At 41.3% G+C, this 113,441-nt stretch overlaps 2 protein-coding genes and 2 pseudogenes across 2 annotated transcripts; 3 read left to right on the top strand and 1 right to left on the bottom strand.

The window, feature by feature from the left end:
• Positions 1-4,958: 4,958 nt before the first annotated feature.
• On the top strand, positions 4,959-6,340 carry LOC127677762 (guanine nucleotide-binding protein subunit alpha-12-like; annotated as a pseudogene).
• Positions 6,341-48,823: 42,483 nt separating this feature from the next.
• LOC127677322 (guanine nucleotide-binding protein subunit alpha-12-like) lies at positions 48,824-87,158 on the bottom strand (annotated as a pseudogene).
• Positions 51,321-61,228, top strand: LOC127677192 (disks large homolog 5-like). The gene is made up of 6 exons (XM_052172361.1): positions 51,321-51,350; positions 56,247-56,442; positions 57,320-57,479; positions 59,412-59,555; positions 60,191-60,374; positions 61,085-61,228. Exons 1-6 carry the CDS (start codon positions 51,321-51,323, stop codon positions 61,226-61,228), a joined length of 858 nt encoding a protein of 285 aa, XP_052028321.1.
• Positions 87,159-89,630: 2,472 nt separating the features above from the next.
• LOC127677763 (disks large homolog 5-like) lies at positions 89,631-93,211 on the top strand. Its single transcript, XM_052172775.1, has 4 exons — positions 89,631-89,782; positions 91,061-91,204; positions 91,835-92,018; positions 93,071-93,211. The coding sequence occupies exons 1-4, from the start codon at positions 89,631-89,633 to the stop codon at positions 93,209-93,211; spliced, it is 621 nt and encodes a 206-aa protein (XP_052028735.1).
• The last annotated feature ends 20,230 nt before the right edge of the window (positions 93,212-113,441 follow it).

A 113,441-nucleotide genomic window follows, 5' to 3' on the forward strand; every position in this document is an offset into this window, starting at 1 on the left:
ATGAAGTTGTAGGAAGTGTCCAGTGCTCATTTCTGATCAGGTCATTTTAGATATAAGAGTGTATATTGACCATTAATTTGATGGGTCCTATGTAAATTTTGTTGAACATGATAAGTTTAACAAATGTCATAAAGAACATAAGAGTATGTGTCAACATGACCTTCCTCTGAGACAAGTTACTTTTCTGTGTCAGTGATTTGGCAGGCACATTATAGCAGTAATCGAACTAGGGAGCTGACATAGAACAAAATGTCTGTAGCTACACTGGTGGGTACACACCTCAGCATTAGAAAAGCCAGGTCTCTGTCAGTGACTAGTCCTGTCCTACCATTCCTAGGAGCCCCACTTGTAAGCCTAACAACAGTAAAGTGGAAGCAGGATTATCTGAGGTGAAGGTTAGCTTGAGAGGCCAGGTAGAGGATGAAATGGAATTTTTAAGACTTGGTTTCAGAGAAAACACTGAAACACACCCTCCATTCAAGGCCTCATCTACCAATCTTTGTCTATTTTAATGAACTTACCATTTTCTCTCTGCAAGTGTTTCTAGGTGGGAAGATGGAGAAGGGGAAATGTTCTTTCTTTTCTAAGGATTTTGTTCTCTCTTTCCCTGGGTTCACATTAAGAAATGAAGAAGGTTTATGGGACATATGGGGAGGGGGGATCTGGGAAAGGGAAAATCATTTGGAATGTAAACAAAGAATATAGAAAATAAAAATATTTAAAAAAAAGAAATAATGAGAGTGTGTATCACCATCTGGACAACTGAGTATTATCCAATGCTGCTAGCATGATACAGTGCCAGTTACAAACTCCAGCTTTCCTGAGTGCCACTGCCACATCACCACATATCAAGTGCTGAGGACAAAACCCAGTGAACTTTTCGAGGGACTTGACAGACACCATTAGAGATACTACCCTTCCTTGCCCTGAGAGTAAATCAAGCAGACACAATGTGAACTTAGTGGGATATTTAACCATACATGTTTGTCCCACCCCCACATTTCTGCATTCAATCCAGGGCAGAGTTCATGCACCTCTCTCCTAGCTTTATCTTGATATACTTCCCTAGTGCCCACATATTTTATAGATTTGGGTGTAGTCAAGCAATTGCTGCCCTCAGCAAGATGTGAAGAATATCAATGTCAAGTGGCCATGCTATATTTGCTTCTACATGTACATTGTTGAAAATGGAGCATAAGTGAGGAGTGGGACACCAGCACTGGTTCCTGGCCTTTGTGTGCCTAGACTGGTTCACAGGGAAGTTGGAAGGACACTTTGGGATCCCCTGCAGGGACAGAGTGAGGTGCAATTGTCACTGAGAAGGCTGAGCAACACTGCTCAGGTCCCTCCTTCAGGTAACAAACACCTTTTCTGTTCTACCTCTAAGGAGCTCCTTTTGAGGCCACAGAACTTGTCTAAACTGTAAGGTCATGCAGACATTTTTCATAATGATACATTTTTTTCTGATAATTTTTTGTGCCATAGCATAACTGTAGCAAATTTGTGACTTGTTAGCCATCTATTTCATACTGCTGTTGTAAAATACCTAAATGACCTTCATGCAAAACAAAAGAAAAGAATCTTGATTCAGACCAGGGTCATGCTGTCCATGTACTATGTCATGTACTGCATGTTTTGAGGATTTTAATCAGGAAATTTCACATCTATATCCTTCACCTAGTACCCATCAAATTCAAGGTCAATATGCACTATTATGTCTAAAATGGCTTGAGTCAGGGCCCTTTGCTTGTATGATGGTGCTCCCCCACCCACGCACCTTCTCCTCCCCTACTGCTTCAGCACTTCACTCCACTGGGGCATCAATCTTCCATGGGACTAGGTGTGTATTCATCAAACCATCCCTGTTTAACTTAATTCAGTGTTTCTGTGGTTTGTTGCTTGACCCCTGGACACCAACCCTTCCCTTCAACAGCACCTAGGACAATGAGCCAAGGCCAGGAATGGTGATATCTTGGCCTAAAATATGTGACAAAAGGAATGGATAATTTATCCCTTGTGATAACGATCAAGAGTCTCCTTGGTGCTCTTTATGTCCTTGTTGGTCATATGCAACAGCTTCAAGAGTCCAGTTCTGATTTTCTTTAGGATCATGGTGTTCCCATCATGATTTCTATAGCAGAGAGAACATTGTTTACTTATGTTGCAGTGTATTCATTATCATTGGAAACCCCAAGATTGTGTTGTTTACCAAATACATTTTGTATGGTGTAGCTCTGACCTAGCACAGACCTTTAATCTAAGAGCTTTCTGTTTACTGTAAACAAGTACTTTATTGTCCTTTGGCTTAGCCCAAGAACACACCTTTATTGCAGGGCAAACAAATGTTAATTCCAGGGCAAGGCAGAGCAAGGAACCAATTGAAATGGAATCAATATAACTAAACAAAAGGAAGGTTTTTAAGTTGAAAGATATTTAAAACAGTGTGGAGAGGGATAAAGAATGCTTTCCTTCTGGGAGGTCAGCAGGGTAGCAAAGACAGCTGAGGGCTTTCCCTGACTCTCTGACCTGGCAGGTTTCACCCCAGCATCTGGCTCCTGAGTCTTCATTGTTAAAATTAAATGGCTGGTATATGTGTATTGTTTTAAATGTATTTATTAATCATTCCAATTGAATAAATCTCAAATGATATACCACTTCCTGGTTATGCCTCCAACGACCCCTCAAACCACATTTTCCCTTTCTCCCTCCCCTTTGCCTGTATGAGGGCCTCCCCCACTCACCCTTTCCTGCCCTACAGATTCAGCATCCCACTACCCTGGGGCATCAATCCTCCACACGACTAAGGTCCTCTCCTCCCATTTCTGTCAGGCAGGGCCATCCTCTGCTACAATGTATCTGGAGCTAAAGAGCCCTCCCTGTACACTCCTCTGTTTATGGTCTACTCACTGGGAACATTGGGTGATCCTGGCAACAGATGTCGTTCTTCCAATGAGGTTACAATTCCCCTTGACCCTTCAGCTTTTCCCCTAACTTCCCCACCAGTTTTCCAGACCTCAGTCTAATGGATGGCACCAAGAGTAAGTTGCCTGCTGGACTTCCCTAAGAACCTTCACAAGAGGTTCCTGTCAGCAAACATCTTTTGACCACACCATCAGTGTCTGGTTTGGTGTCTGCAATTATGATGGATCCCAATATACGGCAGCCCCTGGATGTCCCTTCCTTCTGTCTCTGCTCCATTTGTTGTCCCTGTTCTTACTTTGCTGAGGAACATTTATGGATTAAAATTTGGAAATGAGTGTGTGGTATCATCCCTTTAAGGAGGGGGGTCACAGGGTTGTTTAAGTGTGGAGGTATACCTATCCCATGGATGTGGTCTGTACAGGTTCTATTTTCCCCTTCTCTGCACATTTGGGCTAAAATCCTCCCCCTTGGGTCCTGGGAACCTCATGTTTCCCTGGTGTCTGGGTCCCTCACGTGGCTAACCCAGTTCCGCATCCCCCCTGCTACATATTTTTGTTCCATTTCCAGACCCTCTTTCCTTCTCTCCTATCCTCTCCAGTACCTAATACTGCCCCTTATTTCCTCCCTCACCTCTCTCTCTCCCAGGTCTCCTCTACCTCCACCTCCCACCATCATCCTGTTACCCCCTCAGTGCAGGTCTGAAGCAGCCATGCCCTGGTCTCCCTTCCTTCTAAGATCCATAGTGTCTGTGGGGTATATCATGGACATTGTGAACTTTAGGACAAATATCAACTTTTCAGGAGACACATACCATGTGTGTTCATTTGTGTGGGTTACCACACTCAGGATATTTTCTATATCGTCCATTTGCCTGCAAATTGTATGAAGTCATTGGTTTTTTAATTGCTTAGTAGTACTCCATTCAGTAACCATACATTCTGTATCCATTCTTCCATAGGGACATCTGGGTTCTTTCTGGCTTCTGATTATTATCAATAAGGCTGCTACGAACATAGGGGACTATGTGTCATTTTTATATGTCAGAACAATTTTGGGTATATGCCCAGAAGTGATATAGCTGGGTGTTCAGGTAAAACCATTTCCAATTTTCATTGGAACCACCAGATTGATTTCTTCTTATTCAGAAGTTGAATCCACTGTTGACTTTGGAAGCATCCTTATGATTTAAGAAGCATGTGTATGCTGCTCAGGAGGAACTTGTGGGAAAGATTACTAGGATGTGCAATATTAGAAACCTGTTTTAGTTGGCCTTAAGCTGTGCATATGATCACACCTTGTTGCATCAGGCTTTTATCTGAGAGCTTCTTTCTCTGACCGCTCTCGAACTATTCTATTGGAGACTTGCATCTCTGACTGGGACCCTCAGATGCATACCCCAGGGTGCTAGGGTCTTACAGTCCACATCTGCTGATGGCCTTCATCCTCCCTGGAAGCCTGTCCTAATGGAGTGGGATTACACTTCACCAGGGGGATTTGGAACAGGAGCAACTTCCTGACTGATGGTTTCCTCCCATAGAATCTTTAAAAATAGAGTTGCTTCCTATTTGTCAGTTTTTGTGTCTTTTTTTAATTGAATGAAAATACATAGGATACATTTTTTCAAGACTCACTTTGTGAATTTATATTTTTGGGTTGTTAACAGGAGACAGCTTTTTTACATATTTTAATTACAAACATCTTAGAATGCTTCAATTTTCCCCCCTAACAATTTAGCATACAGCAATGTCTTGCCCTTATCTCTTAAAGGACCCAAAAGTGCTTTAGCAAACTGAAGGAATAAATGAGGAATATTATGTTTATGGGACAACAAATTATTGACCATAAATAATATATTCTCATCATTATCTATTTGAGACAAACCCTGAAGGGCCCAGAATTGAATTTGAAAAGTTAGTCTTCACCTTCCCCTCCGCCCCTCAGCTGGCCAGGCGAGTGAAAGCATCTGGGCAGCAGCGGTGAAGGTGGACACAGCCTGCGGGAGAGGCAGGCAGGGCAGAGTGTGGTCAGGGAGAGCCATGCCAGCTGAGGGGTGTCCATGGCGTGAGGCCCCCAGTGTGGCACGGCTGAGGCCTGAGGAAGGCCATGTCTGGGTTGTGCAGACCCTTAGCCACTGCTTGCTGCCCTTAGAGGCCTTAGACTGTGAGCGCAGGGCAGGCACAGTGCGTGACTCAGAGTGCCAGGCCAGGTGGCACAGCTGAGCAGCTGAGATGTCAATGCTGAGCTGTGGCGGCTGGTCAGGATCCTGCTGCTGGGTGCAGGCTAGAGCGGAAAGTCGACCTTTCTCAAGCAGATGTGTATCAACCATGGCCGGAGTTTGAACAGAAGGCGCTGCTGGAGTTCCTCTACACCATCCATCTTCAACAACTTCCTTAAGATTACTTTGATCTCTGCAGTTCCCCAACTGAGGCTTTCCTCTCAGAAGATTCTAGCTGTGGTCCTGAGACTGGAGACCCTCATGCTAGAACAGACAAGGAGGTATGCACTGGCTGCAATGGCGAGGCCCAAGGGTGCTTGTAGATCCTCGGGACAAGCTCAGCATTCCCTGGCAGCACTCCGAGGAGGAGAAGCAGGGATGTTTCTGATGGCCTTGAAAACAAGGCAGGCCTGCCTGTTGAGCCTGCCACCTTCCAGCTCCTTGTGCCAGTGCTGCATGCACTCTGGAGAGACTCGGGGATCAGGGAAGCCTTCAGCCACAGAAGTAAGTTACAGCTGGGTGAATTAGTGAAGTACTTCCTGGATAACTTAGACCTGATTGGCCAACTGAACTACTTCCCCAGTAAACAAGACATCCTGTTGGCTAGAAAGGCCACCAAGGGAATCATTGAACTTGACTTTATTATAAACAAAATCTCATTTAAGATGATGGATGTGGGCGGCCAGAGGTTGCAGCACCAGAAGTGTTTCCAGTGTTTCCATGGGATCACATCCATCCTGTTCATGGACTCCTCGAGTGAGTACCACCAGGTCCTCATAGAGGACAGGTGCACAATCCTGCTGATGGAGTCCATGAACATCTTTGAGACCATTGTCAACAACAAACTCTTCTTCAATGTCTCTTCATCCTCTTCCTCAACAAGATGGACCTCCTAATGGAGAAGGTGAAGTCGGTGAGTATTGAGAAGCACTTTCCAGATTTCAAGGGTGACCCCTCAGGGCTGGAGGATGTCCAGCACTACCTAGTACAGTGCTTTGACAGGAAGCAAATGAACTAATCAAGCCCCCATTCCACCACTTCACCTCTACCATAGACACCTGTCAACTGCATGGACCTGCAGTGGGCGAATCAAATCCACACCATCCAATCAATACCTGGCCCAAGAATGCTGGACTACCAGCCACACCAGCGAACTCCAGGCAAGAGGACATTGGAGTGTCAGTGCTAGCTACTGAATCCTGAACTGTGAAACTACTGAATCCAAGCCATCATTCTGGTGTTGATCTGTAAAACCTGAGAACACAGCTTTCTCCCTCCCTCCAGAAACTCCTCCTTGCTGACACAACTTAACCAGGGTTCAGTTGTTTACAGACACACACCTGTGCTCCCATTAATGACAGAAGCACAACCCCAGCTGGTCTGTCTTGCAGATGACTCTTCCCTCTGTCATGCAGGTTCTCACTGAGTTCCTCTTCCGACTCTAAGTCAGAAGCTTGGCCTCACATTAGGCTGTAGAGGGGCAAACGATGCAGCTAAACTCAGAGTGGCCAAGCTCAGTCCTCAGTGCCACCTCCCAAAGTGTACATACTGCCTTTAAAACCGTTCCAATGCCTTCTGAGTCTCTGTGCTCAGGCATATCAGGATGAGCAAAGAGGCTGGGTCAGGGGTTCACTCTCCCTACTGTAGAGAACAGGTGGGAGCTGTGACCCTGCCTTAGTGCCCCGGCAGCCACTCTCCATGGCTCCATGCCCAGCGTGCCTCAGTGTGGGAAGGTGGCCTCTGAAGCAGCTCTGGCCAGCCTGTGTACACATAGTGGTACTCTCTACTCCCTCTCCTGTCCCTCCACAGCCCATGGCAAAGATGCATAACCAAGTGCCTTGTAGGTTGTCTTACTTGATGATGGCCTGTAGTGTCCCCTGTCCTGGGCTCTGAAAGTGGCCAGAGATGCTCTGTAGGTCTTCTTCTTCTTCTTCTTCTTCTTCTTCTTCTTCTTCTTCTTCTTCTTCTTCTTCTTCTTCTTCTTCTTCTTCTTCTTCTTCTTCTTCTTCTTCTTCCTTCTTCTTCTTCCTTCTTCTTCCTTCTTCTTCTTCTTCTTCTTCTTCTTCTTCTTCTTCTTCTTCTTCTTCTTCTTCTTCTTCTTCTTCTTCTTCTTCTTCTTCTTCCTTCCTTCTTCTTCTTACTTCTTCTTCCTTCTTCTTCTTCTTCTTCTTCTTCTTCTTCTTCTTCTTCTTCTTCTTCTTCTTCTTCTTCTTCTTCTTCTTCTTCTTCTTCTTCTTCTTCTTCTTCTTCTTCTTCTTCTTCTTCCTCTTCGGTTTTTTGGAGACAGGTTTTCTCTGTATATCCCTGGCTGCCCTGGAACACACTCTGTAGACCAGGCTGGCCTTGAACTCAGAAATCCACCTGCCTCTGCCTCCCAAAGTGCTGGGATTACAGGTGTGTGCCACCACCAGCTGGCCCCAGTCTTGGCTTCTTGGTGGGCCCCAGCCACTCACCATTCAGGAGCAGCCCTGGGCTCTGCACACCATCCTCACCATTGCCTTCACACAACATGCTCTGCTCACAGAGTGTTTGGCAAGCTGCTTTCTGTCACTGTGCACACAAAGCCAGTTGGCACCATTCTAGCCCTGGTCCATGAGTGTGCAGAAGGCCATCCTGCCTGCTTCATAAGTCATCATAAGCAGAGGGGATGTGGCCAGGTTAGTACGAGGGACCAGCAACCTTTGGGTATTTCGGGTTCACACACAGGGAGCAGCCCTCACCAGGTGCCCCTTGTATCTGTCAGTGCTGAGACTCCAAACAGACACAATCTGTCCAGCTGCTGCTGGGCCACTGTGGCATAGTTGAGTGTGGGGTTGCCAGGGAGAGCGCTGTCCTCTGATAGCCTGCACATATGTACAGTCTCTGAAAGCCGGCAGCATGTGAGTAGCAAGATGTGAACCGCAGCTGAGCAGAACGCAGGTGAATGGGCAGAGGCCACCACCCCTGGAGCTGAGCCTGACAGTCCTCTCTGGCAGGATACCCCACTCTGTGATCTGTGAAGTGGTGCAATAGGAAGACAAGGTCATTTGCATGTTTCTACATGTGGATTGTAGTCAGGTTTTCTCCCAGACCTTAGGATTTTGTATTATTATTATTATTTTAATTTTATTTTAATTTCACTGTTACCCTTCACTATTGTCCTTTTTGTTACAGTGTTGTAAAAGCAGAAGTTATTTGTGCCTCATCTATTACTACAAAAAATTAAATAAATGTGGCAATAAATGTCCTAAAATAAAAAAAATGAAAAATAAAAAAAGAAAAAATTAAAAGAAAGAAAAGCTAGTCTTTATGTTACATACAAATTGATGCAACAATGATGCTGGAAAGAACCCAGGTATCCCTCAACAGAAGAGTGGATACAAAAAATGTGGTATATCTACACAATGGAGTACTATTCAGCCATTAGAAACAATGAATTCATGAAATTCTTAGGCAAATGGATGGAGCTAGAGAACATCATACTAAGTGAGGTAACCCAGACTCAAAAGGTGAATCATGGTATGCACTCACTAATAAGTGGTTATTAACCTAGAAAACTGGAATACCCAAAACATAATCCACACATCAAATGAGATACAAGAAGAAAGCAGGAGTGGTCCCTGGTTCTGGAAAGACTCAGTGAAACAGTATTTGTCAAAACCAGAACGGGGAACTGGGAAGGTGTGGGAGGGAGGACAGGGGAAGAGAAGGGGGCTTACGGGACTTTCGGGGAGTGGGGGGGGGGGCTAGAAAAGGGGAAGTCATTTGAAATGTAAATAAATTATATCGAATAAAAAAAAAGAATGAAAAAAAAAAGATAAATATGACGTATCACTGCCCTCTAGTGGCCACGTTGTGTCAACTACACCATTTGAGGCTGCCCTGAACCTCAGCTCTGATCCCAGACACTGTAAACAGTTAAGCAAGCCTGGAATGGGGTGAGTCTGTTCTTCCTGCTTTAGGAGCCAATCAGAGGTTACCAAGGAGAGCCAATGAGAGACTGTCAAGCAGATGCTAGTGCTTAGACACTATCCTTTCACCTTTGTTTCATCTTGAGGAAAGAATGTGATCTGAGTGGTGAATTGCTTTGGAATTTATTGAAACTTCCTTTGTCTCAGTTCTGTGGTCACTTGATGAATATACTATTTTCTTTTTTGTATTCGTGTGTGAAACTTTCCATCTAACTAGGCAAGTTTAAATATTAATTTGGTTGCTCCACCTTCTCATAAGCTTCCTTTATTCCTGACATCGTTTTTCTGACACAGACAACATAGACTTGTCCTCTTTAACTTTGATTCATTTCTTCTTACTGTGCTGACATTTTTGCCCCTGTATTTACAGTGACTGCCACTGCCTTCAGATCTTGTTTATCAGCTACCAATTTCCCTTTTATCGATTGTTTCAGGAAATAATTTATTTGGTCTGTGTCTCTTTGTTTTTGTCTCATATGCATGCGTGCACACACATGTGAAGACAGAGTCCATGTTGGGCTCCCTCTATAACACCCACTTTCCCTTTAGACACAGGGTCCCACTTTGGAGCTATTGCTTGCCATTTTAGCTAGAATGGCTGGCCAGCGAGCCCTTGGCATCCACAGTGTCTTTTTCCCCTTGGAGATGTCATCATCATGGGTGTCATGTTAAATCCATGCCTGTTTTAAAAACTATTCTGCCTTCTCTTGTCTGAAACTATATCTCAATAATTTTGCTGCTTCCTATTTGTTCTTTAGCAAACAGGATACATAGCATTGTGTTACTATTGGGTTTGACATTCATGTTGCTTCATGCATCTCTGGTGGATTGCCTTTAGCTAGTGTGTGTGTGTGTGAGTGTGTGTGTGTGTGAGTGTGTGTGTGTGTGTGTGTTTTGAGTGAGTGTATGTGTGTCCCTGTGAGCATTTGCCACATGTGTTCAGTTGTACATGGAGTTCAGAGGAGGGCATCAGGCTCCTCAGAGCTGGACTTCATTGTGTGCCAGTCATGTGTGTGCTAGGAATTGAACTCAGGTCCTCTTTATTTGATGGGTCCCAGGTAAAGGTTTTTAGAACATTATAAAGTTAACAAACATCATACAGAGCACAACAGGATGAGATCACCATGACTTTGCTCTGAGTCAAGTTACTCTTTCTGTGTTAATTATTGGATATTACAGCAACAATCTGAAATAAGGAGCAGATATGGAACAAAATGGCTGTAGCTATGCTGGTGGGTACAGGCCTCAGCATTAGAAAAGCCAGGTCTCTTTCAGTGACTAGTGCTCTCCTAAGAGTGCTAGGAGGTGCAAGTGATATTTTTCCAGATTCATTCTTAAGATACTTGAAAATCTTGTCCTATAGGTCTTTCATTGCTTGCTTAGACTTATACCAAGATACATTTTTATTAATCCTGGGTATTGTAAAGACAGTTTTTTACTTTTTTCAGTTCATTGTGTATCTAGAGAATTTCCTGTAGGTGTTTATCAGCTGTAGTTCTATGGGACAACTTTAGGAATCACTTACGAATACTATCATATTATGTGCAAATAGCAGTTCTTTGACATTTTCCTTTTGTATCCCCTTGATGTAGTTTGGTTTTCTGATTGCTATAGGTAGATATTCATGGATAAAGTTGAATAGATAGGAAGAGAAGCCTTTGCTGGCCTTGATTTTAGTGAAATACCTTTAAGTTTCTCTCCACTGGATTTGATGTTTTCTATAGACTTGATATTTATTGCTTGTATTATGTCAGTTATGTGTCTTGTATCCCTGTACTACAGTACTTTTAATATAACAGGGAGTTCAACTTTGTCAGTGATCTTTTCGTCATCTAATGAGATGATCATGTGCTTATCAAAACTGTAGTTTTGATAGATTGAATTGATGGATTTTCCTATATTGTACAACTCTTGGGTTCCTGAAATGAAGACTGCTTGACAATGGGAAAGGATATTTTTACTGTGTCCCTGGATTCTGTATGCCCGTATTTCATTGACTATTTTTACATCAATGTTCAAAATGTAAAGTGGTCTGGATTCCGCATTCATGTTGAATCTTTGTGTTTTAGGTATCAGCTTACCATGGCCTCAGAGAATGAGCATGGCAATATTCCTTCTCTTTCTATTCATTGGAATAGGTTGTAGAGTGTTGGCATTAACAGATTTTTCAAATTGGTAGAATTAGGCACCAAAACCACTTGGCCTTGCCCTGTTTGTATTGGGAGCCTTTTGATGAGAGTTACTATTTCCTTAGGGATTATAGGATTACTTAGTTAATTTACCAGATCTAGGTTAAACTTGGGTAATTGGTATCTGTCTAGAACACCATCTATTTCATTTAGATTTTCCAGATTAATTTATGCATCTGGTAGTGTTTATCAAACAAACCACAAACTGTTGTGAGAACCCATAAGTGAGTGTAAGACCCAGGCCACTTCCAAGTTCTAAGATGTTCACAGAGACCCCACAATAAGATAAAACATGCTAGTGTGACCTAAGTCTAGGATCTGCTTGTTTCCTTTGTACTACTGATGACCCTTTCTCCATCAGGATCAGCTCAGCTCATAAAAGCCAGAGAACCTAAGGTAGAGAGTAACAGAAGCCCCTCTACCCTGATGTTCTATAGGCTGAGCTAAAACCCTGGTTTACCTCTAACTGTTTGTGGACCCACTTCACCACTTCCTCCATATTTTAATACTCTGACTAACCTAGAGTGTCAGTTAGTCAGTTCCATTCAAAAACTAAAACAGTGACCTGGAAGAAACTATCCTCACTATACTCACAGATCTTCTATGAAAAAAGTGCAGCTTTACCTGTCCCTCTTAGGTTCCACATTTGCACAATCATGCTCTCTATCAGAAACATGGCCACAGCTGCAGTCTCCACTCACTGTGGCTGCCCTTGAGCTTCCTGCCAAAACTGCTTAGATTAAGATCTGTTTCTTGTTACCAAAATGGATGGATTCATTATCCCATCACAGACTACAGGAGGCTAGTCTCAATTCTGAAGTTTACAGATATGTCTAGTCTACATTGTCATCCTAGATCAGAGGTGAAAACATTTTCAGTAAAATTGAAAAGAAGGGATATTGGGGCATAAACCTGAAGACACAAAGAGCAGTGGTCCTATCAGAGACCTGCTTTGATGCCTGGCCGCACAAGACACTGAGCACGTGCAGCTAAATCCCCTGAACCTACACATCTCCTGAGATTTCTCCACTCAGTTGGAGGTGATCTAGTTCACATAATACAGCACAAGTGATGTGGAAGGTAAAAAGCCACCCGCAGGAGATGTGGGGATGACTCACTTGTTAGAGCATCTACAGCACGCAGAAGAACCACAAGATATCTAATAATCATCTACAACAGGGAAAGTTATTACTTCTTATGTCATATGAGAGGACTGCACTAAGGAGGGGACACAGAAATACAGAAGTGAAAACACCCAATTCCAATAAATAATAAAAATGAATCTAAACAGCAAAAGCAAAAACACAGAAAATGTCTGGTCAATGATAAAATGACTGGTCATCTACCATAAGTTAATTCTGGGCAAGTGTATTCAAAGGCCATTATCTCTAGTCTTTTATTATCCCTGATTCTCTCTTGCAACAAAAGCCGAGGCACATGGCTCTGTGATTCCTCGTTCTTTATGTACTCATTTGTGGATGTGGTAATTTTCCCAGCAGCTGTACATCAAGTGATAGTATGTTACACAGTAACAGATACACAGGGCCAATAAGAAATGTGTGCAATAGAGTGCTATATTCTAGGAGTAGGAGAATACATGACAACATGGATAAGGTATCACACATCATAAAGTGTTTATCCATGGGGAAAGCCACATTATCCATAAAAAAGACCATTGTCTTGTATACCTTGATGGGCTTTGAATTCATTCTGTATCCTGGAGCTTACAGAGATCCATTTCTGGTTGTGAGGTCTATGTCTACAGAATAGGATTAAAAAAAAAAAACGTGAATTAAGGAACATGGTTTCAAAAGTTATGAGTTTCTAATAATTTTTTATTCATCAGAAATACATAAGAAAATGGGGTTTAAATGAAAATTACTATAAAAAGTGAAAAGCATAAACAAAAATTAAAAGCAATAACAATAATTTATAAAATCCATAATATCCATATAATAACATTAATTTATAACATAACAAATAGCAAAGCAACAAAAAACAAAACATCAACCAAAACTAACAGCCTGTTTCTTCTCTTGGATACAGACTGGCAGGTCAGTCACCTCAGTTCTCTCCCAAAGGGTGGTGTCAGCACAGGAAGTGAATAACATACTGAATTGCCTGGCTCACTGGCTAGGGAGTTAGGGCCGATTCTCCCTGAGGAACTGAATTATGTGTAAGAAGATTCCTCCAAGTTATTTTGTGGCTGTTGGAGTTGGAGATCAGCAGTGTCTTCCTGAAGTGGCAACTCATTCTGCAGGAGGCCCTCTTCCTGGGCTGTGGAAATTTCAGCTCTTGCTACACTCTCTGCATCCTAGAAGAGGAAGGCAGTTATTAAGATAGAGGCTTGTTGGGAACCTAAATGTCAGCTGTCAGGCTGCTGCCTCTCAACATCTCAACAGGAATGTTATCGTTGATCTTTTAACTGACATCATTGCTGTTATAAGTGCAGGCACAGCAAAACATCCAGCAGCATTCACCAAATACATGGGCCTGAGAGCTGTTACTCAGACTTCTATCCGTGCACAACAAGAAATGGGCAATGAGAAGAGAGCTCACTGGGTTACAGGAAGAAGGGAAAATGCACAGATCAAATACAAGGAGAAGAACATGTTACCTATTAGCATTTGGATTTTAACCCTGCATGATGCTTCCCACTGGGGAAGTCACATGACCCATGCATGACCTCTGTCACAGGACATAGCACTTGCTCAAAGCTCTGCAAAGCAGCCCAGCTAACATGACCATGTGTAGGAATGTGGTGTGTTATTGATCGATCACCCTTACTAGTCTTCAGATTAAAGAGGAGTAGTAAGGTATACTTGCCAATACATCAGCTTATCACAAGGCTAACAACCCCAAATCCTTGTGCAGAGACCACACAATGAACAACTGCATTCTCTGAGGTGGGTGGGAGTGTAGATTAGAAAGGTGCTAGGTGAAAGCAAAGATGGATGCAATGGGAAAATGTTATCAGTCAGTATAAGCCAGGCTGAGCTGCTTGTACCTACCTGACGTTGTAGGTCCTGGAGGATGCTGGGCTTCTCCTGTTCATCTTTATCAATCAGGTTCAAGTCAACCAAGTATTGCTGAATGATGGTCCAATCAGCGTGTACTTCCTTGTTCTCCTGCTTCAATGTGACCAACCTCATATTCATAAGGTTCTTCTGCATCAGGAGCCGGCTGTGCAGGTTGCTAGAAACACAATCTTCATGGTAAGATCCTGCAGGCTCCTCCTCCCATTCCTACATCAAGGTTCCATTAACCCCACCAGGACCTAGGTTCCCATGAATACCTAATGCAGTACATCTCAATACATTATTAAGAGGTACACAAACAGAGAATAGCAACTTGAGGGAAGAAAAAGTGATTGCTGCAGCCCAAACACAAATATGGTTGCATGTCTCCCCAAAGAACACGGTATCTGAAATTATCCATGGCAGCCCAATGCATTTCAGCAACATCAATTAGTAGGTTGCAGATACCCTCAATGCAGGTCAGTAGAACCAAGAGGAAGGCATTGTATCCATTTGTTAGATCACATTTAGCTCTGTAAAACCATCCCTGAGCCACACAAATCTAGTACTGTTCTATAACCGTCTCATGATCTGATTCACTCTTCTAATGAGAGGCTCCTGATGATGCCTGGACAATGTTAGGGTGAGTAACAGTCTCTTACAGACTTTGAAACTGACAGGAGAAGTCCCAGGCACACTGATGGCTAAAAGGCCGAAAAGGTAGAATCAGACCTGCAGACTCTCCAATCCAGAAACAAAGGAAGTCAGAAATGGCCATTCCATACCTGCTGACCTCCATGAACAGTTCTTACCGATAGAAGTTAATCTCCTTCTTGAGATCCTGGAAGTTCTGTTTGGCCTCAATATTCTCCTTCTCTAAGGTGTGTAGAAATGTCATAATCTCCTTCTCCTTTAACTTCAATTTTTCATATAACAGATTTCTGTTTGGCCTCAATATTCTCCTTCTCTAAGGTGTGTAGAAATGTCATAATCTCCTTCTCCTTTAACTTCAATTTTTCATATAACAGATTTGGTGTGTAGTATGGCCTGTCCCCAGAAAGATAGAACTCCATGAACATGTGCTTTTTTTAAAACACCTTTTCAGAAACCAAGACACATACACATTTAAGTATTTTAATTTATTTTTATTTATTTATTTATTTATTTATTTTGGTTTTGTGAGACAGGGTTTCTCTGTGTAGCCGTGGCTATCCTGGAACTCACTCTGTAGACCAGGCTGGCCTTGAACTCAGAAATCAGTCTGCCACTGCCTCCCAAGTGCTAGGATTACAGGCGTGTGCTACCATAGCCCTGCTGAAAATGTGTTTCTTTTTTTGTCCTATTTTTCTTCAATATATTTTATATTTATATTTCAAATGATTTCCCCTTTTCTGACTTCCACTCTAGGAAATTTCATTAAGCCCTCTTCCCTCCCCCTATTCCCCAATCCACCCCTCCCCACTTCCCTGTTCTGGTATTGCCACATTCTGCTACTGCTTTCCTTAACCAGGGGCCACTCCTCCGTTCTAAGAACACATGAACACAGACTGGGTCTTGTACTCCCAGCACAGGAAGGTCAATTCCTGGATTCTATATGCTGGGATCTTTTTCATCTTTGGAAACTTTTTATCCTTTCCCAAGGACAGCATAAGCTATGTATCCAGATGGAGTGTGCCCTGGCTCCCTGTGTTTACTCATTAGCTCTGGAGGGGCAGTCTAGTTCCTTGTGCTCTCAAGAGCCTAGGCCACAGGTCGTTGCCAACTAGACACCTGTGATTATATTTTCTCTGTTTTGACAATAAGTATTGTAATTCCTGGATAACTAATACTTTAGAGGCAGACATTACACATAATTCTTGAGGTGATACCATACATAATGACCTCTTTATAATCTGCCCAAGAGATGCAGCTGTATGTATAAGTGTGCCCATGAAGGGAAGGATCAATGCTATTTAATTTGATTCCTACTTTAACCACAAGAATCTCTGTCTCCTCTCCCCTCCCCTCCCCTCCTCTCCTCTCCCCTCCTCTCCTCTCCTCTCCTTCCCTCCCTTCCTCCCCCATCCCCTCCCTTCTTCTCCCCTTTTCACCCCTCCCCTCTTCTCTCCTCCTCCTCTCTCTCTCTCTCTCTCTCTCTTGATTTTTTTCCCCCGAGGCAGGGTTTCTCTGTGTAGCCCTTGCTGTCCTGGATATCACTCTGTAGACCAGGCTGGCCTCCAATTCAGAAATCTTCCTGCTTCTCCCTCCCAAGTGATGGGATTAAAGTCATATGCTAACTCTGCCTGGTCTGACCAGAACTATTTAAAGTAGGGGCTCCCAGACATCAGCACTCAGCTCACCTTGAAACAGCATTTAAATCCTCAGTCCAAAACACAGAGCCCAAGATTCCTAAGTGTGGGGGTAAATATAAACACATAAAACAGAAGCACATTATGTACATGTAGAAGCAAACAGACTCATAGACTGGCACACACAAATTAGGCGAAAAGGACAGAGAGCCACAGAATGAGAAATAGAGACAGAATGAGAGAGAATAGGATGAGATTCAGAAGAAGTGTATGCAACATTACTGTCTCAGAGTACCCTGGATGCCACAGTTCCCTGAATTTAGAAGAGTAGAGAGGAATATAAACATTCAAAAATTCATTCCCAGGAGATAACATAATCTTGTGCACCCCCACACATGTACACACAAAAAACAGACATACAGTCATGTATACACACATGAGAAGGAGAAAATTAGACACAGTCACAGAATGAGAAAGAGTGAATCTGAGACAGAATCAGAGAGAACACAATGATATGCAGAAGAAATACAACATTACTGTCTCAAAGTATAAGACACACAGAAAAGAGGAACAGGCAGATCCTCAGGCTTCTAGTCAAGAACTGAGATGAACAATGTGGGACTCGGCCCCGCCTTCTGCATCTAGCAGTTTCCAGCACTCAGTCACCTACCAGTCCAGTACAAACACTCACAGCAAACTCTCAGCTCCTAAAACCTCACAAAGCACCTCCTTTCAAGGGCTTTCAAAATGCTTTCTGGGAACTCACTCTCCATTTTCTGTATCCCTGAATCAGACAACAAGTCCCACTTTTGACCTGGAGGATGCAGAGGACTCCATTTCCCATCTTACTCCTGTGAAAACTGCAGGTTCTGCCTCTCCTCTAATAAAGGTTTAGGGACACGAGGTTTTGCCCAGGGATAACATGAAAATACTTCTTCCTATGATTCACCATCTTAAAAAGACAAGTGTGGCATTTTGGACTACATACAAACACCACAGCATTTGGAGGGATGCACACCTCTTGTTCATGGCTCCCTCTGTGACATAGATCAAGGGATCTCTCAGCTCATTTCTCTCCTGGGTAACGAGCTGCAGCTCTCTGGTCAGCCTCTCCCCTTCCTCCTTGGCCTGCTTCTTGCTCAGGAGAGTTACAGGGGATGATGTCTGCCTGCCAGCCTTTATAGGTAAAAGAACACAAGTGAACTTAAATGTTGGGAATGCATAGAGTGTAGACAGACTACTCTGAGGCCTATAAAGTAGGACAGCAGGCCTTAGAACCCAGTGACATCACACAGAGTTTCGTCCAGGCTTTAGATGCATCCTCAGTGGACCTCAGTTCTCCCATCACTCTATAGAGACTAGGAGATGTAAGCAGCCATGTGTGTCCTCTGTCTCCCTATGTTTTCTTATGATGACCACAGAGATGGCTTCTCCTGGCTTATTAACAAATGCACAGAGTGAAACGTGGCCTCAGAGTACTCAGTTCTTTGGTTTCTCAAGTCACATGATGAATTCATGATGTTCAGATCTCCTACCTTGTTACTATTGATCCAGGACATGGCCTTAAAATGTCCTGCATGGGCAGAACATGGCTAACACACTGACCAATTATTTCCTCTACTGACACATCAAACACTCCCGCAGTGCCCAGAGGGTGGAGTCTCTGGGTGTAGTTACAGTACAATAATACCTGCTGTTCACAACCAATGATAAGCTAAGGAGAACATTGAGGGAGAGGAGGTCAGAGTAGTTCTGAGAATAAGAGGTGATGTCCAGGGGTCACAACTCTCTTCCTTGTACTACTGTCAGAGAGAAACTGAAGCTAAAAGAAGCATGGTAGTGAAGGCATTGATGGCCTGCACCTAACTGGTGTAGGTTAGATCCTCTGTGACTCCTGATGGTCTCATTCTGTCCCCAAGTAACAACCATAATACCCAGTAAAAGAGAAAAATTGGAGTTCACATCATTACAGCTTTGATCTTGCCATATCCTGCTTTAAGAGATGAAAAATAATGTTCTGATATACTTAATGTTCAAGAGTTGTGAAAATCCTGGAATCTCTTTTGCTTCCAAGAAGCTTCAATTCCTTTGTCACTTTGCTAGAAAGGCCAGCTCATGCCACGCTGGTAGGAAGCTCAATATCCACTTCCCAGTACTTACTCCACATCCTCCATGACCACCTCCTTTGTCCTTTATTACTCTCAGATGAAAGGCCAGCTTCCTTCCTTCTCTTTCTTATCTCTCTGCATCCACATTGGTTCTCCAAAAAAGTTGTCTAATTCGGGCAAACATATCTATCAATGTATGCTCTAGACACTGACTGAGAAACCTCAGGGCTTGTGCTGTTGCTACAACACTGGTGACATCATAGCTCATGCCAAGATCTCTCCAGGAGACAATAGAATGCTCAAGAAGGGACTGTGATGTCATGGGTTACAGCCTTCTGCTCCCTGCTAATTTTCTTCCTTAACAGGAAGCTGAGGTGCCCTTTCCTGGAGACTCTCCTGGGACATAGCCTTTGAGCCCATCATCCTTACAAAGCCAGGGTTTGCTCTAGGCTTGATTGACATAACTTTAGGAATCCCTGTGCATTTAACTGAGGGTTTTCTTTTCAAACCCTTCTCAGAAATGTATCATCCTACCTCACATTTCCCTCAATCAGCAATATGAGCCATTAACATCTCAGATTATCTACTGAGATATCACTCAAGTTTTAATATGCAGTCAAAACATATACTGTCTTATGTACAGGTGCATGAAATCACATCCAGAGCCTGCAGGGGAAATTAATATGTGGATATATGTTAGGGGCTACACTCATGAAGTCTTCTTCTTAGCATTTGAAGTTGCCTCAAGATGTCTTAGCAGAGAAAGAGTTGCACACATCATAGTGTTGGCAAGAGTCTGGAAATCAGTTGGCAGAGGAAATTAAAAAAAAAAAACTTTCCTGGTTCCTTCCTCCCCATAAATTCCATAAGCACTCTTCCCTCCACCCATTCCCTAAACAACCCCCTCCCACTCCTCTGTCCAGGTAATCCCCTACATTTCTGCATCAAGACTTTCCAGGACCATGGCCCTCTCCTTCCTTATCCTTGGGAATCATTTGATATGTGAATGTGTCTTGGAATTCAGAGCTTCTGAGCTAATTAATATCCACTAATCAGTGACAGCATTTCATGTATTAAGATGATGTTTTCCAGTTCCAATCATTTGCCTAAGAATTTCATGAATTTTTTTTATTTTTAATTGCTGAGTAGTATTCCATTGTGTAAATATATCACATTTTTTGTATCCATTCCTCCACTGAGGGACATCTGGGTTCTTTCCTGCTTCTGGCTATTATAAATAAGGATGCTATTGTGAAGGGAGTCATTTCCCTAACTTCTTTCTCAGCCTGCTTATCCTTTGAGTATAGGAAGACTACTGATTTGCTTGAGTTGATTTTATAACCTGCCACTTTGCTGAAGTTTTTTATCAGCTGTAGGAGTTGTCTAGTGGAGTTTTTTGGGTCACTTAGGTAGACTATCATATCATCTGCAAATAATGATAGTTTGACTTCTTCCTTTCCAATTTGTATCCCTTTGACCTCCTTATGCTGTCTAATTGCCTGAGCTAGTACCTCAAGTACAATATTGAAAAGATAAGGAGAAAGTGGGCAGCCCTGTCTAGTCCCTGATTTTAGTGGTATTGCTTCAAGTTTCTCTCCATTTAGTTTGATGCTGGCTACTGGTTTGCTGTATATTGCTTTTACTATGTTTAGGTATGGGCCTTGAATTCCTGTTCTTTCCAAGACTTTAAGCATGAAAGGATGCTGAATTTTGTCAAATGCTATTTCAGCATCCAGTGAAATGACCATGTGTTTTTTTTTTTCTTTGAGTTTGTTTATGTAGTGGATTGCATTGATGGATTTCTGTATATTGAACCAACCCTGCATCCTGGGATAAAAAAAATAAATAAATAAGGATGCTATATACATAGTGGAGCATGTGTCCTTATTGCATGTCAGGGAATACTCTGGGTATATTCCCAGGAGTGGTATAACAGTGTCCTCTGGAATTATCATGCCCAGTTTTCTGAGGAACAGCCAGACTGATATCCAGAGTGGTTGTACCAGTTTGCAATCCCACCAGTAGTGGAGAAGTCTTCTGCTTTCTCCACATTCTCGCCAACACCTCCTAACTCCTGAGTTTTTAACCTTAGCCATTCTGAGTGGTGTGAGGTGAAAATCTCAGGGACGTTTTGATTTGCATTTCCCTAATGACTAATTATGTTGAACATTTCTTAAGGTGCTTCTCAGCCATTCAAAATTCTTCAGGTAAAAATTCTTTGTTTAGCTCTGTACCCCATTTTTAATAGGATTATTTGGCTCTCTGGAGTCTAACTTCTTGAGTTCTTTGTATATATTGATTATTAGGGTTGCCAGATATAAGGTTGGTGAAGATCTTTTCCCAACTTGTTGGTTGTCATTTTGACTGATTGATAGTGTCATTTGCCCACAGAAACTTTGTAATATTATGAGGTCCCATTTGTCAATTCTTCATCTTAGAACATAATCTATTGGTGTTCTGTTTAGGATATTTTCCCCTGCACCCATGTGCTCATTGCTCTTCCTCAGGTTCTTTTCTATTAATTTTAGTGTGTCTGGTTTTATTGGAGGTCCTTGATCCATGATCCACGTGGAGTTGAGCTTAATACAAAGAGATAATAATGGATCATTTTGCATTCTCCTGCATGCTGACCTCCAGTTGAACCAGCACCATTTATTGAAAAGGCTACCCTTTTTTCCACTTGATGGTTTTAGCATTTTTGTGGAATATCAAGTGACCGTAGGTGTGTGGGTTCATTTCTGGGAGTTCAGTTCTATTCCATTGATCTACCTGCCTGTCACTGTACCAATGCCATGCAGCTTTTAACACTATTTCTCTGTAGTACTGCTTGAGGTCTGGGATACTGTTTACCACAGAAGGTCTTTAACTGTGGAGAATAGTTACATTCTCTCTCTACAAGTGTTTCTTGCTGGAAAGTAGGAGAAGTGGAAATGATCTTCCACATTCGTGAAAAATGGAGCATACATGAGGACTGGGACACCAGCAGTGTCTCTTGGCCTTTGTATGCTTAGACCGGGTTCACAGGGAAGGTGGAGTGACAATTTTGTGTCACCTGTAGGGACAGAGTGAGGTGGAATGGGCACTGAGAAGGCTGTGCAACACAGCTCTAGCACCTCCATTCAGGTAGAAAACAAAATTTCTTTTCTGCGTCCAGGAGCCATTGTTGAGGCCACAGAACTTGTGTAAACATGGTAAGGTAACACAAATACATTTTTCTAATGATAAAATTGTTTTTGATGAGGTTTGCACCCATAACATAGCTGTAGCATACTTATCACTCAGCAGACATCTATTTCATTCTGTTACTGTAATATACCTCCTAGTCATGGATATAAATCAAAAGAAAAACATCTTAATTTGAACAGGTTATCATGACCATGTTATGTTCTTTATGTTGTGAGGTTTGTTAATCTTATGAAACTCTACATCTATATGCTTTCCATAGAACCCATCAAATTAAAGGCCAGTATATAATATTATGTCTAAAATAACTTGAGTCAGGGTCCTCATAGGGCAGCATTTCCAGCACTTTTGCATGAGCTCTTTGGGGTTTATACACAAAGCTGTAGCTGAGAAATATCTAGTGCAGTTTTGATCTGTTGCCCTGATTGATCAAACTTGTGGTGTGCCTTCAATAAATCATCCATGTATAACTGAATTCCGTGTTTCTCTTGTTTGTTGGATAACCCCTGAACATAAACCCTTCCATGCTGCAGCACTTAGGACAATGAGCCAAGGCCAGGAATGGTAACATCATGGAATAAATTATGTGAGAAGAGAGATGGATAGTTTATCCCTTGTGATAATGATGAGCGGTGTCCTTGGTGCTTTTTTGGTCCCTATTGGCCTTGTGCAACAGCTTCAAGAGCCCAGTTCTGATCTTCCTTGGGATCATTGTGTCCTCATGAATATGCACTCAGACATTCCTGGAAACAAGCAGAACAATTGACAGAGAGCTTGATTTCTATAGTGGAGGGAACATTGCTAACTTATGTTGCAGGATATTTGTTCACACTGTAAACCCCAAGATTGTTTTATTTACTGAAAAGAAAAAATATTTGTTTAGTCAGCCCTAGCACAGAACTTTAACCAAGAGCTTTCTGTTTACTGTACTTTCTTGTTCTGTGGCTCAGCCTTAGCACACACCTGTATTGTAAACCAAAAGAAGGTCAACTCCAGGTCAAGAGGCAGAGCAGGTAAGCAGTTGGAAGAGAATGAACATAAGTAAAGAAGTAGGAAGAACTAGGAAGGCCTCTAAGTTGAATGATGTTTAAGACAGTGTGGGGAGGGATAAAGAATGCTCTCCCTCTGGGAGGTCAGGGGAGTAGGAAGGTCAGCTGGGTGCTTTCCCTGTCTCTCTGAGTTGGCAGGCTTTCATCCCAGCATCTGGCTCCTATGTCTTCATTGTTAAAGTTTAATGGCTGGCATGTGTGTATTGTTTTACATTTATTTATAAATTATTCCATTTGATTACATCTCAAATGATAAACCACTTCCTGGATAACCCACACAGACCCCTCAAATCTCATTTTTCCTCTCACCCTCCCCTTTTCCTGAATGAGGGTGCTTCCCTACCCACCTACACTGTCCTGCCCTACTGCTTCTGCATCCCACTATACTGGGGCATCAATCCTCCACAGGACAAAGTGCCTCCCCTCCTATTGCTGTTGGGCAAGACCATCATCTGCTACAATTTATCTGCATCTATAGATCCCTCCCTGTACCTTGCTCAGTTTGCTGACTAGCTTCTGGGAGCAATGGTGGACCCTGCCAGCAGATGTTGTTCTTCCTGTAGGGTTGCAATTCCCCTCTGTTCCTCCAGCATTTCTGCAAACTCACCCACTAGGATCCCTGAGCTCAGTCTACTAACTGGCTCCAATTGTCAGATGCTGGGCAGACCTTCCAAGGAGCCATGCCTGAGAATTCTGTCAGCTAGGGGTTCTTGACTAGAGCAACAGTGTCTGTTTTGGTGTCTGCAGACATGCTGCATTTCCAGGTAGGGAAGTCCCTGAATGACCATTCCCTCAGTCTCTGCTCCATTTGTTTTTCCTGTTCTTCCTTTGCTCAGGAACATTTATGGGTTAAAACCTATAAGAGGGTGAGTGGCACCCTCCCTTAATGGAGGTGGTGACACGTGGATTCATGGGAGCCTTACCTATCCACTGGAGGTGGTCTCTACCGGTTCTATCTCCCCCTTCTCTATGGACTTTGGCTAAAGTCATCCCTTTCAGGCTCAGGGAGTTTTTCCTTTCCCAGAGGGAAAACTCATAAGGTGATCCCCTGTTCCTCATCCCCCCTACATATTTTTCTTCAATTTCCTTACTTTCTCTGTTCCTCTCTCCTATCTTCTCCATTACATGATACTGCTCCCTTATTTCCTCCCCCTCCTCTCTCCCTCCACCACCCATGATCATCCTGTTCCCCCTCAGTGCAGGACTGGAGCATCCATACCCTCCTCTCCCTTCCTTATAAGCTCCATATGGGCTGTGGGCTATATTATGGGCATTGTGAAATTTAGGACAAATATCTATTATCACTAAACATATATCATGTGTGCTCCTTTCTTTGTCTGGGTTACTTCAGTCAAGATGAACATTTCCAGTTCCATCCATTGGCCTGTGAATTGTATCAAGTCATTGTTTTTAATTTGTGAGTAGTACTCCATATGTAACCACATTTTCTACATCCATTCTTCTGTTGAGGGACATCTAGGTTCTATTCAGCTTCTGGGCATAATAAATAAGGCTGCTATGAACATAGTGGAGCATGTGCTCTTGTTATATGTTGGAATAATTTTTGGGCATATTCCCAGTAGTAGTATAGCTGGGTCTTCATGTAAAACTATTCCCCCTTTCTCAGAAACTCCCAGATTGATTTCAAAAGTGGTTTTACCAGGTTGCAGTCACACAAGCAAAGGAAGAAAGTTTCCTTTTACACGCAACCTGGCCAACATCTGCTGTCACCTGCATTTTTGATCTTAGCCATTGTGATTTGTGTGAGATGGAATCTCACTGTTGTTTTAATTTGCATTTCTCTGATGACTTAGGATATTGAACATTTCTTTAACTGCTTCTCAGCCATTCATTTGAGATTCCTTGGTTGAGATTCTCTGTTTAGTTCTGTACTCCAGTTTTTAATAGGGTTTTTTGTTTTTTTGGAGTCTAACTTCTTGATAGTATATTTTAGCTATGAGCCCTCTAACAGATGTGTGGTTATTATAGATCTTTTCTCAATCGTTAGTTTACCATTTTGTCCTGTTGAAAATGTCCTTTGCTTACAGAAGCCTTGCAGCTTTAAGAGCTTCCATTTGTTGACAGTTGATCTTAAAACATAAGGTATGGGTATTCTGTTCCAGAATTTTGCCCTGTGCTCAGGTTTCTGAAGCTCTTCCCTACTTTCTCCCCTATTAGATTCAACATATCTGATTTTATGTGGATGTACTTGATCCTCCTGGACTTGAGCTTTGTATAAGGAGAAACAATGGAGGGTGTTTTTGTTATTCCAAATGAATTTGACAATTGCTCTTTCTAATTCCATTGTGTTGGAATTTTGATGATAATTGCATTCAATCTTTAGATTGCAAGATTTTTAGATGGCCATTTTTACTCTGTTAATCATGCTGATCCATGAGCTTTGGAGATTTTTTTCATCTTCTGTGTTCTATTTCTTACTTTAGGGATTTGAAGTTCTAGTCATATAGAAGATTTTTTTCACTTGCTTGGTTAGAGTCACAGCAAGATATTTTATAGTATTTATGACTATTGTGAAGGGTGTTGTTTCCTTTACATCATTCCCAGTCCATTTATACTTTGAGCAGAGTATAAATAGGATACTGATTTATTCTGTTAATTTTGTATCTAGATACTTTGCTGATCATGTTTATCAGTGGTAGGTGCTCTGTGGTTGAAGTTTTGGGGTCAATTATGCATACTATCATATCATCTGAAAATAATGTTATTTTGACTTCTACCTTTCCAATTGGTATCTTTTTGACTTCCATTTGTTTTCTTATTTTTCTAAGTAGAAGTTCAAGTACTATTTTGAATAGATAGGTCCTTGTCTTTTAATGGGATTGCTTTGAGTTTCTCTCCATTTAGTTTGATGTTAACTATTGATTTTCTATGTGTTGCTTTTCTTATATTTAGGTATAAATCTTGATTTCCTGATCTCTCCGATAATGTTAACATCAATGGGTTTTGTCTTTTGTCCAGTACTTTTTCAGGATGTAATGGGATGTTCACATAGTTATCATCTTTGAGTTTGTTTATAGAGTGGATTACAGTGATGGAATTCCATACTTTGAAAAATCTCTGTATTCCTGGATGAAATCTACTTGATCATGGTGATTTAACACATTCTTGGGTTCAGTTTACAGGTATTTAATTGAATATATTTGAGGTGATATTTATAAGGGAATTTGGTCTAAAGTTCTCTTTCGTTGTTGTTTTTATGATTTAGGTATCAATATACTTGTGAGTGCATAGATAGATCTGAGCAGTATTCTTTCCGTTTCTATTTTATGAAAGACTTTGAGATATATTGTTATTAGATGTTCTTTGAGGTCTGATAGAATCCTGCACTAAATCCATCTGGCCCTTGGCTTTTCTTGCTTTGGAGAGTTCTAATGACTGCTTCTATTTCCCTAGAATTTCTTTCAATGATTTTTGTGTTTCCCTTGCAAGGGCTTCTAACTTTTTTTTTATTCGATATAATTTTTTATTTACATTTCAAATGATTTCCCCTTTTCTAGCCCCCCACTCCCCGAAAGTCCCATAAGCCCCTTTCTTTTGATCCATTTTCTCTTGAATTTCTTTAAGTATGTCCTTCATGTGTTCCTGTACCAGCATCATGACCAGTGATTTTAAATCCAAGTTGTTTTACTGTTGTGATGGGGTATCCAGGACATGCTGGCAAAGGAGAATTGGGTTCAGATGTTGCCATATTGCCTTGATTTCTGTTAGTGACGTTCCTGCATTTGCCTTTTGCCATCTAGTTCTCACTGGTGTTAGTTGGTCTTGTCAATGCTGGACTCACCAGTGTAAGCTGCCTCTTCCCAGGTGGCCTCTGGTACACAGCTTACCTCCTGCACTGCCTCGAGACAGGGTGCTGTTGCCCAGGCTGTTCAGATCCTTAAGCAGACACCTGAAGGCTCCTGCTGGGGCCTGCAGGGTTCACCAAAGCACACTGACTCCTCCCAGCTGGCCTCCAGGAAGCCCCTCTTGCCTCTCGCAGGACCTGGAGATGTGGTGTTGCTGCCCAGGCTGATCTGTATCCGGAAGCAGAGAGATCTGAGGGCTCCCACCAGAGGCCTCAGGAATGGAACCTAAGCTCTGTGCCACCGGAGCAAGCTGTGTGCTCCCAGACTGCCTCTGGGTACACACCCATCTCCCGCACTTCCTGGAGACTGAGCACTGTGGCCCAGGCTGTTCAGATCCTGAAGCAGACACCTGAAGGTTCCTGCCAGGGCCCGCTGGGTTCACCAGAGCACACTGACTTCTCCCAACCGGCCTCCCGGAAGCCCCTCTTGCCTCTTGCAGGACCTGGAGATGTGGCATTGCTGCCCAGGCTGATCTGGATCCGGAAGCAGAGAGATCTGAGGCCTCCTGCCAGAGGCCTCAGGACTGGAACCTAAGCTCCGTGCCACCAGAGCAAGCTGTGTGCTCCCAGACTGCCTCTGGGTGCACTCCTGGTCTCCCTCACTTCCTGGAGAGCTCTCCTGTATTTTTAAGGGATTCATTCCTGTCCTTCTTAGGTCCTCTACTGTCATCATGAAAAGAGATCTTATATCTGATTTTTGCTTTTCCAGTGTGATGCTTTATGCACAACTTAATATGGTAGGAGAATTGGATTCTGATGATGCCAAGTTACCATGATTTCTGTTACTGATGGTCTTTTGATTGCTTCCTGTCATCTGATTATCTCTAGTGCTACCTGCCCTGACTAAATGTGACTGGAGCCTGTTATCCTGGTTGTGTCAGAATTCATGAGAGTCTAGCTGTCTCTGTGGTTCTGTGATTCTGAGATTTTGTGATCCTGAAATCCTGGATGTATCAGAGCTCCTGGGAGTCAAGTTGCCTCTGGGATCTTGTGATCCTTGTGTGACCAAGCCCCTGGGATCCTGGAACCCAGGAATACTGTGATTCTGGTCATGTTAGAGCATGTAGGATTATAGTTTCCTCTTGGTGTTTCTGGACTGCCTTCAGAGTTAGCAACCAAGTTAAACCAGCCAAGACTGAAATGTACCCATGCTACTGGTCGGGCATGTAACCTGTGTTTTTGGATCCCACTAGTCCCAGTTGTGTCCAGTGGTGTTAGAACAGATGTTTTGTCCTCCTTATATCTCATCCTATGATCCTGGGTGATTTAGAGCTCCTGGAAGTGGAACTTCTGGGTGTTACAAGTCTGTCAACAGAGTTCATGACCAAGGTAAACCAGCCAGTCTAGTGCCCTAATCATTTAAAAGAGAGATATTAATAAGTAAAACCTCAGTAAATGGGAAATCACCCCCTCTAATAAATCTCTCAAAAGAAAAGTTATCAAACAAAATTTTTTACAAAAAACTTGAAACTTGGTTTTTTTTTTTTTTTTGGAATCTGTTTTGGACAACAATTACATTCAAGAAAACAGTGTATTACTTCTGACAGTTTGCTACTTCATATATTCCTGGGCAAAACTGACATAGTTATACAATTACCTCAAATATGAATGAGTGACTTAAATTAAGCAAAGTTTTCTTTGTTTGTTTTTTAAAGTTCTAATTGCCATAGTGGATAGGGAAAATAAAAGGAAGTGTAACTAACTCATGAAGAACTACAGGAAACATATTTTTCTTTTAATATTTTATTAGATATATATTTTTTCTTTTAAATTTTTAATTAGATACATTCTTTACATTTCAAAAGTTGTCACTTTTTGTGGTCCCCCCTGAAATTCCCATAACCCATTTCTCCTAACCCTGTTCCCCAGTCAACCCACACCAGCTTCCCTGTCCTGGTGTCCTGATATTCCCATAAACTGCAGCATTGAGACTTCCTGGACTCAAGGGCCTCTCCCTGCTTTGACGTCCAAAAACTCAGGAGACAGCAGTTGTTGGTGAGTATGTGGAGAAAGAGGACTACTCCTACACTAGTAGTGGAATTGCAAGGTGGTACAACCACTTTGGAATTCAGTTTGGTTGTTCCTCAGAAAATTAGGCATAATACTAATGGAGGACTCTGCTATACCACTCCTGAGAATATACCCAGAGGATTATCCAGCATTTAATAAGGACACATACTCCACTATGTTTATAGTAGCCTTATTTATAATAGCCAGAAGCTAGAAAAAACCCAGATGTCCCTCAAAAGAGGAATGGATACAGACAATGAGGTACATTTACACAATGGAACTATTCAGCTATTAAAATCAATAAAATCATAAAATTCTTAAGCAAATAGATGAAACTAGAAAATATCATCCAGATTGTGGTAACACAATCACAAAAGAACACACATAGTACCATGGTATGTGCTCACTGATAAGTGGATATTAGCCTAGAAGCTTGGGATAATCAAGATACAATTCACAGACCAAATGAAGCTCAAGAAGTAAGAATTAAGTATGGATACTCTCATCTTTCTTAGAAGGGGGAGCAAAATACCCACAGGAGGAGGAACAGAGACAAAGTGTGGAGAAGAGCCTGGGGGAAAGATTATACTGAGACTGCCCCTCCTAGGGATCCATCCCATATACAGTTACAAAACCCAGTCACAGAGGTTGTTGAGAGGAGCCTGATATATCTGTCACCTGGGAGGCTCTGCTAGCGCATGAAAAATACAGAAGGGGACACTCCCTGCCAACCATTGAACTGAGCACAGGGTCCCCAATGGAGTAGTTAAAGAATTGACTATAGGAGCTGAAGAGGTTTGAAGTTCCATAGAAGGAACAACCATTTGAACCACCAAGTATCCCCAGAGCTCCCTAAACCACCAACCATGGAAGAACCCATTGCTCTAGATGTTTATTCAGCGGAGGATGGTCTTGCTGACCATCAAAAGGAGAGGAGGCCCATGGTCCTGAGAAGACTCAATACCCCAGTATAGAGGAATGTCTGGACTGACAATCAGAGTGGGTGGATTGGTGAGCAGGGGGAGCGGTATGGGTTAGGGGATTTTCGGTGGGGCTGGGGAGACCCAAAGATGGAAAACATTTTAAATGTAAATAAAGAATATATTTAATAAAAAAGAATCAATGAGTCATTTTGACTAATTAAAATAGTGTAGGTGAGGATTATTTACAGTTATGTGAAGACTTAAAGGTAGGTGACTCTACAAAGTGTCCCATGAACCCCTCTGGAAATTGCACTGTAGAGCTCTCTTTATGATTCCCAGCAGTGTTACATGCAGACATTCCCAGAAATACAGCAAGTCCAGGTGTCTCTGTTCCCAGCTTGTGTTTGTAGCTTTCTTAACCTGGCCTTGTGTAACCTTTCTAATTTTGAGATTATTTGAAAATTGTGAGTCTCTCATTTCCATAATTGAAGGAGCCTTCTCCTTCCTTTATAAGTAAAATCAATTTTCACTAGTTCAACTAGAAACTCCTGAGCATCAAGGAGCCTTTCCTTAGTATGGTCCCTTTAAATTCTGAGAGAATTGTTACACAGTAAAGAAATCACCATACTTATGGTGGTGCTATGTTGAATGATTCCTGACCTTTATTACAATGTCTAGGTAAATAAAAATTGAAGGGATCTGTGAATAAACAATTATCTTATGAATGCATTTCAAATATATTATCAAAAATATACAAATAAATAAAAAGAAAAATTCTTCCCAATGTACATAGTTGCTTGTTTTTCAGTTTATTCCAGGTGTATTCAAGTTGACACTAAAAATAGAGATCACACTATTTAGAAACAAAATAAACTAAGCAACAATGTGTGCATATATAAGATTAAAAATGTGTGTGTGTGTAAGTGATTCATTGAGATGTATTGGATCCCATGAAATGCTTCTTCAAGTGTATAAAGTAATCCAGTTGTGTGATTTCTTTTTATTTTCAAGCTCATCCTTCAGAAAATAAACACTTTTTTCAAAAGTGAAAGCAAAAAAGTAATCTCCTTTCAGCAAAGCCAATAGAAGATAGCAACACAAACCTCAATTGTTCCTTAATACCTCTTAATATTAATGGACTCAATTTCTCCATAAAGGACATAGACTAACAGACTGGATACATAACAAGAACCCAGTATTTTGCTGCATATAGGAAACACACATCGGTGACAAAAAGAGACACTACCTCAAAATAAAAGGCAGGGAAACAATTTTCCAAGAAAACGGTCCCAAGAAACATGCTGCAGAAGCCATTCTAATATTGATTAAAATCAACATTCAACCAAATTTTTTTAAAAAGGAGAAGGAAAAAACTTCATACTAGTCTAAGGAAACATTTACCATTATGAACTCTCAATTCTGAACATCTATGCTCCAAATGCAAAAAAAAAAAAACAACATTCATAAAAGAAAATTTATCAAAGCTCAAAGAACACACTGCACCTCACACAATACTAGTGGGAGATTTCAACACCCCACTCTCCTTAGTGGGCAGACCATGGAAACAGAAACTAAACAGACACATTGAAACTAATAGAAGTTAATTGGGATCTTTCAGAAGTGACATACCCAATTTTCGGGGGAACCGCCAGACTGATTTCCAGAGTGGTTGTACTAATTTGCAACCCCACTGGCAGAGGAGGAGTGTTCCTCTTTCTCCACATCCTCACCAACACCTGATGTCTCCTGAGTTTTTAATCTTAGCCATTCTGACTGGTGTAAGGTGAAATCTCAGGTCTGTTTTGATTTCCATTTCCCTGATGACTAGTGAAGTTGAACATTTTTTAAGATGTTTCTCCGCCATCCAAAGTTCTTCAGGTGAGAATTCTTAAACTTTGTACCCCATTTTTAATAGGGTTATTTGGCTTTCTGGGGTGTAACTTCTTGAGTTCTTTGTATATATTGGATATTAGCCCTCTATCTGATGGAGGGTTGGTGAAGATCTTTTCCCAATTTGGTGGTTACCGATTTGTCCTTTTGATGGTGTCCTTTGCTTTACAGAAACTTTGTAATTTTATGAGGTCCCATTTGCCAATTCTTGATTTTAGAGCATAAGCTATTGATGTTCTGTTCAGGAACTTTCCCCCTGTACCGATGTCCTCAAGGGTCTTCCCCAGTTTCTTTTCTATTAGCTTCAGAGTGTCTGGCTTTATGTGGAGGTCCTTGATCCATTTGGAGTTGAGCTTAGTACAAGGAGACAAGGATGAATCAATTTGCATTTCTGCATGCTGACCTCCAGTTGAAGCAGCACCATTTGTTGAAAAAGCTATCTTATTTCCATTGGATGTTTTCAGCCCCTTTGTCAAGGATCGAGTGGCCATAGGTGTGTGGGTTCATTTCGGGATCTTCAATACTGTTCCATAGATCTGCCTGCCTGTCACTGTACCAATACCATGCAGTTTTTAACACTATTGCTTGGTAATATTGCTTGAGGTCTACCACTCCTGGGCATATACCCAGAGGATTCCCCAGCATGTAATAAGGATATATGCTCCACTATGTTCATAGCAGCCCTATTTATAATAACCAGAAGCTGGAAAGAAACCAGGTATCCCTCAACAGAATAATGGATGCAAAAAATGTGGTATATATACACAATGGAGCCATTAGATATATACACTATTTCAGCCATATATACACTAATTCAGCCATTAGAAACAATGAATTCATGAAATTCTTAGGCAAATCGATGGAGCTGGAGAACATCATACTAAGTGAGGTAACCCAGACTCAAAAGATCAATCATGCTATGCACTCACTAATAATTGGATATTAGCCTGGAAAACTGGAATACCCAAAACATAATCCACACATCAAATGAAGTACAAGAAGAACACAGGAGTGGCCCCTGGTTCTTTAAAGACTCAGTATAGCAGTATAAGACACAACCAGAACAGGGAAGTGGGAAGGGATGGGTGGGACAACAGAGGGAAGGAAGGGGGCTTATATGACTTTTGGGGAGTGGGGGACCAGAAAAGGGGAAATCATTTGAAATGTAAATAAAAAAATATATCAAATAAAATTTAAAAAAAGAAGTTAATTGGGGCTGTCCTACAATTTCAGAGGTTCAGTCCATTATAGTCATGGCAGGGAGCATGACAGCATCCAGGCAGGCATGGTGCTGGAGGAGCCAAGAGTTCTACATCTTGTTCTGAAGGCAAACAGGAGAGGTCTGATGTCCTTAGAAGCTAGAAAGAAGCTCTAAAAGGCCACCCCCACAACGACTTACTTTTTCAACAAGGCCATACCTACTCCGACAAGACCACACCTTCAATAGTGCCAATCCCTGGGCCAAACATGTACCAAAAAACACAATTATAAAAGTTAGCCACCACTAATAAAACTTCCAGGTTTATATCATCTTGGTTTATAAATTTTCTCATGACTCAATTTTATAATATCTTTAGCAACAGGGTTGACTATCAAACTCTGGATGTTGACCAAGAGCAATAGCCAGTCTGTAATGTGTATGGATGGGAAGGTATCTATGGAAAACCACTGAACAACAATTGCAAAAGAAGTAACATCAATCTGTTGATAGAATTTGTATTTCCTAGACCAGGTGTCTTTAAATTTATTGTTCTCATGCTGCAGGTTAACTCCATTTAAATTGCAAGGATTCTCAGCCTTCATAATGATTCAACCCTTTAATACAGTTTTTTGCCTTGTGGTGACCAACCTCCAACTACAAAATTATTTTGTTGCTTTTATTTACAGTTATGACATTAAGTCATAACTGTAATTTTGCTATTGTTATGAATTGTAATGTTAATATCTGATATATAATATATCTGATATATGAGCTCCCCCCAAAGGAGTTGCAACACACAGGTTGAAAACAGCTACTCTTGTGTGTGTGTGTGTGTGTGTGTGTAATTTGTTTGTTTGTTTTGCCTCTTTGTCAAAACCCAGATGGATGTAAGAGCATAGCTTAATATCAGGGTTCTCACTATTACTCCATTAGTCAATGTGTCTGTTCTTATGATATTAACATATTGTTTTTAATACTATGACTTGTAATCAACTAGAAATTATGAATGGTAATGGGTCCAACTCTGTTTTACTGTTTTATTATTTAAGATTATCTGGACTACCCTGCTCATTTATGATTCTGTATTAGTTTTTAGAATCTTTTCCCCCTATTCTATGAAGCTTTTTATTGGAATTATGATGGGGTGCATTTAAACCTTTAGATTGATTCTGGTAGGATTCCATATAACAATATTAATCCTATTATATTTGAACATGGAAAGGCATTCCATTTTCTGGTTTCTTATTCCAGTTTTTCTGTGTCTTAAAGTTTTCATTGTATCAGATTCAATGCATTTGCATCAAAAGTTTAACACAATTAATTACAGTTCTTGATAGAACCCTTCTTACATTCATATGGAAAAGAAAAATAGTGTGTTATTCACATTTTCTATTACTGTGAAAAGACACAATAACCAAAGCATATTTGTTATAAGAGACAACATTTAATTGGGGCTGACTGACTTGTTCTGAGGTTCAGTCCATTATCATCATTGAGAGTAGAGCAGAGTCCAAGATGGAGGAGCTGTGAGAAGGAGCTGTGTCTTCTGCATGCAAACAGGTGAAAGCTAGCTAGCATATAGCCACAAGGAGGTCCTCAAAGCCCAACCCCACTGTCACACATCTACTCCAAGGAGGTCACACCTTTTAACAGTGCTATTGCCTTAGTCAAGTATATTGAAACCACACATTCCACTCCCTGACTAAAATAAGCTTGTTCAAATGGATGAGTCTATTGTGGCCATAACTATTGATACTATAACAGAAAATATACTTAATCAAACTCAGATGTCCCATAGACCCTAGGAGGTTCAAGAATATTAAAAGTCCAAATTCATTGTCTCTTCTTGCATACACACAATCTCTAAAGTATAATCCCCTATAAAATCAAAAGAAGATGTAGATCACATGTGTCTAAAATGACAGGATATATACTGCCATTTAAAAATGTCATACTGAGAAAGTTCCAGACTAAAGGAAGACAAAACCACAGCTTCTCAAAATGTAACTCTGAAGTTTCCATGTCTGAACATCTATGTTCCAAAGAGATGGGCACCCACATTCATAAAATAAACTTTACTAAAGCTAAAAGCATGCATAATAGTGGGAGACTTCAACACCACATTCTAATCATTGGACAGTCCATGGAAACCCAAAGTTAACAGAGACAGAATGAAAGTAACAGCTGTTACTGACAATGGAATAACAGATATCGAAAGAATATTTCATCCTAAAACAGAAGAATATACCTTCTTCTCTGTACCTCATGGTACCTGCTACAAAGTTCACCATCCTCTTGATCACAAACAAAAGCTTGAACTGATACAAGAAAACTGAAATAATCTGATGCATCCTATTAGATCTCCGTGGACTAAGGCTGGTCTTCAAGAGCAACAAAAACAACAGAAAGCCCCCATAAACATGGAAGCAGAACAATACCCTACTCAATGCAAGGTGGTCAAGGAAGAAATAAGAAGACATTTTAGAATTTAATGAAGATGAAGGTACAACATATTCAAATTTATGGGACACAATGAAAGCAGTGCTAAGTATAAAATTCATAGTTCTGAGAGCCTCCAAAAAGAAACCGGAGACAGCATACACTAGCAGCTTAATAGCACACCTGAAAGAAAGAGCAATTATCAAATTCATCTGGAACAACAAAAAACCCAGGATAGCTAAAACTTTTCTCAGCAACAAAAGAAAATCTGGGGGGAATCAGTATCCCTGACCTCAAACAATACTACAGAGCAATAGTGTTAAAAACTGCATGGTATTGGTACAGTGACAGACAGGAGGATCAATGGAACAGGATTGAAGATCCAGAAATGAACCCACACACCTATGGCCACTTGATCCTTGACAAAGAGGCTGAAAACATCCAATGGAAAAAAGATAGCCTTTTCAACAAATGGTGCTGGTTCAACTGGAGGTCAGCATGCAGAAGAATGCGAATTGATCCATCCTTGTCTCCTTGTACTAAGCTCAAATCCAAATGGATCAAGGACCTCCACATAAAGCCAGACACTCTGAAGCTAATAGAAAAGAAACTGGGGAAGACCCTTGAGGACATCGGTACAGGGAGAAAGTTTCTTAACAGAACACCAATAGCGTATGCTCTAAGAGCAAGAATTGACAAATGGGACCTCATAAAATTACAAAGTTTCTGTACGGCAAAGGACACCATCAAGAGGACAAATCGGCAACCAACAAATTGGGAAAAGATCTTCACAAATCCTACATCAGATAGAGGGCTAATATCCAATATATATAAAGAACTCAAAAAGTTAGACTCCAGAAAACCGAACAACCCTATTAAAAAATGGGGTACAGAGTTAAACAAGGAATTCTCACCTGAAGAAATTCGGATGGCGGAGAAGCATCTTTAAAAAAGCTCAACTTCATTAATCATTAGGGAAATGCAAATCAAAACAACCCTAAGATTTCATCTTACACCAGTCAGAATGGCTAAGATTAAAAATTCAGGAGACAGCAGGTGTTGGAGAGGGTGTGGAGAAAGAGGAACATTCCTCCACTGCTGGTGGGGTTGCAAATTGGTACAACCACTCTGGAAATCAGTCTGGCGGTTCCTCTGAAAACTGGGCACCTCACTTCCAGAAGATCCTGCTATACCACTCCTGGGCATATACCCAGAGGATTCCCCACCATGTAATAAAGATACATGCTCTGCTATGTTCATAGCAGCCCTATTTATAATTGCCAGATGCTGGAAAGAACCCAGGTATCCCTCAACAGAAGAGTGGATGCAAAAAATGTGGTATATCTACACAATGGAGTACTATTCAGCCATTAGAAACAATGAATTCATGAAATTCTTAGGCAAATGGATGGAGCTAGAGAACATCATACTAAGTGAGGTAACCCAGACTCAAAAGGTGAATCATGGTATGCACTCACTAATAACCTAGAAAACTGGAATACCCAAAACATAATCCACACATCAAATGAGGTACAAGAAGAAAGGAGGAGCGGCCCCTGGTTCTGGAAAGACTCAGTGAAAGAGTGTTCGGCAAAACCGGAACAGGGAAGTGGGAAGGGGTGGGTGGGAGGACAGGGGAAGAGAAGGGGACTTACGGGACTTTGGGGGAGTTGGGGGCTAGAATAGGGGAAATCATTTGAAATGTAAATAAATTATATCGAATAAAAAAATACCAGAGTACATTATTAAAAAATATATAAATTACCTTAAAAATTTTTTTGTAATTTTATGAGGTCCCATTTGTCGATTCTTGATCTTAGAGCATAAGCTCTTGGTGTTCTATTGAAGAACATTTCCCCTGTGCCCATGTACTCAAGGGTCTTCCCCAGTTTCTTTTCTATTAGTTTCAGTGTGTCTGGATTTATGTGGAAGTCTTTGATACACTTGGAGTTTAGCTTAGTACAAGGAGATGGGACTTTTGGGGAGTGGGGGTCCAGAAAAGGGGAAATCATTTGAAATGTAAATAAATATATCAATAAATTAAAAAATAGAAAAAAAAGAATGGATAAATTTGCATTCTTCTGCATGCTGACCTCCAGTTGAGCCAGAACCATTTGTTGAAAAGGCTATCTTTTTTCCACTGGATGGTTTCAGGTCCTTTGTCAAAGATCAAGTGACCATAGGTGTGTGGATTCATTTCTGGGTCTTCAATCCTATTCCACTGATCTACCTGCCTGTCACTGTACCAGTACCATGCAGTTTTTCACACTATTGCTCTGTAGTACTGCTTGAGGTCCAGGATACTGATTCCCACGGAAGTACTTTTACTGTTGAGAAAAGTTTTAGCTATCCTGGGTTTTTTGTTATTCCAGATAAACTTGAGAATTGGTCTTTCTAACTCTATGAAGAACTGAGTTGGGAATTTGATGGGGATTGCATTCAATCTGTAGATTGCTTTTGGTAAGATGGCTATTTTTACTATATTAATCCTGCCAATCCACGACCATGGAAGATCTTTCCATTTTCAGAGGTCTTCTTCCATTTTCTTCTTCAGAGACCTGATGTTCTTCTCATACAGATCTTTCACTTGCATGGTTAGTCACACCAAGATACATTATATTGTTTGTGGCTATTGTGAAGGGTGTCATTTCACTAATTTCTTCCTCAGCCTGCTAATCCTTTGCATATAGGAAGGCTGCTGATTTGCTTGAGTTGATTTTATAACTCCAGAGAGCCAAATAACCCTATTAAAAATGGGGTACAGAGCTAAACAAAGACTTTTCACCCAAAGAACTTCCAATGGCTGAGAAGCAACTGAAAAAAAAATGTTCAACCTCAGTAGTCATTAGGGAAATGAAAATCAAAACAACCTTGAGATTTCACCTTATACCCATCAGAATGGCTAAGATTAAAAACTCAGGAGACAGTAGGTGTTGGTGAGGATGTGGAGAAAGAGAAACAGTCCTCCACTGCTGGTGGGAATGCAGCTTGGTACAACCACACTGGAAATCAGCCTGGTGTTTCCTCAGAAAACTGAACATAATACTTCTGGAGGACCCTGCAATACCACTTCTGGGCATATACCCAGAGGATTCCCTGGCATGCAATAAGGACACATGCTCCACTGTGTTCATAGCACCCCTATTTATAATAGCCAGAAGCTGGAAAGAACCCAGATGTCCCTCAATGGAGGAATGGATACAGAAAATGTGGTATATTTACACAATGGGATACTACTCAGCAATTAAAAACAATGAATTCATGAAAGTCTTAGGCAAATGGTTGGAACAGGAAAATATCATCCTAAGTGAGGTAACCCAATCACAAAAGAACACACATGGAATACAGTCACTGATAAGCAGATAGCTCAGAAACTCTGAATACCTAAGACAAAATTCAGACATCAAATGACGTTCAAGAAGAAGGAAAGAGATGTCCCTGGTCCTGAAAATGCATTGTAGGGGAATACCAGGACAGAGAAGTAGGAGGGGGTTGATAGGAGAATGGGTGGAGGGAACAGTGCTTAAGGAACTCATGGGGAGGGGGGAACTGGAAAGGGAAAATCATTTTGAATGTAAACAAAGAATATTGAAAATAAAATATTATATACATGTAATATTATATATATTATATACATATAATATATATAATATATATGTATACATATATATACATATACATACGTATATATATACATATATATATACATATATATATATATATGTATATATATATATATATATATATATATATATATATATAAGAAGTTTCCACCAGCCCATCTTAACAGTTCTCACAGCAACCCAAGACCTAGTATACTTTTAGTCTTTACACTTTTCCTTTTTCTACTTTGTTTATTAGATATATTCTTCCACTTACATTTCAAATGTTATCCCCTTTTCTCATTCTCCACCCCCTGCAAGTCTCATAACCATCATCCCTCCCCCCTCTTCCCAATCGACCCTCTACTACTTGCCTGTCCAAGCAGTCCCCCACATTGAAGCATCTAGTCTTTTGAGGCCCAGGGGCCTCTCCTCCCTTTGATGTCCAACAAGGCCATCTTCTGCTTCCTATGTGTCTGGAGCCAGGGGAAACTCCATGTGCACTCTCTGGTTGATGGTTTTGTCCCTGAGAGCTCTGGGAGTACTGGGTGGCTCATATCATTGCTCCTCCTATGGTGCTGGAAACCTCTTCAGCAACTTGGATCCTGTCTCTAGCTCTCCCATTGTGGACCCTGTGCTCAGTTCAAATGCAGGCTGAAAGTCTCCCTGTCTGTATTTGTCATGCTCCAGCAGAGCCTCCCAGGTGACAACTATATCCAGGTATAGTCACCAAGCACTTGTTGGCCTCCACAATAGTGTCTGGGTTTTGTATGTGTGTATGAGATGGATCACTAGATGGGGTAGTCACTGGATGGTCTTTCCCTCAGACTCTGCTCCACACTTTGTCTTTGTATCTCCTTCTGTGGGAATTTTATTCCCCCTTCTATGAAGGTCAAGAGTATCCATACTTTATTCTTTCTTCTTCTTGAGCATCATTTGATAATGTGAATTGTGTCTTGGGGATTTCAAGCTTCTTGGCAAATATCCACTTATCGGTGAGTGCATAGCATATGTGATCTTCTGTGATTAGATTACCTCACTCAGGATGATATTTCCAATTCCACCCATTTGCCCCAAAATTTCATGCATTCATTGATTTTAATAGCTGAGTAGTATTCCATTGTACAAATATACCACATTTTCTGAATCCATTCCTCCATTGAGGGACATCTGGGTTCTTTCTAGCTTCTGCTATTATAAATAGGGCTTCTATGAACTTAGTGGAGCATGTGACCTTATTACATGGTGGAGAATCCTCTGGGTATATGCCCAGGAGTGTTATAAATGGTTCCTTTGCTAGTATTATACCCATTTTTCTGAGAAACTGCCAAACTGATTTCCAGAGTGGTTGTATCCTAGCCAGCACCTAATGTCTACTGAGTTTTTGATCTTAGACATTTTGACTGGTTTGAGGTGAATTCTCAGGGCTGTTTGGATGTGCATTTCCCTAATGACTAATGAAGTAATACATTTCTTTAGGTGCTTCTCAACCATTCAATATTCCTCAGGTGAAAATCCTTTGTTTACCTCTGTACCCCATTTTTAAGGGGGATATTTGTCTCTCTGGAGTCTACCTTCTTGAGTTTTTGGTATATCTTGGATATAAGCCCTCTGTTGGATATAATGTTGGTAAAGATCTTTTCCCAATTTGTTGGTTGTCATTTTGTCCTTTTGACAATGTCCTTTGCCTTACAGAAACTTTGTAATTTTATTAGGTCCCATTTGTCAATTCTTGATCTTAGAGCATAAACTATTGGTATTCTGTTTAGGAAATTTTTCCCCTGTGCCCATGTTCTCAGGGCTCTTCCTCAGTTTCTTTTCTGTTAGTTCAGTGTGTCTGGTTTCATGTGGAGGTCCTTGATCCACTTGGACTTGATTTTTGTACAAGGAGATAAAAATGGATCAGTTTGCATTCTTCTGCATGTTAGCCAGCAATTGAACCAACACCATTTGTTGAAAAGGCTATCTTTTTTCCACTGGATGTTTTTCCGCTTCTTTGTCAAATATCAAGTGACGGTAGGAGTGTGGCTTAATTACTGGGTCTTCAATTCTGTTCCATTGATCTACCTGCCTGTCACTGTACAATGGCCAAGTCCTAGTGATCCAAGCATCTCAACATTAAGCCACATACACTGCATCTATCAGAAGAGAAAGTGGGTAAGAGCCTCGAACACATAGGCAAAGGGGAAACCTTCCTAGACAGAGTACCAATGGCTTATGCTTTAAAATCTAAGACAAATGGCACCTCACAAAATTGCAAAACTTCTGTAAGGCAATGGACACTGTCAATAAGACAAAACAGCAACCTACAGATTGAGTAATTTTTTTCCAACCCTATATCTGATAGTGGGCACATACCTAAAATATACAGAGAACTCAACAAGTTAGACTCCAGAGAACCAAATAGCCCTATGAAAATAGAGGAGTACTGAGTTAAAGAGAAATCTCAGAGAATGCCCAAGAAGTACTTAAAGAAATGTTCAACATCCTTGATCAACGGGGAAATACAAATCAAAACAACTTTGAGAATTGACCACACAGGTTACAGCAAATGATAGCCAGGCTGTGGGTAAAAATGAACAATCCTCCATTTTTGGTGGAACTGCAAGCAAGCAAAACAACTTCAGAAATCAATCTGGCAGTGCCTAACAATATTAGAAATAGTTTTACCTGAAGACCTAGCTATACCACTACTGAGCATATACCCAAAAAATATTTCAACACATAACAAGGACACATTTTTTACTATGTTCATAGCAGACTTATTTATAATAGCCAGAAGCTAGAAATAACTCAGATGTCCCTCTACAGAAGAATGAATACAGAAAATATGGTTACAGAATGAAGTACTACTAAGCAATTAAAATAATGACTTCATACAGTTTACAGGCTAATGCATAGAACTAGAAAATATCATCCTGAATGAGGGAACCCAGACACAAAGTAACATACATGTTATGTGTTTACTGATAAGTGGATATTTGACCTAAGATTCACAATGCCCATGATACAACCCACAGCCACTATGGAGCTTAGAAGGAAGGGAGACCAGGGCATGGCTGCTTCAGTCCTGCATTGTGGACATAACAGGATGATGGTGGGAGGAGGAGGATGAGGAGACCTGGGAGGGAGGGAGAGTGTAGGTGGAGGATATAAGGGGACAGTGTCAGGTACTGGTGAGGATAAGAGGGAGGTACAGAGGGTCTGGAAATAGAACAAAAATATATAGCAGGGATGGTGAGAAACTGGGGATAGCCACCTGAGGGACACAGACAACAGGTAAACATGAGGCTCCCAGGACCCAAAGAGGATGACTTTAGCTGAAATGCACAGAGAAGGGAGAGATAGATCCTGCAGAGACCACCTCCTAGGAAAACCTCCCCACACTCCCATGATCCCCAGGGACCACCCTCCTTCAAGGGATGGTGCCACCAACTCATTTCAAAATGTGCAATCCAAAAATGTTCCTGAGCAAAAGAAGAGCAGAGACTACACATAGTCCAGAGACAGAAGGAAGGGCCACCCAGGAACTGCCCTACCTGGAGATCCATCATGTCTGCAGACACCAAACCAGACACTGTTGCTGTGGTAAAGAGGTGCTTGCTGACAGGATCCTCTCGTGAAGGTTCTTAGAGAAGTCTGTCCAGCAACTGACCATTGGAGCCAACCATTAGACTGAGCTCAGGGAACCTGGTGGAGGAGCTGGCAGAAAACCTGGAGGAGCAGAGGGGAATTGAAACACTGTTAGAAGAACAACATCTGTTGCCAGGACCACCCAGTGCCCCCCAGTGACTAGACCACAAACTTGGAAGTATGGAGCGAGGGATGGATAGCTCCAGATACATTGTAGCAGAGGATGGCCTTGCTTGACAGCAATGGAGAGGAGGCACTTAGTACTGTGGAGCTTTGATGCTCTGAAGCAGTAGGGCAGGAGAGGGTGGGTGAGTGGGGGAGCGCCCTCATACAGGCAAAGGCGAGTGGGAAAGGGCAGATGTTGTTTGAGGGGTTGTTGGAGGGGCAAGCAGGAAGTGGTATATTATTTCAGATGTAATCAAATGGAATAATTAATAAATACATTTAAGAAATACACATATGACAGCCATTTAATTTTAGCAATGAAAACTCGGGAGCCAGATGCTGAGGTGAAAACCTGCCTGGTCAGAGTGGCAGGGAAAGCCCTCAGCTGACCCTCCCACTCCACACTGTCCTCAATATCTTTCAACTTAAAGACCTTCCTTTGGTTTACTTATATTCATTCCCTTTCAAGGGTTACTTGCTCTGGCTCTTGTCCTGGAGTTGATCTCCTTTTGTTTTGCAATACAGGTGTGTGCTAGGGCTGAGCCACAGGACAAGAAAGTAAAATGAACCGAAAGCTCTTGGGTTCAAGGTCTGTGCTAGGGCTGGGCTAAACTGTAAAATCATTTGTTTGTTTGTTTGTTTTCAGTAAATAACACACTATTGTAGTTTACAATCAGAACAAATATCCTGCAACATAAGTTAGCAATGTTACCTTCATTATAGAAATCCAGCTGTCAGTTGTTCTGGTTGTTCCCAGGCACGTCTGAGAGCATCATCATGAGAACAAAATGATCCCAAGGAAGATCAGAACTGGGCTCTTGAAGGTGTTTCACATGGCCAATAGGCACCTAAAAAAGCACCAAGTACACCCCTGATACTTATCACAATGGATAAATCACCCATCCTAGTGTCACACAATGTATTGTAAGATGTCACCAGGCTCAGTGTTCTAAGTGCTCCTAAATGGAAAGGTTCATGTCTAGGGGTCACTCAACAAACCAAACAAACACTGAATTCAGTTAAACAGAAATGGTTTATTGAATGCATACCTCAAGACAGATCAATCATGGCAACAGATCAATAATATGCACTACCTATTTCTCAGGGCCAGCTCTGTGTTAAAACCACAAGAGCTCATGCACAAGGGCTGGAAATGCTGCCCTATGTGGACCCTGACTTGAGCTATTTTCGACATAATAGTAATACTGACCTTGAATTTGATGGGTCTATGGGATGTACATAGATGTGGAAATTAATAAGATTAACAAACCTCATAACATACAGATCATTACATAGTACGTGGTCAATGTGACCCTGCTCTGAATCAAGATTTTATTTTATTTTGTTTTACATCCGTGACTGGTAGGCATATTACAGCAACATTATGAAATAGATGGCTGTGATGTGACAAGTTTGCTACAGACTTGCAAGGGGGAAAGGCTTATCAAGAAGAATTGTACCATTAGGAAAGATATCTGCATGACCTTCCCATGTTTAGATAAGTTCTGTGGCCTCAACCTGAGCTCCTTGAAAGAACAGAGACTGTTTGTTACCTGAAAGGAGGGGGCCTGAGCAGTGTTGCGCAGCCTTCGCAGTCCCCATTCCACCTCACTCTGTCCCTGCAGGGGGTCCCCAAGTGTCCTTCCACATTTCCTGTGAACTGGGTCTAAGCACACAAATTCCAGGACACAGTGCTGGTGACCCCCTCATCACTTATGCTCCATTTTCCGTGACTGTACATGTGTAGGCAAATGCAGTGTGCTCACTTGTTATTGATGCTCTTCACATCTTACTGAGGGCAGCAACTGCTGGACTACACCCAATTCTCTAAAAGACGTGGGCTCTGGGGAAATGTATTAAGATAAATCTGGGATAGAGGTGCATGAACTCTGCCCTGGACTGAACTAAGGAATGTGAGGTGGGAGAAAGATGTATATTTAAATAGTCCACTAAGTTCACATTGTGTCTGCTTGATTCAATCTCAGGACAAAGAAGTGGAGTATCTCTGATGGCTTCTGTCTAGCCCCTTGAAAGGTTCCCTGGGCTTTAGCCTCAGCACTTGATACTTCATAATGGGGCACCCGCACTCAGGGGAGCTAGAGATTGTCATTGGCACAGTATCATGCTAGCAGCAGTGGATAATACTCAGTAGTTCAGAAGTTAATACCCACTTTCATCTGTTATTAATGTGGTCCCAGGGAAAGAGAGAACAAAATCTTTAGAAAAGAAAGATTATCTCCACTTCTCTGTCCTCCCAGAATGAAAGACTCCTAAGGAGAGTATGGTAAGTTCTTTATAATAGACAAGGATTCATAGCCGAGCCCTTGGATGTATGGTATTTTTCAGTTTTGTTTCCTGTAACAGGCTCCCAAATATTCCATGTTGTCCTCTACCTGGCATGCCAAGTTAAATTTGAGCTCAGATATTCCTGCTTCCACTTTCTAATGTGTAGGTTTACAAGTGGGGCTCCTGGGACTCTTAGGTCAGCCCTACTCACTGAGAGAGACCTGGGTTTTTTAATGCTGAGGCCTTACCAGTATAGCCACAGCCATTTTGTTCCATGTCTGCCCCCTGTTTCAGATTGTTGCTTTTATATGCAATAATTGACACAGAAAAAGTAACTTGACTAAGAGCAAGGTCATGGGGATCACATCCTGTTGTGCTCTGTATGATGTTTGTTAACTTTATAATGTTCTAAAAACCTTTACATGGGATCCATCAAATTAAGAGGACCTGAGTTCAGTTCCCAGCATCCACATGGCTGGTTCACAAGAAAGTCCAGCTCTGAGGAGCCTGATGCCCTCTTCTGAACTCCACGTACAACTGAACACATGTGGCAAATGCTCACAAAGACACACACACACACACACACAAAACACACACACACACACACACACACACACACACACACACACACACAGGAGCTAAAAGCAATCCACCCGAGATGCATGAAGCAACATGAATATCAATAGTAACACAATGCTAAGTATCCTGTTTGCTAAAGAACAAATGGGAAGCAGCAAAACTATTGAGATATAGTTTCTGACAAGAGAATGCAGAATAATTTTTAAAATAGGCATGGATTTAACATGACACCCATGATGATTACATCTCCAAACGGAAAATATCCCTGTGGATGCCAAGGGCTCAATGGCCAGCCAGTCTAGGTAAAATGGCAGGCTACAGCTCCAAAGAGAGACCCTGTGTCTAAACGGAAAGTGGGTGTTATAGAGGGAGCCCAACATGGATTCTGTCTTTGCATGTGCGTGTGCACATGCATACTAGACAGAAACAAAGAAACAGAGACTAAGTAAATTATTTCCTGAAACAATCGATAAAAGGGAAGTTGGTAGCAGATAAACAAGATCTGAAGGCATTGGCAGTCAATGTAAATACAGGGGCAAAAATGTCAGCACAATAAGAAGCAATGAATGAATGTTAGAGAGGAAAAGTCTATGCTGCCTGTGTCAGAAAATTGATGTCAGGAATAAAGGAAGCTTATGAGAAGAATAAATATTTAAACTTGCCTTGTTAGATGGAAATTTACACTCACACTAATATAAAAGAGAAAATAGTATGTTAATCCGGTGACCACAGAACTGTGACAAAAACCTACTTCAAAAGGAAGTTTTAATAAATTCCAAAGCGATTTATCACTCAGATCACATTCTTTCATCAAGATGAAACAAGAGGGAAAGGTTAGTGTCTAAACACTAGCATCTGCTTGACAGTCTCTCATTGGCTCTCCTTGGTAACCTCTGATTGGTTCCTAAAGCAGGAAGAATGGACTCGCCCCCTTCCAGGGTTGCTTAACTGTTTACAGAGCCTGGGAATCAGAGCAGAGGTTTAGCTTGGCTTCAAATGGTGGCAGTGACAGAATTGGCCACTAGATGGCAATGGTACTTCTTATTTATCTTCATTTACCAGAGAGCTTCAATGGTTCCATTAATCCCTATGCAACATAAAGACTAGGTTTTCTTTTCTTTTCTTTCTTTTCTTTCTTTTTTTTTATTTTTAGGACGTTTATTGTCACATTATTTAATTTTTTTCAGTAATAGATGAGGTCAAATACCTCCTGCTTTTCCAACATTGCAACATAAAAGACAATAGTCAAGGTAACAGTGAAATTAAAATTAAAAAATACATATACAAAAATCTAAGGTCTGGGAGGAAACCTGACTACAATCTACATGTAGAAACGTGCAAATGACCCCAGCCTTGTCTTCGGATTGCACCACTTCACAGATCACAGAGTGGGGTGTCCTGTCACAGAAGACTCAGCCAGGCTCAGCTCCAGGGGTGGTGGCCTCTGCCCATTCACATGGGTTCTGCTCAGCTGAGGTTCACATCTTGCTACTCACGTGCTGCCGGCTTTCAGAGACTGGTACATATGTGCAGGCTATCAGAGGACAGCGCTCTCCCTGGCAACCCCACACTCACCTCGGTCACTGTGGCCCAGCAGTGGCTGGGAACAGGTTGTCTGTTTGAAGTCTCAGCACTGAGATACAGGGGGCACTTGGCGAGGGCTGCTCACTGTGTGTGGACCTGAAACCCCCAAGGATCCCTGAAAGGTTGCTGGTCCCTGGTACTAACCTGGCCACACCCCTCAGCTTGTGAAGACTTGGTGAAGCAGGCAGACAGCTGTTCTCTCCTCACAGGAAAGAGCCAGAAGCTCAGCAAGCACTGATATAAACCGTTGAGCACAGAGGGGAAGCAAGTGAGCGAGAGACTGCTACTTCCTAGTCAGAGCACTGCAATAAAGAGGGCTCTAAGAAGTGGTCCCATTCTGTCTCCTAGCTTGCCATCTGCTCTAAGAATCCTGTGTGTCTGGTGGCTGAAATGAGATGCAATAGGGATCAAGTGTCAGCAGCAGTTCAGTTGCAGACAGGGCCCTTATATGAGTTAGGGAGCTAAAGAACACTCTGGAGAAGGTATAATTCACACCCGAGCTCCCAGAAAGTAATTAATGTACAGAGGGGCAGGCCTGGAATGCAATATATTAAAAAAAACAGTGGGATGACTGCCAGGAGACTGGACATGACAGGCCAAGTCTTAGGAGGTAACGCTGAGGTCCCCAGCCTTCTGCACCCTCATGGACCAGGGCAAGGAGGGTGCCAACTGGCTTTGTATGCACAGCAACAGAATGCAGCCTGCCAGACTGCTCTGAGAGCAGAGCATGCTGTGTGAAGGCAATGGTGAGGATGGTGTGCAGAGCCCAGGGCGGCTCCTGAACGGCCAGAGGCTGGGGCCCTCAAAGAAGCCAAGACTGAAGATGCTCTAGGCCTACAGAGCATCTCTGGCCACTGTAACAGCCCAGGACAGGGGACACTACAGGCCACCATCAAGTATGACAACCTACAAAGCACTTGGTTATGCATCTTTGCCATGGGCTGTGGAGGGACAGGCGAAGGAGTAGAGAGCACCACTATGTTTGCACAGGCTGGCCAGAGCTGCCACCTTTCCACACTGTGACCTGCTGGGCATGGAGCCATGGAGAGTGGCTTCCAGGGCACTAAGCAGGGACACAGCTCCCACCTGTTCTCTACAGTAGGGAGAGTGAACCCCTGACCCGGCCTCTTTGCTCATCCTGAAATGCCTGAGAGCAGAGCCTTTGAAAGCGATGGCACAATCTTAAAGGCAGTGTGGTCACTTTGGGAGGTGGCACTGAGGCCTGAGCTTGGCCACTCTGAGCTTAGCTGCATCGCTTGCCCCTCTACAGCCTAATGTGAGGCCAAGCTTCCAAGTTCGTGTGTCTCAGTGAGAACCTGCATGTCAGAGGGAAGAGTCGTCTGCAAGATCAGCTGGGGTTGTGTTTCATTAATGGGAGCACCGGTGTGTGTCTATGCAAACCTGAACCTTGGTTAAGTTGTGTCAGCAAGGAAGAGTTTCTGAAGGGAGGGAGGAAGCTGTGTTCCAAGGTTTTACAAATCAATACCAGGGCTATGGAGTGGATTCAGCGGTTTTGCAGTCCCTGACTCAGTAGCTCACACTGACTCACCCAAGTCCTTCTGCCAGGAGTTTGCTGTTGTGGCTGCTAGTCCAGTATTCTAGGGTCAGGTATTGGATGGCATACATTTGAGACAAACACTGCAGGTCCATGCAGGAGGCAGACACATCAGAGACACATGGCCACAGGCCAAGGAAGCCATGAGAGGACGGCAGAGGGACTGTCTCTCACTGCAACATGATGTCTTTCAGGTTCTCCTGCAGGATCATGTCCTTCACAGCATGAAACAGGACAGGATGCTCTTGGTGTCTATGGCAGTGGTGAAGTGGTGGAACAGGGGTTGCTCAGTTCCTGCGCTTCCTGTCAAAGCACTGCACTAGGTAGTGCTGACATCCTCCAGCCATGCGGGGTCACCCTTGAAATCAGTGAAGAGCTTCTAAATGCTCACCAACTTCACCTTCTCCACCAGGAGGTCCATCGTGTTGAGGAAGAGGATGATAGAAACATTGAAGAAGAGCTTGTTGTTGACAATGGTCTTGAAGATGTTCATGGACTCCATCAGTAGGATGGTGCACCTGATCTCCATGAGGACCTGGTCGTACTCACTCGAGGACTCCATGAACAGGATGGATGTGATCCCATGAAAGCACTGGAAACACTTCTGGCACTGCAACCTCTGGCCGCCCACATCCACCATCTTAAATGAGATTTTCTTTATAATAAAGTCATGTTCCACGATTCCCTTGGTGGCCTTTCTAGCCAGCAGGATGTCTTGTTTACTGGGGAAGTAGTTCAGTTGGCCAATCCAATCTAAGTTATCCAGGAAGTACTTCACTGATTCATCGAGCTGTAACTCACTTCTGAGGCTGAAGGCTTCCCTGATCCCCGAGTCTCTCCAGAGTGCACGCAGCACTGGCACAAGGAGCTGGAAGATGGCAGGCTCCACAGGCAGGCCTGCCTTGTTCTCAAGGCCATCAGAAACATCGCTGCTTCTCCTTCTCAGAGTGGTGCCAGGGAATGCTGAGCTTGTCCCGAGGGTCTACAAGCATCCTTGGGCCTCGCCATTAAGTTTGCAGCCAGTGCAGACCTCCTTGTCCATTCTGGCATGCGAGTCTCAGGACCACAGCTAGAATCTTCTGAGACGAAAGCCTCAATTGGGAGACTGCAGAGATCAAAGTAATCTTAAGGAAGTTGTTGAAGATGGATGGTGTAGAGGAACTCCAGCAGCGCCTTCTGGTGGAACTCCAGGCCCTGGATGATGTGCATCTGCTTGAGGAAGGTGGACTCGCTGCTCTAGCCTGCACCCAGCAGCAGGATCTTGACCAGCCGCCACAGCTCAGCATTGATGTCTCAGTTGTGCCACCAGGCCTGGTGCTTGAGTCATGCACTGTGCCTGCCCTGCGCTCTCAGTCTAAGGCCTCTAAAGGCAACAAGCAGCTGCTGAGGGTCTGCACTATCTGGACATGGCCTTCCTCAGGCCTCGGCCCTGACCCACTGGGGGCCTCATGCCATGCACACCCCTCAGCTGGCACGGCCCTCCCTGGCCAGGCTCTTCCCTGTCCTCCTCTCCGTCATGCTGTGTCCACCTTCACCGCTGCTGCCCAGAGGCTTTCACTCACCTGGCCAGCTGAGGGGCGGAGGGGAAGGCGAAGACTAGCTTTTCAGATTCAATTCTGGGCCCTTCAGGGTTTGTCTCAAATAGCTAATAATGAGAATATGATATTTATGGTTAATAAGGTATTGTCTCATAAACATAATATTCCTTGTTTATTCTTTCAGATTGCTAAAGCACTTATGGGTCCTTTAAGAGATATGGGCAAGACATTTGCTGTATGCTAAACTGTTAGGGGAAAAAATTGAAGCATTCTAAGATGTTTCTAATTTGAATATGTGATAAATTGTCTCATGTTAACAACACAAGGATATAAATTCACAAAGTAAGTCTTGAAAAAATCTATCTTGTGTATTTAATTTCAGGTAATAGAAAAAACAGAAACAAAAACTGACAAATGGGAAGCAACTCTACTTAAAGATTCTATGGGAGGAAACCATAAGTCAGGAAGTTGCTCCTATTCCAAATCCCCCTGGTGAAGTGTAATACCATTTCCTTTAGGACAGGCTTCCTGGGAGGACGAAGACCATCTGCAGATGTGGACTGTAACACCCTGGCATCCTAGGATGTGCATCTGAGGCTCCCAGTCAGAGAAGTGCAAGCCATCTCTGTCTGGTAAACCAACAGAATAGTTTCAGAGCTGTCATAGCAAGAAGCTCTCAGATAAAAGCCTGATGCACAGAGGTGTGAGCATGTGCACAGCTTATGGCCAACTAAACCGTGTTTCTAGTATTGGTCATCCTAGTAATCTTTCACACTAGTTCCTTCTGACAGCTTACACATGCTTCCTAAATCATAAGGATGCTTCCAAAGTCAACAGTGGATTCCACTTCTGAATAAGAAGAAATCAATCTGGTGGTTCCAAAGAAAACTGGAAATGGTTTTACCTGAAGACCCAGCTATACCACTTCTGGGCATACACCCAAAAATATTCTGACATATAAAAAGGACACATATTCCACTATGTTCATAGCATCCTTATTGATAATAATCAGAAGCCAGAAAGAACCCACATGCCCCTCTATGGAAGAATGGATACAAAAAGTATGGTTACAAAATAGAGTACTACTAAGCAATTAAAAAACAAATGACTTCATACAATTTTCAGGCAAATGGACGATCTAGAAAATATCGTGAGTGAGGTAACCCACACAAAGGAACACACATGGTATGTGTCTCCTGAAAAGTTGATATTTGCCCTAAAGTTCACAATGTCCAGGATACACCCCACAGACACTATGAATCTTAGAAGGAAGGGAGACCAGAGCGTAGGTGCTTCAGTCCTGCATTGAGGGGGTAACAGGATGATTGTGGGAGGTGGAGGTAGAGGAGACCTGGGAGAGAGAGGTGAGGGAGGAAATAAGGGGCAGTATTAGGTACTGGAGAGGATAGGAGAGAAGGAAAGAGGGTCTGGAAATGGAACAAAAATGGGTAGCAGGGGGGATGAGGAACTGGGTTAGCGATGTGAGGGACCCAGACACCAGGGAAACATGAGGTTCCCAGGACCCAAGGGGGAGGATTTTAGCCCTAATGTGCAGAGAAAGGGGAAACAGAACCTGTAGAGACCACCTAAATGGGATAGGTCCACCTCCACACACTCAAACAACCCTGAGACCCCCTCCTTAAAGGGATGATGCCACATACTCATTTTGAAATTTTAACCCATAAATGTTCCTCAGCAAAGGAAGAACAGGGACAACAAATGGAGCAGAGACAGAAGGAAGGGACATCCAGGGACTGCCCTACCTGGGGATCCATCATAATTGCAGACACTGATGGTGTGGTCAAGAGGTGTTTGCTGACAGGAACCTCTTGTGAAGGTTCTTAGGGAGGTCCAGCAGGCAACTTACCCTTGGTGCCACCCATTAGACTGACGTCAGGGAAACTGGTGGGGAAGCTAGGGGAAAAGCTGAAGGGTCAAGGGGAATTGCAACCCCATTGGAAGAACATCTATTGCCAGGATCACCCAATGTTCCCAGTGAGTAGACCATACACAGAGGAGTGTACAGGGAGGGATCTTTAGCTTCAGATACATTGTAACAGAGAATGGCCCTGCCTGACAGCAATGGGAGGAGAGGCCCTGAGACCTGTCAAGGATTGATGCCCCAGGGTAGTAGAATGCTGACTCTGTAGGGCAGGAAAGGGGGAGTGGTGGAGGCCCTCATACAGGCAAAGGGGAGGGAGAAAGGGACGATGTGGTTTGAGGGGTTGTTAGAGGCATAACCAGGAATTAGTATATCATTTGAGATGTATTCGAATGGAATGATTAATAAATACATTTAAAACAATACACATATGCCAATCATTTAATTTTCCCAATGAAGGCTCAGGAGCCAGATGCTGGGGTGGAAACCTGCCAGGTCAGAGAGGCAGGGAAAGCCCTCAGCTGACTTTGCTACTTCACTGACCTCCCAGAAGGAGAGCATTCTTTAACAGTCTCCACATTGTTTTAAATATCTTTCAACTTAAAGACCTTCCTTTTGTTTAGTTATATTGATTCCATGTCAACTGGTTCCTTGCTCTGCCTCTTGTCCTGAAGTTGGCATTCTTTTGCCTTGCAATAAAGGTGTGTACTTGAGCTAAGCCAAAGAACAATAAAGTACTTGTTTACAGTTAACAGAAAGCTCTTGGGTTAAAGGTCTGTGCTAGGTCTGAGCTACACCATAAAAAAAATGTATTCTGTAAATAACACAATCTTGGGGTTTACAATGTAATTGAATAAACTGCAAAATAAGTTAGCAATGTTCTCTCTGCTATAGAAATCATGATGGGAACACCATGGTCCCAAAGAAAATCAGAACTGGACTCTTGAAGCTGTTGCACATGACCAACAAGTACCTAAAAAGCACCAAAGAGACTCCTAATCCTTATCACAAGGGATAAATTACCCATTCCTCTTGTCACATATTTTAGGCCAAGATATCACCATTCCTAGCCTTGGCTCTTTGTCCTAGGTGCTGCTGAAGGGAAGGGTTGGTGTCTAGGGTTCACCCAACAAACCACAGGAACACTGAATTAAGTTAAACAGTGAAGGTTTGATGAATACACACCCCAAGATGGAATGAGGGCAACAGCTCAACCCTGAGCAGGAGACATTGCAGCAGGGAATGACCTTGCCTCAACAGGTGTGAGACCCTTAGTCCCATAGAAGATTGATCCCGTAGTGGAGTGGAGTGCTGAAGCACTAGGGGAGGAGAAGGTGCGTGGGTGGGGGAGCACCATCATACAAGCAAAGGGTCCTGACTCGAGCCATTTTAGATGTAATAGTACATATTGACCTTGAATGTGATGGGTACTAGGTGAAGGATATAGATGTGAAATTTCCTGATTAAAATTCTCACAACATACAGTACATAACATGGTACATGGACTGCATGACCCTGGTCTCAGTCAAGATTTTTTTCTTTTGTTTTACATGAAGGATTTGGAGGCATGTGACAACAACAATATGAAATAAATGGCGAGCAATTGACAAAGTTGCTACAGTTATGCAATGGCACAAAAATTATCAGAAAAAATGTATCATTATGAAAAATTTCTGCATGACCTTACCATGTTTAGACAAGTTCTGTGGCCTCTACAGATAATCCTTGGAAGGAGAATAGAAAAGGTGTTTGTTGCATGAAATGAGGGGCCTGAGCAGTGTTGCTCAGCCTTCTCAGTGAAAATTGCACCTCACTCTGTCCCTGCAGGGGATCCCCAATTGTCCTTCCAATTTCCCTGTGAACCAGTCTAGGCACACAAAGGCCAGGAACCAGTGCTGGTGTCCCACTCCTCACTTATGCTCCATTTTCAACAAATGTACATGTAGAAGCAAATACAGTGTGGCCACTTGACATTGATACTCTTCACATCTTACTGAGGGCAGCAATTGCTTGACTACACCCAAATCTATAAAATATGTGGGCACTAGGGAAGTATATCAAGATAAAGCTAGGAGAAAGGTGCATGAACTCTGCCCTGGATTGAATGCAGAAATGTGGGAGTGGGACAAACATGTATGGTTAAATATCCCACTAAGTTCACATTGTGTCTGCTTGATTTACTCTCAGGGCAAGGAAGTGTAGTATCTCTGATGGTGTCTGTCAAGTCCCACGAAAATTCACTGGGTTTTGGCCTCAGCACTTGATATGTGGTGATATGGCAGTGGCACTCAGGAGAGGTAGAGATTGTAACTGGCACAGTATCATGCTAGCAGCAGTGGATAATACTCAGTTGTCCAGATGGTGATACACACTCTCATTATTTCTTTTTTTTAATATTTTTATTTTCTATATTCTTTGTTTACATTTCAAATGATTTCCCCTTTCCCAGATCCCCTGTCCCCATATGTCCCATAAACCTTCTTCATTTCTTAATGTGAACCAAGGGCAAGAGAGAACAAAATCGTTAGAAAAGAAAGAACATTTCCCCCTTCTCCATCTTCCCAGCAAGAAACGCTTGTAGAGAGAAAATGGTAAGTTCATTAAATCAGACAAAGATTGGTAGGTGAGGCCTTGGATGGAGGATGTGTTTCAGTGTTTTCTCTGAAACCCAGTCTTAAAAATTCCATCTCATCCTCTACCTGGCCTCCCAGGCTAACATTCACCTCAGATAATCCTGCTTCCACTTTACTGTTGTTAGGCTTACAAGTGGGGCTCCTAGGAATGGTAGGACAGGACTAGTCACTGACAGAGACCTGGGCTTTCTAATGCTGAGGTGTGTACCCACCAGTGTAGCTGCAGACATTTTGTTCTATGTCAGCTCCCTAGTTCAGATTGCTGCTATAATGTGCCTGCCGAATCACTGACACAGAAAAGTAACTTGTCTCAGAGGAAGGTCATGTTGACACATACTCTTATGTTCTTTATGATATTTGATAAGTTTATCATGTTCAACAAAATTTACATAGGACCCATCAAATTAATGGTCAATATACAATCCTATATCTAAAATGACCTGATCAGAAATGAGCCCTGGACACTTACAACAATTTCAGAGAAGCTAAGTGTACTTTGGGTTTTTCTGTTTGTTTGTTTGTTTGTTTGTTTTTGTTTTTTGTTTTAGACGTTGATGAATATAGATGTTTGTAGCCATGGCTCAGCTCCCAAAATCTGATATGTGGTCCTGTTCAATCAGTATTATGGTCTACATTCATTAATCCATCCCTATTTATTTGAGAATGGTGTTTTTCTGGTTTGTGGGGCCGATCATGAACCCAAGCACAAGATATTAGGCCCTTGCTCTGTGCACTAACATACATCTATTATATTTTCATACACCCTTACCAATTTTAACTATTTTATTTTGTTCTGACATAATCTTATTTTATAGATTATAGAGGACTATAAGCAATCCTCCTTTGGTGACACTGGTGCAGAAATGAGACTCTGCCTGAGGGCCTTTCCATTGGTGGCTTCTGCCAACTGATCTCCAGACTCTCTTGCCAGAACCATGCAACTAACTCTCTCTCTCTCTCTCTCTCTCTCTCTCTCTCTCTCTCTCTCTCTCTCTCTCACACTTTCTCCTGTCTCTCTCTCTCTCTTAAGTCATCTTGGGACAGCTTTAACAAAGCTAAGCACAGGATATCATGAGTTTAGCCCCTAACACACATCCACATATTAACCTGCCCTGCAGGCTCTGCCTGGATGTAATTTCACGCACCTGTACCAAAGACAGGAGAACTTTTTACTGTACTTTAGAACTGGAGTTATTTCTCAGTACAGTTTAAAGGTTCATATTGCTGATTGAGGAAAATTTGAGATAGGATGAGACATTTCTGAGAAGGGTTTGAAAAGGAAACCCTCAGTTAGAAACACAGGGATTACTGAGGTGATGGCAATTAATCCCAGAGTAAACCATGGCCTTGGAAGGAAGATGGGCTCAGTGGCTATGCCCCAGGAGCATCTTCAGGAAAGAGCACTTAAGCTTCATGTTCAGTACAGGGAGAACATTACCAGGGAGCCAAGAGCTGTATGTAACCCATGACATCAGCAGTCCCTTCTTGAACATTCTATAATCTTCCGGAGAGTTCTTGGCATGAGCTGTGATGTCACCAGTGTTGTAGCAACAGCAGAGCATTGAGGTTTCTCAGTCAGTGTCTAGAGGATACACTGATAGACATGTTTGCCCGAATCAGAAAACTTTTTCGGAGAACCAATGTGGATGAGAGAGAGACTAGAGAGAGGAGGAAGGGAGCTGGCCTTTCATCTGAGAGTAATGAAGGACAAAGGAGGTGGTCATGGAGAATGTGGAGTAAGTACTGGGAAGTGGATATTGAGCTTCCTGGCAGAGTGGCCCGAGCTGGCCTTTCTAGCAAATTCCAATTCTTCACTTTCACTGAGTATTGTGGTTGTTAATTGGGGACAGAATGAGAGCATCAGGAGTCACAGAGGATCTAACCTACACCAATTTAGGGAAGGGCATCACTCACTGCCTTCACTACCATGCTTCTAGCTTCAGCTTCTCTGACAATAGTACCAGGGAGAGATTTGTGCCCCTGCTGATAACCTCTTTTTCTCAGAACTACTCTGACTTCCTCTCCCTCAAAGTTCCCACCTTAGCTTTCCCACTGGTTGTGGGTGGCAGGAATTATTGTACTGTAACCAAAGACCTATCAGAGTTGATAAACCCAGCAGAGATGCCATCCCGTGGCCACTTCTGGAGTACTTGTTGTTTCAATAGAAATAAATCAGTGTGTTCTCCCCCTGCAGGATGTTTTAAGGCCATTTCCTGGGCCTAGAGTAACAGGGTAGGAGATCTGAACATCATATAGCACTCAAGTACTTGTGAATAGTGAATTTATAGTGTGACTTGTGAAACCAGAGGACTGAGGACTCTGAGGACAAGTTGCACTCTGTGCATTTGTTAATAAGCCAGGAGAAGCCATCTCTGTGGTCATCATAAGAATACATAGGGAGACCGAGGACACACATGGCTGCTTACATCTCCTAGTCTCTATAGACTGATGGGAGAACTGAGATCCACTGAGGATGCATCTAAAGCCTGGACGAAACTCTGTGTGGTGTCACTGGGTTCTAGGCCTGTGGTCTACTTTATAGGCCTCAGAGTAGACTGTCTACACTCTATGCATTCCACAAAAGCAAGTTCACTTGTGTTCTTTTACCTACAGGGGCTGGCAGGCAGACACCATCCCCTGCAACTGTCCTAAGCAAGAAGCAGGGCAAGGAGGAAGAAGAGAGGCTGACCAGAGAGCTGCAGCTCGTTACCCAAGAGAGAAATGAGCTGAGAGATCGCTTGATCTATGTCACAGAGGGAGCCATGAACAAGAGGTGTGCATTGCTCCAAATGCTGTGGTGTTCATCCTGAGTCAATGCCACACTTTTCTTTTTAAGGCGGTTGATCATAGGAAGATGTATCTTCATAATATCCCTGGGTCAAACTTCATGTCCCTAAATACTTCTTAGAGGAGAGGCAGAACCTGAAGCTTTGTCAGGAGTAAGATGGGAAATGGACTCTTTTGCTTCCTCCAGGTCAAAAGTGGGACTTTTGGTCTGAGTGAAGAATTCAGGGATAGAGGCAATGGTCAGTAAGTTCCCAGAGTGCTTTTGGAAAGCCCTTGAAAGGAGGTGCTTTTGTGAGGTTCTAGAAGCTGAGATTTTGTGGTGAGTGTTTGTACTGGACTGGCAGGTGACTGAGTGCTGGAAACTGCTAGATGCAGATGGAAGGGCATGGTCCCACATTGTTCATCTCAGTGCTTGACTAGATGCCTGAGGCTCTGCCTGTTCCTCTTTCTCTGAGTGACTTATACTCTGAGACAGTAGTGTTGCATGCATTTCTTCTGAATTTTGTGTTATCTCTGCTTCTGTCTCTGATTCACTCTCTCTCTCTTTCTGTTACTGTCTCTTTTTTCCCTTACATGTGTGTACACATGTGTGTATATCTGTTTCTGTGTGTATGCATGTGTGTGTGCACATGATTGTGGTGTCTCTTGTGAATTAATTTTTTGCATGCTTATATTTCTCTCTACTCTTTTAAATTCAGGGATCTGTGACATCCAGGGTACTCTAAGACAGTAATGTTGCATACATTTCTGCTGATTCTCATTCTGTTCTCTCTAGTTCTGTCTCTGTCTTTATTTCTCATTCTCTTGCTCTGTGTCCTTTTCTCCTAATGTGTGTGTGCCAGTCTATGAGTCTGTTTGCTTCCAGGTGTGCATACAAGTGCTTCTGTTTTGTTTCTTTATATTTACCTCCACACTTTGGAATCTTGTGGTCTGTGTATTGGACTGAGGATTTGCATGCAGTTTCAAGGTGATGTGAGTCCTGATGTCTGGGAGCCCCCACTTTAAATAGCACTGTTCCTTATCTTTATGGGGACATTTATGTAAACAGTTGCACCTCTTGGGCAGATTATAAAGCATTGGTTATGTCTGGTCTCATCTCAAGATTATGTGTAATGTCTGCCTCTGAAGTGTTAGTTATCCAGGAATTATAATCCCTGTTGTCAAAACAGGGAAAAAATAATCACAGGTGTCTAGTTGGCAACGACCTGTGGCTTAGGCTATTGAGGGCACAAGGGGCTCAACTGCCCCTCCAGAGCTAATGAGTAAACACAGGGAGCCAGGGCACCCTCCATCTGGATAAATAGCTTATGCTGTCCTTGGGAAAGGATAAAAAGTTTCCAAAGATGAAAAAGATCCCACATGTAGAATCCAGGAATTGACCTTCCTGTGCTGGGAGTACAAGACCCAGTCTGTGTTCATGTATTCTTAGAACAGAGGGGTGGCCCCTGGTTGTGGAAAGCAGTAGCAGTATGGGGCATTACCAGAACAGGGAAGTGGAAATGGGTGGATGAGGGAGTAGGGGGAGGGAAGAGGGCTTGTGGGAGTTTTGAGGAGTGGTAAGCCAGAAAAGGGGAAATCATTTGAAATGTAAATTAAAAAATATATGGAATAAAAAAAAAGAAACACATTTTCAGCCAGGCCATGGTAGCACACACCTGTATTCGCAGCATTTGGAAAGCAGTGGCAGATGGATTTCTGAGTTTGAGGCCAGCCATGTCTACACAGTGAGTTGCAGTACAGCCAGGGCTACACAGAGAAAACTTGTCTCAAAAATAAAAAAGATATGTAAATATAAATAAATGAATGAATAAATAAATAAATAAATAAATGAAATACTTACATGTGTATGTGTCTTGGTTTCTGAAAAGGTGTTTTAAAAAAAGCACATGTTCATGGAGTTCTATCTTCCTGGGGACAGGCCATACTACACACCAAATCCGTTATATGAAAAATTAAAGTTAAAGGAGAAGGAGATTATGACATTTCTACACACCTTAGAGAAGGAGAACATTGAGGCCAAACAGACCTTCCAGGATCTCAAGAAAGAGATTAACTTCTATCGGTAAGTACTGTTCATGGAGGTCACCAGGCATGCAATGGCCATTTTTGACTTCCTTTGTTCCTGGACTGGAGAGTCTGCAGGTCTGATTCTATCCCTTCTGCCTTTTAGCCATCACTGTCCCTTGGGACTTCTCCTGTCAGTTTCAAAGTCTGTAAGAGACTGTTACTCATCCTAACATTGTCCAGGCATCATCAGGAGCCTCTCATAAGAAGAGTGATTCAGATCCTGAGAGGGTTATGGTACAGTTCTAGGTCTGTGGGACTCAGGCATGGTTTTACAGAGCTAAATGTGATCTAACAAAAGGATACAATGCCCTCCTCTTGATTCTACTGACTGCATTGAGGGTAGCTGCCACCTACAAATTGATGTTGCTGAAATGCATTGGGCTGTCATGGATACTTTCAGATACCTTGTTCTTTGGAGAGACATGCAACCTTATTGGTGTTTGGGCTGCAGCAATCATTTATTTTTTCCCTCAAGTTGCTATTTGCTGTTTGTGTACCTCTCAATAATGTATTGAGAAGTATTGCATTAGGTATTCCTGGGAACCTAGGTCCTGCTGGGGTTAATAGGACCTTGATGTAGGAATGGGAGGAGGAGCCTGCAGGATCTTACCATGAAGATTGTGTCTCTAGCAACCTGCACAGCCAGCTCCTGATGCAGCAGAACATTATGAATAAGAGATTGGTTACACTGAAGCAGGAGAACAAGAAAGTACATGCTGATTGGACCATCATTCAGCAATACCTGATTGACTTGAACCTGAATGTTAAAGATGAACAGGACAAGACCAGCATCCTCCAGGGCCAACAACATCAGGTAGGTACAAGCAGCTCAGCCTGGCTTATACTGACTGATAACATTTTCCCACTGCATCCATCTTTGCTTTTACACAGCACCATTCTAATGCACAGTCACAAGCAGCCACCCACCTCATGGAATGTAGTTGGTCATTGCTAGGGCTATGCACATTCTGGGTTGTGAACCTCTTGAGATAAGCTGAAATATGGCAAGTATACCTTTCTACTCCTCTTTATTCTGAAGACCAGTAAGGGTGATAGATCAATATCATGCAGCATTCCTACACCTGCTCATGATATGTGGGCTGCTTTGCAGAGCTTTGGGCAAGATCTGGGTCCTGTGACAGAGGTCACGCTAGGGTCCTGTGACTTCCCAAGTGGGAAGCAAGTTGAAGTGTTAAAATTCAAACACTAATAAGAAATATGTTATTCTCCTTGTCTTTGATCTGTGTAGCATGTGGCATTTTCCTTTCCTCCTGTAACCCAGTGAGGTCTCTTCCAATTGCCCATTTCTTGGTGTGCCCTGATAAAAATGAATAGCAGCTTGTCAGCCCATGTAATAGGCTAATGTTGCTGGATATTTTGCTGTGCCTGCAGTTATAACAGCAATGGTGTCAGTTAAAAGATCAACGATAACATTCCTGTTGAGATGTTGGGAGGCAGAAACCTGAAAGCTGACATTTAGATTCCCAACAAGACTCTGTCTTAATAACTGCCTTCCTCTTCTAGGATGCAGAGAGTGTAGCAAGAGCTGAAATTTCCACAGCCCAGGAAGAGGGCCTCCTGCAGAATGAGTTACCACTTCAGGAAGCCCCTGATGAGCTCCATCCTCAACAGCCACAAAATTCCTTGGATGAGTCTTCTACCACATAATTGAACTCCTCAGGTTGAATAGGCACTAACTACCTAGCCAGTGAGTCAATCAATTCAGGAATTTATTCCCTTTCCTGTACAAACAATACCCCTTGGGGGAGAACTAAGGCGACTGCCCTGCCAACACATGTCCAAGAGAAGAAACAGACTTTAAGTCCCTGTTGCTGAAAGTGTAGTGAGAGAACTCTGGTTCATATAATTTACTGTTAGAGTTTTGACTGCTGTTTGATTTTTTGCTGTTTTGTTACTTGTTATGTTATTGGATATTATATATTATTGTTATTGCTTTTTTCTTTATGTTTTTCACTGTTTATAGTAATTATCTTTAAAAGTCTGTTTTTGAAATGTATTTCTGATGAATAAAAATTTATTTGTAACTCCTCACTTTTGAGACCATATTACTTATTCAGGTTTTCTGTCCTATCCTGTAGACATAGACCTCACAACCACAGATGGATCTCTGTAAGCCCCAGGAAGCCTGGCTACAGACTAATTTCAAAGCCCACTAGGGTATACAAGACAATGGTCTTTTGTATGAATAATGTAGCTTCTCACATGGATACACACTGTAGGATGTAATCACTGACATACTCTCTCCATGCTGTCATATATTCTCCTACTCCCAAAATATAGAACTCTATTTGAATGGAGACTGCAGCTCATATCTATTTAATATAGCCCATGAATTTCTACCTAGAGCAATCAGACAACAAAATGACATCAAGGGCATACAAAAGGTAAGGGACAATGTCAAAGTATTGCTATTTATACATAATATGATAGTATACTTAAGTGATTCCTAAAGATGTACATAAGAACTATACCTGATAAACACCTACAGGGAAAGTCTCTTGATTCATAATGAACTTAAAAAAGTCAGTAGCTGTTTTTATTGAAAGGATAAAGAAGCTGAAAAAATTAGGAAAACACAACATACAGTACCCAGAATTAATAAACTGTATCTTGGTATAAGTTTATGCAAGCAATGAAAGACCTTTAAGACAAGATTTTCAAATCTATGCTCCAAATGCAAGTGCACCCTCATTAGTCAAAGAATCTCTACTAAAGCTCAAATCACACATTGCACCTGACCCAATAGTTGTGGGTGACGTCAAAACCCCACTCTCCTCAATGAACTGATCAGGAAAGCAGAAACTAAACAGGGACACAGTGAAACAAACTGAAGTTTTGGACCAATTGGATTTAACAGATATATATAGAGAGAACATTTTATCCTAAAGCAAAAGAATATATATTTTTCTCAGCACCTCATGGTACTTTCTCCAAAATCGACCATATAATTGGTCACAAGACATACCTCAACAGATATAAGAAGATCAAAATAATCCCATACCTACTATCAGATCACTATGGAGTAAGAGTTGTCCTCAATAGCAACAAAAACAACAGAAAGCCCACATACACAGGGAAGCTGAACAATACTCAATGACACCTTGGTCAAGGAAGACATAAAGAAATCAAAGACCGTTTAGAATTTAAAGAAAATAGAGGCACCACATACCCAAATTATGAGACACAATGAAAGCAGTGCTAAGAGGAAAACTCATAGCCCTGAGTGCCTCCAAAAAGAAACTGGAGAGAGCATACATTAGCACCTTAACGATACACCTGAATGGCCTGGAACAAAAATGTTAATCTACCCAGGAGGAGTAGAAGACAGGAAAACATCAAACTCAGGGCTGAAATCAATCAAGTAGAAACAAAGAGAACCATCCAAAGAAAAATCTGTAAAAAATTATCATGAGAAGGAAAGAGTTCCCATGGTCAGAGTTAACAAGGATTACCATAGAGAAAATGGACATCTGAGGGAAAGCAACTTACAGATACAATACATTCCTATCAAAATCCCAACACAATTAATTACAGGTCTTGACAGAGCCCTTCTTCTGTTCATATGGATAAACAAAAAGCCCAGTGTCTTAGTTAGGTTTTCCTTTACTGTGAAAAGACACAACAACCAAAGCAACTTTGTTATAAGAGGCAACATTTAATTGGGGCTGGGTGACAGGTTCCGAGGTTAAGTCCATTAGTCCATTATCATTATTGAGAATAGAGCAGAGTCCAAGATGGTAGGGCACTGGAGAAGCTGTGAGAAGGGGCTGTGTCTTCTTCTCCATGCAAACAGAAGGCTGTCTAGTTTATAGCTACATGAGCTACCAATCTCACTGTCACACACCTACTCCAAGGAGGCCACAACTTTTAACAGTGGTATTGCCTTGGTCAAACTTATTGAAACCACACATTCCACTTCCTGGCTAACATAAGCTTGATCAACTGGATAAGTCTATTGTGGCCATACCTATCCATAGCATAACAGAAAATATTCTTAATCCAACTCAGAGGTCCCATAGATCATAAGAGGTTCAAAAATGTTAAAAGTCCAAAATTCAAAGTCTCTTCTTACATACACACAATCTAAAGTGTAATCCCCTATAAAATCAAAATATGTAAATCACAGGCATCTAATATCACAAGATATATACCACCATTTAAAAATGTCATACTGAGAAAGTACCAGATTAAAGCAAGACAAAAACAAAGCTTCTCAAACTGCAACTCAAAGTTTCCCTGTGTGAACATATATGTTACAAATGAATAGGCACCCACATTCATAAAATAAACTTTACTAAAGCTCAAATCATGCATTGCATCTCACACAATAATAGTGGGAGACTTCAACACCACATCCTCATCATTGGACAGATCATGGAAACCCAAACTAAACAGATACAGAATGAAACTAACAGCAGTTATTGACTATGTTATAACAGATATCAAAATAGTATTTTATCATAAAGCAGAAGAATATACCTTCTCAGCAACTCATGGTACCTGCTCCAAAGTTGACCATCCTCTCCATCACAAAACAAGCTACTACTGATACAAGAAAATGGAAATAATTCCATGTATCCTATTGGATCACCACAGTCTTAGGCTGGTCTTCAATGGCAACAAAAACAACAGAAATCCCACATACATGTAGAAACTGAACTATACCCTACTCAATGAAAACTTGGTCAAGGAAGAAATAAGAAAACATTTTAGAATTTAACGAAGATGAAGATACAACATCCCCAAGCTTAAGGGACACAATGAATGCAGTGCTAAGATGAACACTCAAAGCTCTGGGTGCATCCATAAAGAAACTGAAGAGAGCATACACTAGAAGCTTGACAGTACACCTGAAAGCTCTAGAACAAAAAGAAGCAAATACATCCAAGATGAGTAAATGGCAAAATCACACTTGAATTAGCAAAAGGCTCATTATCAGTGGACATCTTTTGTCCCCCACCCCATTGCCTTTTATCCCCAACTTGTTTAGTTTTGGAGGCAGGGTCTCAATACACTGTAGCCCTGTCTGGCCTGAAACACTGAGATCCATTGCCTCTGCCTCACAAATGCTGGAATCATAGGCATGTGCCACCATGGCCAGCACCAAGTTGTATTTCTTTTTTTTTTTTTTTTTTTTTTGAATGCTCACTAAAATATTTAATTAAAATATGGGGACAATTTTCTTTAATGTTTCATTTATCACATTATTTAAGAGTACTCTGTAGTTTGCATTTAAAAATTCAGGCACTAAAAATAGCACCTTTCTCAAAAACGTAAATAAAAGACAATGTCAAGTAGCCAGAAAAACTAGTGACATATAGGGCACTGTTTGTCTTTCTTTTTTTTTTTTTTTTTGTCTTTTTTTTTATTTGATATAATTTATTTACATTTCAAATGATTTCCCCTTTTCTAGCCCCCCCCCCACTCCCCGAAAGTCCCATAAGCCCCCTTCTCTTCCCCTGTCCTCCCTCCCACCCCTTCTCAGTTCCCCGTTCTGGTTTTGCCAAATACTGTTTCACTGAGTCTTTCCAGAACCAGGGACCACTCCTGCTTTCTTCTTGTATCTCATTTGATGTGTGGATTATGTTTTGGGTATTCCAGTTTTCTAGGTTAATAACCACTTATTAGTGAGTGCATACCATGATTCACCTTTTGAGTCTGGGTTACCTCACTTAGTATGATGTTCTCTAGCTCCATCCATTTGCCTAAGAATTTCATGAATTCATTGTTTCTAATGGCTGAATAGTACTCCATTGTGTAGATATACCACATTTTTTGTATCCACTCTTCTGTTGAGGGATACCTGGGTTCTTTCCAGCATCTGGCAATTATAAATAGGGCTGCTATGAACATAGTAGAGCATGTATCCTTATTACATGGTGGGGAATCCTCTGGGTATATGCCCAGGAGTGGTATAGCAGGATCTTCTGGAAGTGAGGTGCCCAGTTTTCGGAGGAACTGCCAGACTGATTTCCAGAGTGGTTGTACCAATTTGCAACCCCACCAGCAGTGGAGGAGTGTTCCTCTTTCTCCGCACCCTCTCCAACACCTGCTGTCTCCTGAATTTTTAATCTTAGCCATTCTGACTGGTGTAAGATGAAATCTTAGGGTTGTTTTGATTTGCATTTCCCTAATGACTAATGAAGTGGAGCATTTTTTAAGATGCTTCTCCGCCATCCGAAGTTCTTCAGGTGAGAATTCTTTGTTTAACTCTGTACCCCATTTTTTAATAGGGTTGTTCGGTTTTCTGGAGTCTAACTTCTTGAGTTCTTTATATATATTGGATATTAGCCCTCTATCTGATGTAGGATTGGTGAAGATCTTTTCCCAATTTGTTGGTTGCCGATCTGTCCTCTTGATGGTGTCCTTTGCCTTACAGAAACTCTGTAACCTTATGAGGTCCCATTTGTCAATTCTTGCTCTTAGAGCATACGCTATTGGTGTTCTGTTCAGAAACTTTCTCCCTGTACCGATGTCCTCAAGGGTCTTCCCCAGTTTCTTTTCTATTAGCTTCAGAGTGTCTGGCTTTATGTGGAGGTCCTTGATCCATTTGGATTTGAGCTTAGTACAAGGAGACAAGGATGGATCAATTCGCATTCTTCTGCATGCTGACCTCCAGTTGAACCAGCACCATTTGTTGAAAAGGCTATCTTTTTTCCATTGGATGTTTTCAGCCTCTTTGTCGAGGATCAAGTGGCCATAGGTGTGTGGGTTCATTTCTGGATCTTCAATCCTGTTCCATTGATCCTCCTGCCTGTCACTGTACCAATACCATGCAGTTTTTAACACTATTGCTCTGTAGTATTGCTTGATGTCAGGGATACTGATTCCCCCAGATTTTCTTTTGTTGCTGAGAATAGTTTTAGCTATCCTGGGTTTTTTGTTGTTCCAGATGAATTTGATAATTGCTCTTTCTAACTCTGTGAAGAATTGAGTTGGGATTTTGATGGGTATTGCATTGAATCTGTATAGTGCTTTAGGCAAAATGGCCATTTTAACTATATTGATTCTACCGATCCATGAGCATGGGAGGTTTTCCCATTTTTTGAGGTCTTCTTCCATTTCCTTCTTCAGAGTCTTGAAGTTCTTGCCATACAGATCTTTCGCATGTTTGGTAAGAGTCACCCCAAGATACTTTATACTGTTTGTGGCTATTGAGAAGGGGGTCATTTCCCTAATTTCTTTCTCAGCCTGCTTATCCTTTGAGTATAGGAAGGCCACTGATTTGCTTGAGTTGATTTTGTAACCTGCCACTTTGCTGAAGTTGTTTATCAGCTGTAGGAGCTCTCTAGTGGAGTTCTTTGGGTCACTTAGGTAGACGATCATGTCGTCTGCAAATAATGATAGTTTGACTTCCTCCTTTCCAATTTGTATCCCTTTGACCTCCTTATGTTGTCGAATTGCCCGAGCTAGTACCTCAAGTACAATATTGAAAAGATAAGGAGAAAGGGGGCAGCCTTGTCTGGTCCCTGATTTCAGTGGGATTGCTTCAAGTTTCTCTCCGTTTAGTTTGATGCTGGCTACCGGTTTGCTGTATATTGCTTTTACTATGTTTAGGTATGGGCCTTGAATTCCTGTTCTCTCCAAGACTTTAAGCATGAAAGGATGCTGAATTTTGTCAAATGCTTTTTCAGCATCCAATGAAATGACCATGTGGTTTTGTTCTTTGAGTTTGTTTATGTAGTGGATTGTATTGATGGATTTCCGTATATTGAACCAACCCTGCATTCCCGGGATAAAGCCTACTTGATCATGGTGGATGATCGTTTTGATGTGTTCTTGGATTCGGTTGGCAAGAATTTTGTTGAGTATTTTTGCATCGATGTTCATAAGGGAAATTGGTCTGAAGTTCTCTTTCTTTGTTGGATCTTTGTGTGGCTTTGGTATCAGCGTAATTGTGGCTTCGTAGAAGGAATTGGGTAGTGTTCCTTCTGTTTCTATTTTGTGGAATAGTTTGAAGAGTATTGGTGTTAACTCTTCTTTGAAGGTCTGGTAGAATTCTGCACTGAAACCATCTGGTCCTGTGCTTTTTTTGGTTGGAAGACTTTCTATGACTCCTTCTATTTCTTTAGGCTTTATGGGACTGTTTAGATGGTCTAGTTGGTCCTGATTTAATTTTGGTATTTGGTATCTGTCAAGGAAATTGTCCATTTCCTCCAGATTCTCCAGTTGTGTTGAGTACAGGCTCTTGTAGTAGGATCTGATGATTTTTTGGATTTCCTCAGTTTCCGTTGTTATGTCTCCCTTTTCATTTCTAAGTTTGTTAATTTGGATACTTTCTCTGTGCCCTTTGGTCAGTCTGGCTAAGGGTTTATCTATCTTGTTGATTTTCTCAAAGAACCAGCTCCTAGTTTTGTTGATTTTTTGTATGGTTCTCTTTGTTTCTACTTGATTGATTTCGGCCCTGAGTTTGATGATTTCCTGCCTTCTACTCCTCCTGGGTGAAATAGCTTCTTTTTGTTCTAGGGCTTTCAGGTGTGTCATTAAGTTGGTAATGTATGCTCTCTCCATTTTCTTTTTGGAGGCACTCAGGGCTATGAGTTTTCCTCTTAGCACTGCTTTCATTGTGTCCCATAGATTTGGGTATGTTGTGTTTTCATTTTCATTGTGTTCTAAAAAGTCTTTAATTTCTTTCTTTATTTCTTCCTTGACCAAGGTGTCATTGAGTAGAGTATTGTTCAATCTCCACGTGTTTGTGGGTTTTCTGTTGTTTCTGTTGCTATTGAAGACCACTTTTATTCCATAGTGATCAGATAGGAGGCATGGGATTAGTTCTATCTTTTTATATTTGTTGAGGTCTGTCTTGTGACCAATTATATGGTCGATTTTGGAGAAGGTACCATGAGGTGCTGAAAAAAAGGTATATTCTTTTGTTTTAGGATAGAATGTTCTATATATATCAGTTAAATCTAATTGGTCCAAAGCTTCAATTAGTTTCATTGTGTCCTTGTTTAGTTTCTGTTTTCCTGATCGGTCCATTGAGGAAAGTGCAGTGTTGAAGTCACCCACAATTATTGTGTTAGGTGCAATGTGTGCTTTGAGTTTTAATAAAGTTTCTTTTATGAAAGAGGGTGCCCTTGCATTTGGAGCATAGATGTTCAGGATTGAGAGTTCTTCTTGTTGTATTTTTCCTTTGACCAGCAAGAAGTGTCCCTCAGAGTCTCTTTTGATGACTTTGGGTTGAAAGTCAATTTTATCTGATATTAAAATGGCTACTCCAGCTTGTTTCCTGAGACCATTTGCTTGTAAAATTGTCTTCCAGCCTTTTACTCTAAGGTAGTGTTTGTCTTTGACCCTGAGGTGTGTTTCCTGTAAGCAGCAAAATGTAGGGTCCTGTTTACGTATCCAGTCAGTTAGTCTGTGTCTTTTTATTGGGGCATTGAGTCCATTGATGTTAAGAGATATTAAGGAATAGTGATTGTTACTTCCTATCATTTTTGACGTTATTTTTTAAATTTGATTGCTTAACTTATTTGGGTTTGATGAAAGGTTACTATCTTGCTTTTTTCAGGGTGGAGTTTCCCTCCTTGTATTGGTGTTGTCCTCCTATTATCCTTTTTAGGGCTGGGTTTGTGGATAGATATTGGGTGAACTTGGTTTTGTCGTGAAATATCTTAGTTTCTCCATCTATGGTGATTGAGAGTTTTGCTGGATATAGTAGTTTTGGTTGGCATTTGTGTTCTCTTAGAGTCTGCATGAGATCTGCCCAGGACCTTCTAGCCTTCATAGTCTCAGGTGAAAAGTCTGCTGTGATTCTGATAGGTCTTCCTTTATATGTTACTTGGCCTTTTTCTCTTACTGCCTTTAGTATTCTTTCTTTGTTTAGAACATTTGGTGTTTTGATTATTATGTGACGGGAAGTATTTCTGTTCTGGTCCAGTCTGTTTGGAGTTCTGTAGGCTTCTTGTATATTCATGGGCATCTCTCTCTTTAGGTTAGGGAAGTTTTCTTCCATAATTTTATTGAAGATATTTGCTGGCCCTTTAAGTTGTAAATCTTCACTCTCATCTATGCCTATAATCCTTAGGTTTGGTCTTCTCATTGTGTCCTGGATTTCCTGGATATTTTGGGTTACAAGCTTTTTGCACTTTGCATTTTCTTTAACTGTTGAGTCCATGGTTTCTATGGAATCTTCAGCATCTGAGATTCTTTCTTCTATCTCTTGTATTCTGTTGTTGATATTTGCATCTCTGTCCCCTGATTTCTTCCCAAGGCTTTCTATCTCCAAAGTTGTCTCCCTTTGAGTTTTCTTAGTTGTTTCTACTTCTGATTTTAGATCCTGGATGGTTTTGCTTAGCTCCTTCCCTTGCATCTTTGTGTTTTCCTGTAATTCTTTAAGAGATTTTTGTGTTTCCTCTTTCATGAGCTCAGCCTGTTGACCAAAGTTCTCCTGTATTTCTTTAAGAGATTTTTGTGTTTCGTCTTTCATGACCTCAGCCTGTTGAGCAAAGTTCTCCTGTATTTCTTTAAGTGTTTTTTGCATTTCCTCCTTGTTGGCTTTTGTATTCTCCTGGATTTCTTTCAATGATTTTTGTGTTTCCCTTGCAAGGGCTTCTAACTTTTGATCCATTTTCTCCTCAATGTCCTTCATGTGTTCCTGTACCAGCATCATGACCAGTGATTTTAAATCCAAATCTTGTTTTACTGGTGTGATGGGGTATCCAGGACTTGCTGGTAGAGGAGAATTTGGTTCAGATGTTGCCATATTGCCTTGATTTCTGTTAGTGACGTTTCTGCGTTTGCCTTTTGCCATCTAGCTCTCACTGGTGTTACTTGGTCTTGTCAGTGCTGGACTCACCAGTGCAAGCTGCCCCTTCCCCGTTGGCCTCTGGTGCACAGCTTACACTCTGCACTGCCTAGAGACAGGGTGCTGTTGTCCAGGCTGTTCAGATCCCGAAGCAGGCACCTGAAGGCTCCCGCTGGGGCCCGCAGGATTTATTGGAGCACACCGACTTCTCCCAGCTGGCCGCCCGGAAGCCCCCACTAGCCTCTTGAGGGACCTGGAGATGTGGCGGCCACCCAGGCTGATCTGAAGCGGAGAGAGTTGAGCTGGGGGCTTCTGCCTGAGGCCTTGCCCCAGATTGTGTCTGTGGACCAGGTGGAACCCGTGTGCACCCCCAGGGAGCTCCGAAGGTGAATGTTGCTGTGACCTCCCCTGTGCTCCGCTCACTCCGCTGGGCAGCCGATTTCCCCAACCGGGCTGGCGCACACTAGGTTAGCCTTGTCGCCTGGGCCCTGAGTCCAGGCAAACGCCTGGGAGGCCAAGGTCCGAGCAAAGTTCCCCTAGGGCTATGTCTGTTATTTGGGTCCGCCAGGTGACCTGGATGGCGGGCGTGCGCGTCCGCGCTCCGTGAAAGCACCGGGAGAGTCTGTTGTGCTAATAACCTCCTGGGCTGGTTGACACACAGATGGCCCACCAAGCCGCCCAGTTCTTGGGGTCAGTCCTGTGCCTTTTGGGGCCTAGACCCCCGTTTTGTTAGCCTCAGGCTACGCTTGTTAGCAGTCTCTGCCCTCCAGAGCACTCTGGCTCCTGTAGGCAAAATGGCGGCGCGTGCACCGGCCGGGGCAAAAAAAAAAACTCCTGGCTGGGTTGGCGCCCCGATGGCCACTCGAACAGCACAGGGCCTGGGTGCAGGCCAACGCCCGTCTGGCTCAGACCCCTGCGGTGTTGGGCCTAGGATTATGTTTGTGTACCTCAGTCTGACCGATCTCTGGAGCCCGGGATCAAGATGGCGGTGAGTCTCTCCTGACTGGCGGGCAGCCGAGTTCTGAAGTGGCTTCCGTGCAGCGAAAGGCTCCGCAGAACCGCAGTTGCTTGCCGCCCGGCTGGTCAGCGAAGGTCAGTGGTCGTGGGCGCAGGGCCTAACTGGACCCTGTGTCGCCTTGGTTCCACTGCTGATGGCCCTTCAGCTGGAGCAGCCACTGCTACCGCCGCCGCCGCCGCCGCCCAAGTTGTATTTCTATTTTTTTCTTTTTATGTGTATGAGTGTTTACCTGTATGTATGTATATATGTACACTGCATATAGGGCCTAGTGCACACAAAGATCAGAAGAGGCACCAGATTCCATGAAACTGGTTCTGGGAACTAAACTCATGTCTTCTACTAGATCAACCTGTGGTCTTAGCAGCTAAGCTGTCCCTGAAGCTCACACAACATGAATTTATATAACTTAGTAGTAGGATGAATAGGAACTTTAAGGACTTTAAGTAATGCAAAGAGGAAAATCCATAGCCCTGAGTTCCTCCATAAAGAAATTAGAGAGATCTTACATTAGCAGCTTAACTGATCATCTGAAAGCTCTAGAACAAAAAGAAGCAAACACACTCAAGAGGAGTAGATGGCAGGAAATAATAAAATTCAGGATGAAAATCAATCAAGGATAAAGAAACAGAATTATACCAAGAATCAACAAAACCAGGAGCTGGTTCTTTGAGAAAATAAACAAGATAGATAAATCCTTAGCCAGACTAACTAGGGGGCATAGAAACACTATCCAAATTAACAAAATAAGAAATGAAATGGAAGAAATAACAACAGAAACTGCAGAAATTAAAAAAAAATCTACTCAGATTCAGATTCTAATAAAAAGGAATGCATTCAACAAAAGTGGAAAATCTGGATGAAATAGATAATTTTTCTGGACAGATACCACTTACTAAAATTAAATCAGGATAAACCGTCTATATAGCACCATGCCCCACCCAAAGAAATAGAAGCAGTCATTAGAAGTCTTGCAAGCAAAAATATCCAGATGATTTTAGTGCAGAATTCTATCAGAACTTCAAAGAAGATCTACTACCAATACTTATCAAATGTTTTCAAAAAAGAGAAACAAAAGGAACATCATGGAATTCAGTCTATGAAGACACATTTATAGATTCCAAAACCATAAACAGAACCAAAAAAGAAAGAAAACTTCAGACCAATTTCAGTTATGAATATCAATGCAAAAATAATCAATAAAATTCTCACAAACTGAATCAAGGACCACATCAAAACAATCACTCACCTTGATTAAGTAGGCTTCATTCAGGAATGGTTCAATGTATGGGAATCCATCAATGTAATCCACTCTATTAAAAAACTCAAAGATAATAACGACATGATTATCTCATTAAATACTGAAAAAGCACTGGACAAAAGACAACACCCATTCATGTTAAAAGTATTGGAGAGATCAGGAATTCAAGCTTCATACCTAAATATAAGAAAAGCAATATACAGCAAACCAATAGCCAACATCAAACTAAATGGGGAAAAGCTCAAAGCAATCCAATTAAAATCAGGGACAAGGCAAGGCCCTACCTATTCAAAATAGTACTTGAAGTTCTAGCTAGAGCAATAAGACAACACAAGGAGGACAAAGGGATACAGATTGGAAAGGAAGGAGTCAAAATATCACTCTTTTCAGTTGATATGATAGTATACTAAAGGGACCCCAAAATTTCTACCAGAGAGATCCTCCAACTTCAGCAAAGTGGCTGGAAGTAAAATTAATTCTACCAAATCATCAGCCATTCCTCTACTCAAAGTATAAATTGGCTGAGTAAGATATTAGGGAAATTATACCTTTCACAATAGTCACAAATAATATAAAATATCTTGTTATGACTCTAAACCTCTAATGAAGCAAGTGAAAAATCTGTTTGGCAAGAACTTCAAATCCCTGAAGAAAGAAATCAAAGAACTAAAAGATGGAAAAATGTCCCAAGCTCGAGGATCAGCATGATTGACAGAGTAAAATGACATCTCACAATCTTGCAATCTACAGGTTTAATGCAAACCCCATCAAAATTCCAAGTCAATTCTTCAGAGTTAGAAAGAAAATTTCTCAGATTCATTTGAAATAACACACACACACACACACACACACACACACAATAATGAAAACTATTCTCAATAATAAAATAACTTCTGGTGGAATCACTATCCCTGGACTCAAACTAGGCTATAGAGCAATATTGACAAAAACTGCATGGCATTGGAACAGGCACAGGCCAGTAGTTCAATGGAATAGAATTGATGACCCAGAATTGAACCCACACACCTATGGCCACTTGATCTTTGACAAAGAAGCTAAAACCATCCAGTGGAATAAAGACAGCATTTCCATTAAATAGGGCTGGTTCAAGTGGAGTTAAGAATGTAGTAGAATGCCGATTGATCCATTTTTCCCCTCAAGCCCTCCCCTAAGCCCCACCCCCTCATGGAGATATTTTATTAGACATAAATTACTTGGTCAAGAGTTTGAATCATTAACTGCTCAGACTAGTCCAACCTGCTGCTGAGAGCAGCTATGAATACAGGACAAACACAAAACTTAAATCTTAACTTTTTTATGCGATTTTGTTCTCCAGGGTGACGTTAGCAGTGAACAATGTCAAAAGGTTGCACCAAGCATCTTCTGGCTCCTCAATGCCCAGAGCCTTGAAAGGACAGGGAGGAGCCTGGAAGCAGCAGGGAGCTATGCTATGGTCTGGGAGCAGTGGCTGATTGTGCATTCCTGACCTTCTGGCACTAGGCAGGTTCCTAGGGCAGTGGGACTGGGAACAGGGGAGGGTAAAGAGGGTCATTCTGGATCCCATTAAGTTGGTAATGGAAACCAACCATCACATGATTTCCCCTTTGATACTCAACCACTTCCTATGTTACACTTAATTTCCAAATAAAGACAATAAAAGTGCTTGGAATGTAACATAACTCTAATATGCTTGCCTGGCAGGTATGAAGCCCTGGTTTGAGTACCAGCCCCACATAAGTTGGACATGATGGTACACAGATGTAGTGCTTAAAGTTGGGATGTTCTCTAAGCAGTTCAGAAGTTCAAAGCTATCCTGAGCTACATAGATACTGATCCTTTCTTATATAAAACAAACTGGATATCTATGAGAACCTGTCCTAAAACAAACAAAAAGGCAACGGTATTATAAGTTTACCTAACATGATATAACTATCCCCATACAACCTAAACACATTAATTATTCTCCAAGACAAAATAGTGAAGCCTCTTTTGGAATGTTTACAGTTTAAATATGCTAATATAAATTAAAAACTTAAGTACTCATATCAACTCAGTGCTATGTTATATAATAACATAGGAAAGGAAGGAAAACATGGATGTTATATACAAGAAGACACATATTGGCACACATAGACATCTATCCTATGTATACATATACAAATGTATCCTTAACAAAATGGGACAAAATCACTCATGACATTTATACTCCTCATTTCTGTAACTGGTCATATGGACACAGCTGGTATTATCTGCCTATGGCCTTGTTTTTTGTTTTCTTGGTTTTTTTTTTCTTTTCTTGTGAATGTGAGTGTAGGCACACATGTGCCATTACACATATGAGGTAGAAAGAAGACACAACGATGGGACACAACCTCTGTCTCATCTTCTACCTTCTTTGAGACAGGCTCTCTTGTCACCTGCTGCTCTGTGTGCCAGGCTGGCTGATCCATATGTTTTCAGGGACTCTCCTGTCTCTACCAGCTTCCTTTCTGTAGGAGCGCTGGGGCTGCAAATGCCCACAAGCACATTCAAGCCTTTGTGGATTCTGGGATCTGAGGTTCAAGTCATCATGCTTGTATGCAGTTCTCCTTCTTCCCACTTATCTTTAAGCATTTGCACCAAGTCCTGCTGTTTTAGAATGGTTAAACCAATGAGGCCTTTCTGCAAGTCTATCCATTTCCTTCACCTATGCTTTAGGTGTTACTTAAACAAAGATGGCTTTCCTGTAATGGCCTCTAATTTCTGTGAGTATCTGGATTTAATCTGCAAATGATCAACACCTGAACAGGAACTAAGAATAATGATAGAGTGAAGTGCTGAACCTGAGATGTTTGAGGTAACTCTACATCTAATAGACAATACCATGTCTCAAACATAGGAGAAAAACCTGTCCTGTTTAGGTGATTGAAGCTATGGGGGCTAGTAAAATCTTTCAGGCCAATGCACAGAGGGAGAAGACAGGAGGAAGACATGGGGCACAGATTTGAAGAAAATTACCAACATGAGAAATCAGGACATGCAGACCCCTTTACTAGTTCTAACCTGATAATATTTGTTTAATGTGTATTTCAAAGCATTAAACAGGTATGTATATCTGGGATCTTGGCATCTACTAATATTTAGAGGGTGGTCCAGTCCACAGCTGTTCACAGGCAGGCATTTTGGGGGTTGACCACACCCACTTTTGAATTTCTTCTAGCCTATTTGGAATGCTGCTGCACTTAAGATTCCACTATCTGTGGAATGTACGGTAGGCGAAGATCCTTTCCCAATGTGTTGGCTGCCGTTTTGTCCACTTGACAGTGTCCTTTGCCTTACAAAAACTTTGTAATTTTATGAGGTCCCATTTGTCAATTCTTGATCTTAGAGCATAAGGTATTGGTGTTTTATTCAAGAATTTTCCCCTGTGCCCATGTCCTCAAGGGTCTTCCCCAGTTTCTTTTCTATTAGTTTCAGTGTGTCTGGATTTATGTGTACGTCCTCGATCCACTTGGAGTTTAGCTTAGTACAAGGAGATAAGAATGGATTGATTCATATCCTTCTACAAGCTGACCTCCAGTTGAGCCAGCACCATTTGTTGAAAAGACTATCTTTTTTCCCACTGGACGGTTTCAGCTCCTTTGTCAAAGATCAAGTGACCATAGGTGTGTGGGTTCATTTCTGGGTCTTCAATCCTATATCATTGTTCTACCTGCCTGTCACTGTACCAGTACCATGCAGTTTTACACACTATTGCTCTGTAGTACTGTTTGAGTTCTGGGATACTGATTCCCCTGGAAGTTCTTTTACTGTTGAGAATAGTTTTAGCTATCCTGGGTTTTTTGTTATTCTAGATAACCTTGAGAATTGCTCTTTCTAACTCTATTAAGAACTGAGTTGGGATTTTGATGGGGATTGCATTGAATCTGCAGATTGCTTTTGGTAAGATGGCCATTTTTACTATATTAATCCTGCCAATCCGCTGGCATGGAAGATTTTTCCATTTTCTAAGGTCTTTTTCGATTTCCTTCTTCAGAGACCTGAAGTTTTTCTCATACAGATCTTTCACTTCCTTGGTGAGTCACACCAAGGTACATTATATTGTTTGTGGCTATTGTGAAGGGTGTCATTTCCCTAATTTCTTTCTCAGGCTGCTTATCCTTTGCATATAGGAAGGCTACAGATTTGCTTGAGTTGATTTTATAGCTCCAGAGAGCCAAATAACCCTATTAAAAATGGGCTACAGAGCTAAACAAAGAATTTTCACCTGAAGAACTTCAAATGGCTGAGAAACCCCTGAAAAAATGTTCAACATCATTAGTCATTAGGGAAATGCAAATCAAAACAACCCTGAGATTTCACCTTACACCCATCAGAATGGCTAAGATAAAAACCTCAGGAGACAGTAGGTGTTAGTGAGGATGTGGAGAAAGAGGAACATTCCTCCACTGCTGGTGGGAATGCAACTTGGTACAACCATTCTGGAAATCAGTCTGGTGGTTCCTCAGAAAACTGAACATAACACTTCTGGAGGACCCTGCAATACCACTTCTGGGCATATACCCAGAGGATTCCCCAGCATACAATAAGGACACATGCTCCACTATGTTCATAGCACCCCTATTTATAATAGCCAGAAGCTGGAAAGAACCCAGATGTCCCTCAATGGAGGAATGGATGCAGAAAATGTGGTATATTTACACAATGGAATACTACTCAGCAATTAAAAACAATGAATTCATGAAATTCTTAGGCAAATGGTTGGATCTGGAAAATATCATCCTAAGTGAGGTAACCCAATCACAAAAGAATACACATGGAATATAATCACTGAAAAATGGATATTAGCTCAGAAACTCTGAAAACCTAAGACAAAATTCACACATCGACTGACTCCCAAGAAGGAGGAAAAAGAGGTCCCTGGTCCTGAAAATGCTCCTTCCAGCATTGTAGGGGAATACCAGGATAGAGAAGTAGGAGGGGGTTGATAGGAAAATGGGTGGAGGTAAGAGGGCTTAGGGAACTTATGGGAAGGGGGGAACTGGGAAAGGGAAATCATTTTGAATGTAAACAAAGAATCTTGAAAATAATATATATATATATATATATATATATATATATATATATATATATATATATATCTACCAGCCCATCTTAACAGTTCTTACAGTAACCCAAGACCTAGTGTACTTTTAGTCTTCACATATTTCCCTTTTTAAACTTTCTTTATTAGATATATCCTTCACTTACATTTCAAATATTGTCCTATTTTCTCATTCCCTGCCCCCTGCAAGTCTCATAACACATCATCCCTCCTCCTCTTCCCAATCAACCCTCTACCGCTTGCCTGTCCCAGCATTCCCCCACACCACAGCATCTATTCTTTCCAGGCACAAGGGCCTCTCCTCCCTTTGATGTCCAACAAGGCCATCCTCTGCTACCTATCTGTCTAGAGCCAGGGGAAACTCCATGTGCACTCTCTGGTTGATGGTTTTGTCCCTGAGAGCTCTGGGAGTACTGGGTGGCTCATATCATTTCTCCTCCAATGGTGCTGCAAACCTCTTCAGCAACTTGGATCCTGTCTCTAGCTCCCCCATTGTAGACCCTGTGCTCAATTCAATGGCAGGCTGAAATTCTCCTTCTCTGTATTTGTTATGCACCAGAAGAGCCTCCCAGGTGACAACTATATCCAGCTCCAGTCACGAAGCGCTTGTTGGCATCCACAATAGTGTCTGGGTTTTGTATGTGTATATGGGATGGATCACTAGGTAGGGTATTCGCTGGATGGTCTTTCCCTCAGAGTCTTCTCCACACTTTGTCTTTGTATCTCCTTCTGTGGGAATTTTGTTCCTGCTTCTAAGAAGGACAAGAGTATCCATTCTTTGTTTTCTTCTTCTTGAGCATCATTTGACAATGTGAATTGTGTCTTGAAGATTTCAAGCTTCTGAGCGAATATCCACTTATCAGTGAGTGCATAGCATGGGTGATCTTTTGTGATTGGGTTACCTCACTCACAATGATAGTTTCCAATTCCACCCATTTGCCCAAAAGTTTCATGAATTCATTGATTTTAATAGCTGAGTAGTATTCCATTGTGTAAATATACCACATTTTCGATATCCATTCCTCCACTGAGGGACATCTGGGTTCTTTTCAGCTTCTGGCTATTACAAATAGGGCTGCTATGAACTTAGTGGAGCATGTGCCCTTATTACATGGTGGAGAATCCTCTGGGTATATGCCCAGGAGTAGTATAACAGGGTCCTCTGCTAGTATTATACCCATTTTTTCTGAGGAACCGCCAAACTGATTTCCAGAGTGGTTGTACCAGCTTGCAATGCCAACACTAGTGGAGGAGTGTTCCTCTTTCTCCACATCTTAACCAGCACTTAATGTCTACCGAGTTTTTGATATTAGCCATTTTGACTGGTGTGAGTTGAAATCTCAGGGTTGTTTAGATTTGCATTTCACTGATGACTAAGGAAGTTGAACAATTTTTTATGTGCTTCCCAGGCATTAGATTTTCCTCAGGTAAAAATTCTTTGTTCAGCTCTGTACCCCATTTGTTAATAGGTTTATTTGGTTCACTGGAGTCTAAGTTCATGAGTGCTTTGTATATATTGGATATTAGTCCTGTGTTGAATGTAGGATTGGCAAAGATCTTTTCTCAATTTGTTGGTTGATGTTTTGTCCTATTAACAGTGTCTTTTACCTTACAGAAACTTTGTAATTTTATTAGGTCCCCTTTGTCAATGCTTGATCTTAGAGCATAAACTATTGGTTTTTTTCCCCTGTACCCATGTGCTCAGGGCTCTTCCGCGGTTTCTTTTCTATTAGTTCCAGTGTATCTGGTTTCATGCGGAGGTCCTTTATTCACTTGGACTTGATTTTTGTACAAGGAGATAAAAATGGATCAGTTTGCATTCTTCTGCATGTTAGCCGGCAGTTGAATCAGGACCATTTAGTTGAAAAAGAAAGGCTATCTTTTTCACTAGATGGTTTTAGCTCCTTTGTCAAACATCAAGTGACCATAGGAGTGTGACTTCATTTCTGGGTCTTCAATTCTATTCCTTTGATCTACCTGCCTATCACTGTACAAAGTTCAAGTCCTAGTGATCCAAGCGTCTCAACATTAAACCACATACACTGCATCTAATAGAAGAGAAAGTGGGGAAGAGCCTTGAACACAAAGGCAAAAGGAAAACCATCCTGGACAGAATACCAATGGCTTATGCTTTAAGATCAAATACAGACAAATGGCACCTCACAAAATTGCAAAACTTTTGTAAGGCAAAGGACACTGTCAATAAAACAAAACAGCAACCTACAGATTGAGTAAATGTTTTTGTTTACCAACCCTATATCTGATAGAGGGCACATATCTAAAATATACAGAGAACTCAACAAGTTAGACTGCAGAGAACTAAATAGCCCTATGAAAAAAGAGGAGTATTGAGTTAAACAGAGAAATTTCAGAGAATGCCTGAGAAGTACTTAAAGAAATGTTCAACATCCTTGGTCAACAGGGAAATATAAATCAAAACAACTTTGAGAATCTACCGCACAGGTGACAGCATATGGTAGCCAGGCTGTGGGTAAAAAGGAACAATCCTCCATTTTTGGTGGGACTGCAAGCAAGTAAAACAACTTCAGAAATCAATCTGGCAGTGTCTAACATTATTAGAAATAGTTTTACCTGAAGACCTAGCTATGCCACTACAGGGCATATACCCAAAAAATATTCCAACACATAATAAGGACATATTTTCTACTATGTTCATAGCAGACTTATTTATAATAGCCAGAAGCTAAAAAGAACTCAGATGACCCTCTACAGAAGAATGGATACAGAAAATATGGTTACAGAATGGAGTAATACTAAGCAATAAAAAAACCCAATGACTTCTTACAATTTGCAGGCAAATGGATAGAACTAGAAAATATCATCCTCAGTGAGGGAACCCAGACACAAAGTAACTCACATTTTATGTGTTTACTGATAAGTGGATATTTGCTCTAAACTTCACAATATCCATTGGAGCCAAACCTTAGACTGAGCTCAGGGAACCTGGTGGGGGGAGCTGGCAGAAAAGCCACAGAGGGAGATTGTGACCCAACTGGAATAACAATATTAGCTGCCAGGCCCACCCAGTGCTCCCAGTGACTAGACCACAAATTTAGGAGTATGCAGGGAGGCATCTTTACCTCTAGATACATTGTAGCGGAGGATGGCCTTGCCTGACAGCAATGGAGGAGAGGCACTTAGTACTGTGGAAGTTTGATGCCCTAGGGTATGATGTGGAAGCAGTAGTTCAGGAGAGGGTGAGTGAGTGGGGGAGCGCCCTCATACAGGCAAAGGGGAGTGGGAAAGTGCAGATGTTGTTGGAGGGGTTGTTGAAGGGGTAAGCAGGAAGTGGTATATTATTTGAGATGTAATCAAATGAAATAATTAATAAATACATTTTAAAAGTACATATATGCCAGTCATTTAATTTTAACAATGAAGACTTAGGAGCCAGATGCTGGGGTGAAAACCTGCCAGGTCAGAGAGGTCAAGCCCTCACCTGACCCTCCTACTCCACACTGTCCTCAATATCTTACAACTTAAAAACCTTCTTTTGGTTTATTTATATTCATTCCATTTCAAGGGTTACCCTTGACCTGAAGTTGACCTACTTTTGCTTTGCAATAGAGGTGTGTGCTAGGGCTGAGCCACAGGGCAAGAAAGTAAAATAAACAGAAACCTCTTGGGTTAAAGGTCTGTGCTAGGGCTGGCCTAAACTGTGAAATGATTTCTTTGTTTGTTTTCAGTAAATAACACACTCTTGTAGTTTACAATCAGAACAAATATCCTGCAACATAAGTTAGCAATGGTACCTTCATTATAGAACTCTAGCTCTCTGTCAATTGTTCTGGTTGTTCCCAGGCACATCTGAGTGCATCATCATGAGAACAAAATGATCCCAAGGAAGATCAGAACTGGGCTCTTGAAGGTGTTGCACATGGCCAATAGGCACCTAAAAAGCACCAAGTACAACCCTGATCCTTATCACAATGGATAAATCACCCATTCTACTGTCACACAATGTATTGTAAGATGTCACCATTCCTGACCTTGGCTCAGTGTCCTAAGTGCTGCTAAATGGAAAGGTTCATGTCTAGGGGTCACTCAACAAACCAAACAAACACTGAATTCAGTTAAACAGAAATGGTTTATTGAATGCATTCCTCAAGACTGACCAATCAGGGCAACAGATCAATAATATGCACTACCTATTTCTCAGGTCCAGCTCTGTGTAAAAACCACAAGAGCTCATGCACAAGGACTGGAAATGCTGTCCTATGTGGACCCTGAGTCAAGCTATTTTAGACATAATAGTAATACTAACCTTGAATTTGATGGATCTATGGGATGTACACAGATATGGAAATTAATAAGATTAACAAACTTCAAAACATACAGAACATTCCATAGTACGTGGTCAGTTTGACCCTGCTCTGAATCAAGATTTTATTTTATTTTGTTTTACATCCGTGACTGGTAGGCATATTACAGCAACATTATGAAATAGATGGCTGTGATGTGACAAGTTTGCTACAGACTTGCAAGGGGGAACGGCTTATCAAGAAGAATTGTACCATTAGGAAAGATATCTGCATGACCTCCCATGTTTAGATAAGTTCTGTGGCCTCCACCTGCGCTCCTTTAAAGAACAGAGACTGTGTTTGTTACCTGAAAGGAGGGGCCTGAGCAGTGTTGCTCAGTCTTCGCAGTCCCCATTCCACCTCACTCTGTCCCTCTAGGGGATCCCCAAGTGTCCTTCCACATTTCCTGTGAACCACGTCTAAGCACACAAATTCCAGGACACAGTGCTGGTGACCCCCTCATCCCTTATGCCCCATTTTCCATGACTGTACATGTGTAAGCAAATGCAGTGTGCTCACTTGTTATTGATGCTCTTCACATCTTACTGAGAGCAGCAATTGCTGGACTACACCCAGGTCTCTAAAAGACATGGGCTCTGGGGAAATGTATTAAGATAAATCTGGGATAGAGGTGCATGAACTCTGCCCTGGACTGAACGAAGGAATGTGGGGTGGGAGAAAGATGTATATTTCTTTTTTTTAATTTTTTTATTCGATATAATTTATTTACATTTCAAATCATTTCCCCTTTTCTAGCCCCCCACTCCCCGAAAGTCCCGTAAGCCCCCTTCTCTTCCCCTGTCCTCCCACCCACCCCTTCCCACTTCCCTGTTCTGGTTTTGCCGAATACTGTTTCACTGAGTCTTTCCAGAACCAGGGGCCACTCCTCCTTTCTTCTTGTACCTCATTTGATGTGTGGATTATGTTTTGGGTATTCCAGTTTTCTAGGTTAATAACCACTTATTAGTGATTGCATACCATGATTCACCTTTTGAGTCTGGGTTACCTCACTTAGTATGATGTTCTCTAGCTCCATCCATTTGCCTAAGAATTTCATGAATTCATTGTTTCTAATGGCTGAATAGTACTCCATTGTGTAGATATACCACATTTTTTGCATCCACTCTTCTGTTGAGGGATACCTGGGTTCTTTCCAGCATCTGGCAATTATAAATAGGGCTGCTATGAACATAGTAGAGCATGTACCCTTATTACATGGTAGGGAATCCTCTGGGTATATGCCCAGGAGTGGTATAGCAGGATCTTCTGGAAGTGAGGTGCCCAGTTTTTGGAGGAACCACCAGACTGATTTCCAGAGTGGTTGTACCAATTTGCAACCCCACCAGCAGTGGAGGAGTGTTCCTCTTTCTCCACACCCTCTCCAACACTTGCTGTCTCCTGAATTTTTAATCTTAGCCATTCTGATTGGTGTGAGGTGAAATCTTAGGGTTGTTTTGATTTGCATTTCCCTAATGACTAATGAAGTTGAGCATTTTTTAAGATGCTTCTCCTCCACCCGAAGTTCTTCAAGTGAGAATTCTTTGTTTAACTCTGTACCCCATTTTTAAAAGGGTTGTTCCGTTTTCTGGAGTCTAACTTCTTGAGTTCTTTATATATATTGGATATTAGCCCTCTATCTGATGTAGGATTGGTGAAGATCTTTTCCCAATGTGTTGGTTGCCAATTTGTCCTCTTGATGGTGTCCTTTGCCTTACAGAAACTTTGTAATTTTATGATGTCCCATTTGTCAATTCTTGCTCTTAGAGCATATGCTATTGGTGTTCTGTTCAGAAACTTTCTCCCTGTACCGATGTCCTCAAGGGTCTCCCCCAGTTTCTTTTCTATTAGCTTGAGAGTGTCTGGATTTATGTGGAGGTCCTTGATCCATTTGGATTTGAGCTTAGTACAAGGAGACAAGGATGGATCACTTCTCATTCTTCTACATGCTGACCTCCAGTTGAACCAGCACCATTTGTTGAAAAGGCTATCTTTTTTCCATTGGATGTTTTCAGCCTCTTTGTCGAGGATCAAGTGGCCATAGTTGTGCGGGTTCATTTCTGGATCTTCAATCCTGTTCCATTGATCCTCCTGCCTGTCACTGTACCAATACCATGCAGTTTTTAACACTATTTCTCTGTAGTATTGCTTGAGGTCAGGGATACTGATTCCCCCAGATTTTCTTTTGTTGCTGAGAATAGTTTTAGCTATCCTAGGTTTTTTGTTGTTCCATATGAATTTGATAATTGCTCTTTCTAACTCTGTGAAGAATTGAGTTGGGATTTTGATGGGTATTGCATTGAATCTGTATATTGCTTTTGGCAAAATGGCCATTTTAACTATATTGATTCTACCGATCCATGAGCATGGGAGGTTTTCCCATTTTTTGAGGTCTTCTTCCATTTCCTTCTTCAGAGTCTTGAAGTTCTTGTCATACAGATCTTTCACATGTTTGGTAAGAGTCACCCCAAGATACTTTATACTCTTTGTGGCTATTGTGAAGGGGGTCATTTCCCTAATTTCTTTCTCAGCCTGCTTATCCTTTGAGTATAGGAAGGCCACTGATTTGCTTGAGTTGATTTTATAACCTGCCACTTTGCTGAAGTGGATTATCAGCTGTAGGAGCTCTCTAGTGGAGTTTTTTGGGTCAATTAGGTAGAATATCATGTTGTCTACAAATAATGATAGCTTGACTTCTTCCTCTCTAATTTGTATCCCTTTGACCTCCTTGAAAAATGTATATTTAAATAGTCCACTAAGTTCACAATGTGTCTGCTTGATTTAATCTCTGGACAAGAAAGTGGAGTATCTCTGATGGCTTCTGTCTGGCCCCTTGAAAGGTTCCATGGGCTTTAGCCTCAGCGCTTGATACTTCATAATGGGGCACCAGCACTCAGGAAAGCTAGAGATTGTCATTGGCACAGTATCATGCTAGAGGCAGTGTATACTACACAGTTGTTCAGAACTTATATTTGTTCTTAATGTGGACCCAGGGAAAGAGAGAACAAAATCTTTAGACAAGAATTATCATCTCCACTTCTGCATCTTCCCAGAATGAAAGACTCCTTAGGAGATAATGGTAAGTTCTTTATAATAGACAAGGATTCATTGCTGAGGCCTTGGATGTATGGTATTTTTCAGTTTTGTCTCCTGAAACAGGCTCCCAAATATTCCATGTGGTCCTCTACCTGGCTTGCCAGGTTAACCTTCAGCTCAGATATTCCTGCTTCCACTTTCTAATGTGTAGGTTTATAAGTGGGGCTCCTAGGACTCTTAGGTCAGCCCTAGTCACTGAGAGAGACCTGGGTTTTCTAATGCTGAGGCCTTACCAGTATAGCCACAGCCATTTTGTTCCATGTCTGCCCCCTACTTCAGATTGTTGCTGTTATATGCAATAATTGACACAGAAAAAGTAACATGACTCAGAGCAAGGTCATGGTGATCATATCCTGTTGTGCTCTGTATGATGTTTGTTTAATTTATAATGCTTTAAAAATCTTTACATGGGACCCATCAAATTAAGAGGATCTGAGTTCAGTTCCCAGCGCACACATGGCTGGCTCACAACGAAGTCCAGTTCTGAGAAGCCGGAGGCCCTCTTGTGAACTCCATGTACAACTGAACACATGTGGCAAATGAACACAGGGACACATATACACACACACACAAAACACACACAGGAGCTAAAAGCAATCCACCCGACATGCATGAAGCAACATGAATATCAAACCCAACAGTAACACAATGCTAAGTAACCTGTTTGCTAAAGAACAAATAGGAAGCAGCAAAACTATTGAGATATTTTTCTTTTTTTTTATTCGATATATTTTTTATTTACATTTCAAATGATTTCTCCTTTTCTGGCCCCCCACTCACCGAAAGTCCCATGAGCCTCCTTCCTTCCCCCTGTTCTCCCACACACCCGAGATATAGTTTCTAATGAGAAGGAAAAATAATTTTTAAAATAGGCATGGATTTAACATGACACCGTGATGATGACATCTCCAAGGGGAAAAAGACCTGTGGGTGCCAAGGGTTCACTGGTCAGCCAGTCTAGCTAAAATGGCAGGCTACAGCTCCAATGTGGGACCCTGTGTCTAAAGGGAAAGTGGGCGTTATGGAGGAGCCCAACATGGACTCTGTCTTCACATGTGTTTGCGCATATTCATATGAGACAGAAACAAAGAGACAGAGACCAAATAAATTCATTAATGAAGTAATCAATAAAAGGGAAATTGGTAGTGGATGAACAAGATCTGAAGGCATTGGCAGTCACTGTAAATACAAGGGCAAAAATGTCAGCACAGTAAGAAATAATGAATCAAAGTTAGAGGGGACAAATCTATGTTGCCTGTGTCAGAAAAACGATGTCAGGAATAAAGGAAGCTTATGAGAAGGTGGAGCAACCCAATTAATATTTAAACTTGCCTTGTTAGATGGAAATTTACACTTACACTAATATAAAAAAGAAAATAGTATGTTAATGCAGTGACCACAGAACTGTGACAAAAACCCACTTCAAAACGAAGTTTTAATCTGGATACTGTCTTTGTGCCCTTTGGTTAGTATGGCTAAGGGTTTATCTATCTTGTTGATTTTCTCAAAGAACCAGCTTCTGGTTTTGTTGATTCTTTGTATGGTTCTCTTTGTTTCTACTTGATTGATTTTGGCCCTGAGTTTGATGATTTCCAGCATTCTCAGCTGAGGTTCACATCTTGCTACTCACATGCTCCTGGCTTTTAGAGGCTGGTACATATGTGCAGGCTATCAGAGGACAGCACTCTCCCTGGCAACCCCACACTCACCTCGGTCACAGTGGCAGGCTCCACAGGCAGGCCTGCCTTGTTCTCAAGGCCATCAAAACAACCCTGCTTCTCCTCAGAGTGCTGCCAGGGGATGCAGAGCTTGTCCAGAGGGTCTACAAGCACCCTTGAGCCTCATCATCAAGTTTCCAGTCAGTGCATACCGCCCTGTCTGTTCTGGCATGAGGGGCTCGATTCTCAGGACCACAGCTAGAATCTTCTGAGAGGAAAGCCTCAGTTGGGGAACTGCAGAGATCAAAGTAATCTTAAGGATGTTGTTGAAGATGCATGGTGTAGAGGAATTCCAGCAGCGCCTTCTGGTCAAACTCCAGGCCCTGGATGATGTGCATCTGCTTGAGGAAGGTGGACTTGCTGCTCTAGCCTGCGCCCAGCAACAGGATCTTGACCAGCCACCACAGCTCAGCATTGATGTCTCAGTTGTGCCACCAGGCCTGGTGCTTGAGTCATGCACTGTGCCTGCCCTGCGCTCTCAGTCTAAGGCCTCTAAAGGCAACAAGCAGCTGCTGAGTGTCTGCACTATCTGGACATGGCCTTCCTCAGGCCTCGGCCGTGACCCACTGGGGGCCTCATGCCATGCACACCCCTCAGCTGGCACGGCCCTCCCTGACTACTCTGCCCTGCCCGCCTCTCCCTCAGGCTGTGTCCACCTTCACTGCTGCTGTCCAGAGGCTTTCACTCACCTGGCCAGCTGAGTGGCGGAGGGGAAGGCGAAGACTAACTTTTTAAATTCAATTCTGGGCCCTTCAGGGTTTGTCTCAAATAGCTAATAATGAAACCAAGAACAAGATGTTAGGCCACTTGCTCTGTTCACTTACCTATATCTATTGCATCTCCATACACTCTTAACTCTGTTGACTATATTATTTTTTCTGACAAAAATCTCATTTTATAGCTTACAGAGGTCTGTAAGCAATCATCCTTTGGTGACTCTGGTCCACAAATGAGAGCCTCATACTCAGTCTGAGGGTCTTTTCATTGGCAGCTCCAATATTTTACTATCCTCTGCCAACTGATCTCAAGACTTTTGCCCCCACAACAAAGATTACAACTCTATCTCTCCTAAGGCATCTTGGGACAAGTTTCAAATGTTAAGCACAATACTTCATGAATATAACCTCTAAAGCACACTCACATAGCAACCTGTTCTGCACCCTCTGCCTGGATGTGATTTCATGCTACTGTACCTGATAAGACAGGAGAAATGTGTGGCTTCATAGTCAAACTGGTATGAAATCTTAGTAGGTTTTAATGTCTCATATTGCTGACTGAGGGAAATCTGAGGTAGTATGAGACATTACTCCGAAGTGTTTGAAGAAGAAACACTCAGATACAAAGGGATGATTTATGTGTTGCCAATCAGGCCTAGAGCAAACCCTGTCCTTAGAAAGTGGATGTGCTCAATGGCTATGACCTAGGAGAGTCTCTAAGAAAGCACACCTTAGTTTCCTGTTAGTATAGGGAAAAAATTAGCAAGAAGCCAATGCCATAACCCATGACATCAGCATTCCATTCTTGAACATTCTATTGTCTCCTGGAGAGTTCTTGGCATTAGCTGTGATCTCACCAGTGTTGTAGCAACAGGAGAAGCACTGAAGTTACTCACTTTGTAGAGGATACTTCGATGAACATGTTTGCCAAACTCTGCAAACATTTTGGGAAAGCCAATGTGGATGGAAGAGAGACTAGAGAGAGGAGGAAGGAAGTTGGCCTTTCATCTGAGAGTAATGAAGGACTAAGAATGTGTTTGGGGGGAATGTGGATTAAGTACTGGGAAAGGAAGTTGAGCTTCCTGGCAGAGTGGCTGACCTGGCCTTTCTAGCAAAGGGGTAAAGGAATTGAAGCTTCTTGGAAACAAAAGAATTTCCATGATTGTCACAACTCTTGAACATCAAGGATGTCAGAACATTATTTTCTACATCCCTTAAAGTAGGAGAGGCCAGGTCAAAGCTTTAATGATGAGAACTCCAAGTCTTTACTTTCTCTGGGTGTTCTGGTTATTACATGGGGACAGAACGAGACCATCAGGAGTCACAGAGGGACTTACCTATGCCAATTTAGGGCAGGGCATCACTGCTTCCCCTCCCATGGGTTCTTTTAGCTTCAGCTTTTCTCTGATGGTAGTACCAGGGAAAGAGTTGTGCTCCTGGGAATAACGTTTTGATCTCAGAACTCCTCTGACCTCCACTCCCTAACAGAGTTTCCACCATAGCTATTTTTATCACTAGTTGTGTGTGGCAGGCATTTCTGTACTGTAACCAAAGACCTGTACGTGTTGATACACTCAGTCAGAGACTAGATCCTCTGGCCATCTCTGGGGTGTTTGTTGTTTCAGTAGAGGAAATTAATCAGTGTGTTGGCCATGTTCTCCCCCTGCATGATCTTTGAAGGCCATGTCCTGGGACTAAAGTAACAGGGCAGGAGATCTGAGCATCTCCAAGCACTGAAGTAAATGGGGATAGTGAATTTATCATCTGACATGTGAAACCACAGGATTGAGGGCTCTCAAGCCAAGATATACCCCTAGCAGTTGTCAATAAGCCAAGAGAAGTCATCTCTCTGGTCATCATAAGCATGTATAGGGAGACAGAGTACACACCTGTCTGCTTACATCTCCTGGTCTCTGTACAGTGATGGGAGAGCTGAGATCCACTGAGGAGACATCTCGAGCAAGGACCATACTCTGTGGTGTCACTGGGTTCTAGGCATGTTGTCCTCCTTATGGGCCTCAGGGTCATCTGTATACACTTTGTGCATTGCCATCATGTACGTTCACTTGTGTTATTCTCTCTACAGAGGCTGGCATGAACACATCATGCCATGCAACAATCCTAAGCAAGAAGCAGGCCAAGAAGGAAGAGAAGATGCTGACCAGAGAGCTGCAGCTCGTTACCCAAGAGAGAAATCTTCTAAGAGAACGCCTGATGTATGTCACAGAGGGAGCTATGAATAAGAGGTATGCATCTCTCCAAATTCTCTGTTATTTGTCTGGGATCACCAGTGTCATGCTAATCTTTTTAAGGTGGTTCATCCTATAAAGATATATCTTCATGATGTCCCTGTACCCAATCTCATGTGCCTAAATACATCTTAGAAGAGAGAAAGAGAACCAGAAACTGGGTCAGGACTGAGATGGGAAAGGGACCCTTCTGATCCCTCCAATTGAAAAGAGATTTCAGGGATAGAGGCTATAGAAAGTGAGTTTCCAGAGTGTGCTTGGAAAGACCTTGAGAGGAGGTGGCTTTGTGAGGCACTAGGACTTGAGAGTTTGTGGTGAGTTTTTGTACATGCCTGGCAGTTAAGTGAGTGAAGGAAGCTCCTGGATGCACCTGGAGGGCCCTTGTCCCACATTGTTCATTTCAGTGCTTGATTAGACACCTGAGGTTCATGCCTGTTCCTTTTTTTCTGTGTGCCTTATACTCTGAGAGTTTAAGATGCTTTTGTTCTCAATGCTTCTGTCTCTGAATCATGTTCTCTCTCATTCTTTGACTCTGTCTCCTTTTCTAATTCTCAAGTGTATACCCAAGATTGTGTGTGTGTGTGTTTCTGTGTCCATGTTTGTGTCCACTTGTGTGTGTGTGTGCACATGATTGTGTTTTCTCCTATGCATGAATTTTTCTTGTTTATATTTCTCTCCACTCTGAAATTCAGGGATCTGTGAAATACTGTATATTCTGAGACAGTACTGGTTCTACTGGTTCTTAATTTGATATCTCTGTTTCTGTCTCTGTCTCTGTTTCTCATTTTCTGGCTGTGTCCCTTATCCTTCTTCTTTCTGTGTGGCATTCTGTGTGTGTGTGCACCTGTACATATATGTGCTTATGCTGGTCCATTATAAAACATTTGAGATGGATGGTCTAATCTCTAGAATTATGTATAATGTTTGCCTCTAAAGAAGTAATTATCTAGGATTTAGAGTCCTTTTGTCAAAACAGAAATACATAATCACAGGTATGTAGTAGGAAAAGTCCTGTGGCCTAGGCTACTGAGAGCACACGGCACTAGACTGCCCTTCCAGCACAACTGAGTGAACACACGGAGCCCGGGCACCATCCAGCTGGATGCCTAATTTCTGCTGTCCTTAGGACAGAATAAAAGTTTCCAAAGATGAAGAAGATCCCAGCATGTAGAACCCAGGAATTGACCTTCCTGGGCTGGGGTAATACAAGACCCAGTCTGAGTTCATGTGTTCCTAAAAGCAAAGGTTCATGGAGCTCTGTCTTCCTGGGGACAGGCCCTACTATACACCAAATCCATTCTATGAAAAATTGAAGTTAAAAGAGAAGGAGATCATGTCATTTCTACAAAACTTAGAGATGGAGAACATTGAGGCCCGACAGAAATTCGAGGAGCACAAGAAGGAGATCAACTTCTATCGGTAAGTATTGTTCAGGGAGTCCACCATGTATGGAATGTATGTTTCTGCCTTCCTTGATTCTGGACTGGAGAGTCTGCAGGACTGGTTCTGTCTGTTCTGCTTTTTAGTAATCAGTGTGCATTGGGACTTTTGGAATCAGTTTTCAAAATCTCTAAGAGACTCCTTACTCCATTACTCCTACAGGCATTGCCCAGGCATCCACAGGAGCCTCTCAATAGAAGAGTGATATATATGATGAGAAATGTATTATATATTACTAGGTCTGTGGGGCTCAGGTATGGTTTTACAGAGCCGAATGTGATGCAACACAAGAATAGAATGTCCTCCTCTTGGTTCTACTGACCGATGTTGAGGGGATTTGCAAACTACAAAGTGATATTGCTGAAATGCATTGCAGTGTCATGGATAGTTGGAGATCCCTCTTTCTTTTGCTGAGATATGCAACCCTTTGGTGTTTGGTCTGCAGCAATAATTTTTTTCTTTCCTCAATTTGCTATTTGCACTTTGTGCAGATCTCATGGATATATTAGGTCTCCATGGGAACCTGTATCCTAGTGGGGTTAATGGGACCTTGATGTGGGAATGCGAGAAAGAGCCTTCAGGATCTTACCATGCAGATTGTGTTTCCAGGAACCTGGAGAGCTGCCTCCTGATACAGAAAGACATTATTAATAAGAGGTTGGCCGAACTGAAGCAGGAGAACAAGGAAGTACATGCTGATTGGACCATCATTCAGCAATACCTGATTGACTTGAATCTGAGTGATAAATTCGAAAAGGAGAAGGCCAGAATTCTCCAGGACCAACAACATCAGGTAAGTTTAAGCAGCTCAGCTTGGCTATTACTGACTGAGAACATTTGCCCACTGCATCCATTTTTGCTTTCACCCAGCATTTTCTAATCCACACCCCCAAGTAGCCACCTACCTCATGGAATGTAGTTGTTCATTGCTCAGTCTATGCACAAGTATTCTGAGATGTTAGTCCCTTGTGAGAAACTGAAGTATTGGCAAGTATACCTTGCTACTCCTCTTTAATGTGAAGACTAGTAAGGGTGAAAGATCAATAACATGCCAGTTTCCTCCATGTGGTAATGATAGGTGGGATGCTTTGCAGAGCTTAGAACAAGTTAGTTCTAGGTCCTGCTACAGAGGTCATGAAAGGATCATGTGACTTCCAAAATGGAAACATCTTACAGGGTTAAAATGCAAATGGAAATACAAAATATTTGCTGCTCATTGTCATTGATCTGGGTGCCCTGTGGCATTTTCCTTACTTCCTGCAACACAATTAGGTCTCTTCCAATTGCTCATTTCTTTTTTTTTAATTTTTTTTATTCGATATAATTTATTTACATTTCAAATGATTTCCCCTTTTCTAGCCCCCGACTCCCCGAAAGTCCCGTAAGCCCCCTTCTCTTCCCCTGTCCTCCCACCCACCCCTTCCAACTTCCCCGTTCTGGTTTTGCCAAATACTGTTTCACTGAGTCTTTCCAGAACCAGGGGCCACTCCTCCTTTCTTCAGGTACCTCATTTGATGTGTGGATTATGTTTTGGGTATTCCAGTTTTCTAGGTTAATAACCACTTATTAGTGATTGCACACCATGATTCACCTTTTGAGTCTGGGTTACCTCACTTAGTATGATGTTCTTGTTATGCACTGATAGAAGTCCAAGTAGCAGCTTGTCAGCCCATGTATTTAGTAAATGTTATGGATATTTTGCCCTGCCTCAACTTATAACCCCAATGGTGTCAGTTAACTGGTCAATGATAACATTCCTGTTGAGTTGGTGGGAAATAGCAGCCTGACAGCTGACATTTAGTTCCTGACCAAGCTTCTGTCTTAATAAGACCCTTCCTCTTCTAGGTCTCCAAAACTGTAGCAAAAGCTGAAATTTCCACAGCCCAGGAAGAGGGCCTACTGCAGAATGAGTTGTCACCTCAGGAGCCCCCTGCTGAGCTCCATTCTCAACAGCCAAAAAACTCCTTGGAGGAATCTTCTACATAATTCAATTCCTCATGGTGAATAGGCCCTAAATACCTAGCCAGTGAGCCACCCAATTCATAAGTTATTCCCTTTCCTGTTCTGAAAACACGCCTTGAGAGATAACTGAGGTGACTGCCCTGCCACAATATGTACAAGAGGAGAAACAGGCTGTACATCTGTGTTGCTAAAAGTACAGTGAGAGATCTTTGTTTCATATAGTAATTGTCATTTGAAGCCTATTTTCTTTAAATTGTATTTCTGAGGAATAAAAATTTATTTGTGACTTGGGACTCTTAAGACAATGTTTCTTATTCATGTGTTCTGTCCTCTTTTGTAGACCTAGATCTCACAGTCAGAGATGGATCTCTGTAAGCTCTAGGCAGCCTGGGCTACAGAGTGAATTCAGACTCAACTAGGTTATATAAGGCAATGTCTTTCTGTATGAATATTGTGGTTTCCCCCAATGATACACAGTTTATGATTTAATTACTGCCATAATAGATCCATGCTATCATGTATTCTCATGTACAGGTGTTATTGTCATTGATCATGCATTTTCTGTTTTTTGTTTTGTTTGGTTTGGTTTTGTTTGGTGGCTGTTTAGATTCATATTTATTATTAATGACAATTGTGTGTTTTCCTACTGTATGTATGTGACTGCCTGTGTGCAATTGCCTCAGAAGCAGGAAGAAGGAATAATTTCTCCTGTTGTAGATTTTGCCCTCCCCCTTCCCCCAGCAGCCATTTTAGCAGGAATTCCAGACCTCAGTGCTTGCCACAATCTCCTACACATAGAGTGGAGTGCTCAGACCAAGGTGAAGTCCAGTGTTCTTCCACATCTACAATTCCCTGATTTAAGCAGGCTACCCAACTAGCAGTGGAGAGTTGGAGCCAACACAGGATGAGCAGACTCACAAACCTTGGGGGAAAGAATCTTGGCCCCAACTTTAAATTCTTAGTCACCAAATAAAACTTGGACCTTGATCAGCAATCTGTGGTCATGGTCTCCTTCCTTTCTCACTGCCTTCCCATTCATCCCCAGCTTCCCTTCCAGGTAATGCATTCGATATAACTGCAGGCAGTTGCAGTAGATGATTGTTAGGTACCATGTTGGTCTTCTGTCAGCATTAGATTCTCTAACCTGTTAGTCTTAATCACATCTCCTACACTTGGCTCTTGTCCTTCCATATCATGTGATATGTTATGTGGACTGTACCACATAAAATTGAGTGCAGACATCTCAGGAGACTTTTAGGTGCCACTACTTGAGCTGCACATGCTCACGGTTTAATGCTGCCAGGCATCAGTACAGGTCTCTGATATTACCACTGCTCTGTGGGCATTTAGGTTTTGCCCCAGTAATCTTATTTTCAATTTTAGTGCAGATTTTCCCCCTCTCATATGGGATGACACTGTAAACTAGGCATATATGTGAAATTCAGAATGGAGACTAGCCTCCTATAGGCTGTGCTAGGATAATGAATCACTCTTGCTAACAAAAAAAAATGAGTGCTGATCTAAGGAGCTTTGAGAGGAAGCTCAAGAGCAGCCACAGAGAAGGAAGCCTGCAGCTGTGAGCACTTGTGTCCACTGGAAAGCATGACTGTGCAAGTGTGGAACCTAGGAGGGACAGGTAGAGCTGCTCTTTTGCCAAAGAATTTCTGAGAGGATATGGATAGTTTCTACCTAGTGACTCTTACTTTTTGAATGGAACTGACTAACTGACACCTTAGGATAGTCAGAGTGTTAAAAATGTCAAGGAAGTAAGCCAGTGGGTCCACAAACAGCTACTGGAAAACCAGAGCATTTAGCTCAGCCTCCAGAGCATCAGGGTAGAGAGGCTTTGGTTACTCTCTACCTTAGGTCCTCTGGCTTTTACGAGCTAATTCTTATGGAGAAAGAGTCATCAGTAGCACAGTGGGAACAAGGTAAGACATGATTTAGAACAAACTACCAGGTTACTATTGTATTTGTGGGGTTTCCTTGAGCATCTAAGAACACATAAGTGGTCTGGGTCTGGATAAGCCTACTCACATATGGGTTATCACAGTTTTTGGTTTGGTTGATAGACACTAGCAGATGCATACATTGTGAGATGATATTTCATGTCAGTTCTAACCAGACTAAATTGTCCTCAATGTACAATGTGAAATACCCTGCTGTATTTTCTCTCCCTGCTAACTGAACTGTTCCCAGGCTTAAAAGCATTCTGTCATCCATTCTGACTGACTTCTGACAAACAGAGGTTTGTACAGGGCTCTGTTAATGTCTCATGGCAACTTGCAGATAACACTGACATGATGGAATAGCTAAATACATTCTAAATGCTGGCTGTATAATGTGTCCAGTAAAGGTGTGTTATACATCATCCACACACAAAACAGCAAGAGCTTCATTTATTGCATGATCCAGTTCCCAATGTCAGGCAAAACCTGAAACCACTGAGAGATAGGATTTGATGGCAGGAAACAACATCTGGGCTGAAAAAAGAGAATAATATAAATAGTCAAGGAAATGAAGAGCTGGTACTTTTATAAAATCAGCTAAGTAGACAACACCTTCTCTAAACTAATCAAAAGGCAGAAGGAAAACACCCAAATTATCAAAATCAGTAATGAAAAGGGGGATATAACAATAGACACTGGGGGCATGAAAACAATCAGTAGTTCTAATTTCAGAAGCCTAAACTCCAAAAAATGGATAATCTGAATGGCTTTCTAGACAGACATCAATTATCCAACCTCAATCCAGATCTGAAAAGTTATAAAGTAATCTTATAATCCATAAGGAAATAGAAACAGTGATCAAAAGATTCCCAAAATAAATAGCAAAAGTCCAAATGATTTTAGTGCAGAACTCTTCCAGAATTTTAAAAAAGTGCTAATACCAACAATATTCAAAGAGTTCCAGTGAATAAAAATAGATGAAATATTGCCAAACTCAATCTCTGAGGCCACAGTCAAACTAATACATAAAGCACACAAATATTCGTCATGAAAAAGGTATTCAGAACAATTTCCATGATGAACATTGAGGTAAAACTATTCCATAAAATATTTGCAAACAGAATCCAAGGACATACAAAAGACATTCTCTACCTTGATCAAGTAGGCTTCTTTTCAAGAATGCAAGCATGGTACAATATAGGAAAACACTGCAATGCAATCTACCAATTAACCACAATGAAAGAAAAATAACCATATGATCATTAGATGGATAAAATATCACTGGCAAGATCAAACTCACCTTCATGTTAAAAGTCCTGTAGTACAGTGATAAAAGGCAAATAACTAAACATAATAAAATTAATAAACACCAAGTCTATAGAGATCATCAAATTCAATGGAGAGAAACTTAAAGCTCTTTCACTATAATCAAGGCCAAGAATGGCTACTCACTCTCTCACAATATATTTATTAGAGTCCTTTAATTTCTAGTGAGAGCAATCATAAACCAAAACGACATCAAGAGGATAGAAAAGGTAAAGGAAAACGTTAAAGTACTGAATTTGCAAATGATGTAAGTGATTCCAAAGATGTACCAGAGAAGTACAGCTGATAAACAACTACAGCAAAGTATCTAGATACAAAATGAATTATAAAAGTCAGTAGACATCTTTGTTGAAATGGTATTGGCTGAAAAATAAATTGGGATTGCAACATCTTAAGATACACAGAAATATAATTTTTTTTTAGTTTCCTCAGCTTCTGTTCTTATTTTTCCCCTTTCATTTCTGGTTAGTCTGGCTAAAGTTTATCTATCTTGGTGATTTTCTCAAAGAACCAGCTCCTGGTTTTCTTGATTATTAGTATAGTTCTTTCTGTTTCAACGTGGTTGATTTCAGCCCTGATTTTGATAATTTCCTGCATTCTACTCCTCATGCAATACACAGGGTGTATTAGCTTCTTTCTGTTCTAAAGCTCTCAGGTGTGCTATTAAGCTGCTAGTGTATGCTGTCTTCAGTTTCTTTTTGGAGGCTCTCAGAACTATGAATTGTCCACTTGGCACTGCTTTCATTGTGTACCATAAATTTGAATATATTGTGTCTTCATCTTCATTAAATTCTAAAATGTCTTATTTCTTCCTTGACCAACTTACATTGAGTAGGGTATTGTTCCGCTTCCATGCGTACGTGGGCTTTCTGTTGTTTTTGTTGCTATTGAAGACCAGCCTTAGTCCATGGAGATCTAATAGGATGCATCAGATTATTTCAATTTTCTTGTATCAGTTCAAGCTTTTTTTGTGATCAAGAGGATGGTGAACTTTGTAGCATGTACCATGAGGTGCTGGGAAGAAGGTATATTCTTATACTTTAGGATGAAATATTCTTTCAATATCTATTATTCCATTGTCAGTAACAGCTCTTAGTTTCATTCTGTCTCTGTTAACTTTGGGTTTCCATGGACTGTCCAATGATTAGAATGTGGTGTTGAAGTCTCCCATTATTATTGTGTGAGATTCATTGCATGCTTTTACCTTTAGTAAAATTTATTTTATGAATGTGGGTGCCCTGGCATGTGGAACATAGATGTTCAGAAATGGAAACTTAGAGTTGCAGTTTGAGAAGCTGTCTTTTTGTCTTGCTTTAGTCTGGTACTTTCTCAGTATGACATTTTTAAATGGCAGTATATATCCTGTGATTTTAGACATATGTGATCTACATCTTCCTTTGATTTTATAGGGGATTATACTTTAGAGAATGCGTGTATGCAAGAAGAGACAATGAATTTGGACTTTTAATATTCTTGAAGCTCCTAGGGTCTATGGGACATCTGAGTTTGATTAAGTGTATTTTCTGTTATGGTATCGATAGGTATGGCCACAATAGACTCATCCATTTGAACAAACTTATATTAGCCAGGGAGTGGAATGTGTGGTTTCAATATACTTGACTAAGGCGATAGCACTGTTAAAAGGTGTGACCTCCTTGGAGTAGATGTGTGACAGTGGGGTTGGGCTTTGAGGACCAGCTTGTGGCTATATGCTAGATAGCCTTCACCTGTTTGCATGCAGAAGACACAGCTCCTCAATCTTGGTCTCTGCTCTACTCTCAATGATGATAATGGACTGAACCTCAGAACATGTCAGTCAGCCCCAATTAAATGCTGTCCCTTATAACAAATTTGCTTTGGTCATTGTGTCTTTTCACAGTAATGGAAAATGCAAATTACACACTGTTTTGCTTTTCCATATGAATGTAAGAAGGGTTCTATCAAGAACTGTAATTAATTGTTTTAAACTTTTGATGGGAATGCATTGAATCTGATAAAATGAAAACTTTAAGACACAGAAAAAATTAAACCTGAAATGGAATGCCTTTCCATGTTCAAATGTAATAGGATTAATATTGTTATATGGAATCCTACTATAATCAATATAAAGGTTTAAATGCATCCCATCATAATTCCAATAAAGAGCTTCATAGAATAGGGGAAAAAGAATCTAAAAACTAATACAGAATCACAAATGAGCAGGTAGTCCAGATAATCTTAAATAATAAAACAGTAAAACAGAGGTGGACCCATTACCATTCATAATTTCTAGTTGATTACAAGTCATAGTATTAAAAACAACATGTTAATATCATAAGAACAGACACATTGACTAATGGAGTAATAGTGAGAACCCTGATATTAAGCTATGCTCTTACATCCATCTGGGTTTTGACAAAGAAGCAAAACAAATAAACCAATCACACACACACACACACACACACACACAGGAGTAGGTATTTTCAACCTGTGTGTTGCAACTCCTTTGGGGGGAGCTCATATATCAGATATACTATATATCAGTTATTAGCATTACAATTCATAACTGTAGCAAAATTACAGTTATGACTTAACGTCATAACTGTAAATAACAGCAACAAAATAATTTTGTAGTTGGAGGTTGGTCACCACAAGGCAAACAACTGTATTAAAGGGTTGAATCATTATGAAGGCTAAGAACCCTTGCAATTTAAATGGAGTTAACCTGCAGCAGGAGAACAATAAATTTATAGACACCTGGTCTAGAAAATACAAATTCTATCACCAGATTGATGCTACTTCTTTTGCAATTGTTGTTCAGTGGTTTTCCGTGAATACCTTCCCATCCATACACATTACAGACTTGCCATTGCTCTTGGTCACCATCCAGAGTTCGATAGTTAACGCTATTGCTGAAGATATCATAAAATTGAGTCATGAGAAATTTAGAAACCAAGATGATATAAACCTGGAAGTTTTATTAGTGGTGGCTAACTTTTATAATTTTGTTTGTTTGTTTGTGTGTGTGTGTGTGTGTGTGTGTGTGTGTGTGTGTGCGTGTGTGTGTTTGGCCCAGGGATTGGAACTATTGGAGGTTTGGTCTTGTTGGAGTAGGTATGGCCTTCTTGAAAATGTAAGTCATTGTGGGGGTGGCCTTTGAGAGCTTCTTTCTAGCTTCTGAGGACATCAGACCTCTCCTATTTGCCTTCAGAACAAGATGTAGAACTCTTGGCTCCTCCAGCACCATGCCTGCCTGGATGCTGTCATGCTCCCTGCCATGACTATAATTGACTGAACCTCTGAACTTGGAAGACAGCCCCAATTAACTTCTATAAGTTTCAATGTGTCTCTGTTTAGTTTCTGTTTCCATGGTCTGCCCACTAATGAGAGTGGGGTGTTGAAATCTCCCACTATTATTGTATGAGGTACAGTGTGTTCTTTGAGCTTTAATAAAGTTTCTTTTATGAATGTTGGTTTTTTTGCATTTGGAGCATAGATGTTCAGAATTGAGAGTTCATAATGGTAAATGTTTCCTTAGACTAATACGAAGTTTCTTTCCTTTTCCTTTTAAAAAAATTTTGGTTGAATGTTGATTTTAATCAATAGTAGAATGGCTACTGCAGCTTGTTTGGGGGACCATTTTCTTGGAAAATTGTTTCCCTGCCTTTTATTTTGAGGTAGTGTCTCTTTTTGTCACTGATGTGTGTTTCCTGTATGCAGCAAAATACTGGGTTCTGGTTATGTATCCAGTCTGTTAGTCTATGTCTTTTATGGGGAAATTGAATCCATTAATATTAAGAGGTATTAAGGAAAAATGAGGTTTGTGTTGCTATCTTCTATTGGGTTTGATGAAAGGAGATTAATTTCTTGCTTTCACTTTTGAAAAAAATTGTATATTTTTTGAAGGATGAACTTGAAAATAAAAAGAAATCACACAACTGGTTTATTTTATATACTTGAGCAAGCATTTCGTGAGATCCAATACATCTCAATGAAGCACTTACACACACACAGACACACACACACACACACACACACACACACACATTTTTAAACATATACATGCACACATTATTGCTTAGTTTATTTTGTTTCTAATTAGTGTGATCTCTATTTTTAGTGTCAACTTGAATACACCTGGAATAAACTGAAAAACAACCAACTGTGTACATTGGGAAGAATTTTTCTTTTTATTTTATTTTAATTTTTTATTCGATGTATTCTTTACTTACATTTCAAATGATTTCCCATTTTCTGGGTCCCCACTCCTGCAAGTCCCATAAGCCCTCTTCCCTCCCCCTGTTCCTCCATCAACTCCTTCCCACTTCCCTGTTCTGGTATTCCCATTTACTGTTGCATTGAGTCTTTCCAGAACCAGGGGCCACTTCTCTGTTCTTTTTGGACATCATTTAATATGTGGATTATTTCTTGGGTATTCCAAGTTTCTAGGTTATTATCCACTTATCAGTGAGTGCATACCATGACTGGTCTTTTGAGACTGGGTTACCTCACTTAGTATGATGTTCTCCAGCTCCATCCATTTGTCTATGAATTTCATGAATTCATTGTTTCCAATGGCTAAATAGTACTCCATTGTGTAAATATACCACATTTTTTGTATCCATTCCTCTGTTGAGGGACACCTGGGTTGTTTCCAGCTTCTGGCTACTACAAATAGGGCTGCTATGAACAGAGTAGAGCATGTGTCCTTATTACATGCTGGAGAATCCTCTGGGTATATGCCCAGGAGTGGTATAGCAGGGTCCTCCAGAAGTGCCATGCCCAGTTTTCTGAGAAACCGCCAGACTGATTTCCAAAGTGGTTGCACCATCTTACAATCCCACCAGCAGTGGAGGAGTGTTCCTCTTTCTCCACATCCTTGCCAGCACTGCTGTCTCCTGAGTTTTTGACCTTAGCCATTCTGACTGGTGTGAGGTGAAATTTCAGGGTGGTTTTGATTTGCATTTCCCTAATGATTAATGATGTTGAACATTTCTTAAGGTGTTTCTCAGCCCTCCGAATCTTCATGTGAAAAATCTTTGTTTAGTTCAGTACCCCACTTTTTAATGGGTTTATTTGGTTCTCTAGGTTCTACCTTCTTTAGTTCTCTGTATATATTAGATATTAGCACTCTGTCAGATTTAGGGTTGGTGAAGATCCTTTCCCAATCTGTTGGTTGATGTTTTGTCCTTTTGACAGTGTCCTTTGCCTTACAGAAACTTTGTACTTTTATGAGGTCCCATTTGTCAATTCTTGATCTTAGAGCATAAGCTATTGGTGTTCTGTTCAGGAACTTTTCCCCTGTGCCCATGTCTTCAAGGGTCTTCCCCAGTTTCTTTTCTATTCGTTTCAGTGTGTCAGGTTTTATGTGGAGGCCCTTGATCCATTTGGAGTTGAGCTTAGTACAAAGAGATAAGAATGGATCGATTCTTAGCCCTGAATACCCAAGGCACAAATTGCATAACAAATGACTCCCATGAAGAATTATTGGGAAGGTCCTGATCCTGGAAATGACTGATCTAGCATTGGAAGGGAATATAAAGACAGAGAAAAAAAGGAGAGAGGTCATTGGAGAATGAATGGAGAGAAGAAGGTTTATGGGACATATGGGGAGGGGGGATCCGGGAAAGGGGAAATCATTTGGAATGTAAACAAAGAATATTAAAAAAAGAAAACTTTGCTTAATTTAAGTAACTCATTCATATTTGAGGTCATTATATAACTGTCTCATTTTTGCCCAGGAATATATGAAGTAACACACTGTCAGAAGTAATACCCTGTTTTCTAGAACATAATTGTTGTCCAAAACAGATTCCAAAAAAAAAACAAGTTTCAAGTTTTTTGTAAAGAATTTTGTTTGATAATTTTTCTATTGAGAGATTTATTAGAGGGGGTGATTTCCCATTTCTCGAGTTTTTACTTATTAATATCTCTCTTTTAAATGATTAGGGCACTAGACTGGCTGGTTTACCTTGGTCATGAACTCTGTTGACAGACTTGTAACACCCAGAAATTCCACTTCTAGGAGCTCTAAGACACCCAGGATCATAGGATGAGACATAAGGAGGACAAAACATCTGTCCTAACACCACTGGACATCACTGGGACTAGTGGGATCCAGAAACACAGGATACATGCCCGACCAGTGGCACGAGTACATTTCAGTCTTGGCTGGTTTACCTTGGTTGCTAACTCTGAAGGCAGTTCAGGAACACCAAGAGGAAACTATAATCCTAGGTGCTCTAACATGATCAGAATCACAGTATTCCTGGGTCCCAAGATCCCAGGAGCTTGGTCACACAAGCATTACAAGATCCCAGAGGCAACTTGACTCCCAGGAGCTCTGACACATCCAGGATTTCAGGATCACAAAATCTCAATATCACAGAACCACAGAGGCAGCTAGACTCTCATGAATTCTGACACAACCAGGATAACAGGCTCCAGTCACATTTAGTCAGGGCAGGTAGCACTAGAGATAATCAGATGGCAGGAAGCAATTGAAAGACCATAAGTAATAGAAACCATAGGAACTTGGCATCATCAGAACCCAATTCTCCTACCATATTAAGTTGTGCATAAAGCATCACACTGGAAAAGCAAGATTCAGATATAAAATCACTTTTCATGATGACAATGGAGGACCTAAGAAGGACAGGAACGACTTCCATAAAAAGTACAGGAGAACACAGGTAAACAGGCAGCTGCCATTTAAGAGGAAACTTAAAATTCCATTAAAGAATTATAGGAAAACACAATCAAACAGGCAAACAAAATGAACAAAACAATCCAAGATCTAAAAATGGAAATAGAAACAATAAAGAAATCAAAAAGGGAGACAAACCTGGAATTAGAAAACCTAGGAAAGAGATCAGGAATTGTCAACAGAATACAAGAGATAGAAGAGAGACTTTCAGGAGCAGAAGTTACCATACAAAACATTGATACCACAGTAAAAGAAATGCAAAAGGGAAAAAGGCCCTAACCCAAAACATGCAGAAAATTTAGGATATAATTAGTAGAGCAAACCTAAGGATAATAGTTATAGAAAAGAATGAAGATGCCCACCTTAAATGTACCAATTACTATCTAAAACAAAGTTATCAATGAAACATCCCTAAACTAAAGAAAGAGATACCCATGAACCATAAGAAGCCAACAGTACTCCAAATAGACTGGACTAGAACAGAAATTTCTCCTGTCGAATAATAATCAAAACACCAAATTCACTTAACAAAGAAAGAACATTAAAAGCAGTAAGGGGAAAATATCATGTAACATATAAAAGCAGACATATCTAAATTATACCAGACTTCTCATCAGAAACTAGGAAAGCTGGAAGATCCTGGGAAGATTTCATAAAGACCATTAGAGAAAAGAAATGGGAGCCCAGGCTAAAATACCCAGAAAAATTCTCAATTACCATAGATGGGGAAAACAAGATATTCCGTGACAAAACTAAATTTACACAATAACTTTCACAAACCCAGCTCTACAAAGGATATTATTAGAAATACAGCAACACTTGGAGGGGAACTACAACCTAGAAAAAGGAAGAAGGTAATCTTTCAACAAACCCAAATAGCCAAACAAATATTATACCAATTCTAACAACAAAAATAACAGGAAGTAACAATCACTTTTCCTTAATACGTCTTAACACCAATTAAAAATATTTCCCCAATAAAAAGACATCGACCAACAGACTAGATACATAAATAGGTCTCAGCATTTTGATGCATACAGGAAATAGAACTCAGTGACAAAGACAGATACTACCTCAGAGTAAAAGTTTGGAAAACAATTAATATTAAATAAAATCAACTTTCAACCAGAAGTTATCAATAAATAATGAGGAAGGATACTATGTAGTCATCAAAGGAAAAATACACCAAGATTAACTCATTTTTAAACATCTATGCAGCAAACAGTAGGGCACCCATATTTGTAAAGAAAACAATACTGTAATTAAATGCACAAACCTCACAAGATAAGAATAAGACTTCTTATAACAATAAGAAGAGGAGAGCTCAACACCCCTCTCTCACCAATGAACAGATCATGGAAACAGAAACCATAGACACAATGAAATTAAAAGAAGTTATAAAGCCAATGGATTTAACAGATATCTAAAGAACACTTCGCCTGAAAATGTAGACGGACACAAAACAAACCTCAACAGATACAAGAACATTGAATTAATTCCCTGCATTCTATTGAACGATCACAGATTCAGACAAGTCTTCAAAAACTAAATGAACAACAAGAACAACATGCACAGTGAAGCTGAACAACTTCCTACTCAATGAGAACTTGATCAGGGAAGACATAAAGAAATAAATTAAAGATTTTTTAAAGTTTAATAAAAATGAAGATACAACATATCCAAACTTATGGGACACAATGAAAGCAGTGCTTGCTAAGAGGAAATCTCATAGTCCTGAGTGCATTCATAAAGAAATTGGAGAAATCTAACACTAAGAGCTCAACTGCTCTTCTGAAAGCTCTTGAAGAAAAAGAAGAATATTCATAGATTAATAGTAAACGGTAGGAAATCATCACACTCAGGGCTGAAATCAATCAAGTAGAAGCAAAGAGAACTAGACAAAAAAAATCATCAAAACTAGGAGTTGGTTCTTTGAAAAAATTGACAAGATAGATAACAGCTTACCAAGTCTAACCAGAAGGCACAGAGACTGTATCCAAATTGAAAAAATCATGACATAACATAACAACAGAAACAGAAGAAACAACAGTACATAACAACAGAAACAGAAACAACAGAAAGTGAAGACATTGAAAAAAATCAGATGCTACTACAAAATAATATATTTAACAAAATTGGAAAATATAGATAAAAATAGATGATATTTCTAGACATATATCAGGGACTAAAGCAAAATCAGAATCAGATAGACCAACTAAATAACCCCATAACTTCTAGGGAAATAGAAGCAGTCATTAGAACGTTCCAAAGCAAGGAAAACCAAGGGCCAGATACATTTTGGGCAGGATTCTATCAGGCCTCAAAGAAGATCTAATAACAATATATCTCAAAGTCTTTCATAAAATAGAAACAGAAAGACTACTCAGATCTATCTATGCACTCACAAGTATATTGATAGCTAAATCATAAAAACAACAACGAAAGAGAACTTCAGACCAAATTACCTTATAAATATCACCTCAAATATATTCAATTAAATACTTGCAAACTGAACCCAAAAATATGTTAAATCACCATGATCAAGTAGGTTTTATCCAGGAATACAGAGATTTTTCAAAGTATGGAATTCGATCACTGTCGTCCACTCTATAAACAAACTCAAAAATGATAACTACATGAACATCCCATTACATCCTGAAAAAGTACTGGACAAAAGACAAAACCCATTGATGTTAAAATTATCGGAGAGATCAGGAATTCAAGCTTTATACCTAAATATAAGAAAAGCACCATATAGCAAAACAATAGTTAATATCAAACTAAATGCAGAGAAACTCAAAGCAATCCTGTTGAAAGACAAGGACCTACCTATGAAAAATAGTACTCGAAGTTCTGCTTAGAAAAATAAGAAAACAAAAGGAAGTCAAAATGATACCTATTGGAAAGGAAGAAGTCAAAACAACATTATTTTCAGATGATATGATAGTATACATAATTGACCCCAAAACTTCAACCACAAAGGTCCTACCACTGAAAAACATGATCAGCAAAGTAGCTAGATATAAAATTAACAGAATAAATCAGTATCCTATTTATACTCTACTCAAAGTACAAATAGGCTGGGAATGATGTAAGGGAAACAACACCCCTCACAATGGTCACAAATTCTATAAAATATCTTGCTGTGAGTCTAACCAAGCAAGTGAAAAAATCTTCTATATGACTAGAACTTCAAATCCCTAAAGTAAGAAATAGAACACAGAAGATGGAAAAAAATCTCCAAAGCTCATGGATCAGCATGATTAACAGAGTAAAAATGGCCATCTAAAAATCTTGCAGTCTAAAGATTGAATGCAATTACCATCAAAATTCCAACACAATGGAATTAGAAAGAGCAATTGTCAAATTCATTTGGAATAAGAAAAACAACCAATATAGCAACAAATTCTCTCAACAATAAAAGAAATTCTGGCTGAATCAACATAAAAATCTAAATGGTATTGGTATGGGGACACTCAGGTAGATCAGTGGAATAGAATTAAAGACGCAGGAATGAATCCACACATCTGTGGTCACTTGATCTTTGACAAAGAAGTTAAGCCCATCCAGTGGAAAAGGGCAGCATTTTCAACATATGGTGCTGATTTAACTGGCAGTCAGCATGTAGAAGAATGCTAATTGATCCATTCCTTTCTTCTTATACAAAACTCAAGTCCAAGAGGATCAAGTACATCCACATAAAATCAGATATGTTGAATCTAATAGGGGAGAAAGTTGGGAAGAGCTTCGCAAGCCTGAACACAGGGCAAAATTCTAGAACAGAATATCCATACCTTATGTTTTAAGATCAACTATCAACAAATGGAAGCTCATAAAGCTGCAAGGCTTCTGTAAGCAAAGGACATTTTCAACAGGACAATATGGTAAACTAACGATTGAAAAAGATCTTTACTAACCACACATCTGTTAGAGGGCTCATAGCTAAAATATACTATCAAGAAGTTAGACTCCAAAAGACCAAAAAACCCTATTAAAAACTGGAGTACAATTATAAATAGGGCTGCTATGAACTTAGTGGAGCATGTATCCTTATTACATACTGGGGAATCTTTTGGGTATATGCCAAGGAGTGGCATAGCTGGATTTTCTGGAAGTGAGGTGCCCAGTTTTCAAAGGAACAGCCAGACTGATTTCCAGAGTCATTGTAGCAATTTGCAACCCCACCACCAGTGAAGAAGTGTTCCTCTTTCTCCACATCCTCGCCAACACCTGCTGTCTCCTGCATTTTTAATCTTAGCCATTCTGACTGGTGTAAGGTGAAATCTCAGGGTTGTTTTGATTTGAGTTCCCCTAATGACTAATGAAGTTGAGCATTTTTTAAGATGTTTCTCCGCCATCTGAAGTTCTACAGGTGAAAATTCTTTAACTCTGTACCCCATTTTTTAATAGTGTTGTTTGGTTTTCTGGAGTCTAACTTCTTGAGTTCTTTATATATATTGGACATTAGCCCTCTATCTGATGTAGGATTGGTGAAGATCTTTTCCCAATTTGTTGGTTGCCGATTTGTCCTTTTGATAGTGTCCATTGCCTTACAGAAACTTTGTAATTTTATGAGGTCCCATTTGTCAATTCTTGCTCTTAGAGCATACGCTATTGGTGTTCTGTTCAGAAACTTTCTCCCTCTACCGATGTCCTCAAGGGTAGAAGAGTGGATGCAAAAAATGTGGTATATATACACAATGGAGTACTATTCAGCCATTAGAAACAATGAATTCATGAAATTCGTAGGTAAATGGATGGAGCTGGAGAACATCATACTAAGTGAGGTAACCCAGACACAAAAGATGAATCATGGTATGCACTCACTAATAAGTGGATATTAACCTAGAAAACTGGAATACCCAAAACATAATCCAAACATCAAATGATGCACAAGAAGAATGGAGGAGAGGCCCCTTGTTCTGGAAAGACTCAATGAAGCAGTATAGGGCAAAACCAGAACGGGGAAGTGGGAAGGGGTGGGTGGGAGGACAGGGGGAGAGAAGGGGGCTTATGGGACTTTCGGGTATGGGGGGGCTAGAAAAGAGGAAACCATTGGAAATTTAAATAAAAAATATATCGAATAAAAAAATAGAAAAAAACTGGAGTACAGAACTAAACAGAGAATTTCAATGAAGAAATCTCGAATGAATGGCTGGAAGCATTTAAAGAAATGTTCAACATCCTAAGTCATCAGAGAAATGCAAATTAAAACAACATTGAGATTCCATCTCACACAAATCACAATGGCTAAGATCAAAAATGCAGGTGACAGCAGATTTTGGCCAGGTTATGGGTAAAAGGAAATTCTCTTCCATTGCTTGTGGGACTGCAAGCTGGTAAAACCACTTTGGAAATTGATCTGGGAGTTTCTGAGAAAAGGGGAATAGTTTTACCCGAAGGCCCAGCTATACCACTACTGAGCATATGCCCAAAAAATATTCCAACATATAACAAAAGCATATGCTCCACTCTCTTCATAGCAGCCTTATTTATTATACCCAGCAGCTGGATAGAACCTAGATGTCCCTCAACAGAAGAATGGATGTAGAAAATGTGGTTACATATGGAGTACTACTCACAAATTAAAAACAATGACTTGATAGAATCCACAGGCCAATGGATGGAACTGGAAATGTTCATCTTGACTGAAGTAATCCAGACAAAAAAGGAGCACACATGATATGTGTTTACTGATAATAGATATTTGCCCTAAATTTCACAATGCCCATAATATAGCCCACAGCCCATATGGAGCTTATAAGGAAGGGAGAGGAGGGTATGGATGCTCCAGTCCTGCATTGAGGGGGAACAGGATGATCATGGGTGGTGGAGGGAGAGAGGAGGGGGAGGAAATAAGGGAGCAGTATCATGTAATGGAGAAGATAGGAGAGAGGAACAGAGGTCAGGAAATTGAAGAAAAATATGTAGGGGGGTTGAGGAACTGGGGATCGCCATATGAGTTTTCCCTCTGGGAAAGGAAAAACTCCCTGAGCCTGAAAGGGATGACTTTAGCCAAAGTGCATAGAGAAGGGGAGATAGAACCGGTAGAGACCACCTCCAGTGGATAGGTAAGGCTCCCATGAATCCACGTGTCACCACCTCCATTAAGGGAGGGTGCCACTCACCCTCTTATAGGTTTTCACCTAAAAATGTTCCTGATCAAAGGAAGAACAGGAAAAACAAATGGAGCAGAGACTGAGGGAAGGGTCATTCAGGGACTTCCCTACCTGGGAATCCATCATGTCTGCAAACACCAAAACAGACACTGTTGCTCTGGTCAAGAACCCCTTGCTGACAGAATCCTCAGGCATGGCTCCTTGGAAGGTCTGCCCAGCATCTGACAATTGGAGCCAGTCAGTAGACTGAGCTCAGGGATCCTAGTGGGTGAGTTTGCAGAAAATCTGGAGGAACAGAGGGGAATTGCAACCCTACAGGAAGAACAACATCTGCTGGCAGGGTCAACCATTGCTCCCAGAAGCTAGTCAGCAAACTGAGCAAGGTACAGGGAGGGATCTATAGATGCAGATAAATTGTGGCAGATGATGGTCTTGCCTGTCATCAATAGGAGGGGAGGCACTTTGTCCTGTGGAGGATTCATGCCCCAGTATAGTGGGATGCAGAAGCAGTAGGGCAGGAGAGAGTAGGTGGGTAGGGAAGCACCCTCATTCAGGCAAAGGGGAGGGTGAGAGGAAAAATGAGATTTGAGGGGTCTGTGTGGGTTATCCAGGAAGTGGCTTATCATTTGAGATGTATTGCAATGAATAATTTATAAATAAATTTAAAACAATACACATATGCCAGCCATTAAACTTTAACAATGAAGACATAGGAGCCAGATGCTGTGGTGAAAACCTGCCAGCTCAGAGAGACAGGGAAAGCACCCAGCTGACCTTCCTACTCCCCTGACCTCCCAGAGGGAGAGCATTCTTTATCCCTCCCCACACTGTCTTAAACATCATTCAACTTAGAGACCTTCCTAGTTCTTCCTACTTCTTTACTTATGTTCATTCTCTTCCAACTGCTTACTTGCTCTGCCTCTTGACCTGGAGTTGACCTTCTTTTGGTTTGCAACACAGGTGTGTGCTAGGGCTGAGCCACAGAACAAGTAAGTACAGTAAACAGAAAGCTCTTGGTTAAAGGTCTGTGCTAGGGCTGAGCTACACAAATATTTTTTTCTTTTCAGTAAATAACACAATCTTGGGGTTTACAGCGTGAACAAATATCCTGCAACATAAGTAAGCAATGTTCCCTCCACTACAGAAATCAAACTCTCTGTCAATTGTTCTGCTTGTTTCTAGGCATGTCTGAGTGCATATTCATGAGGACACAATGATCCAAAGGAAGACCAGAACAGGGCTCTTGAAGCTGTTGCACAAGGCCGATAGGAACCAAAAAAGCACCAAGGACACCCCTGATCATTATCACAAGGGATAAACTATACATCCCTCTTCTCACATAATTTATTCCATGATGTTACCATTCCTGTCCTTGGCTCATTGTCCTAAGTGCTGCAGCCTGGAAGGGTTTATGTTCAGGGGTTACCCAACAAACAACAGAAACATGGAATTCAGTTAGACGTGGATGGTTTATCTAAGGCACACCTCAAGTTTGACCAATCAGGACAACAGATCAAAACTGCACTAGATATTTCTCAGCTACAGCTTTGTGTATAAACTACAAAGAGCTCATGCAAAAGTACTGGAAATGCTACCCTATGAGGACCTTGACTCAAGTTATTTTAGACATAATATTATATACTGGCCTTGAATTTGATGGGTTCTATGGAAAGCATATAGATGTAGAATTTCATAAGATTAACAAACCTCACAACATAAAGAACATAACATGGTCATGATGACCCTGTTCAAATTAAGATGTTTTTCTTTTGATTTATATCCATGACTAGGAGGTATATTATAGTAACAGTATGAAATAGATGTCTTCTGTGTGATAAATATGCTACAGTTATGTTATGGGGCAAACCTCATCAAAAAAAATTTATCATTAGAAAAATGTATTTGTGTTACCTTACTATGTTTCCACAAGTTCTGTGGCCTCAACAATGGCTCCTGGACGCAGAAAAGAAATTGTGTTTTCTACCTGAATGGAGGTGCTAGAGCTGTGTTGCACAGCCTTCTCAGTGCCGATTCCACCTCGCTCTGTCCCTGCAGGTGATGCAAAATTGTCACTCCACCTTCCCTGTGAACCCGGTCTAAGCATACAAAGGCCAGGAGACACTGCTGGTGTCCCAGTCTTCATTTATGCTCCCTTTTTCACGAATGTGGAAGATCATTTCTACTTCTCCTACTTTCCAGCAAGAAAAACTTGTAGAGAGAGAATGTAACTATTCTCCACAGTTAAAAAACTTCTGTGGTAAACAGTATCCCAGACCTCAAGCAGTACTACAGAGAAATAGCGTTAAAAGCTGCATGGCATTGGTACAGTGACAGGCAGGTAGATCAATGGAATAGAATTGAAGTCCCAGAAATGAACCCACACACCTATGATCACTTGATATTCCACAAAAATGCTAAAGCCATCAAGTGGAAAAAGGGTAGCCTTTTCAGCAAATGGTGCTGGTTCATCTGGAAGTCAGCATGCAGGGGAATGCAAAATGATCCATTCTTATCTCTTTATACTAAGCTCAACTCCACGTGGATCAAGGACCTCCAATAAAACCAGACACACTGAAATTAATAGAAAAGAAACTGGGGAAGAGCAATGAGCACATGGGCACAGGGGAAAATATCCTAAACAGAACACCAATAGCTTATGCTCTAAGATGAAGAATTGACAAATGGGATCTCATAAAATTACAAAGTTTCTGTAAGGCAAATGACACTGTCAATTGGCGAAAATGGCAACCAACAATTGGGAAAACATCTTCACCAACCCTATATCTGACAGAGGGCTAATATTCAATATATATAAAGAACTCAAGAAGTTAGACTCCAGAGAGCCAAATAATCCTATTAAAAATGGGGTACAGAGCTAAACAAAGAATTTTGACCTGAAGAATTTTGAATGGCTGAGAAGCACCTTAAATGTTCAACATGATTAGTCATTTGGGAAATGCAAATCAAAATGACCCTGAGATTTCACCTCACACCACTCAGAATGGCTAAGGTTAAAAACTCAGGAGACAGGAGGTGTTGGTGAGGATGTGAAGAAAGAGGAACACTCCTCCACTGCTGGTGGGATTGTAAGCTGGTACAACCACTTTGGAAATCAGTCTGGCTGTTCCTCAGAAAACTGGGCATGATACTTCCAGAGGACACTGTTATACCACTCCTGGGCATATACCCAGAGAATTCTCTGGCATGCAATAAGGACACATGCTTCACTATGTATATAGCAGCCTTATTTATAATAGCCAGAAGCTGAAAAGAACCCAGATGTCCCTATATGGAGGAATGGATACAAACAATGTGGTATATTTACACAATGGAATACTACTCAGCAATTAAAAACAATACATTCATGAAATTCTTAGGCAAATTGTTGGAATTGGAAAATATCATCCTAAGATATGAAATGCTGTCACCGATAAGTATATATTAAATAGCTCAGAAGCTCTGAATTCCAAGACACATTCACATATCAAATGATTCCCAAGGATAAGGAAAGAGAAGGCCATGGTCCTGGAAATCCTTGATGAAGAAATGTAGGGGATTACCTGTACAGAGTGGTGGGATGGGGTTGGTTAGGGAATGGGTGGAGGGAAGAGGGCTTATGGAATTTATGGGGGGGAAGAACAAGAAAAGTGTTTTTTTAATTTCCTCTGCCAACTGATTTCCAGACTCTTGCCAACACTATGATGTGTGCAACTCTTTCTCTGCTAAGACATCTTGAGGCAACTTAAAATGCTAAGAAGAAGACTTCATGAGTGTAGCCCCTAACATTCATCCACATATTGATTTGCCCTGCAGGCTCTGGATGTGATTTCATGCACCTGTACATAAGACAGGAAACGTTTTGACTGCATATTAAAACTTGAGTGAAAGAATTTCATGAATTCATTGTTTCTAATGGCTGAATAGTACTCCATTGTGTAGATATACCGCATTTTTTGCATCCACTCATGAAATTCTTAGGCAAATGGATGGAGCTAGAGAACATCATACTAAGTGAGGTAACCCAGACTCAAAAGATGAATCATGGTATGCACTCACTAATAAGTGGATATTAACCTAGAAAACTGGAATACCCAAAACATAATCCACACATCAAATGAGGTACAAGAAGAAAGGAGGAGTGGCCCCTGGTTCTGGAAAGACTCAGTGAAGCAGTA

This window comes from Apodemus sylvaticus, chromosome 2 (genome assembly GCF_947179515.1).
Source record: "Apodemus sylvaticus chromosome 2, mApoSyl1.1, whole genome shotgun sequence".
In the NCBI taxonomy this organism is placed as follows: Eukaryota; Metazoa; Chordata; class Mammalia; order Rodentia; family Muridae; genus Apodemus; species Apodemus sylvaticus.

Bases quoted from the DNA above. Each gene is read 5' to 3' on its own strand.
- LOC127677192 (XM_052172361.1), top strand. From the start codon at position 51,321: ATGGACGATCTAGAAAATATCGTGAGTGAG. The intron at 56,443-57,319 runs GTAAGTACTGGG...TTTTACCTACAG, and splicing joins GTGGTCATGGAGAATGTGGA to GGGCTGGCAGGCAGACACCA. The intron at 59,556-60,190 runs GTAAGTACTGTT...TTGTGTCTCTAG, and splicing joins AAAGAGATTAACTTCTATCG to CAACCTGCACAGCCAGCTCC.
- LOC127677763 (XM_052172775.1), top strand. From the start codon at position 89,631: ATGAACACATCATGCCATGCAACAATCCTAAGCAAGAAGCAGGCCAAG. The intron at 91,205-91,834 runs GTAAGTATTGTT...TTGTGTTTCCAG, and splicing joins AAGGAGATCAACTTCTATCG to GAACCTGGAGAGCTGCCTCC. The intron at 92,019-93,070 runs GTAAGTTTAAGC...TTCCTCTTCTAG, and splicing joins TCCAGGACCAACAACATCAG to GTCTCCAAAACTGTAGCAAA.